Below are 143,442 nucleotides of genomic sequence, written 5' to 3' on the forward strand. Positions count from 1 at the left end.
GATCCGTAAAATAATAAAAAGCATTCAGTAGCTTCTCATAAATCACTATGCATGGAGCTACTGTCTTTTTCCTGCTATTTTTAACCCTGACATTCCTTGCAACCCTCTAAGAGCCATTGTGAAAATACCCACTCCAACTTCATCCTTCCACCCATTGCTTGCTTTCCTTTTCCTTTGACATGAGCTACCATGTAACCTTAACCCTGCCATCTAACTTCTCTAATGCCTCCAGTAATTGGGTCAGTCCTTCACACCTCCAGCCACAGAACTCCTACTCACCATGACTACAGCTGCCAGCTCTGTCCTCCACCACTCCCCGTGTGACCAGTTCCATTTCTGGAAAACCAGATCGGGAATCTCCACTTGACTCAACCACTGCCCACAATTTCTAAATGCATTTGGAACTGGTTTCATTTTTCAGAGGTGAAACAAGGATCTTGACCTCATTATTCACTTCTTGCAGTAAATTTTACTTCTCTCATGAGACTATCAAACAGCAAATAATTCTATTTAGAATCTATTAAAACATTTAATACAATTGTGTACCAACCACAGTATGGTTTATGTACTGTACATGCTGTACATACCGTGTACAATTGTGTACCAAACAACAGTTGGCTGATCCTGGTTACTGATTAAAACAAGCAAGGCCCTCAGCCTTTTTACCATTCAAATTTGGCCATTGTTTGCAAACGATCCAGAGGATCCTACGTGCTGAAACTACATGAGATGTTCAGCAGCAGGGACTGCTGAAGTCAACATCTAGCCACTCCACGATCCCGTTGCAAGCCCTGCTCACTGGCTTTTGCAGTGGAACAGCATAATGCCTGGAAAGCCATTAGCCATTAACCACTTCCCAAGTTACCCCTCTGTTGAGTCTTCAGTTTTAGCCTTTCCTTTTCATTTGAAGCTTTTGTCGCAAAGTCATCCAAAGTCCAAGCTGAGTTCCTGCTGCAGGAAAAAATTAAGCCTAAATACAATGAAATTATTAATAATACATTACGAACTCAAGAAAGCAACAGTTTGCTACAGATAAACATTACAAATTAAAACCTTTTCGTTTCTTCATTACTGAACACTTTTTATGTTACAAAACAACATAAAGTTAGGTTAGAATAAAGAGAAGTTTTAGAAGCTTTTAATTTTGTTTGAAGCATGGGTACAGAAACTCTGAAATAGGCTGAAATTTTGCCAGGAACCTACCTTTTGGCTTGTTTGAACAAAAGAGTTTGTTTCTGTGCAGTATCAAATTCTTGCTTCTAAAACGTAAGATTATAATCAGGTTTCCCTGTTTTCTCGGTAGATTTTATTTCGTGACCTAGGAATAGCGTCAGAATAAGCTTGTTTGCTAAACAGACAAGCTTCATGCCGACAACGGAAAGTTTCACTGTAAGAACAGAAAATATATCTTTACACAGGTTAGCTATTTCATTCCAAGATCTAATCTTTGCAATAAGAAATGAAAGAAATGAGTACTTGAACTTGATTCATAGGCTCCAAGGAAGGTCTTACAAAAACCAGCAGACCAGTGTGATGTGTTGCCACATTAGATCTTTTGGCAGCACATCACAACCTTGCCCATTAACCTTCTGCCCGTGTGCAGTTCTAGGCATAAATGATCCAACTTGGCTACTGTCTGATGCAGAGTGAGGGAAGATGGATTTAACAAAAACAAAAATTGTGAAAAATGCTACTACTTGGGACAGGTACGAAGTGTAACACATATTTGTGGGGCACAGCATAGTTCATGTTTTTCTTCTCCCTACACAGCAGAGTATCTACCTGATAACACAAGTCTCATGTATGAGTCCACATACATGTCATAGTAGGCATTTTCTTGTTATTTCCTGTAAATACAGTTTATCACAGTTATAGTTTATTGTGATAGAAAAAAAAACAAAAATAAGAGCCAGTCATTTAAATTACAATCCTTAAACTATCAGTACCATCCTAAACCTACTTTTTAAATATCATGACTGTTTTTTTAAAAAAAGAAAAAAGAACCACAATTCTTGCATTTGCAGTTATCTAGTTTAACCCAGGACTTTTGGTTTATGAAGAGAAAGGTCTCCCTCATGTGGAAATCTGCCCAGTAACTGTAAAAGATATAGAAACATACAGTACTTTTTCTTCCTGATAAAAAAATTCATTGCTTAGATTTGAAAATTCATTTCTGGAATATTCTAAGCACCTTTTTGCAATGTTTTATTTCATCTAAACTACCATCACAGTAAGGAAAAACAAAAACTAACTAAAAAACCCCACTTTGGTAAGATAGGATCCCCATAATTTAAAAGGAAAGTAAGCAAAATACTTCCAAATCCAGTCAAAATGGAGTAGAAATTAACATAGGCAAAATCTCACAGGTTTTAGGATAATCTTGCATGCATTCCTTTCACAGGATCAGTTTCTTGACCTTTCCTCTATAGTTTTTCTTTGGAATCTTGCTGTTCTCACTCACGCGACTTGCATGCATGGTATTTTCATGACCCCAGCAAAAATGGGATCAAAAACCATCATCAAGTAAGAGAGTTAAAATTCACTTACTTATGTGAGGTGATACAACTAAATAGGTTATATATTGTGCCTGGAAACTTTTATGATTCTTCATATTTGTAACCAGTGTAGGTCAAATTAAGTCCTTTCAAATTTTCCCGTTAAAAAGAAATCCAAAAGGAAAAGAAAGCAATCCCTTCTTTTTCTGAGTTGATATTCTTTAACAATAAAGTTTCAACTTAAGATTCCCAATATTTTCCCCCCTTGAAACACAGAGTTTTGACCTCAAGTGAATCTTTCTTTCTAGAAAAAGAGGAAGAAGTCTTTTGAGTTGACCAGGCATGTTTTCTTATTTTGTGGCTGAACCAACAAATAACACACCAACCATATTTACAGCTATAGTTGAAATGCCTAAGAAATGCTAATTAATAACCAAATTAAAGTTTGGTTCGTATGAATGTTGTAATACCAAAATCAAAACAAGGTATAATATCTAAAGACAAAGATAGTGCACATGAATCAGTGGTTGCATTTGGGATGCAGAATTGGCTTGCAAGACATTTTCCCTGATCTTTCAGGAAAGCTGCAAAAATAATTCCTTGAGAGGCTTTCTCTCCCAATCAGCTGGGATCATGGAATGTCTGAAGCTTTTGTGTGTCATTTCTGCTTACCCCCCTGGATAGAAACAGTAAAAACCCTGGACTGACTTTTACCAGTCACACAGTGGACATATTCTTCCTCCACTCCCTTATAGGCATGTGTGCTTGTATTTTTTATCAAAATACTTCACAAAGCAACTGAAACTATTATAATTGTTCAAGTATGACTTGTTAGCAAATGCTTCAGATAATCTGGAAAAGAAATGTCTGTCTAGTCATCAACAAAAAAACAGTAGTGGGAGAACTGCCAGGCTCTGAGATTTCGCTCATTTCTCCTCAAATAAAGGGAAATCCAAATCAGTCTTTGTTTTTAATTCTATAGTATGTTTTCATAAACAATAATTTAACATGCATAAGAACAAAATATAAAGGTATTACATAACTATGACAGCTGTAAAGGGTCTCAGTCTTGCTAAGTGTCAGAAAGCTGGGCTGAGCCCAAATTACCGTGAAAGTAAACATAGCTTTAAGTCCCCCCAGCACACATTTGTGAGCCATCAATACCACAGAACAACACAGAATAAAAATGCAAGTGTTTCTTTTATTGCTAGTAGTGCCTCCTCCTCCTCCCCCCAGGCTTAAAATTTGATCACAAGACATTAGAAGAGATACAGGGCAGCAAACCCTCATATTGATTAGTATTATAACAATTCACAAACAAATTACCAGCCAAATTTCTCAGCTTCTGCGTATCTTACTTTTTTTCCCAATACATTGAATTTTGCAGCCCTTTGCAATTAAAAAGTCACATTACTTATACAATTAATAAAAAAGTATTAAAGTGTGACCCAAGTGACCCAGAATGATGCTCAGTGAGGTGTGAAATACTCTGACATTTGCAGCTCATTTCATAATCATGTGCCATCACAAAGAAACCATAACTCTACTGAACACACAACCCCTTACTCAAAAGGAAAGCTCTCTGGCTTGGTTTACGCTCCAAGAAATTTTGGAGCATATCCATCCCATCCAAAGATCCTCCAGGTTTCAGAATAAGGTTTCTGTATTTCATTCCAGCCTGATAAAAAAGATAAAGCAGAATGTTATTATTTCTTGTGCATCATCTCTTCATTTATTGTGTATTTAAAACCCCCAAAAGTTAAAACAGCTTCTCTCCTCCAAGATTTACTTAAAACCAAATCCAGAATATACCACAAGTATGATTTAGATCCATTGGAAGGCTCAAGACAGCAGAAACTTAACCTGTTCTCCAAAGGAAATTCTTATTCTTGTGGCTCTGCACACTTTTGGAATCACATACAGTGCCCAGTTTCTGGCAGATATTCAGGATTTAGCTCACACACAATCTCCAAGCAATCTTCAGTAATGGATTATCCCTATGACTGACAGTCTGTGAAAAGGAACCTAACATCTATTAAGAATTTCATAATTTCTCTTTCTGTATTCTCTCTCTGGACAACAGATGATAGTTCTATCCATGGTACTGCGGAATAACATGGTACACATACAAAACGCATAAACATATCTAACTTCCTTTTGAAGGTATCTTAGAGCAATGGAAAATCAACTCATGCTCTATATTTTCAGGAATAAACCTTACTTCAGAAGGAATGGGATTCATTCTTTTAAAAAAAAAAAAAATCAATCAAGACCTTCTGAGACAACAGTAAATTATGAAGGCTTTCTTAACAACAAGTCATGTTTCAGATAATTTACTTGAAGTATTTTGGACCTCTAAGACATGAATATCAATGAGAAAATGCAAAATAGCATTTTGTCAGGCATAAGTCACATTATATATATATATATATATATAAATTGAAGAAAACAAGGTACTTTCCTTCAGGCATTGTATATATACTTCCCTCAACTCAAAGCTATAAGATTATAGGAATACATAGCGTCTTGATAGTTGTACTGCAAAACAAGTGTTAATAAATTTCCAAGACCGCAACTGTGTTACCAGTTGCATTATCATAATGAACATCTTATATTTTCCAATTGTGTTAGTTGCCAGTTACACATCTAACACAAATGTGACAGAACATTTAACGTAGACCTCATTGTGGCATTCAGGTCAAATCACTCCAAATTATAATCTTCAAAAGGTTAACTTTTACATTTGTCTTGACATTCCTTAGAATCATTAAGATCATCCCTAGTTTCGATGTAATTATTTCATGTTCATGAATTAGATTCTAGCAAACACCAATGAAGAAAATATTCTTTTGAACTATCTGAGTAAAACTGAGCGTTTGGTGTGGGTAAAACAAGTCTACCTCTACAGACACAGCCTGTCACCCTGTTTGAGGGAGAACAGAGACAACTGCAGAGAATGTGCTTCAACTGAGGGATTTGACAGTTAAGGAAGTTACAAAGTTAAGTGTTTGCTGAAGAACTGTTACGGATACAGTCTCGCGCTAGTTTCTATATCTGTTGCTCAAAGCAGGAAGAGAGGTTTTCTTCTAACAGGAAGAGGTAAACCAAATTTCTAAAAACCCTAGTCATGACAGAGTAACTGCTTTACTTTCCTGCTGTTCTGAAAACTAGTCTAAATCTCTAAATACCATGAGATGTGAATAAACACAAAAATTCCTTACTGATAACCATTTTCAAACAAATATTAGATACCAATATGATAGAACAAGTAATTTTTTTTTTTTTACAAAAAAAAAAAGTTATCCCCATCTTGGGGAACTCTACGGTGCTTGCATGGAATGGAAGTAAAGAACAACAAAACAAGTTAAAAGATAACTGATAACTGATCTGAGAAGATTGTATTGCTCTGAAGAGGGACTAACAAGCACATGAGAGCATGTACGTGTGCGCACATGTCTCAAAAACACCCCCCCATATTATATATGTATATATATATATTTATATATATATGCGCGCACATGGCATACACACTAGAACAACCATTTTTCTTCCTCACTTCTTAGCCAGGACAGCAAGCTTCATGTTAAAGAGAGGCACCAGTAGCATTTTAGCTGAAGCACAGTAAACATCCACTTGTTTCTAGCATAATTAAATTATTCTCAAGGCTTCTCATGCAAAGACAAAAGAGAGAAACCAAAAACCTACAGAAAAATCAGAATAAAGGGCACTTTAATCCCTAGGGAGAAGTAAAGGTCACAGAGCAATTCCGGAAAATGTAGCTTAAGGTTTTAGCTACACAACCATTCAGAAAAGAGTTTTGAAAGAAGTGTGTAAAGATAACAGGGAAAAGTCTGTGATGACACTGGAGAGGGTGTGCATGTGTCACTACCAAGGCACAAAAGTGACAGAAAGCCCCACAGTCTAGCACCCTCACCCTACTCCATCTCTCCCCAACTGCAAGCAGCTCAAACCTCCTCCCAAAATATATATTTTTTTAATCTCCATAGAAACTGCACTTTTTTCGCTCTTACTAAACATGCCATTTATTCTTTCCATCCCTACGAGGGACATTCCCTAAATTACTGGGATAAGTTTGGTCTAATAAGCAGTGTGTTTTACCCTCGTGCACCTGTCAAATCTCTCAGACTCCAAAATCAAGCCTTGACCTCCAAACATTGTAAACTGAAGAGTCTGAGCAGAGACACTTCCTTCCTCATAAAACTCCTTTTCCCACAGTTCTCACTGGCCTCATCACTTCTCTATTATTTGGCCCCTATCCCATCTCCTCTTGAGATTCCTCTCTCTGACCAGGTCAAGGTTTAATCTTGTTTTGTTTCTAGCAGTTTTGGTTGCTGTGATAAAGAAAGAGAGGAATGAAGGCAAATTCCAGGAGAGGAACAGGGAAGTGGAGCACTTTTTACTTGTCCCTATACACAGTAACTGGGTAGAGGCAAGAAAGAACTAGTGCTGGCTGCTGAATTCCTGAAGATGGCTGAGTGGGGCATGAATACCAAAAGATCTTTCCCAAGATAAAGCTACAGCACCCTGGGCCACAGGTCCAAACTAACACAATCATCTCTGAGAAACAAAAAAGATATCCAGAACTGGCAGGGCTACTAACTGCACTCCTAATTGGCTCTCTGCTGGAGGCAGAGGAGCCCTTAGGGCTACACAGAGGCAAAAAGACCAGGAAATCAGGAACTCATTAACAATTTAAACTTCGAAAGGCATTTGGGAGAAAAAAAAAGAGAAACAAAACATAGTTGCTAAATAATAGTTTTGTCAATAATAACTACATAAAAATGATCATGAACTAGAGGTAGTATTGGAGAAACTGAGCACTATTATCACACAACCTTCACAGCAGAATAACATGCATCCATTCTCGCAGTACAAGAGCATGGATCTCAACACAAAATAAAAACCAGTGACATTGGTCAACTAACCCAGAAAGTGGGTTAAGAATCAAAAAGTAATTGCAAATATTTGACCTTAGGTAAAAGTTACATTAAAATCTACATGTTCTTCAAAATTTCCTGATGGTCTTCTAAAGCAAGAAAGTTACTTATACACCTTTTTTTCCTTTGTTCTACTGGATTTGATAGATGCAGAAGAAGTACGTGAAACATTAAACCTATGGATCATGCTGATTACAATATATCTGATTCTAGGGGTAAAGTACAAATATCATTTTAGGTAAAAAATATACAGCACTTACCTTTGGATTCATTATTCCCTGTTGTTTAAAGCAGCTGTGAAAAATGTCCATGGAAAACACTTCACTCCACAGGTATCCATAGTACTGGCCATCATAACCACCTGCCAGATGTCCAAAAGTAGCTGGCATGCTTGTTCCTTAAAAAGTACATTAACAGTAATGTATTTAAATCAAATTCAATAATTTCCTTGATGAATATTGTAGTTCCACAATAGAAAAAAAAATAATGCACCCTCAACTAATCTGAAACCTATGACGAAGGGTTTGAGGATGCCTCTGAGAGTGCCAGCTGCACTTCTCTACCTATAAAGGAAACCTCGTTTCCTATTGCAGGCCAGTTACACATTTGACACAAATGCGACAGAACATTTATTGTAAATCCCATTGTGGTATTCAGGTCAAATCACTCCAAATTATAATCTTCAAAAGGTTAACTTTTACATTTGCCTTCATGTTTCTTAGAATAATTAATCATCCCTAGTTTCAACACAATTATTTCAGGTTCATAAATTCTTCTAAGAAAACCTTTATTTCATTTTTTTTTCCTCCTCCTTATGACAAGCACTATTGGACAAGTAAAGTATGTTCATTCAAAGCATTTCGACATGCCTAGAAAAGTTTCATGGTAACATACCTGGGGTTGCAGGTATTCCTAGAATCTCCATGCAGTTTCTGGCATATTCATCTGCAGGGTCAATAGATGGCTTTGTATGGAGAGCCTGGTCAACCTTGCTCAAAACAATCTGACGGAGAGTTAGAAGACCTAGTTGGATATATTCAATTAATTACCATCAAAGTAACTGGAGTTTCTTTAGCACCTTTTATGCAAAGCTTTCAACTCATATCCTGAATTAGTAGAATTTTAATTGAGAAAACTTGGAGTTGTGTTATTATTCACTTTTGAATTCTTCAGTTAGAGGGGCATATTTTTAACAAGGAAATCACCATTATAAGCTCCGTCTTTCCATGAATCCCCTCATGGATCGAAATCAAATTAAACTAGACACACGGAAATAAAATTTCAGCACTCAAAATGATGCTCTCAGTTGCTGTCCTCTTCATTATGCCATTTAACTCAAGGTTTACAAAGATATTACCTGAAACAGCAGGTAACAGTAGCACAGATGCTACTGCTATTACCTGAGACACTGCAAAACGCAGAAGCTATTGCTGGTGCTGCTTTAGGCTCTGCTTTTTCAAGAAGCTGCAAGATTTGAACCTTTGCCCACATAAGATACTTATACAGCTACAATGGTTGTACTAGCCAGCGAGAACAGGCACTTCTCATTTCAGGACAGGGAAGCAAGAGACAAACAGCTGTAGGCTTACGAGATAAGTTTTACCAAAAATGGTTAGAACAATGAGTTCGGGAGAGACTTGATTACAAGGAGTGAGAGAAATAATAACAACAGGATGAGGAAAAACAGCATGGGAGCACGGTTTTGGTGTCCAGATAATAGGTAAGGTGCTACGAGATGTGGAAAAAGAACAGATGGAGACTAGGGAGACTTAGACTGGGGAGGCTGCGTATCTGTCTACTGGAAGGTGGGAAACATGGGCCTAGCATTCTGTCAGGGGGTTTACAAGCAATGTTACATGTGCTCAGTAAACATGCAAACAATTTCCATGTATGTGAAGTGTCATGGGCAAACGCAGAAAGCACTGTACTAATCTACAGTGTCTACTCTCGGCTACCCAAAACAAACAAAAAAACCCCACCTCCCCTGTCCCCCCTCTCCCACAAAAAAACCCCCACCACCACTCCCTGTCCCTGTGACCATCTTGTATGTGTGTGTGGACAGCCTGGCTGGAAAACCAGACTGTTTATACAGCAGTATCTGTCACCATAGCCTTTTCTAACCGTTATAACTCAGGCTATTAAATCCAGGAATTACTCATCCAGTGAACTTAACTTCGTTTCCTGTAGTGCACACTTAATTCTTCACGGCACTGACAGTGATAATATAGACACAGAGGAAGTATAATTGGACTTTTATGTTTTACAAAGGATATTATCTTGACCATTTCCTACCATTTTTAATATATTTAATATAACAGACATACATTGGGGGAAGATGGGGGAGAAAGATACCTGTATTAGCCAGTCTAGAGGCAGCGAGTTTCTCAAGGAGAGTGTCTGCAACATGGCTCTCATCTTTATAATGTCTTGACATTTGTTGTAGTGGTTCTTTTTCCCATACCCAGTTCTCAAACATTTGCGAAGGAACCTCTACGAAGTCCGTTTCCACATTAGTTCCACTAAACCTAGCAAAATCAGTCTACAAGAGAAAGTCATTGTATTAAAGAAAAATAAGATTTCTAGAAGAACATAATCTTTCAGATGCCAAAAATTTGAGTGTTAATCAGAGCAGAAAGAATCATATCAGCAGGTCAATACCAAGAAAAGAAGAAAAAAATGAGGGCATAAATTCATATATTTAGGCTACCACCAAAAAACAAATGGATTATTCAGTCATTGTTTAGTGCATTCTCTAACACTGTGAAATTATATTAGCATTTATCTTAATAATAATCCTTTCACTTAGGCTATGACAGCAGTATGAGTGTTTTAGAGTCATCTTATGAAAATGATATAAATTAAGGAATTTTGTTACATTATCAACATAAAAATTATTTCCAATTATATATTCAGAACTGCTTATTGTATTATCTAATGCACTGATTGAATGATTTTACTTGACCAAGTTAACCTAATAAGTGCTAACAACTTTCTTCATTCACAAAGCGTGTGTTGTGTGTGAATATGAGAGAATGAACATACTGCACAATTATTTGAACCAATGATACATGAACTGAACTAAATGAATCTGGGCAGCTTTAGGAATGAAAGGTCTCCACATTTCACCCTCAGTGATTAATACAACAATCTTCCATCTGTAAGCTAATCATATCAGAGCTTTTCATTTTATTTCACTTCACTATTGTCAATTCCTTAAAGCTTATCTTCTCCCAGTACTAAGAAAAAAAGTGAAATTAGTTAAAAATATCTGCAGTAGTTAAAAATATAGGATACCCACAGAACTTCCATCTCCAGGTGAGAAGGAACTTCTTTACTGTGAAGGTGACAGAGCAGTGGAACAGGCTGCCCATGGAGGTTGTGGAGTCTCCTTCTCTGGAGGTCTCCAAAACCCGCCTGGATGCAGCCCTGTGCCACACGCTCTGGGTGTGCCTGCTTGAGCAGGTAGGTTGGACCAGATGATCTCTACAGGCCCCTTCCAACCTTTAAGGTTCTGTGATTCTGTGCAACTGGCAGTTATATCACATGCAGGTATCATGAGAACAGAAAGGCAGAGAAACAATTGCCTTCTTATATACTTGTTAGTCATTCAAATCCTTGCTGAATCCCAGGTAGGGAGAAAAGATAGGAAGTAGTAGCTGGGAAGCAATGATGATAGAAATTGCTAGAGGAAGAGACAGGAGGAGTGTAAGAGTATCTTGGCCTCCAGATATCCTCACCTACCCATCCATAATCGCTCCAAGCTAACCATAAACAGCAAGGTATTTGTTTCAGGCACGTGGACAGCTCTGCCTCCCCAACGCCACACACAGGTCTCTGCTCTGTGCTGGTGCCTTGCTTGCCAGCAGCTCAGTCACTGCTCTAAGTGCACTGTTCTCCAAAAGCTTCATCTGCTGCTCACGCGCTCCCACCCAGCCAGATCCCTCCATACACTGGGGAGGACCTGTCCTGAAATGTCAGCTTTTAACCCGCCAAAACAAAACCAAAAAACCATGACACCCTTTAGCACACACTAATCAGAGAGGTCAGGATGTGCTAACGTGGGGCAGGGAACTTATCTGCAGGTGTGTTTATTAGCCCATTGAATGAGCGACAAGAAATACAGCAGCAGCAGTTACGTGCAACAGTTACATACACGGAGACCACTTGAGCAGTGAGACAGGCAGCTGCAAGCAGCTCAGCCTGCCCTATCTGCAACTCCCCTGCAAGTGAGGAAATGCTTCAGCCCTGCACAGGCTCTACAACACACGAGCATTTTTGCTGGTTACCTAAATTATGTGGGCAGTTTTGCAAGAAAGCTGAATGTGTTACTTTTATCAAGAGTTTCTAGTTAGTTAAGGAAAGGACAAAATTCTTAATTTCCGAGTTGTTTTAGGGTAAAGATGATCAAATTATCACTACATTTCTACCTTTGAATAATTATATAAATACAAAATTGTCCAGCTTTTTGCTCTGAGCTTTGATAGAGCATAGTTTCTTTAATTTGAGATTTAACACAGGATTGTCATGTTCTCATTTCTTTCCTCCTTGGACACAATTTCTAAGATCCAGATCAACAATTAAAACTAATGAGTGCTATAACTCCCCCAAATTTTATGATTTGCTACCTACTTATAAAGGAAATTACAGCAACACCACACAAAGGCTGGACTTACGGACCTGTGTTACCTTTAGTGAAAGAATATTGAGACTTGTCTCCCTTTCTGGATCTTAAAATTTTAATAATAATGGCCTATAACAATTATGGCATATTATAAATCTATCATCATATGGCAGAATCAATTTTAAACATAAGTAAAAATGAAAACAGATTTTTCTTTATTCTAATGTCTTGATGTGAAATCGGCAGCCTAGCTTCAGTTCTTCCTGCCAACAGGGAAGGTCCCAAGTGCCAGATGGGAGAGCAGGAAATAAGACAGCTCAGGCAACAGCCATTTTATGCTTTTGATATGAAGAATGATAACTCAAAAGGAGTACTACATACCAGAATGCTGGAGGTGAAGGCATAACCCTCTGGACTCACAAACTGTTTGCATTCCTGCAGACAGCAGCCTTTTTGTTTGCTTGTTTCTGCTGAGATTGTAGCATGTGACTTGAACCATAAAAAGCCTCTTACTAGTTGCAGCAGGAGCTGCCATGGAGCATCTTTACCTTCTACACAGATCTACTCGCTACACAGGTATTCTCAAGTGAAAACACAAAAGGACATGCTCTTTCACAACCTTTTCAGAAGCTGTTTTTACTGCTATACTTTTAAAAGTAAATTAAAAACAAAGTCAGCCTTCCACTTTGAAGAAATACCAAAAAACGTACACTTACTTTACTGAAACCGGAAGCCTAGACTAAAATAACTTACACTTTGCTCTGGGATCACGGGAAAAGAAATAGGCCTTACACTGAAACAGAAACATCACTAACCTGTGCACATATCTGGTGCATTACATGCCCAAATTCATGGAAATAGGTCTTCACTTCATCATGTCGCAGCAACGATGGACGATCTGATGTTGGTTGTGTAAAGTTGGTGACCAGAGCAGCCACAGACATCATCCTGTTGCCATCAGAGAGAAGGCAGCCAGGCTGGAGGCCAAAGCACGCTGCATGCCCATACTTTCCCTCTCTGCATAAGAAAAGATAGCAGCAACTGTCTTTAGACCATAAGCTTGCTCACCAGAAAAAGCCCATTCAGAGACCAGGATGATGAATCAGCATCTCCTGGAAGGTTTATACGAAGAAATTAAACCTGTTCATTAGAATGATCAAATATCACGTTAAGAACACATCAGGGAAAAGCAGTACTCAATCACACCAGTTTAAGACTGACAGCAGCTTTTACAAGTGTCTGATTCTTATCTAAATACCACAAGTACTGACTTCTTTAGTTCTATTTTTAAACTACTCACGAACACTGTAGCAGGAAGGACTATGTTTTATCCGCTGAAGCAGGAGCTTTTCTTATGTTACAGGACATAAAAGAATAGAGTTTACTGCATTTTCTGTGAGATCCTAAAACTTAAGGGGAAACTTTAAGTCAGAAAAATCCTATTAACAATTATCTTCAGCAATTCATATAGGACATGGAGAAGAGGGAAAGTAGACAGATGAAGAAAATCAGTGCATGTCTTGAAAGAACTTATATACTTCTGCACCAACCAAACCAATTTCCTTTCATTCAGAGAAGTCTTTACATCAATTTATATTAGAAAAAAAGTACCAATGATTTTATAAATTGCTAAAGAAACAGGCAAAAAGGTCTATCCGAGGACAAAACATGTCAAATTAGTCCAGCCTCCTCCTTTCACAGACCAGAGATGATCTCGATAGCTAAGGAAGAGCCACAGAGATGAACCTGGAAGCACATTTCAAGGTTTGCTCAACAGGAAATCCTCCTTGGCTCCCATCTATTTGATATTTTCTTTAGCAATTTGGACAACAGATTACAAAAATACACCTATGAAGTTTGAGATGAACAGGGAGAAACACTTGGCATACTGGGCTATAATCTGAACAGGCAAAAGTAACTTTAACACAACTGAAAGGAAGAAAGTCAAGTCAGGTATTAAGGAGTTAAGAAGAACAGTAAGAGAGACAAAATGATGGAGAACTGGCTAGACAGCAGTATTACGGGAAACAGAGTAACAATGTTTCATGGAGCAAGTGTGATCAAGGAATGCTATATTACATAACAAAAATTAAAAAATCAACTATTTTTCCTCAGAAAAACAGAGGCCTCAGATTAAAACTTCTGTGATACTGTACTCTAGAGGTGTAAACAACTGGGAACAATTCAGGAAACAACCGGGAACTGTGTTAACGAACACAGTGATAGCTTTGCCAGTGAGACAGTTATTTACTTCCAAATGCAGTTGCTTCCACTGGCTCAAATCACTTCCCTTTTAAACACATAAATAAAACAGCAAGTCAAAATTACCTGGGATAAAGGTCCAAATAGAACTGCCCTAAAATTTCTCCTGTTGAACTGTCCTTTACTGTGTAAAGAGTGACACTATCATGCCAGACATGAGCACTCTCCACTTGCTCAAACACAAGTCCAAGCAGCTTCTGGTAGATATTCAATAAGCCTTCTGTAACAGCCTCAATTGGGAAGTATTCCTTCAGCTTCTCTTGATCTATGGAGTATTTCAGCTCTTGAGTTTTGTTCATATAATAATGAAGATCCCACGCATTGATTCTTCCATCGTAATCAAAGTTTCTTTCTTCACACTCCTTTTTCTTCAAGTCTAGAATGAATTTACTTTCCTCCTCAGCTAACGGTTTCAGCTTCTTACTCAAGTCATCTAAAAAAAATAAAATGAATCAACTTGTGTTCCTTATTCATTTCCGTTCCTACATCTACATTCAGACATGTCTGAATGTGTCCCAAAAGCAGGTGTTATAGTTCTCTACTTATTGATTAACATGTCAATTGTTCGCTACCTGTTTCAATGAGTTTTAGTTGTGAGCATGCTCCAAACAGCACAGGCATGCACACAAGCCTAGCAGTGCTTGGAAGGATTTGGTAAATTCAGATTTTTTTCAAAGACATTGGAAATGAAAAGCAACAACATATTCGCTCAAATCTTTTATTCTACTTCATGAAGTCTCCAGTGTCTTGATGTGCTTCTGTAGAAGCAAAGATTGCAATAACTGTGAGTTCCTGGAGGTGTAAGAAAAAGTTTAAACTCCACTTTCTTCCAGGATCTTTCAAAGCAGTTTCTGATCTAGTCCCAGCTGAAGTCTAAAAATATATTTCATACATCTATAAAAGAACAAGTAACTGAGGAGCTTTTGTCTTTGCTATAGTGCTCTTCTAGACTAGTAAAGCTACAAGATACTAAATTCCTACAATCCCATTTTTTTCAGTGTAGTTCTTGGACAAGAAGGGATCACAGCACTAAGTGCTACATCAGTGCTATATAAAACACTTAAGCTTCCTGAAGATTACATAAAGTAATTAAAGTATTATTTTAAATAAAGTATTTATTTCCAGTGGTCTTTTTTAACTTGAATAGAAAGAGGAAACTCAAATTGTATTCTGAGCATTCTGCATTACAGTAAGAAAGGTGCTCAGCACACGCCTGCTTTCTACTAACCTCTCAGGCAGCTCAGGAGCACGCAAGATGCTCAGTGGCATCAGTTCAGATAAAACTACCTCATTTGGAAGTTACAGATATTTTTTAAAATACCACAGACTGTGTCGGTATCACAACAGTCATATCCAAGCACATCAGTAACTGTTCTAGCCCCACAATCCTATGGAACTCATCAATGCATCTTTCACAGCCATTTCACTTTCAAATAAAAGATGCAAGTACCCTGTAAAAATTTCTCCTCCCTACAAAAGCAGCCATCAGAAGCAGCTGTTGCGGAAAAACCACTGAGCTGCCTTGATCGGAATTCCTTTGTACCTCTAACAAAAGTTGTGTTGTAACCAGAACAGAAAACATTTGCACAAAAAGGCACATACACAAGTGGATTACTAAAAAGGCCACTCTGGGCCTTAATGAGTTATAAGCTGCTCCTCTAAAACCTTTTATGACTGAAGAATTATCCTTTCTCTCCAAGCAGACTTGCATCTTTTATTATACCTAATGCAGTGCTGCCTGTGCGCAGAAAGACACTAACCCTGCAGACACAAAATACCTGCAGCCAACTTGAGGGAATAAAAAGCTGCGAGTGTGACACAGCCTCTTGAACTGATAACGTATGCTTATGCCACACATGCTCTTCTGGGTCCAAATTAGGATAATTGCATTCGGGGACAGAGAAAGACCTAGCAGTTTATCTGTAGTGGCTGTCCCAAAGCAGTTATTTTCAATATGCCACAGTAGAGGCAACAGAGAGCTCCTTTCTATCTGAACACGATGCATGCTGTGACCCAGTTATGTATTTAAATTAGTCTTGGCTGGGAAATCACAGTGCCACTCTAAATATAAGAGTATTATATATAAATAAAAACAAACCTAAGAAGGCTGTTACATTATCTGTGCTCTTTGCAGTGTTCAATTCCAGGACAAAGTTGGCGTGAGTATTATATCCAAGAAGCTCTGCTATTTTTGCCCTTAGTGGAAGCAACTGTGCAAGAATTCTTGTGTTTTCCTAAAATAGAAAAAAGTCAATTTTGTGAATTCAAATCAGTCAATGCGCATTATTAAAACAGTTATCGAAATAACATTTGTAATCAAGGACCAACAAATATTTTAAATGAAACATGTTAAAACTTACGTACATGAAAATATAACTTTAGCTTGATTCTTCTATTTTTTTTGTTGCAACACTTGATCACAGACAGCTAAATATCTCATTTTCTAATCTGCCTGGATCATTACTTTCCTTATAAGGAAGTTATTATAATAAATCTATTTCAATTAAATTAAAAGGTACACCATTACCTTTTAAGATAACAGATATGTGAGTGTTGCAAAGAGTTGATTTCCCTTATTAATAATTTAAGGATGTTAAAGATATCAGGGATGCAACTTAGAGGAGGCTTAAATTACTAGTTCCTGCTGAAAACAGGCTGCAAAGACTAATGGTGAAGATAGACTGTTAGGCCAACACACAAAGCTTGGTTGCAAGTTTTCTTATTTTGCTCACTCTGACAACAGCGGTCAGAGTATGGAATAACATTCACCTGAAACACACACACACACACACACAAAAAAAAAAAAACAGCTCCTTGTCTGGCTGAAGAGGAGGATCCCCAAGAAACTGAAAATACAGTTATGTTATTCTGCATTTCTGGAAAAGCACAATTTTACTGGGAAAACCTTTTTCAAGGTGTGTGTAGAACTCCAGATTTGAGGCTGGTCCCACACCTTTAACAGCATACCTTTAAGTGTTCAGCTCTTGGTGCCACATTTTCTCACTGGGTGCTTGCCACGTTTTCCAGTACAAAAAAGCTCCAAGTACAAAAGCTCAGCTCTGCGCCGCTCCCTAAAGAATGGCTGGTACAATTGCCACAACAACACTACCAGCCTTCTGCCCTTTTCATTATTTTTGTACCTAACTAGGTGCCTGCTCTCATCAATTTCAAACAAGTTATTTGTGAAACCGTTTCTCCTCTTTTTAAGACATGCTTCCAGCTATTTTCCAGATAATTAACTGACTTGGCTTTGTTTTGTTTTAAAAAAGCATTTGTTTCACATTTCACCTGTATTTCCTAATTAAAATACATGCTCAAATAACCTCTTTCATTCTGAAGAGTCCCACTTCAGATGCTCCATTCAGAAAGGCTCCTCTGGGAGCAAAGTGCCACCAAGTAGCTGCAGAATAGACAGTACGGAAATTTGGCAGCAGAGCAAGATCCTACTTCTATTACAGCACGGCTCAGCCTTTGACACGCTGATGCAGCTCATCATCTTCTAAAATCCTTATGTGTAAGAATAAACTGGAACAAGGAAACCCTGAAGTCTGCACTGACAGGTTTTGATTTATTAATGCTAGCCAAAACATAGAGCTCAAACCCAATACCCAAAGGGCTCTCTCTGTTTTTGAATTTTGTCATTACCTATAGCACAACAGTCAATATATGATGTACCTCTTTGCATCTGGTGTTAAAGGCAGATTCCAGTTTCCTCCGTGTTTCTGAAATGCAACACTTCTTCATGACAGGAAAATAGTGGGGATACTTCAAAGTAATTTTATACTTGTCTTCCATAGTCTTCTCTAAACTCTTAATAAAGTCATCAGGAAGGCCTTCTGTGGAACACAAATTAATAAACAATGTTGACCAGAATTAGCTACTCCTGTCTCATTTTGGGAGATTATTGCATTTGTTTTGCTACAATCCAATTTAACATCAGGAGTTTCCATTGAAAAACAGCTCTTCTTTTTCCAACTACTTGCCAATACTTTTTTTTTTTTTTTCAAATCAAAACCAAGTAGAATGAAAATTACTTGTGACATTTACTTGTGAGCAAAAGAGAAAAAGGACAGAGCTAGATTAAAATTAATATGACTTTTAAAATATTTTTCCAGTGTTATTAAATAATGTTTTATACCATACCTTCCAGATAATGAATCCCTAATTCCCCTATCAAATGAAATCTTTAAAGTAGCATTTAAATGACTGAAGTGGCTTAACTATCTGGCAGGACAATTTTCCAGCTAATTGCAATGAACAAAATGGACACTGGGTTAGCTGATGGCAGAGAATAGACAAAAAGAGGCAGAGAAGAGTTATTAAAGAAAAGCAGGTCAGATGCACTGTTTCTATAAGGCAAGCAGTGCAATACTGTATGAAGAACTTAACTCTACAAAAGCTAATTCTAAACCATCTTTGGAGAAGGATTAACAAGGAAATGGGGAAGAGCAGAATGCAGCCAGGATTGCGTTTCATCTAACCATCACTAAGTGGAAAAAAAAAATTACTCAAATACAGCTGGTACCACTTACCAAGTTCTTGCTTAGAAAATAAAAGAAATGTGTTTTCCTCATTCAGGTTCTTGTTAAAATCTATACACAGTTCACTCAATTTTTTCTTCATTGTCTTTATTTCCTAAGTCAAATACAAACTGAAAGTTAGTCGAAAAAGAAACACTGAATGCTTTGCAACTACTAACCTGCACATGAACAGTATTTCTTTATTTTTATTTCTTTTCTCAAGCAAGGTACTCTCAGGCTCACATTTTTTTTTTTCTTGGGGACCTTAGCAATATTGTTGAATATTGTTGCCTATGAAAGCAACAACAGAGAAAGCTATCATTACAATAGCATTTCAAAACGTTTAAAAAATTTTAAATTCAGAGGATATTAACTAGGTAAAGAATTTCTCTGCATTGTATTATGTGCTTTCATTTACCTAATCTGCAAAAATCTAAACTAAATCTAATTCTAAACTGTTAAATAGCAGGTCAGAAAATCAGGAGAATTATTTCAGCATCTCAAATGCTGAAAGTGCTACTTCATGATTTTCAGGAGTGACGAGGGCTTTTATTCTCCCTTCACAGGACCAAGACTCTCAGCACTGCCTGGGCCTCCTTGAAGCCACCTCGCATTTGTTATTCGGAATCACAGAAGAGAAGGGTTGAGGTTGGAAGGGACCTCTAGAGATCTAGTCCAACACCCTGCTCAAGCAGGAGGACCAAGTGCACATAACTAACATGTAACACAAGAGCATGTAACATGTAGTGCTAAAACCACTATCATCTTTGAAAATCTTCCTTTACCTTTACAACACTGGCTAATATTGGAAATTAAAATTGGAAATTGTGTGATTGTAAAAATTACTACCTATGCACTCTGAAGCTTGGACTCACAGCTAACATTTTTGCAAGGCCTTTTGGTTAAAAGGCCATTTGGTTAGGAATCCAAGGAATCTGGTAAATTAGGCTTCTTCTCTGATCAGAAGATACAGCAAACTTAGATATTCTTCCAGATTAAAAGAAACCTGAGGGGTGATATGTTCTCTATCCACTGAGTACTGGGAGAAACTTACTAATTTTAAAATCTTTAAATGATTGAAGTTAAGAGGATGAAACTGGGACTAAGAACAGACAGGTAAGATTTGAGCAGTAATTAAGCAAGCTCCAAAGGAACTTTGGCACGTTAAGCAAGTTCAGCACTAACATGCTTACTAGATCAGCTACACAACCATCATTTCATCCCTTCAACATTTTTTTCATTTTGCTTTACAACCTAAGAACCCATACTTACATTTTGCACTTCTTTAGGAAGATGCAGCCCATTCCTTTTTCCCACTTGTACGGATTTCTCCAGATATCGCTTTGTTTCAGGCTTTACATTTTCAAGATTGCACGTTTGCTGAAACATTAGAGGATAATGAGGGTTTTTTTTTCCCCTGCTCTATGACATGGTACGAGAAACATACTTACCAAAATAAAGTCTGAACAAACCTGTTCTTTGGAAGAACACTATAGAAATAATAAAGCATCCTGATTTTTTTTAAATGGTTACCCTATATTCTTTCACTGATATTGAATATTCTTTCTTTGATATAGGAATTTTTAAAGCAGTTTTACTCAGTATCAGTGTCAGAAACGAGAGCAGAATCGCTTACATGCTGTCATAATGACAAGTCCTTGATGCCTGTGGTGCAGGGCACTTAAAGCTCTTTCTGTGGCTTTCCTACAACATCATTAACTTGCAGAAGTGTTAGTAAGATGGGATAAAACTCATGCATATAAATCTTCCTCTTTCAGGACAAACCTGTGCCAACAAATAAGTGGCATGGCTAAGGCTGGTTATGCCATTAACAAGATGCTTTCATGATGATTCTCCAAAGCAACCAACATTAAAAGACAAAACTGTATGGAACAGACCGCTAAAACAATCCTGTTAGAGACTAACTTCTAAAGAAATATCCATTCAAACTGACTAGACTAATTCAGAAACTTACTCTTCCTGTGCTACTTTAAAATATTTTAACTTCCTCTTCCAAAAACAAATTGATTATTTAAAAAAAAAAAAGCCTAAGTTTTAGTACTTGTGAGAACAAAAAAACATTTTATTAAAGTTCACCTTAAAGGCTGGAAGCTGTTGGAATCAGCTCCAACTTGTCTTAACAACCTTCTCGTCAGCTTGCCTACTTACAATTAATTGTTGACTGGCATCCCTGTAAAGTAAGGATGTTGAAACATGCAAATTTTATGAGAGTTACACAACTGTCAACTAATGACCTGTCAGTGCATATTACCTCTCTCTCAAACAGAAAGGATAAGCAACAAGAATCCAGTAGTATCCCCGGAGAAAACAGATAACAATAAAAGCTCAAAAGCAGTGATTTAGAAATATAAGGAAAAAATTATGAGCTTAAACAATTTAAAAAGAATTCACACAGCTGTAAAACCTGAACGATGTCTACTCTGACCAGTGCACTGACTGGTGTGATAAAATCTATTAGCAAAGAGTAGCAAAGGTCCTGACAACAAAATGAATGCGAGCACACAGATTTTCCATGATTTACAGCAAAGTCTGATGTAATGTGCAGCCAAAGCAGACCTAGACTCCGCAAGTACAGAAGTACGATGACAACTGATGAAAAATTTACCCTTTTTTTTTCTGAGAGAAAAATAATGAAATATGCACTTGAGATGTAGTTAATACTCAAGAGATACTTCTTACCACCTCCTTTTTTGATGAAAGCTGATACACTGCCATTCTGTAGGCTGGGAGACAAAAGTATCTATCGACAAGACACATAGCAAAGGCCAAGAGGGCCTGCAATTACTGAAGAGCAGATATCAACATAAAAGTGACTAGATAACCACACAGGGACCAACCTGCTCTCTCAAAACCTCACAGGCCAATTGGGACAGGCAGCAAAAAAAAAAAAAAAAAAAAAAAAAAAAAAAAAAAAAAAAAAAAAAAACTGCTCAGGTGCTAATACAATTTGGTGTATCTCCTGATATTCTGAAGATGGTCTTTGGGAAATTTCCACTAGATTGGGAATGATTAAAAAAATAAAATATGATTAAAAAATAAAATAAACCATGGAGATGAGCTTTTAGAATCACGGAAGAATTTGGAGTGCGTTTAGCTTTCCTAATGCATTTCAAAGACAACAGTCACAAGTCTTCACTCCTGCTCAACATGAAAATGGTCAAAACTGCTAAGCATTAGGTCAGCTCTGCACAACACACCTATGTATGTGCCAGCAGTCAATACAGGAGAATTTTTAAGTAAAAAGTACTACTTTTTTCACACTCCACTTTGTGATAAACCAACATCAAGTAGTGCCATTATCTGGTGCACCCTTCACCACAGCTACAATTTTTTTTGCTACACTGGCCTCTGCTGTTTTGTTTCCATAAAATGATGTAAAAACTTCCTTTTGGAAGGAAGCTGTCTCCTCCCCATGTCAAATCTCACATTTTCAACTCTCATGTATGATAAATGCATAAGATAAGCCATACAGAATGCTTCCCCCCACAAAGAAATAATAGGAATGCAATTATCTGTTCCCTGTGACCCTCAGACTTCCTGTTCTGCTTCTGGCAAAGAATACTCCCTGATATTCTTCACCTTGATAAAATTCATATGCTACCAAGCGCTACATCTAGGATTTTCAAGAAACGCTGTGATATTGAGTAAAACAATATTTGAAATAATTAGAATTCTAACATATAATTTTTTCCAGAATAATTAGAATTCTAACATATCATTTTTTTTCTGACCTAAGATTCGTAAAAAAAAAAAAAAAAAAAGGAAACATGACTTCACCACAATAGAGGTGAAAAATGCAGATATTGTGATTATGTTAACATTTTTATTGTGCTGTCAGCCTTACTAACTGCAAAGCTCAGAAAGGGTCTCAAAAAAATGCAGGTCATCTGATCTCTAAAGCGATTCTTCTTTCATTGAAGAAACAATTAAGATTGTGAAAAGCCTGAGTTACTTAGGTCTAGCATACATATGAAATTTTGGATCTTCACAGAATTTTTATATGGTCATGGCTAACAATTTTAAATATCTGGTTTTGAACAACTATGCTACCCCATTCCATGGAGAAATCCTGAGACAGAGTAAGAAAAGAAACCTATTTAGAACATCAGGAAGAAAAACCACAGCAGCTGTTTACATCAGATTGAGTTTCCTGAGGGCGTGTGGGTGGAGAAGATTGGTAACATTCTTAAACAAGCCTCTGCTAGCCAACATGTGCAGATGTTAGGAACGAAAATTAACAGAATAGCTTCACTACCAAATTCACCTTTAGTCAAAATATCAGGTCGCAAAGTAAAAGTTTCCTTAAGAAGAAGATGTGGAAAGTATTCAATAACAAATCTGAGGCATTTCTTCCCCTCAATGTGTTGAGAAAAAAAAAAAAAAAAAGGCATTTCCACATTTTTAAACTGAATGTGTCACACATTTTCCATCATGAACTGTTATTCAATAAAGCAGAATTCAAGAACCAGTTAATAACTTAGAGGTTAAATCCTGAATAAAGAGAGCAAAAACATTCAAGATATCTTTGAGAGCTAGGAGAGTCATTCTCTTCATTGCATTTTAACTTCTCCCCCTACTTTAAGATTGTGAAACTAAACTCATGTATCTCAACAACTGTATCTTTGACAAGGTTAAATGATAAAATGATCTGAATAGAACATTTTTTCTTAGTAGAGGAGTTTTCCCCCCTCCATGCCCCTATCTGCTCCTGACACCTGACTTTTCAGCCAAGAATTTCTAACAGGAGAAGATGAATTAGGCAAGAACTTGGTATTATGATCTGGAAACACCAAGACTCGCTGGATCCTGCATTGTTGGCAATTTCACATCTGCCATCCTACAGTAAAACGCATTATTACTTTCTTAGCTATTATGAAGTTGATGATTGCTCAGAATAGTGCATAATTACTATTAGCAATCACTTTCAGAACTTAAATCATTTCTCAACAACTTCAGAGATAAAGCACAACCTCGAATTCAAATTCCATAGCAGCAGAATCCAATCTAAATTAGGGATTGCTATATTGTCCCCCTTTCTTTTTTCCTTCCTCGCTTGGGGATGCTCTGGGCAAACCAGTTCAGGAAGCTTGGCCAGCAGAAAACAATTTGCTTGATTTTTCCTACTGCATTTCCTTCTGCTGGTCTAGCTTCCTGAACCAGCTCACTGGAAGATTAGACAAATATCAAAGCTATTGCAAGGAAACACGTGCCTAGAGATGGGAGGCAAACAGCAGGCACACCAGGCTACAGCAGCTTAGGTCTCTGAGGAACCACAGCCACAGCCTGGGTAGCTGTGTCCCACTGGGAACATTTGACTGGTACAGAAACATGTGCAACACACACAGGAATGGGCGTTTTGAAAAGCACAGCATATGCCAACCTATTTAGATTTTCTTTCATTCTTGGAATTTTATCTACATTTCCGCAAGTTACTCACAGTGATGTCATTGTGATTTACCTGCAAATAAACAATCTTCTGGAAAACATCTTCTCTCATGCTCATCTCCACATCAAAATTAGACAGCTTTTTATCAGCTTCTGTGCTTGCTAAGCGCACCTCTTTGTCAGGTGAGACATGCTGTGGAAAATCCAACATGCTTCTTTCCACTGTTTAAATAAAAAGCAATGACACTTTAAGGATAAGGAACCTGTATTTACCAATGAACTGTTCTAATAATGCTCCTTCTTTCCAACACTAACAGAAACCATAAAAAACAAGTACCCAAAGCATCCTGAAGTTTCAGATCAGACCTGAAGCTAATCAAGTGATAACAGCTAAGGTAAAAATGAATAGGTAAAGGGATAAAACTATACTCATTATAACAAACTAATATTTTGCAGCAATTATTCATTAAAGAAATCCAATCGTTTCACCCTTCCAATACCTCTAGAAGTCAGCTGAAATGTATGTAAACAGGATCTATAGCTTTTCAAAGACAAATGATTTGTAAGCATCAGTCGTCTTGACTGATGTTGTTTCATAGCTGACACAGATGCTTCCTTTTCAATTTTTAAGCTGGAAAGCTCTGAATCTTTCAAACATGCCCAGCTGTCCTGAAATTCTTTCTACATTGCCATGACACAACACTTTCAAAGCCCCTCTCTTTCCTTATTGAAGGGGAAGCAATAAGGCAACCACAAAGGATGCGGTCTATATTTTGAACTTTGAGGTCAGAAGCTGAGTGAGACTCAATTTTAACTCAATCATTTTTAAGTGTACATTTGAGATTAGATGAATTCTTATTTTGCAAAGGTATATTGCATCTTTATGACAATGAATGTAAGTGCTAAAAATGAATTCCCAGGATGAGCTAAATTAATTTATTTCAAATCAATTACAAGCTTCCTGTTCTCCCTCCCTCTCAGAAAAAAAACAAAACAAAACAATAATCCTAGGATGAAATTGTAAAGCACTGTAATTTTGGCAGGTAATCTATGCTTTTTTTTTTTTTTTTTTTTTTAAATAAAAACTGAGATATTGTCAGATTTTTTGCTTTAAAAATCTATGGGATGCAAGCACCGGCACACAGCTCTTCTCAGAGTGTGCAAGAAACTTTTTTTCTTCCTATCATCAAGCCAAGATGGTCCAAAATGATTCAGTGAGTTTTGGCAGCTTTCAAGTAAAATGTAAGGTCTGTTGTCATCTCTGTCTTTTCTGATAATGAATTCCATTTACTTGGGCAGCGCTCTCACTTTCATGGGCACGTGAAAGGCCACACAGGACTTAAATTTGAGGTTCTAATGGAAGTCTACGGTTGTGGTAACATGTCTTTATCGTATACCATGGGGTGTTTCAGAGTTAAGTAATGCTAATTTCACATACAGCTTTGAAGTTTAGTATTAAAAGATTAGATATGACCTACTATTGCAATGGCATGTAGAGAAGAAAGCACACTTGGAAGATGTAACCTTGATGGTTGTACTGAGGAGCTGATAGCCACTATTTCCTGAATCAAAGACATTTTCTTTTCAACTTAAAGCAGGAAGGTTTTTTTACTTTGGTGAAAAAGCTTCCAAATTGCCAAACACATCAGTACAGTTAAAAACAAATTTAAGCAGGAACCGCTTGGATGAAGATTATTCAGTCTTTTTTGCCAGTGACAACTCCAGTCAATTCACTAGATGGGCCTAAAGTGTAATTCTAAGGAATGTGAATGCTACAGACTAATATTACAGTACAGTCATTTGTGCTGCAGGCTGCCCTTTTTTGCAAGGCGAAGACTCAGCGCTGGGAGCCAAGGTAAGGTGCCTCCTTTCAGCACTTCTGTTGCCACTGGGGATTTCTGAAAGGTTTTAGAGAACCTGACATTATGTTAAAGACATGAGATCCATGCTGCATGACAGGTTTTGTTTTTATCCAAATAAAGGCACTACAATCACTTTTTATGGTTTTATGTTTCTGTTTTATGTTTCAATGTTATGTAGAGTTCTTTTTATATTTATTTCCCCTAACAGACAAAAGTGAACTGAATGATCTGTGTTCAGCCATGAAACTCTAGTTACTTGCTGGCATGTCCAGATAATTGATTCAGGACAATCTGCACATGAGACCCTTTCCCTGCTTTCATCGAGTACTTGCAAGACACAATATAATAATTAGTTGGTAAAGAACATTTAGAAAATAGCATACAAAGATTCTGCCATACTCATCCATGATCCCTTCTCCATTTTGAATTTACCAGACTTTCCATTATTCACTTTGATTTGCTGCTTTTAGCCAGATTCTACAGTGTCTAAAGAAACGTACTTATCAGAGCTGAATGGTTGAATGTACTATATGTACAGACACTGCAGCCTATGCAGCTGCACATTGTCCCCTAGTGGTTGTACACAGTCGGAAAATAAAATGCAGCTCCAGAGCTTCACATGCAAAAAGAAAACAGGCACCCAGTGCAGCTCTCCAAATGTGCCAAAAAGATCAACAAAACAGTTTCACTAATTCTAAATTCTGCCTCCTCAGTAATGCAGCAGAATTTCACGTATGATCAAATTACATCCTGAAAAATGACAGCGGCTGAAGGCCCTTATGAGGCCTCTGCATCTTCTATACAAGTGCAGCACAGACCAGAATCATAAGCTATAACAAAAATTCCTCAGCGTTTCTTCATGGGTAGACAAAACGTGCTAAATAAAGAATCACACAGAAGATACACTAACCTGCATATTCCACTTCTATATCTGCCAAAGCCCGTACAGTATTTTCATGAGTTACATCCTCCGTACTAAGCATCCCCACACTGTCATACACATGCTTTGTCTTCCTGATCAGTTCTTCTGTTCTTGTTCTAATTTGCTCTGGTGACAGGTCCCATCTCAAGAGGTTTTGGCGTGATGCACTACAAGAGGAGGCTTGGAGCTGGCTAGTAATTTCAGCTCCTAATGTCATCCTCAATATGAGTTGTGGCCTAGCAATCCTGAAAGAAAAAAAATAATTTTTGCATATTGAGATTCTAGTTCAAAGGTAGCTCATTATAAATTAAAAACAGGCAACAGAATAATTAAAGCACTTTTTTAGAAGCAAGATGAATGTCCTTCGTAAAGCCACCTTCATATATTTGCTGCTTCCTTTTTCCCCTCCATAACCCCTTCTCCTTTCCATGTTAAAACATCTTCAGCATCAAAAGAATATCCAGAATAATGCAGACTCACACGTACATTCACTCCAGCAGTATTAGAAGATGATCCTGCATAAGGAAGAAGTCAGGCAAGTTTCATCAGTTCAACTTGTGGCTATTTCCAATTCCATTAAAGAGGTGCTCCTAAGCTTCTTGGTACATCCACCTGGTAAACGGTACTCCAAGTTTGCATACTGCACTTGAACACAGTTACTATTTCTCAGTCTATGAAGACTGATATGGCTGCATGCTATGTAAAAGCCTCTGGATTTCCATGTCTCTTTTATTGTGTGTATTTTAGATAAGTCCTGAAGCTCTAGGCGTGGAAAAAAAAATAGAGAACAGGACTTGGAAAAAGGCTGTATTTTGGAAGAATGAATCCAAACCAAGAATAGGAAAACACTAGCTTTAGATATAGTGGCATCCACACCTCTCCATTTGCTCAAATAAACTTCAACTTAGTTGTATGAAGGAGAGAGACAGAGATTCAGCCAGCTGACAAATAGGACCAAGAGAAATCCACATAACCAAAATGTCCATTTGGAGAACACAGCAATACCTCAGTTATACGCAAAATAGCGGCTGACAGAGAACATAATGCTATGATAATTAAAAGAGTTTGCATCTGAGGAATAAAATTTACTTGACAGTGTTCAGTACCACAGAAGGGTCAACATGCAGCTTCAGAAAAGCAACAGGGAGATTTTAAACCTCTGAGTAATTAAGAACTCGGACATATCTACTGCCTGTTTCCCCATTTCAGCTGTGCGAGTTTAAAGAACCCCTTGTGTTGGCATAGTCAGGTACGGCAACTCAAGATCTTCAATGATAGCTAAAAATAAGTAACAATACACAGAGAGTTAACTATCAAGAGGGACACTTCTTGAACGTTATTCAATGTTAATTACCTATTTTGTCAGCACGAGCCACCGTAGCTGTATAAATTTTATTGCAAAATCAGTCTGGTATGTGCATAAATGCTCAGATAGGTTTTGGCATACACTGCAGGGAGCATACATAAAAGGAGAAGCAATTTTGGCCTAAAGGGAGAACAAGGCAAGAGGAAAATGCCAACAGTCTGGGAAAGGGCTGCATGCAGAGCTTTTGTTTAAAGGCAAGGGTTTTTGTTAAGACTCTTTCTGTATGAGACATGTTCTAGAATTCGCCTTGCCAAGATTATTTTTATGTAAGTCGGAACTGAGACACAACATTCCTATTTACATTTAATTATGAGGATTTTTTTTCCTCATTACCAAAGCCTTGTCAAATGCTCCTATACCAATCCAGGTAATATGTTTACTTTTCCCTTCTGCTGGCATACAGAAACACCCATGACCAGCACATTGACAATTTGCAAACTTGGAATATGAAGCCTGAATAAACAAAGTTTCTTCCATTCCTATCTCTCCCTGATACCAATGGAGATCAGACACTAATGTGTCCGGTAGCTTCTCCACTGGACAACTGGAACTTTGAATCCCATTTAGGAATTTATGAACTCCTAATGAAGCTGCTTTCACAAAAGCAAAAGGATACACACACACACACAGAGTATGGCTATTTGGAGAACACCTTAATTTCCCAAACCCCACTGATTAACACCCTGCAAATCCATTACAGGACAGCATTTCATTAAGTCTTGACCCACTTCCCTCTGGGCTATGCTATGTCTTCTATACATTGTATACATTGTACAATGTCTTCTATACATTGTTAATACAGCCCTGGTGCAACCCGAAGCTCAGCCTGATCCAGACTAGGTTCAAGGTTTCAGAATATCAGAAAGATGGCCAAATTGTGCAAAATTAAAGTGAAAATATAAGATTTCTATCTGTGCCAAGGTTTCACAAATAAGTGAAGCAGAAGCACAGGAAAACCAGAACCTGAAACAATTGTGCTACAGTGCAGCATACGAGCAGTTATTCTAAAAGACTACTTTCTCAGTCTTTACAATTCACCACCTTCATCTGGTTGGCACTATGTGCTTTAGAAACACAGGTGCAGAGTAAAGCTTAGTCACTGACCAGCAAACTACTACCAGAAACACTGAGTCACATATAGTCTTTATATTAACTTCAACCTGTAAAACTAGTCTAAAAATAATTAAAGTTGTATTGATTTTGAAAGCTTGAATGCAGGACCCAGAGGGCTCTAGAGCACTGCTTTTAAGTGAAAAGATTTGGCCCCCAGGTTTTATTACTATGTTGGCTGGTTGCATTGAGGAACATACAAACAAACCATAATGCTTCATAAACTACCACCATATATGTAAGCAAGTGGTTGTCTATATCCGTTAGAGACAAAAAAAAAAAAAAAAAAAAAGATACAGAACAGATATTGCCTCTTTATTGAAATACTGATAGCCTGTCTCCTCCTCATATGTGGAGTCTTGATTGTTTCTCTCCTGGTTTAATATTTCATATTCTTGACCTACATAAAATTGTAAACAAGTTATCAAAGATTCAAATACCATACTACACTAAAACTGGTAATACTACGTTAATACTTCTCTCTGCCATACACTTTCATAATATATAGCAAAGCAGGTAAAGCTCATGCTTTACCCTCTAATATGGTTTTAGGACTAAAATCCTGGTCCTTGAATTCCCAAAAAAGCACCAATACTTATCATTACCACCTGAGTAAGTGGTGGTACTTAATAATTAGGCAATCTAATAATTATTAGGTAGTAATTAGGTAAACTTTGTCTGGTTTGTTCAGATAAAGAAAGAAAGAAAGCTAAATGCAAAATTAAAGGATGAGTATAATAAACAAGGAAAGGTGCATAAGTAAAATAACATGGCCGTATCAAAACTGTTCAGGGCCTGTGCTTGTATTGCTTTTAAGAAAAAACATTGTGGTGAATCATACAGAGGAAAATTTAGATATAAATTCCCAGATATAAACTGGAAAATAAAGTCTATTAATAATAGAAGGAACCAGATACTTCTGATTATAGTAGCAACAGCATTCTCCATCACACAACAACTGAACCTACAGGAGGCAATTATTATTTTAGACTCACATTTGGTAAATAGCAGCCACATTACAGAAGATCCAGATATTACCAGACATTACCTCAGGCCAAACAATCTGAAGTTGCTTCAGTTTAAATTAATCAAAAAACAACAATAAAAAGGTAGATCTGTAACTAAGGTTAAATGCATACCACAGTCAACCAAATCAGAGTAAAATTGCCCTGTGTCTAATGAGCTGACTAGTTCACACCGTTTCAGACAAGACATTCAGATTTTTTGCAGGGCACAACTGCTGCCCATACCTAAAGATGCCTGCTGCATTAGCAGAAGCATCACACCCAGCAGCAGGACAAGCTCATGGTGTTTCTCTTCTCCCCCTGCTGTTGGTTTGTGTCCCTGTCAACGTAAGGAGAGCGTTGCTATCTGCAGGGCCACATTTTGGAAAGAGCCAGGGCAGCATCCACCTCGTTAGGCTTCAGTATAGAGATTCAGGATGACCCTCGTCCTTAAATTTACATAAGGTTAAACACCAGGAAATTAAAAGAACTATTGATGCTAAGAGGCAACACTCATAGAAGAACAAATTAATATAAATCAGCCAGGAATACTTTAAAGCTAGAATCAAGGATATATTTGTACCAACCGAGGCAGTGACATTCTAAAATAGCTGCCCAACAAGCACCATGAAAATAAAAACTTCCTGACTTTGCCTAAGGTAGCACAAGCTACCTTGATCTTTCCAGTTGCTTCTTCCAGGGTCTGGAAGGTTCTTCAATGTGACAGCATCCCCACTCACATTTTTCCTGTGAACGTTTAATTGGTCTCTGCTAAGGATCCACTCTCAATGGAATGACAGGGTAGAGATGGACACGTCACACACAGTGCTCATGCCATTTAGCAGAGAGATGTTGGGAAGGAAGAAGCCAGGAGCTTCTGTTTGGGCTTTCGCGCAGTTGTTGTTCCCAAAGCAACAAATCATGGCACTAAATTACCAAATCCAAAAGCAGTAATAATGAGGATTTCTACCAAAAGCAGGGTAAGTTGAATAACTGAGACGTAGCTACTGAGCTTTTACAAGAAGCTTTTTAAGCAGAAAACAAAGCTTCTAAGTTACAGATTGCATTCATATGAGAGACTGCTATTTTTGCCAGACAATTCATTTTGCCAACAAATCTCTAATTTGATTACTTGTTGCTTCTGGAAAATATAAATTTAATTTGACTTTAGAAAGGAAAGAGACCTTTGTAATACTTTACTAGAGCACTACAGGCTACTGTGGATGAGCAAAGCAATTAAATTTACCAGTTGATTTTTAACTCATGCATTAAGGTTTTTTAAACATGTACTTAAGTCTGGTTTTCAGAAGACTGTTCCATGGCATGAACATGCTCAACAATCCTTTTTAATAGGTCGCTATGAAAATAAAGCTAAAGCCCCACAATCTACGAAGTAGAATCAGCAAAGAACAATAGTAGCTTTAGAAAATGCAAAAAAAAAAAAAAAAAAAAACCCTACAAGCATGTTCACAAGATGCTCCTACTACTGTACTACTTCTGTTTACTTTAAAACCTAGTCAAGACTCAAGTCTGATATCTCATTCAATGCTGATTATCTATTAATAACCTTAATACTATCCAAGCTGCTTTAATGGCTCTAATAGCTTTCAAATTAATCTTCACCCAAACAGCATTACTTGCAATGGCGAGTAAGATTTTACAGAGTAATTTAGATGTTATTTACATAAGTATTTGGCGGAAAAAAACACATACAGGTAGGTTTATTGTACTTGACCATAAATGTGAGAACTCCATACAGCCACTCAAAAATCTAAGTATATTGGATTAGACAGAAATGCTAAAAGACCCGTATTCCCTGGTACATCCCTGGGGACAACTGCTTCGGGGTTAAAGTGTGAGCGAAAACAGAAGACTAAAAAAAACGAAAGAAAAAAGACTGGTCTCAGACGATTCAGCACTGAACATTTATTCTTCCAAGCTTTATGCATATTGTGTTTTGTTTAAACTCAATCTTATGCTTTTTGTGCATTTCCAAAAGTCAGAAAGATGACTGTTAGTTTGGAAAATATGTCAAAACGTGAAAGTTTCCTTTAAATGCAAACCATCAAAATACTTTGGCATCTTCTAATATTTAAATAGTCTGAAGGCCAATATATGCAGAGACATTTCTTTAGCTGTACCTTTTACACACATTAAGGGGACATTCCTAATGATATATAAACAAGAACAGATTGAAAAACCCTTCTGAATGCAAGCAATTTATTTTTCAAATAGCAATTTATTGTATGAAGCTTTGCAAAAGATGTTAACTTTCACAGCACGAACAGGACAGCAACCCTTTTAATCTTCTCATGCTTTGAAATAGCAGATCTGAGTTACTAAAGACTCGCGAGTCTTGGGGGCTGCAGCAGGACTAGATGCTGGAAGGCAGCACTGCGCACACAGACGACAGTCACCGGGTACCTGCCGGCCACCTTTGCACGTCTCGATGTTTTCACTCCACCTAGCGGGCTGCCTTAAAAAAGGGCCATGGAAGCAAGATGAAACCTGACAGGTTGCCTCAGGACCAACTATTTCATGCTCGAATAGCATACCATATGCTGGCATTTTTCTGAAAGTAAGACTCGAATGCCACCAAATATACATAAACAACAGTGGACAGGCCTAGTTTGGTAAAGCTCAGTACTGGCCAAGTAACTTTTTTTTTTTTAATGAGGATCTTCTGCAGAAGTTAAAAACAAACACAGCGAGCATCAGCAGCCTCTAATATAGCATAAGATGCACCGCATTCCGCATTCTCAGGATGGGATTTTAAGGTAGAAACTACCTATTTTAAGATCCATGTTATTTTATAACACATATATAATAACATATAAAGGTTACATGTTATAACTTTTTTTAAAAAAAAAGTTTGCATAAGGCTGAATAACATGGAAAAAAAAAGCAAAATAAGGGACAAAATCATAGGAGTGCAACACAGAATTAGCAAAATGCTGATAAATCAGAGGTAATGACAGGACAGCACAAGTTGGAAACCCTGAACCCTGTGCCTTCACAGAGCACAGTGACCTCATGTCTCTCACTTGCACCTTTTTAATGCACCACTCTCCTCTGGGAAGACAGTGAATTACACTGGGCCACGATCACCAGGCCTATGGGACCACAGCCCTAATACTGAAGCAGCTATTTTCTTCCTGCTGGAAGGGAAAAAAAAAAAAAAAAAAAGCACATTTGAAGTCCTTGTTACCCTTCGCGTCTCACCTCTTTCATCTGTTTGGCTCTCAACAGCGTCTGGAACAGCACATACATGCTCTGAATTCTTGGGTTGCTTTCCTTAGCAAAGTACCTGGCTCCGTGCCATGACTGCTTTTGGCACAGACAGCTCTCACTATCCTTTTAACTGAAGAATAGCATGTTTAGTACTTCTTAATTCAAAAATTCTCCAACTGCCTTTAGAAACTTTTTTTCCTGAAGCTGCATTTGAGGAAATAAAGAAAATGTAGCACCTTTTAGCACTAAATCAATAATTTTGTCAATTCCATGCATCTCAGTTCACTGCAAGCTCTACATTGATTGGATTTCTACAACAGATAGTTTTACTTCTTATAATCAGTTTGAGCTAGTCAGAAAAGCTGTAAGTTATAGCAACATTTTAACATCTTTATTGATAAATATAACCCCAGCTGCACTACTTTTATGAAGATGTTATGATGTTATCTGGCAACAATGTTTACTGATTTCTAACAAAATTAACACCAGTAACAGCAAAGTAATCGATTTTAGGTGGGAACCTGTACATACATGTGACATATGGCACAAATCTCTAGGCACTTTTCTACTGTAGTTAAACGTTTTCTTTTTCCTTCCCTGATAGTCTTTAAACAGAAGTAATTTGCAAACTGGTCTGACTGACTTTCATAGGAGACGATTTCCACGCAGCAGCCCGGGCTGACTGCTGGCAGGAGTCACAGCACTGCTTCTGCAGTGTCTGATGCCCTCCATCCCCACTCCTGAAACCACGGTGCCCACAGCTCTAACATGAGAGCTCCCTAGGACTAAGCAGTTGCGCTTTAAACCCCACCTCGTGAACAGGGGAAAAGAAATATATATATATATATATATATACACACACACACATTACTTTTAAGGCCCTACAGCTCTCAGGTGTTGCTGCAAATAAACATCTATGAATTTCATGCCAACAACATAAACAAGAGGTAAAGTGTTTATTACATGGTGCAAGCCCCATGCACTGTTACCACTTAGATATCCCAGTACTTGAATGCAATCAGCTAATGCACAAATGCTGGCTGACCCCGGGTAAGAAAAAAAAAAAAGTGATGTTGCAGAACTACAGTCTGCAAACACTGAGAATTTTTCTGATTTACAGCCACAGTGAATCAATTCAGCTTATAACATGGGAACGCCCTTTGACTTCCTATTGATGCTAAGTCTCATACAGTTAAAATGAAGAGTGACGCTTTTTGCCAGCACTAGTTGCTTGGAAAACCCTGTGCCTTCACAGCACACAGGGACCTCATCTCTCTCACTTCACCTTTTTAAGGGACTGCTCTCCTCCGGGAAGACAGTGAATTACACTGGGCCACAATCATTTCAATACTTGCAAATTACTACCAGCCCTCAATACTACTGTGCATCTGCCCGGCAATACAAATCATTCAAGCAAATGAAGCCTGTTTTTGCTTCAGTTTGCTTTGCTATTTAACAACAACATTAAATATTTCCCAGGCTAGTTCCAGGCTAGTTCCAGGCCATCTAGAAGATTATTTCAGCATGAAAATTGCAGGTAAAAACTTCAATGAAGTGACACTGCAGAGAAGACATAGTAGGTGTCTGTAGTAAAGATGGAACTTCCTTAGACAGTACAAGGAAAGCACTCCACCAAATCATCCTTCACCCGGAAGGAAAAAATTTATTCTCCCTAGCCTTAACTCTTCTAAACACAAACATCATGTGCTGGAAATGAGCCTCTTCCCCTGAGGGGGGTCACGACTCAAAAATCCACCCAAATTCTTTGAAGGAGTCCCAATAGACAGAGACTTGTTAATGCTGCCTATTGGATTCCTAAAGACTTTTGACCAAAATCTCCTGAAGAAATCAAGCTCCTGTGAGACATTTATCTTGTGGATAAAGGACTGAAGATTGAAAGATAGGAAACACACAGGGAGATAGCTCTTCGTTTTTTTGAATGGAAGCAGGTGACTAGCAAAACCCCACAGGATTCCTTGCCTTTCTTTAGTCTTTAACATACTTACAGTGCATCTAGAAAAAGGTAGGATGAATGAAGTGACAAAAATCTACTGATGATAAACGCAGGATCTCACAAAACTGAGTAAACACTAAAATAACTAAAAATGAATTTCTATCTTAATAAATGTAAAGTAACAATTGTGAAATAACAATAACGAGCTCAATTATCCTCATGATTGGGAAAGAGATTCTGGACTTAAAACTGCTCCACAAAATCATCAGGCTAAAGGCAGCTGAAAAGGGGCAAATGATACGTATGAGATGGGGAACAGAGAACAAAACAGAAATATTAATTATAGCACTCCAAAATAAGTGAGACATGCTCACACAGAGCACTCTGCAGTCCCACGCCTCCAGCACATAGGAACTCTCTTGTCTGCTCTTCTCCCACCTGCCCCAAAGCTTCTCTTCTTCCGTGGTGATGATGATCAGCTGAAGCAAGGAATACATTATATTCAGATAACAATTAGACCAGGATTCTTCATCATGGACAAACCAAACAACAAGTATTTAAGAAATCTATAAAATAACATCACAGAGAAGGTAAACAGGGATCATTTTTTTCCCTGTTTCTTCTAACATAAGACTCATGAAAAGATCAAATACAATATTGGGCTACAGGTTCAATACTGGCATTACTGAACAAACTGCAAGAAAAAAAAAAACATATCCAACAATTGCCTTTGTTCTGAGAAGTCCCCAGATCCTGTGGAATGCAACTATAAAAGCTCTCCCCTTATTTCTTCACTCTCCATGCCTCCCTGTTTCTTGCTGGTTTACTCTCCATTCTGAGAAAAGTCAAGCAGTGCTCTGAGTGCCTTTCAGACTGAGAAACTTTATAGCTCTTGAATCTAAACTCTAATTTTCCAGAGTTCATATATATTTATTTTTTACTAAAAAAACGATTTAAAAGAAACATTCCATAATTCTTGAATCCTAGAAAAGTATTTTAGGACACCAAAATTGTTTTGGTGACTATTTTTTGTCATATTCTTTTCCATTATTGAGAATATCCTTAAAAATAAAGTCTATTATAATTAGACTGCTAATTTAATTAATACACATTTTAGCTTACTTCTCCCCCATGTATTTGATTGATATATTTTTAATTCCCTGAATATTTTTAATTCTAATAGGAAGGGTATTTAACTGGAAATAACCTCTTTCCCCAAATCTGCCTATTTTGACAACAACAACAAAAGTCTTAAATGTTTTATTCAATGTAAGACAAGCTGCTTGAAATATGCTGAAAATTGTCATTTTGAAGTGACAGTTTGAAAACTGCTTCACTTTAAGATGCCATGGGGAGAAAAGAGAACGCATCATTTCCATGTTCGCCCGTTTAACTCTTGCAAGTGATTAGGCTGCTATCTGGCATTAGAAATAACCATTTTTGTGTGCGAGTGCATGAAACAATTCTCACACAATTATTTGAGTATACCTAAATGAAAACTGTCAGAAGAATTACAAATTAACAAGCCGCAGCAATCATTCTCAGACCTATTCACAACAAAGGAGCAGCGGAAAAACTCAAACCCGTACTTAACAAAAGCACCGAGGAACAGAAAGCGAGCGACTACATTTCCACAGGTCTCCGCATCCTTCAGATGGTCATTTACCTTGGGCCTAATGGAGGGAACCTCTCGCTTGCCACCTCACCCACAACAGGGACCCGTTTTCCCTCACAGTGTGGCCCCACAGGCCCCTTCTCAGCCAACACCCACCACAGGGAGAACCACTTTGCTCCTCACATCATCTCACAGGCCCCTTCACAGCCAGCATCTTTGACGGGGAGACCCACCCCACTCTTCCCATGGCCTCACGGGCCTATTCACGGCCAGCACCTGTGATGGAAGATCCACCCAGCTCTTCGTATCACCTCGTGGGCCTGCTCACATCCCACACCCGCGACAGGGAGGCCCACCCTGCTCCTAAGGTCCCACCGAGCGCCTGGCGGGCGGCTCTGCGCTCGCCTCGCCCCTCCCGTGGTGTCCGAGCGCGTTTCTCGGCGCGGCGCTACCGAAGACGAGCCCCGCCTCGCCTCACGTGCGCCGTGCCTAAACACCCACGCTCTTATATACATTTTATATATAACAGAAACACACATGTGTACATTATATATTTATAAATGTATGAATATATCTATCCCCAGCCTCGCTCTATTGTTTCCCGGGCGGTCTTGCCTCCCGCCGCTGCGGGGGGAGGCGCCGCGCCCCGCCCGCCAGGCCGCGCGCCCGTNGCGGCGCGGCGCCTACCTGCGAGCCGCGCACAGCGCCAGCATGGGGAGGGCGGCGCGAGGGGAGGGCCGCGGGGCCGGGGCGGGGCGCAGCAGGACGAGACGGGGCCGCCGTTACGGCCGTTACTGCCGTTACCGCCGCTACCGGACCCGCGGAGAGGGCAGCCGCCACCGCGCGGCGCCTCCCCTTCCGCCGCCGCCGCCCGCCCTTCCCGCCTCGCCCGCCCCCTGCCCGCCCGGCCGCCTCTCCGCTCCGCTCCGCTCCGGCGCTGCCCGCGGCGCTCGCCCCTCTCGCGCGGTAAGGGAGGGGTCCGTGGGGATGGCGGCGGGGATTGGGGGCTCGCCGCAGGGCTCAGGGCATCACCGGGCGGGCCGGGGCGGCCGCGCCGCTTCCGCCGGCCGTGGCTGCGGGCGCCGCGGCCGCCGCTGCTCGGCGTGGGGGAAGCGGGGCTGGGAGACCCGTCCGCGTCGCCCGCCTCGCCCCCCGGCTGGGTACTGGCCGCTGCTGGAAATAAAATAAAAATAAACGAGTCGGAGCGGCTGGAGGGAGAGTAGGAGTGAAAGTTGGGGGGTCGACGTATCCCCCGAAGTTATGTAACTGCCAGCTGATGCTGAGTGCGGCGGGAGCGTGCGGCTGGCGACAAGTGCGCGCCGAGGTCGCCACGCTCCAGTTCTGCGCCCGGAGCGCGCGGGCCAAAGACAGGGCAGCCTCTGAGCCGCGTACTCGGAGCGGCTGGCAGCTCCTCACCTGGCTTTGGCACAAACAGGTGCCCCTGCTCCCCAGCGCGCTTGTCTGCCCGGTAAAAGCGAAGCCGTGTCTTCCAGCGAAGTGAACGGCTTCAATGGTGCTTGGGGAACTCTCGCTGAAAATCTGAGCAAATCTGTGCTCTTTTGCTGACATTTAAAGTAGGACATCCCAGGAGTTCCCTGAAACCCATCAAAGGTAATGGCTGCTCTGAAGTGTTGCTTTATTGGTGGAGGGCGTTTCATTGCGTTGTGGGCACTTCTAAGTGAGGTCAGTGGGAGGCCGGAATACGCTAGAAATCCAGACCTGGGCCCAAACACGTGTTCTGTCGTGTTCTAAAGCTTTTCCTCCTCTTTAATAATAGATCTAATTCTTTTTAAGACAGGGGTGAAATTCATCCGTTTCAAAATGTCATCCGTCAAACATTTGGTTTATGCTGTCATCCATTTCTTGAGAGAGCAGAGTCAGATGGATACTTTCACTCCGGATGAACAGGAGAGCTTGGAAGGTAGGTGGTAAAGGTGGTAATACATAGATGTGTCGGCGCTATACATATAGACATTAAAACGTGTTACATGCCCTGAAAGAAAGAAACTGGAATGGTTGGAACTACCCCCAAATGTTATCTGTGAATATGATCAAGATATTTCTATTTCTGAGATCATATATAAAGTCTGAAACTTCTCTCTCTCTTAAAAATATTAGGCAGCTGTAAAATTTGTACAACCTTATTTCCGAGCAACAGGTATCACATAAAGGTAGGAAATGCCAAAAATATAAACTATGAAAATGATTCAGATATATCTCCCCCGTTTTTTTTGCCAGATGATTCTTGTTTCGTTTTACTTTTATGTTTGGTTTCTTTCTGCCTTTTTATGTTTTGGCATCTGTGAACAAAACACAGAAGACCCTTCCTGTCAACAGCAATGTTGGCCAAGGAGAAGAGGGAAACAGTAAAAAATAAACAACTGTATGCAGATATTAAAACATTGGAAAAACTCCTGTTTTATACTTACAAGAATTCAGTGTAATTCATGAGGGGAAGCTAAGAGACTGTTAGAATAAGAAAAATAAATACCTTGCAGCATTTTTTCAAATGAATATTGATTGCAAAGGGGCAAAATAGTGAATATTTTCAGCACGGTATGGTGGAAGATATAGCCACAGAAAGAGAGACTTCTGTGTCTATTCTTGTGCCAACAGAATGGGTGAAGACACTCTTTCATCAACCTGTGTAATTTTGTAATGCCGATTTCCCTGGTTCCTAGAGACTTCTTGGGGACTCATAATCACAATGTGGAATTAAGCAAAAGAAGGAAACAAAGATTCCTAATTTCAAAATTGACTTTCATATCAAATGTTTGAAAGATTGTGCACTGTTTCAAGGAAGTAGCCTTTGGTTGTTTGGCCTCACAGCGGGAGGGATTGGAAGTTAAAGCCTAGGACCAGTAGTGCAATAAACAATATGCAGGCAGGTGACCACTGAGTTATGTGAAATGTGAAGAATGGAGAGTGGATCTTCCAGAAGCAAAGCAGCAAGTCCTGCTGCTCTGAAGTATACGCATTAAAAGATAAAACCAAAATCATCTTCTTTCCAGTGTCTATTGGTTTTACAGTGCAGTTGTTCTCTAATGTAAGCAAGAAAGAAGCACGTGTGGGATGCTGTTCAAAGGAAATTGCACAGATTTAGTTTTACATCACAATCTGGAATATTTGTACATATGAAAAGTGACAGTCAGTTATGAATTTAACCTATATCAGTATTTGATGATGTTTCTGCTCAGATGATGAAAAACAGCAGTGTTTTTACAAATCAAATGAAAGATGAAGTATATTCCTTTTGCTTTTATAAAACTGATAAACGTTGATGGGTTGTGATGTTAGCTAATTACTTGTCTCAGAACAGCTTTAGCCAATGATTGTACAAAAGAACCTATAATTTAAAGACAAAATCAACAAATTTCTGACCAGAAAGTGTGCTTAAATAGTGATGTAAAATTTAGCATTTTAATACAGATACAAATTCCTAAATTTAGAGCTTCATCCTGCCAAAAACTTGGTACCATATGCTCTGTGTTAGAGGATCAGAAGCAAGCATTTGAAATAATTGACTCATTTTAGCTCTGCAAAGTATCTTTACAGCATGTTGAATAACCATAGTTCAAATCCCACTCATTGAAGTGGTCAGTGCCAGATGGAGATACATAGGATAAAAGAATTTGACTGGTGTTATTTTCATCTTGATTTTTGTGAAAGGATAAAACACTGTATGATTGAATATCTCTGCCGAGAGGTAATTTAAATTGATACAGTTCCCCAAGAAACATGAACAAACCCCTAGAACATTACAAATTGAGACGCTATCAAAATTGAAGTCTGTGATGCATTTGAACCTTATTTATATTGATAACCTGCATTTTTGATGTATAAGATGATGTCAATCATGGGCTAAATTTCTTCTAGGAGTGTTATTGTACTTGCATGCTGAGCAAAAATACATTAATTTGAGAAAGCAGAGTTAACCACAAGGCAGGCTGGAGAAGTAATATATTCTCCTACAATCCAGGCTCTAGGATAGACATATAGTTCTCTGGTAGTTCATTTTCAACCCTTTTGTACAAATTAGCAAGTTTACTTTCATGCTACATTTAGTTTCATGCCTTAAATTTCAGGCAGTCTATTTAAATGGCAGTTGTTTCCCTTCCCTTTTTACAACTCATGTTTTTTTTATGTGTATGGTACCTATTGCTTCACAATCAAAGAAGAAACTCCTCACAAACTGCACAGGGGTGTGATTCTTTCTAGGTACTGATAAGAATTTCCCTAAGGCAGTATTTCCAGAACAGTGGGACGTACCTTTCAGACAAGGGATGCAGGTGGTTCTGGTGTTGGGGAAATTTTATGTGTAAGGTGAAGCAAGATGACATGGCTGGCAGACAAAGACAAATCTTCACTAACTTCCATGGGCCATAGTTTTACTGCAATACATGAAAACAGGGTAGCTACGGATCTTTTTAACAATCTGTAGCATGTAGTTTGAAAAAGATTGAGCTTTGGCCATGTTTTTATTTTTACGTGCATGTTAGCCAGTCATTACTGGGCTATAATAGTTCCAAGCTACTGATTTACCCCATAAGGGCTCTAAGTTTTATTATATGTGTGATGAGCTATAAGGAGTCAGTGTTCTATTTTTCAGTTAAAGGAGAAAAGTAGGAGTTCACTTTAATTATTTCATGGAAATGTCTAGCAGTAGTAATGATATATTCAGGATTACTTTGTTGAAGCAAAATTTAATCACAATTGCACTTTGCGAAAATCTCCTTAATGATAAAGAGTTGGTGCCACAGATTTAATGCCTTGAAAGAGAAAAAGGATGAGGATATATTTTAAATGTATACAAAACTTAAGATGAGGTGAGGCATTCAGGAAAGCAAATATCTCCAGGTGAAAATAAGTTTGAGGGAATGATTGGTAGATATATGATAGGCACTGCCTTCCTTCTTAAGCCTTCGAAGGAAAAAGGAGGTATCCAATTTCAGTGACTTTATGATAGAAGTACTATGAAGAAGTACTATTAATGTATATTTCATAATTCAAAATAATCAATGCTTACTTTACTATAATTAAATTTTCCTATATATCAGTTTAGAGCCAAGAGGCAAAAGACTTTGACCCAGGTCTGTCAGTGTTCTTAACTCAGTAATTTAGAGCCTGGCAAAATGATAAATTTTTAAACCTGTAGATCATAGGAGCAAATTATACGTAGACAGAAAATCTGTTTCATACTGGTCTTTTTCTATATTCTTTCTATTGTATGCAATCAAAGATTTTAAAAAAAAATCATCTAGGTTTTGCTATTTATTTTGAAAATGCACTTATTTTTGCCTTTCCAAAGAAAACAAGCCCCTGATATTTGAGTTTTTGTTAACTCTCAAAAATCTTATATTTCTAATTTTGGGTCAGCATTCAGGTTTATTATAATGCAAATAAATATTCAAATTATATATAATTCAAACTAAAATTCAACATACAGTTTTTAATGATACCTAATTTGAATTCAGGATTCCTAGTCCAGGTTATCTCTATTTCAGATTAAAAACTTCATCTGTGAAATAAAATGTAACATAAAATTGATTTTTCTGAATGCAAGCTGGGCTTTCTAAAGAGTCTTCTGCGCTACTTCACAGTTTTCAGTTTAGGTGATACCCCTTAATAAAAATATGCCTCTAGATTCTCCCATTAGAATAGCATTTTTCCTAAAATCTTAAGATATTAGAATTAACAATATATGTTTATATATATAAATATAATAGATATGCTCACATATTTTTACATAAAAGTTGACAAATGGCAGTTAAAACTTCTCTTGGACATTTGGGTCCACTTTTTTTCAGATGTGCTTATTTAAGAGAAGTAGTGAATGGTCTGGGAGGGCCACTTAATCCTTTAACAACACAACATGCAAGAGGATACTCCAAGTATATTTTTGTACTATAGAGGCTTGTGATTGATGAACCATTTTGTTAATAAAAATGGCTCCAAATTAATATATTTTATTTTGAAAAAGGGAAAAAGAGTAAGTACTTGTGTGTAATAATTTGCACTTATTCCCTACATTAAAGATGAGCCGTTTTGTGACAAATGACTTGCAGATTGGCTGTGGTTTTTGCAGGTGGAGTGTGTGGCACATGTGAAATTGTATATGGTGATGGTTTTTATGTACTCATACTCATATTTTTTATAATAAAATGGACAAATCAAATGACTGAGAAAATTGAAATGTCTTTTAACAGATTCAAGATGCTATGTATAGATTTTGTATAGCTTATGCTCTTATCTAGCAAATCAGCTCTATGGGGGGTCAGGTAGCTTCTGCTTATTTCAGGATGTGTGTTCCAAAGAGCTGCTCTTACTAGCTCACTACGGAAGTGAATCACAGCTTTATAAATAAATTAATGAAATTACACTGCTATTGAAAAACAGGTGACTGAGTTTTTTTTTTTTTTTTTTTTTTTCTCCTTTTCCCCCTCCTCTTTGGCAAGTCGCAATCCAATGCCTAGAGACTGTTTTTAAGATTAGCCTGGAAGATACTCATCTTGCACCTCCGCAGCATTTGATAGAGATGTTCGCAAACTCTTTTCACAAGGTAAGCATTGAATTTAGATTCTAGACTTATTCTGCCAATATGTGATAAGATTTCATATTGTATGCACAGCCTTGAAGTGCTATGTAGGTCAAAATTGTGGAAACTTTAGGAAAATATGGAAAAAAGTGAAATTACCATGGAAGCTAGCAGAATGAGAATTTTCTGAGATGGTGGGAGGAATTAATTTCAGTCAGGCAAGGACAATTCCATATAGAATATTGCTGAACAGTGGATGTCTCATTCTCACTTGAAGAATTTTATCCCTCAGTTACAGTTGAACATTTTGCCATTCCCAAGGTAACTGGGACAATTCTGGAAAGTGCTTGAGGTCATTCACAGTTTTCTGATGCTCATGATTCCCATGTGGAAATTGCTGAGTCATTTCATTTTTAAAAAGGAGTCATGAACCCTAATCTTAAAATGTGTTTTTTTAAAATGCAGACTAAAAAATTACATTATATAGGAGTGCCCAGTAGAGGAAGCACAGGAATCACAAGACAGCAAAGAAAAGAACAAAAAGTAAGAAAACCAACACTGCAGAAACAAATCATTTCTCTCTTCCCCTTGGATTGCTTAAAACATATGATGAGCTATAAGTTTCTTTAGTAGTGGAAAGAATGCTCTCTTTCTCTTTTAAGAATATGCTAGTCTTTCATGCTTACTTTACGTGATGGTTTATATAATGGCCTAACAATTCCTTGCAGGATGAAAGAAGTTTTTTAATATAATAAGGCCATATATTTGAATGACTCCCTCCCAACTTTTTCTTTTTTTTTTTAAATACACAGAATGACATGCTGCCTCTCTCAGATTCTTTACCAGAGGATATTGAAAAGGCTGACCAGCTGAAGGATGAAGGTTTGTAATTACTAAAGAAAAAAACATGTTACTCGCTTCTTGGCTCTTGGGGACATTATCACTATCCATAATAATCCAAAAATTTTAGTGTAACATCTGGAACAGCTGTAACAGTTTTTCCACACAAAAACTTAAACTTATATTCTTTGCTAACTGTCATATTATAAAATGGGTAAATGATATACTCTATCTAAGATTTAAGAAAATGTAATCTGTTCACTGTTTTGCTGCTTGTTGCTCAGGAGATTGCTAAAAACTAATAGATAATGCATGAGGTACTAATCAGCATTCCTGAGTAGCAGAAGCTTTAAAGAATGAGTAGAAGCTTTAAAGAATGAATATACTTGTTCATTATATTGTAACTTTTTCTGGTCTATGGACCAGAAACTCGGAGTTTTGATGGCTGCTTACGGAGAGAAATTCTACATCAGAATCATTTTAGGCAGTCTGTGCTATACATGCTCTTCATTGTCTTAATGACTAAACTATGTGAGAGCTGTATAGAAGTGGGGCTTATATGCTGCTTGGGTTTTAGTTTTGTTTAATGTGACTATGTTATGCTGGTAGCTGGGAGCAAGTTGTTGGGAGATGCGAGAAGATCAGATCAAAAGGGTTTTAACATCTAACCTACTGCAGTATGAGGTTTGCAGAAATGCATAGACTCCTGAATCTAAATTACAATGGGGGTGTCGTGATTGAATTCCTTTAGAGTCACTTCTCCACAAACTGGTCTTTGCTTAATAGCAGAAACTACCTCGCAAGTGTAAAATGGCAAGATGAGAAGGGGAAAGTTTGTGATAGACTGTGCTGTACAGAACAAACATGACTTTTATTTGCATTATATCCTCCCAATTCTATTTACAAGAATACATCTTGAAAAAGTGAAGTCATAGCTGTCTTATTGGATGTTATAGTGACTATTGTGCTTTCATACATAGCACTGTACCTTTTAAATGCTTAAGAGCTTTCTGTAATTTATTTCAGGTAACAATCACATGAAAGAAGAAAATTATGGTGCTGCAGTGGATTGCTATACTAGAGCTATAGAACTGGATCCAAACAATGCAGTCTATTACTGCAACAGGTAAAAACAAAACAATGCACCCCTTTCGCTCCTCAAACTTCATGAACATAATATTAAAGGTAAATTATGAAGTAGATTAAAATAACTTGAGACTAAAAATGCCTGCTGTTCAGGAACATATTAAATTTATAGCAGATCTATCTAAAGATAAGAATCTTTATCAGAAACACTCAAGATGAAGTTTTTGTTAGTTAGAATCTCTATAGTAAATTGTGATTCCAAGTCTATTGCAAGTAGGGGCCTTTCTTTTTGTCTAGTGTTCCAATGGATCATCCACCTTCTCTTTCTCTCACAATATTGATTTTTTCCCTTGAAAGAGTCACGAGTAAAGCATTTGGGAGACTTTCCAGTGTAGTTTAAGTATTCAGTACCTTTATGTAGGACCTGTTGAAAAAGCAACAAGACCATGTTATTTTAGTTTCATAGTGTAATCAGTTCTTCACCTTACTACCAATATGGGAACAGATGAAGTCTGGCAGAGCATGTTATCCCAAGAGCCAGGAGCATTCACATTCAGCTTCACTGTCCTGAAGGTCGGTATAGGAATATAGACAATATAGCCTGTGAGACCTCCTGGAAGTGACCTCTCTTTAGGCAGGCACTGTAGAGCCTTTCTGCTCTTTCTGGTGCGTCTGTTACCAGAAGGATTTATGAACTACAGTGCAGTTAATCTGGCCTTGTGGCACTGTATCTAGTGGATTTTTCTGTTCTCTGAGCTATGCTTCATCAAATTGTTTGCAACAGGTACAAGTGATGATTCAGTGTTTAGTGACAAGCATAGAGAGACAGAGAATTCACAGTTCATTAATATTACATGAAATATTCAGGACAGTTTAGAATGTAAATCATTATTTCCCTTAAGAAAACTAATCACGTAAGTGATTTTAGTTTTTAAATGGCTATATATGATTCCAAAATTTCCTAAAATCAGTAAAAGTTTCCTAATTAGATTGTGCTTATGCACCAAGTCTGTAATTGTCAAAAGAGAAGAAATACTTCATGGTTTGTGCAACATCATCATGTGCTAAATGAGTGAGGACTAAAATTCATCATAATGTCAGTGAGCACTGTATTGTATGTAAAAAGTTACTTAAAAGAAGGACACCCAGATTTTGGGGTTTTGAGTGTGATGCAGTGTCCAGATAAACGTAGACCTTGTTCTTTGGCTATTTAGGAATCAGTAGAGAGTTACTGTATTCAACAGTATTACTTTTTATTTATAGCAGCGAGAAGACGACAAAGCTGAGATCACTCTATGTTTTAACTGATCATATAAATTATCTGCCAACATGGATTAAACAGTTTCAATTCAAACAAATGCAAGACTAAACATTGTCTCTGATTTTATGCATACATCTTCCCTGACATCTGTGAAGCTGGACAGGTATTTGGAAGATAAATAGTCCTATTCAGAAGGGATTTTAATCAGTCAGACAAAATGTGCGATGCAGAGGGTATCATGAGAAAGAGGATGAAATACAATGATGATCTCAGTCATATTTAGCATCCCTAATAAAAGAGAAAAATATTTCATTAAGTATAAATGTCTTTGACAGTTAGTTGTGTGTCTCTAGTGTAGAGACACGATTATAATTCAGTAATTGAGACATTGCTAAGAAATGCTATCCTCTTTTAGCTGTAAGCATGAGTTGCCTCTAGGGAACAACCGTGTTCCTGTAACAGGAATCTGGCTTTCAGTAGAAAGTTGCTAGTTCCATTATTATCCAGAAGCGAGTTTCGGCGAGCAAATGGAACAGCTGTTATTCAAGGAAACTAGCAGTTCTGATGTTTCAGAAAGAGAAAAGAGCAGTGAAAAATGAGGACATCTTTTGAAAGTTATGAAATGGCAGTAAAAGTATACTTCTTGCTGGAGAAAGGGCCATCATATTAAATACCTCTGTTTTAATAATGATTTTATGTAAACATGCTACTATGTGAGAGTTTAAATTCTTATAACAGGTTTTGTAGTGTATTTTGTGCATAGTCATGTGCTGATTCTAAAACAGTTTCTTGGAATTACTTGTCCTTCGTGTCCTTAAAGGGGTGCCTGTGTTCTCCAAAGCTTGAGTCTAGCCATGTACTTAGGCACGTACTTAACTCAGGACACTTGTATCTCCCAGTGAATTAAGGAGAGCTTAGGCATTTTTTGTATAACAAATGAAAAGTCAGGAAAAATAAATTTTCTGTTGCTTTATGACAAAATTTTCTTCCTTTCCTCTCCACTTTCTTTCAGGGCTGCTGCTCAAAGTAAGCTCAACAAGTACAGTGAAGCAATAAAGGATTGTAAGAGAGCCATAGAAATAGATCCAAAATACAGCAAAGCATATGGGAGAATGGGGTAAGCTGATATAAATCTGAGTAGACACCGAGGACTAAGTGTAAATATTTTCTGAAATTGGTGGAGCTTAAATTCCCTTAAAATGATACTATGGGGGTATCAGCTTTAGGGGTTGTGGAGGCTGTTAATCTTAGCAATTTCATATGAATTTTAGCCAGTTTGCATTTTTTTTCTTTCGACTTACCAGCTTTGCAACCAACTTCTAGTTTAGGAGTCAGGAGTCTGGTTTTGGGTTTTTTTTTGTTGTTGTTGTTTTGCCTCCTACCTCATTATAGAGTAATGAGAATTCTACTGTTGGAATAGTGAGTCAAGTTTGTTCATAGTACTGATAAAAATAGGACTACAACTGGGGCTCCAAACAGGAGTAAAGCCTTAATTTTCCTGTGCAATGTCTGTTACTAAGCAGATTATTATTATTATTTTATAGTAAAACCATGTTATATCTCGTTAGTAGCTTCTCTAAATCACTTCTAAGAGATTAACAGTATTATCCCTTTAAGCAGTGGGTCTCATTAAGTGCTATCTCAAATGATAATGCCAGAAATATACTCCTAAGTTGAAAATCTACTTGAGTGAAGGGCTATTCTGTTTCAATTCATGCTTGCATTTTCAATAGCTTTGCATTTTCAATAATGAAAGATTGTGAGAGTCTGGACTGAGCAGTGCCTTAGACTTTTGGCTCTTGAGGTTATTCCTATACCAGTAAATTAAAAAATGCTTGGGATTGTTCTTGATCAGCTGGCACCAAGTGGTCCATGTTCATTTTATTCAGTTTTGCCAGTTTGCATTATTGAGTGGCTGAATTCAAAGTGCCTATTGCTGAATTGCATTGGCCTGTGTTAACTTCTGAACCATGTTCCAGAATTGCTGGGATAATGCTAGTTGGCCTGGGACAAAACAGTGCCAGGGGCCATTTTCCTAAGAGTTAAAATAATGGAATTCTGTTACCTGAAAATCTTCCCTCATGGAGTTTATTTTACTAGTAGCGATGTAACCTGGGTGGCTTTTGAGATGGTGGAACCCTAGTTAGTTGTTTCTAACAACTCTTTGCTTTTGCTGTGTGGAGACGTGATAGAGAGAAACCCAGGCTGATTTAATTGGAAATTGGAGGTTATTTTGGAGTTTGGATATAAGACCTGTGTGCTTTTTGATGGTGTAAGTGGGATCATTTGTAGGGGATCCAGTCTATCTTGTTTGATAGGCTGATAAATTTTTGTTAGATAGGGGATATATTTTGCACTGCAGGCTATTGCTTAACTCGGTAGATGGAGATAATAATATAACTTGCACAAGCTGAATGAGGAAACAGTGCCTGTTTAGTAATATCTGAAAAGAAACAAGTGCAGAAGCCACCATCTCAACAAAAAGTGCTGTGAGAAGGTTATGTTTACCTCTTGCATTACACAGGTGTTTCAGTTTGTCTGAGGGTTTGAGAGAAGCTCTGTAAGTGCTCCTAGAAAAGCAGAGGTGTCACAGAAGTCACAGAGATGGGAGACATGCAGGCAGTTCAGAACATGCCTCCACCATGAGTAGGGAGAGCTGGGAGCTGGGCCTGGAACTGTGAGCAAGAAAACTGCTGTCTCTGTTGTGACTTGGGCTGTGCTCCAAGAAGCCGGATTTTACTTACTTTCTTTTGAAATAAGCATAACTGCATCTCAGGAATACCTGACTATATTTCTCTCTGATCAGAAACAATTATTTTGTGAAATTCATGAGCCAAAAGAGAGAATGTTGTTGGAAAGCAACTATGTTAAGGGAGAAAACATGCAAGTTGCATGGGTTCCTTCAGGAGTGCAGTGAGTTTTAAGCTATTATTGATGTATTTCAGTGGCAGCGTTTGTGATCATTGAAGGCGACGGCTGGGACTGATGCTGGTGACGCAGGAGCTTTCTTGCCTGGGACAGAGGCTAAGGGCAGTTGGCCGGCACCAGCGCAGGGTTCTCACCCTGCTCCCTGGAGCTCAGAGCTGGGGGGACCGGAGTGCTGAGCAGCTCTGTGTAGGATGTGCAGGATGCCCACAGCGTGGGGAAAAGAGGGGCAGAGCTCTGCAGTCTGTCTGAACTGAACATACAGCAGAAGAAAGAACTGGAACTGCAAGCAGATGAGCTTCTGGAATAGCTCAAGGGAAGATAATGTTTTAAATGTGGTACATAATCAAATTTTAAAACCAGTATTTTTTCAAAAATAGTAGATAATCCATCTTGTGCTTTCTTGAGCTGCGGGGGAAAAATCTTTTTTTGAACCATTAAGCAGCTTTCCTTGGCACAAGGGTTCCTTGCAGAGGCTTAGGGATGATGATACTGTCCCATATAACCATTAGGCAAGCTATGGAGTCTTGCTCTGACTCTAAGACAAAAGGTTGGCAGGCAGAAACTTGTGGTTTCAGGATTTGCCTCCTTGAAGCCACAGAGCTAACGGGAAGAGCATCCTTCACCTTGCTTAGCAGTGTGTCCTTCTGAACGATTTCTCGGATCAGAGTAATGGGAGGAAATGCTTGGAGGAATTCGGAGCTCATGTGAATGGTCAGAATGTGTTGGGTCTGGCTTGTGCATCCAGACTAGCTCAGGATGCACCCAAGTGTTTTAACGAATCCCACGTGTTTGTGAAACGGACACTGCAAGATGAGGCCTTCAGGGAGCCTCTGCTCTGCAGAAATGAAAGCTTCAGTAAGCAGGAGGAGTACGACAGCAAGGCTCACTTCAACTTGGTGCTGAAGGCCTGAATTAGTTGTGAGACCGTGTTTTACTTGAGGCAGAACATGTCAGTATCACTGTCTTTTGGTGCTGACTTACGTTCCAACCTGGGTTGGTTTTTTTTTGGTTTTTTTTTCTTTCACATTAGGTTGGCTCTGACCTCAGTGAATAAATATGAAGAAGCAATTACCAGTTACCAAAAAGCACTCGATCTTGATCCAGAAAATGACTCTTACAAGTCAAATTTGAAAATAGCAGAACAGAAGCTAAGAGATGTGTCCAGTCCTGTAAGTTAGCTCTGCATCTGTTTATTTACAGTGGTTACAGCTTTCAGGGATTTTGTAGGCAAGTTAATTTTCAAATTTGTTTTTAGACTGGAACCGGACTGAGTTTTGACATGGCAAGCCTGATAAACAATCCTGCCTTCATTAGTATGGTGAGTATATTTTAAGCTTTGCATTGTATTATTTTTACAACTGAATATTTGACAACTGGTTCAAGAAGACAAGTGATTCAAATGCTTGCACTTGTTTCATTATTCTGTATTTAAACTTTTCTAAGTGACTTTACACTGACACTAAAAAGTGAAACTTACATTTCCTCTAATGCTTGTGTGATCTCCAGTCAGTTCTATTGTACTTATGATCAAAAATACGTATAGAACATTTCAACCAGTGCTTCAGCATGCGAAAGCTCCACATGAGAGATGTGGTTTAAGGCTGCATTCTAGATCACAGAGATGGGAAGCAGGGAAGAAGCGGCAAGCGAGTCCTGCAGTGGCATTAGGGATTGAGGAGCACTGAACTCCACCTGCCACTTTGCTGCCATGTGGCTTATTTAGTCAGTCTGCATCTGTCTAGAGTCAAAAATAGATTTTTCCATATGAAGCTAACTCTGGGGCAGGAATATTATCTATCCTTTCAGAAGATGTGTGGCAAAGAAAGTAGAGCAGAGGTTATTCAGACAGGAATGAATGTGGTGGGGTTTTTGCTGCGTTGGTTTTTATTTATTTATTTATTTTTTTTATTGACCTACTTTTTGACCCTGATAAAATTACTTGTGGCCACCACTTGGTGCCTAAACCTATTTGTTTCCAATGCTGGAGAGAATAAAAAGCTGAATTTGGTGTTTTATATTCAGCTGTAGACTAGCTGTAGATTTGTGTTACCATAAAACTTCTGATAAAAATAAAATTTCTGATATATATTTATTTATTTATTTCCCCCCTCAGGATCGTTTGTCTCTATGCATCTAAGTTTAGCTTATAATTTGTAACAAAAGATAGGATACAGTTGTGTGTTTTGCTTTTCTTTCCCCATCTTCCTCAATAATACCTAAGTAATAAATATATTATAATTTCAGCTGTGTGTTGTCTATTCTAGGCAGCAAGCCTAATGCAGAATCCTCAAGTTCAACAACTGTAAGTATTAATACAGATTATCATTGAAACAAATTTCTGCAGGGGGTTGAATTAACAGAGAAAAAGCGGATAGTGTCGTTATTCTGGAAATGGACTTGTGTGTGTTGTTAAACTCCTGCAGCTTCTTCCTCTGGCACCTCATTTCCTCCTGGCAATTTGTTGTTTACTGTCAGGGTCCCCAGCTACCCCAGTGACAACCTCATGCTCTCCATTGCAGGATGTCTGGGATGATGTCAAATGCCATCGGTGGCCCAGCCGCGGGTGTTGGTGGCCTCTCAGATTTGTCCAGCCTCATCCACGCGTAAGTGTTTTGAATCACATACTTTTAAGTACGATTTTAGAAGCAGTATTTTACACCACCTATTTAGAAGACTAGGTATCAAAGCAGATACAATGGGGAGAGCCCACAGTATATGTTTGATGATTATTATAAAAACTGAGAAGTCAAAGGTCAACTTACTGCTCCTCTGTTTCCTTGCTTCATGCACTTGCCTATGGCAGAACTGTGTGCTCGGTTTCACCTTCCAGATTTGATGCACAGTTTACTTTCTAAATGCCATTTACTAAAAATGCTACTTTAAGCCTTTATGTGCTTCTACATCTTGCTTTCGAATTGCACTGATCAAAGCACAGTAGTATCCCAGATACTCTTGTGAAAAGCTACAAATTAGTGAGCAGGGGATGCAACACATTCCCCAGCTCCTGCCTGCCTGCCAGGGCTCTGGCATCCTACCCTGAGGGTGGGAGTGCTGCTCCTCCAGGGAACTCGCTATCTAATAAGGAGGGAAGTGGCTTTTACAAAAGCCAAGACCCAGCTCATTTAGAATCTGATAATGATAATCCATCTGCAACACAGCGTACAAAAACATGTGTAATTTGCTTATATGGCAAGTTCTCCTGACTGGTCTTCAGTTTCACTTTATTCCAGAGTTCTAGCCTGTTTCAAACCATGTTTTAAGTTTTGCCCCTCCAGGGATGTAGTAATTTATAGCATGCACTATGAGAAGGAGCCCACCCTCTCCAAACAGAGGACTCTTTTGACAAAATCTTCTGCTCTGCGTTTCCCCAAAGACGGTGGCTTTCCTTCAACCTGCGCTGAGTTTCAAAGCTGTCTTGGTAACCTCTGCTGCCTCAGCAAATGCAGAAGTTGCAGAGGGTCCCATGCCAGGCTAGCCAGGGAGTAATGGATTCTACTTGCCTGCTTTTCCTAATAAACTAGTGTCTTGCTTATTTTTCACATAGACTTAATCTCACCTACTCATTTTATTCTAAGATGCAATTGTTGAAGGTGGATCAGCCCTGAATGCCATGCAGTCTGAGACGTGCAGGTGGACTGCTTTTTACTCGGGACCATCTGCCACAAGCACTTGCTGGCAGCAGGAACTGTACCTCTGCCAAAGCTTATAAAAGGTTGCCCTTCAGGTTCAGGGGACTTTACCTTAAACAAATACAATAAATTTCAAGAGGCCCTTGAAAATAAACTCAAGCAGTTTTGCTACTGTTAGTCTAAGCAAATAGGTAAAAACTTCTTCCTCAGTGTTATCAACTAGAAGTTGTAGTTCGAAGGAATGAAGACCATACGATGACCTTATTTGACTAAATAAAGCCCAAATACCACAAATGTCAACTTAGTATATAGTATTAATTTTTAGTCTTAGCTTTCTTGTAGTGCAGCTTTCAGTTGTATCAGGATATCATGTTTTCTTACAAATTCTGCTTGTCATTTTTTTCACATGTTCTTTTACATAAAACTGTTCAACACAGGGGGCAGCAGTTTGCACAGCAGATACAGCAGCAGAATCCTGAGCTCATAGAGCAACTGAGAAATCACGTGCGGAGCAGATCGTTCAGCGGCAGCACTGAGGAGCATTCCTGACTTAAAGGAGCCCTATAAATTGGCACGGTATATAACCCCCAAATGCATACCATAGTTAGTAGCAAAAGCACCATTGTAACTCTTCTGCTTGAATAGAAGACAGAAAATTCTTTGTGTGTGTTCTGCAAACAAGAATAAATCTGTTAAACAGATCTCTTGCACATAACTTGGAACATACTGTTGATGTATAGTTACTCCTCTGAAAATTAACACTACATAGACCGAGCGGTTTGTTAAATCCCAGCATACATGTCATTTTCAGTGTGTGCATTAGAGTGAGCTCTGGGGTGTCTGAGTGAAGGACTTGTGTGGTGGACTGATAAGCTTGCATAATAGCTTAATTCTAAGATCCTAGTGTGAAAAGCATATTATGCTGATAGCAAAAAAATTTATGACTGTATTCCCTGCCAAATGTGCTATTGAAACAATAATTGGCCCTCTAATGTACATCTCATATGCCTGATGTAAACACGTGTAAATCAGTGTTGGAGCATTGAGTGTAAAAGCTAATGCTTGGAGAGCTGCTGTGGTGGGGCTGAAAGCAGCAACATGAAACACTTTCCAGCTTCATTTGGCAGCAGGAGGGAGACGATTGCAGTGAGGGGAGCACCACAAACTGTGCAGAGAGGATAGTGATCTCAAGGAGGATGATGCCCGGAACCCAGAAGGGCACTGGCTGGGAGCAGGGCAGTGCTGAGCAGTTCTCCTTCCTGCTGCTGGGCGCACGGTGGCCCTGGGGGCCTTTGACACAGGCAGCACAAACTGCTGTGTTCTGTAGGGATGCAGGGCTTCACCTCAGCTTGCAACCCTTAACTGTAACGAGCTAAAACTGGTCCCGTGACTGGACAAATAATTAGTACTGATAATTTATCCAAAAACTGCTGTAGAAGGAATGCATCTCTGTATAATCTCATGCAGTAAATCACTGACTTCAATTAACAATATAAGGTTTCATTATACACATGTATCCCAAGTGATGGTTACATGGCCAAGTTAAAGCTTTTCCAGTCTTGGGTATTTCTATTTCCACCCTGGCTTTTCTTGCTTGCCTATTCGTAATCTTTCAGATCCTACTACTTTTCTGCATTTTATTTCATTACCTGTTTTTACTCGCTGTGCCAGTTGCTTTCCGCTGCAAGGTACGTTTGTTTCTCCTTCAAGGAAACTCCAACCATGCACAATTCAGGTTTTGTGCATCCAAACCTCCTCTGAGGAGCCTGCCTTGGCTTCCAAGACCAAGGGACCTCTGCTGGCAGAGCAGCGGGAGGGAAGTACAGGCAGCAGAGACTCCCAAGGGGAGAAATACACAGGAACCCCAGGTCCCTGGGCATTTTTATCTGATTCATCTTGCAGTCAAATCAAGAGCATGGGAGCAAATGGAGAATTCAGTGTGTCAGGTCCTTGACTCTAATAGATGCTAGTTGTTGTAGCTATTGTAGGAGTCTGCAGCTATTAGAACAGGAAGAAGAGGGAACTGGATCCAGGGGAAAAATGAGAAAAGCAGGTGCTCCATAATATCTGTTGAATAAAGATTTAAATCTTAATGAAATTAATTAACTCTAAAACATTTCATCCAATAGTTTGCATAAACTATTCAATTCTCTTTAAAATGCTGCTTTTTAACTCTTTAGAAGTCTCAGCTGCCACATTTCTGATGGTATAGAAATGGTTATGTAAAAATCAAATGCCTTTCTAGGTAACTTCTGACTTCACGTATCATGTACAGAGAATCCCTAAACCTAGTCCTTTTTTAAAGGCAGTTCAGGCCTGCGATCTCTTCAAGGTAACTGCTACCTAAAAAAATAATTGAGTTGCACTCATTGGGCGGAATACCCTATAGTAAAAATGGTTCCTGAGTTATAAGGATTATAAAGGTTATAACCACTGCTCTCTAAAACAGCGTGGAGGAGTGTCGTGACAGCAAGGAGCAGCATCACCCCAGGCACATGCACTTTGTTACAGTCCATTTTTTCTTCTTACTTCTCCCTTTTCCACTGCTTTAAGTGAACTCAGACTTAGATAAGGGGACCCGGTGAGCGCAGGGCAGCGCAGCTGGCGCTTACGCCGTCCCCCTGAGCTCGCCCCTGCTTTCCTCACGTGGTCCTCGTGCACGTGGTCAGCTTGCGCTGTCACAGCAGCAGCCCTGTGGAGAAACCCCTTGGTAGGTGCTTAAGAATTGGAGAAGTGGTGTAGTTAATAACAGCTGTGGCTAAAGGTGGTTCTGTCTTTGGTAAACACACTTTTTCCTCCTTGATTTTTGTTGTTAATATTATATACAACAGCCCTGTTAGCTTACTGGAGTTATGGGAGAAGTGTCCACAAGGAAAGATTAACTATGCAGCAAAGCATGCTTGAGATCATCTTTATAAAATGGTAATTTCCATTTCACCTACTGTAATAATGTCAACTTAACATTTTGCTCCAGTACAGATTATAGGTAACCAGAATATTTACCCCCACTTTGGTGACACTGCCTAACCCTTAAGGAAGGGCTGCAACTGACCCAGTACCTGACTTGTAAACATCCTGTTTTCTGTATAGGGACAGAAAGGGCTTTATATCCTGAATAGTAATAACAAATAAATAAGAAAAACTAGTGACAGTAGCTGTCGTTCCAGGCGTTCCCAGCTGAAGCAAGGCACAGAGGGCCCCTTTATGCTCTAATCCTGTTGGCCTTGAATCAGTCAGTCTGTTTCACCAAGTCAGGGAGTATTGCTTCGCCACAGGGCAAGGAAGGAACTTCCTCCTGTGTAGTAACTGCCCCTTACTTTGCACTAGTGGTTTTCAGGGTGGTAGATCAAGTAATAAACACCAATCAAAGTAAAGACGGTTTTTATTTGTGGCCACTTGCGGTTCATCATTTAACTGAAAAAATGAGCATTTAAACCTTTTTGTACTGTTACTGTTCCATCAGCAAATGAGTATGAGAATTGTTTAGAGAAGAAAATGTTTTGCACTCATGAATTGTCAACTCCTGTAACAAGCTTGCATGGAAATATACCCTTCTAACTGTATCTAATCAGAAAAACATTGATTAAATATTCAGTATAGAAGTGTTTCAGCTGTACTTTGGGTTTTGTAATAATTAAAAAGCTAACTTCTCCATAGTCAAGGCTGCAGTTGGTTTTGTTTACAAAAACCTTTGTTAACTGTAATTAATTGTTTTAATTTTTACATAGTAGTTTGCCTGAATACATCACCCATACAGGCAAATTCTTGCTCAGGATGAAACTTCCGAAGGAAACTTCCTGCACTGCTCGAGGGCTACACAGAGCCATAAGTCGTCCTGGGCAAAGGCAGTTTGCCTGCCCTTTCTGTCTCTCCTACCTCTTTCTACCCCGTGGTTCTCTCTCCTTTAACTTGTGTCATTTACCTTGGAAACAGATTATAAATAAAGTTATTTACATTTTTTTTTGCGTGGATAGTTGTTTTTTTTGCTCTCTTCTAGCCTCTTCGCATATCTAGAAACAGCTTTTCAAGATTTAACAGGTTTGTATCATCTTTTAAATACCGTCTATGCATTTTATTAGATATGAAGGGCATGTTCTGGATTTCTTGTTTCCTATGGGCACCTATCCATCCAATTTTTATTTATCCAGTACTTTTTAAATAGGCTCAGCACTTAATTTTCCCTGATTAAAAAATATCTTTAAACTCTTCCAAAGTTAAGGATGCTAAAGTAACTAAAGGAAGGGTGCTAACTAAGTGCATTTCAGTGCTCAGATAATGCTCAGTTCCTCCCAGCTGGCTGCATGGCTCGCACGGAGCACCTGCCTCGTGCCCTGCGCCCAGCTTTGCTGGCCCAGCCCCTCGCCAGCCCCTGCACCTTCCATGGAGTTGGGTGATTCAAGCAGCTCTCAGTGAGTAACAAAAGCACCAAAGGCTGCATTTGCAGGTGAGCAACTTCCCCATGAGAGGCTATACGACAGTATCGTTTGTCAGAGCTGCTCTTTTTTCAAAGGCTTTATTTTCAACAGATAAAATGTAAACACCTCTTTTTAAAAGATTTTAAAACATTCCAAAAATGCACAGAGAAATTAAATAAACATGCTTATGCTTATAGATATATTGTTTTTTTCCTCTTTTTACATGTTTTAATAATTCAGCCGCAAAGCCATAGCAGGTTGGTCCAGAAAAGCCCAGCAAAAGTATTTACAGAACTTCTTCCTTTATCTTTTTGACTTCTGAAGAAACCACACAGACTTGTGCAATGTCATCGTACTCATATGTTCTCTTCAAAAATGTGTCTGTTAGTCTTAAGCCAGAGACACTCTACAAATAAAAAGCATTTATCAAGTCAATATTAAAAAGAATGAGTAAGTTGATAAAATGGCTATTTGCTAACAAAGCTCTGTTATGAAGACTTACTTGCAGTCCCTGCACTGAAGACAGTAACGTCAGGGCGAGATGGAGGGAGGAACTTGGGTGCAGCTTTCCAAGCTGCCTTCCTGAAACTCCACACCAGTGGATGGAGCTTGTATTGCACATCTCCAAAACCAGATCCATAGTCCTTTCACTGCTAGAGGAAATAGGAGGAAAAACAAAAACACAAGAATAAATCCAGATTTTTTTAAGCATTCAAAAACTACAGACATAAAACAGCTCAATGATTACTTGTGTTACTGTTAATCAAGCATTTTAAACTAATTTATAAGTAAAGGAAGGTAACTAAAAGTTACTGTGATGTACAGTAATTCAACTGGACACAGTTTTATTCAATACATAAGTGTTCTGGGCATGGATTTAAATACACTGGGTAGCATCATACCACGCATATTTTGAACAACCTCTAAGACTTCCACAAGAAGCAAAGGTATACCAAATACTTTATGCTTAGGCCTTGGCCTTAAATGCTACTTATAATTACATTACTTAAAATCCTTTTATAAAGGACTATTGTGGTTCAAACGGTGGGTAAAGATGTTACAGAAGATCACCCGGACACTGTTCAGCAGGCCTCCTTGCAGGGCTGCAGAATTAGCAGCAAGGTCAGAAGAGATGGAAACATCATTTATCAAGATAGCTGTAATTTAAAATAGGTTGGTGTAATCTGGCACCAGCACTAATTTGGTGTAAGAATTATTTATGATTTAAATGTGGGGTTTATCTTATGTGATATTGCAGCCTGGTTCCATGAACTTCCAGCTCCCCACTTGGCTTCCAAAGAGAAATGACATTGGCAGATAAAAAATGAAAGAACTTCAAAAGATTACTCCGAAAGCTACCATTTTACTCCGTAAGTTCTAAAAAGATTTACTCCCCAAATCATCACTTTTGTGTTGCTACAACTCATAGAAAAGATCAGCTTTGAGTTCTTTCAGGACAAAGCATTGAAAAATCAAACAGCCACAACTTACCCGCTCAGGAAAAAGCACAAGAATCACCTGACATCATTACCTGCAATTTGTTATTTTACACGTAATGTTGAAAGGTTCTTCCAAACTGACAGTGTCTGGTATGGTCTCCAGAGAAAGCCTCACGTCGCCGTAGCCGGGAGCCTGGCAGGGAACAAGAGCGCGGACGTCTCAAACGCTGCCCAGCAAAGCGACATTTCCACTACTCGAGTTTTCACCTACTGCCACAGCCCTAGCGAGAGGGTCCGTGCGCCCAGAGACGCTGCCCGAGAGGAGCCCCTGCCGTGCCAAGAGCTCTCTGCTAAGCACGGTACCCAGCCCACAGCCCAGGGCAGGTTCCCGCCTCAGCCCTCCCGGCCAGTTCGGTCCCAACACTCTTAATTGCCACTGCTTAAAATGGTGCATGATATGAACACTTACCAACTGTCCGATCATGTCACGAGCCAAAACACCTTTTACATGGGTTACTAACAAACTTAGGAAAGTTTGTTAAGGAAAAAATAAAGAAATCTGTGGGATATATTCAATTTCTGCTATTTTGCTGATGGAGGGATGCTGCAAGAAAAGTTATGTTTACAATATGCTTAAAAAGTTTCCCTGAAGTAGCATAGGAAGCCAGTGACAGTTTTCACTCGTACACCCTCCATCACAGAACTGGGAGAGATGCCAGGAATCCCAGTGTGGGCATGACAGCGAGCGGAGGGACTAGGAGAGGGATTTCACACCACACCAGGGCAGCAACATAGAGCCTTGCAAGGAAGACGTCTAACTAGTCAGCACTGAAAAAAGAAAAAAACATTTTCAGTTGCATGAGATGACAGGAGGGAACCTACTCCGATTCTCTAACCAAGAGGTAACTTGACATAATGCCATGTCTGAGGCTTTTACTTTGGACCAGCTGGATGCTGCCGGGAGCGGGAGTGCCCGGGCATGGTGCGGACAGGGAGCATCCAGGCGGGCGGCATCCCGGAGCGCAGGGCTGGGAAGCCCCACACCACCCCAGGCACAGCAAGGGGCGCAATCCGTTCGGTTCCGACAGTGGGTTCCTAATCTGCAGCCAAGTGAGGACATGGAGCAGAGAACAGGTAAAACCACAGGCCTGCTAAGTGAAACCAGTTAGAGAGCTAATAAATGAAGGAAAAGGGTGGCTGGTGGAGAGGGCCTAGAGCTAAAATAACAGCACAGCACTTACAGTATCAAGAGAAGAGGAAGCTGCATCACATCTCAAAGGAAAAAAAAGCAATATTGACTAAGGGAGAGAAAAGCTGTCTTAAGAGGCATGACAGAAAAGGTCAGTTGGAAATGAGCTTTAATTACCAGAAGTTTGAAGGAGAAGTGCTTGAATTTTTTAAGGCAGCCAACTTCCAATCTATGTAAACAGATACCTGACCTCTAAATTAAAATCAAGGAAACTTTGGTAACTTAGCTGTGAATTTCCATGATCCAAAGTTTCCTTGCCTGGTTACAACTTCACGTGATTCATTTCCCTACAAAATTGCTCAATATTCTAGACAGCTTCAAGGGAAGAGAGTGAGAGCAAAAGCAAGAGCAAGCACGGGACAGAGAGAACCCAACTTCAAGTTCTGTAAACTAAGCTGCAACCATCCCAACAGTTTTACTTCTTTCCTCTCTTTCACTATCATTGATTCAAAAAATGACGCAAGTCAAGCAGCCCAGTAATCACAACCTGGGAAGAATATGTAAATCAACCAGATGGAAATAGATTGAACTGAAAATCACATACCTGAAAGATAAATAGTATTATCCTGTAAATAAATACTGTTTTGTTCAAAGATGCTCGTGTAAGTCCATGAATCAGACAGCAGAGTTTTGTGTCAACTTTGTGTCAAGTTTAACACACATTTAAAGAAGCTCTTTTGTCGGTCGGTCCTCCTTAAGTTTGCTTCCAGATGCCATTCAACAAGTCAATTTTATTCTAACCAACATATTCTGTTGCACAGATTTCTTGACTCTGGCACTCAAATGCCAGACTGATTTAAATGTATGTCCAAGTTAAAGACTTACCATTCTTTGGAGCTGGCTAGTTTGCAACCTCCCTCGTTCACCCAGGTTTGTTTTCCAGACGATGTCTAGTTTCCCAATCACTGTTACACCTTTTATTACTCCAGCTTTCTCTGCAAATTCCTGCTTTGGCTTCAGGCAGTATAAATACTGACGTGTATCCATAGGCTGTAAATAAGTCCTTGAGCCAAAAGTAGATGCTCTTAAAAGGAAAAATTCCAAGAAACTTGTTTTAAAGTAATTTTTAAGAGGAAATTAAAAAAAAATAAAAGCAATATTCTCCTGCAATTTACAGTATTTGTGATGCTTTATTCATGGTAAAAGACATGTTGTATACTTTTGACAAGAACTGTACTGCTATTTTCTAAAATCGCCATAGGCTTTTTCATCGGCTTAAGCTCTCCTTTATTGAGCCATAACAAGCTTTTGCATCCATAATGGTTTACTGGTTGTGACAGACAGTTCTCCAGGTATTTTGTGATCTACTGGCTGATGTTAAAAGGCATTTTAATTTATTTCACTATGTGACAATTTATTATATTCCAAGATCTTATAAGGGCACTTCACCCATCCACCTTTACCACTGCCTTGCAAGTAAGCGAAGTGCAATCCCTCAGCTACAGATAACTCACTAATTTTACTCCTTCCGTCTCATGAAATTATAATAGAAAGAACTTGAGAATCAAATATCAGCTGCTTGCTGAATCTGAACATACCTTTCCCCTGAGGTGTCAACTGTGTTCAGTTCTGCAACGTTGTACATAATAGATGGCTCCAAAGAAACCTTCTCCATAAACATTGGAGAGGTGGTGATATTCTGAATCTGAGCTTCCAGAAACACTTCATCTGTCTGAAAAAGCAGAAGTGCAAGTTCATGACAATACAATTAATACTATTAAAAAGACTAGACTGTCCTATTAAAAAAAAGGTAATAAATAAAACACGTGTGTTTAGTTCATGCCTGCAAATCAAACTACAGTAATTAATGCAGGAAAAAAAACCCTTAATCCCCATAATAATTAATAGGAGCAAAAGTGTTAGTCAACAGATACCCTGCAAAACAATGGGATATGTGGGATAGCTTTGCTGTTTTCTAGCTATTGCTTTATAAAGCTTTAGATCACCTCTTCCCAAGACTTTCATCACTTCAACAGCAACTCAAGCTTTATCCAAATTATCAAGAAAACAAACCCAAAAGATAATAGAATGAAGAGTAAAGAGCTGCAGTGCACATTAATGCCATGCCATGCCAAGTTACTAGTGCATCAAGCTATGGAAAAAATAAAATATAAAGGTGCGTGTTTGTTGAACTCAAGTGTAACAGCTCAGTACATGCTCGGAGATGCTGTTGCTGTTCTGGAACATTGATGTACTGGCGAAACAGCAAATCAGCCTCCTTTCTTGCTCAGCTGCATCATCATGCCAATGGGTACTAGTACTTGGTGCATCCATCAATTTAATTGATGTTCTACCTACAAAAAACCCTCTAACAACAAAACTAATTCCTGAAGATGGGATATAAGGACCAACTCTAGTATGGGAAGGAAAGCTACAGAATGTTTAAATGTCAGCAGCTAGAAATATAAAAGTAAAGTTATTTTTGTCTCCTTGTTTCTGTAGAATTATCTCTAAAGTCTCCAGAAGGAGTAAATAGCGAAGGCTCAGTCTACTAGAGATTCAAGCTCCTGGAGAAGCAGAAAAGAAAAACAAACAAAAAAAGCACCAATTTAAGTAAGAACGATTTAAGTACCAAATCTGCACCTGCAAGAGAGTTATCAACAAATTAATATGACAGCTTAGGTATGTCATTAGGATAAATCCAAAGAATGTATTTTATGGCAAGGGGGGAAGGAAGCTCACAGCTTCCTTTTAATCAATGTAACTCGGTCATTAGGCCAATGCAGTCCTGCTCATAAATTACAAATAACAAAGCAGAACAAAATCTTCTGAAGTGCTTTCTCCTCTAAAGGCCCTGTGTTAGAAGCAGAAATACAGACTGGCACTGGAGCTACTCATTGTGCCTTTCCTGTTACCCACCACCTAGCTCACCGCATACAGACACGTATGGAAACTTGGCAAGCTCCGCAGGCTACAGAAAGACCTCACACTTGCAGAAGAAGTTGGAAAGAAAACACAGCTCTCCTAAATAAAACAGCAGTGGTGCAATCACTACAATCAAATTTTGACTCTCACTTGAGCGGACACTGTTTATATCCCATAAATCCATTGCTCAATATCTCCATTTATCCCCATTTTAGTTGTTTTTAATGCAGCAGCCAACAGCAGAAATTTAGGAAGAGCTAATTTGAAAGGGGAAAGATAAAACAAGCAGCATAATGAAAAAGCAAGTTAGTTTCATATTATTACCAAACTTGTTTTAATAATATGATGAAAAAAAAAAAAGACAAAAACTTTTCAGTATTTTACAAGAATGTAGTTCATTTTAATACAATGCACACCTTAAAGCAAAATCAGTCTGCAAAAGTATCATACTAAGTTATCAGGTGTTACATGCACTTAGAAGTTTGAAAGCAGTCTGAAGTAGCAAAGGGAAGATAGAAAATAAAACTGCTGCTCTCTCCTCAAACCCAGTGTCTCCACCAAGTAGATATGCAAAGTCCTGCCACAGCTTACAGAGCAGTCTTGTAGTTTAACCTACATTTCAGTGTTCCAAAAAAGATAATTTAGAAAAGAATTAGCACAGTTTCCATAAAATAACTTGTAAATCGCCTTGGTCCAGTTAAAAATGTCTATCCAGTAAAATTTTGGTGATTTTTTTTTTAGAGAATGGCCCACATAAATACAAGTTTGAAATAGTCAACTTTTAGTATCAACAGTGGGTATTAAAGAAAGAGTTAATCGTTTAAATAATTAGTTGCATATAAAAAGGATGGATGGGAAAACATCAGTTCACGACAAGCAGAACAAACATTGCTTTTCCATTATGTTTTTAAAATAATGTTAACAATAAGCAAGGAGACAGATAGACAATTAAAAAAGCATACATATTTATAAATAAATAAATAAAAATTACCACAGAACTGAGGTCACTCTAATGGGAAAATAAAAAAAGAACACATTAGAGAAATTAGGTTAAATGTTAAAGAAAAAGGAGGCTAATTTTCAAACAAAATGCATTTCTGCATTTTTTTGCACCATCTAAAGACAGCATTAGTAAGACAGAAATGTAAATAAAAATGGATGCAAACAAAGATGACAACTACATTTCTAATACAATATGGCTAGTATTGTTACATGATTTACTAGCTTTGCTTTGGGCTTTACTAATTGCTGTGGAACCAATCCAAAACAGAGCCTAAGGCACATAAGGTACAGGAGGTGAGGTATGGGAGAATAAATGGATCCAAAAAATAAGCTGTTAGTTTCTGAGCAAGTTTAAAGCTTGTCCTGAATTTAAATCCACGCAATGGATTGTATATGGAAATAGTAAAAACGAATAAATAAATAGAAGCAGTCGTTGTCATTTTACAGATAATTTCAATCATTCATATAAAGTGCAAAAATAAAACTGTGTTTCCCTCCATAACACAGCCAGCCATCACCGACGGGACCTTCCCAACAGCCTGTCCTTCCCACCGAGCGCCTGCAGGAGCAGCCCCTGGGAAGCCCTGCCCAAGGTCCTTCTCCTGCGGCAGGAGACACGCGGCGAGGGGCTGCAGCAGCTCTGCGGGGCAGCACACGCGCTGGCCACGCTGATTTCCACGACCAGCCTGATTTGGATGCTATTGCAATACGAGCAATAAGCCACAAGATTAAAGCTCGGCGTTACTTCCTTGTCTTAGAAAAACTAAATCATTTTCTGCCAGAAATAATAATTCACAGTTTTAGTGATGAACTTCATAGATAGAGAGGATCACATCTGTAATGTTAATGCAAAGAATTTAACTGATTAGTTGATCTTTGCAAATTTTGAGTTAATCAGTAACTGATACATAAAATGTTTGTTGCCCCCTACGCCCCAGGGCATCGTATGTTCTTAACATATAGAATGGAGGGCTCAGTGTTTCTGTCAGCCACGTGGTATCACAAACAGCACCTAATCAAGGACTTTTCACTCAAATCGGAGTGGCAACATACCAGCTTGCTAGGCAAGAGAAAACCCCGCAGTTAAAGTCTTCCACAGTCTCTAAAAGACATTTGTGATAAATTACGTGGATACTCCGGTAATGGGAACCATGCCCTAAGCCTTGATTTTTCTTCCTTCTAATAAAATACAAGCTATAAATCAAATGTACATATGTATATTTATAATTTACATGTTGCTCATTTTCAGCAGAGGAAATATCTTTATAGGGAGCCTCCTGAACAACTCTAGACAATACAGATCATGGCACTGTAGATCCTTGAATTACCATGATATTTCTTCCCTTTGCCTGTTTCCCTATGTCAGGGAGGGAAATAGATATGTGTTTTGGGCTTAAATAGTCATAATCTTGCCTGAGAAACCCTATACCTGTGACTATAATGAAGACAAATAATTAGAACAGAAAGATTTTGAGATTTACTCCTTTTCTACATGCAAATTCATAGCACATATACCTGCTTATTTAAGAACTGAATAGTAAAACACTTGCTACTTAGCTTGACATAAATTATTGTCTGATTTATTCCAACCAAACCACCTAATACAACTTTGCAACTAAATGGCCAGCAGTGTGATAGTTAACCATATTTCAGGGGTTATATCTGCATCAGAGAAGAAATGAAATTTTAGCATCTGCTTTGAGTATGAACAATCCACCTTATGTCAAGTATACTTCAATCATCCTAAGAATGAAAGCTGTAATTGAAAATATTTTGAGTTCACTGGGAAGCAGCACATAGGCAAAACTTTCACTCAATTACATTAATGTTCTGACGTGTCTGCCTTGCATATCATCTCTTCCCTTCTATTCATTTATGAAAAAAGGACAATGAAATGGACTTCTGATGTCTAAAAAATATAAGGAAATAAATGATATCTATTTTTTTAATAAATGATACATAAACTATTACCTATGTTTGTTTCCTTTGGAGAACACTGCATTTCTAAGAAACTCAGAAAGTGTATTTAGGAAGCTCTGAATTTAACTTAGCAATCACCTAAATCAAAGTAGAAAGTCCCAAACAAGCAAAAAGCACACACCAAATAGCTGGCACTTACCTCTGCATTATAGAACTTAGTCTTCACATCGAGCGGTTTGAGAACCTGAATTGAACGAAAACAAGACAGATTTGCAACTGCTTTCAACTAGAGTTAACTCAAAATAGTTAGCACATTCATTGTGAAATGGATATAGATTGATATAAGTGAAAGAAATATCTTCTATAATACTTGTCAGGAAAGGAACTTAAATCGTCTTGCTCAAGATGTCTATCTTTCTTTAAATAAGTAATATTTTCATTAGTTTCTATTCAAGTAGAAGTCAATCAAGACACAGTACACAGTTCAGGGTTGGGAATAGAACCTTTAGTCTGATCAAAGTTAAAAAAAAATCCCTTGGAGAGCATTTTGCATTGTAATAGGCATAAAGTCCAATTTTTTCAAGTAATCATAACTCTCTTCAGTTGTGGAAAAATAAAGTATCAATTTAGTTAATTTTTTTTAGAAGTATTTTTTCTTCAACCAGTTCTTTATTAATATCCCTAAATTCTGATATTTTCTACTTCTTTCCTTTAATCTGATAAACTCAGTCTTTCAATTAATTAGAGTAAATTTCAAAGACTGCCATTAAAAATCAAATAGGTAGGGATCATCCCCTGGGATCATACGGAAACATCTTGTCTAATCAGCACCTGCCATTTCAAGGTCCACAAGGACTCATTTCACTCTACTGATCTTTGACAATGACTGCAAAGATTGAGGTACTTTGGTAGAAATATAAAGTAACTGGATTTAAGACTGGAAAAGAAAAATGAAATAACCTGTAACTTGCACAAGACACAAGTCTAAGTGGCACAATGTTCCTGTCCTACTAGAAACACTACAAGAATATCTCAAAACGTATTCAGCAGAGCATGTCTCCTGATTCTTCTTTCTCCAGAAAAAGTTCCACAATCCTCCAAGTCTCATCAAACAACTCAGAAAACAAATACCCTGTAAAACCATGGCTAAAATGTACTATTTTCTGCTAGAATTAGCCTACAGAGAGTAATTCTCTGTCTACAGAGGTAACTTCCTGCTTTCACCAGTTATTCTAACTGAGTCTTGACATATGTGCAGTAGAACAAAAGGTTTCAACTCTATCAATTATTTGTATGACTATTAGTATAACACTTTATATCTGTTTTCCTAGATTTCTTTAAAACAAACAAATCACTAAGTTCCTTTAAAAGTTACACTAGAAGAAAAATAGAATTTTAATATCTTAAACTCAAAGGTTATATTTGAATTAAAATAGATACCTTTTCAGTTAAAAAAAAGAAAAAAGAAAAAAAGAAAAGAAAAAAAAGAAAAAAAGGAAAAAAGGAAAAAAGAAAATAAAAACGTAGCCACTATAAAACTAAATTTTTGAAAACACTGATTTTTTCTTTTCCAAACAACAAAATGAGATTAATATTTACTACTTCTGAAAAACATACAGTAATTAGAAAACATTTGTTCATGCAGTTTGAAGTAATACTTATTTCATTGGTTCAGCTTTCAAAGTCAAATACATTATGTACGTACTTTACATACATAAGCACTTTAGAAGCATCAACTGCTTTAAAAATGCCAGTTTTCTAAACCTAGTCTCCTATTACAAGCACTACACGTTCTTCTGTACAATACCTGAAATTTGAAGAACTTTCTGAAGTACATCTTTTCTCCCATCTGTGTAGTGTAACTTACTGCACAAACTAAGCTGAAAGAAAAAATTTTAAAAATTATTTTTGAGCTAGATTGCATGTCTCTATCAAAGTAGAAACACTTCAGTATTCATGTGCTGCAGTTTAAGCTTGATTATATGTAATGATTTAAAAAAATTCACAGAAAAATGCAAGTTACAAGATTTAAAGATATTACATGTGTGTTCCTATTTCCTTTACTTCATGATGAATCACATCATCAATACAACAGTCTGGTTTGAGTTCTGTCACTGCTGCACTAGAAGCTGAAAGATTCAAGCGCTGAGAACTTGTCTGAAGATCAGCCTGGAAAGAGAAAAACAATGCACTGGTTATAAACACAGCTACATAAAACACTCTGAAGAAAAACAAGCTGGATTTGAAAAGTACTAGATTTCATGGACTAATGTGTACCCTGTACGCTTTCACACATGTAAAATAACTTAGATGTGTAACTTAACAATGCAAAAGAAAAATTTTAAAATATACATAAAGAATTCAGTCCCTCTATCATGCAGCTCACAAAATTTCCACTTACTTTTGAGTTCCACAGTGTGAAAAAATTTCAGAATTTCTTTACTCAACATACTATTTGTTTATCAAAAATAAATCATTTGAACTAATTTAAAATGAAAGTAAAATATAAATCAATATGTGTTTTATAGAGATTTGCTCTGATATCACTGAAAGTGCAACCAGTAAAGAATACAGCTTTGGCAATTCTTTTTGGCTGTGGAAGCTCTGCCACACCCACTGTCTGAAGAAGCTTTACAGCCTATTCATTTTTGGATTGGAAAAAATGTGGCAGATATTACCTAAACTCCATGCATTACCACTAATTGCACTAGACACTGTCAGAAAACACATCCAATACATTTGTTATAATCTAGGAAGTAGATGTATTTTCACATACCTTTACCAGTATGTCCTTGACAATTTGATTACTATCATTATGTACACTAATGTAACTGGAAAACGTCTCTCCCAGAAATATATTTCTGTTAAAAAAAGGAGTATATTTAAGTATATTTAGCAAATATTATTAAAATAAACCAACAAAGCCAAAAAACAATAGAATACACCTCTTTAGGTTCAATTTCAGGAACTTGGTCTATACCAAATACACACTCCAGTTCTTAAAATGCTATATAGAGGTAGCCTATAAAGGCCACAAAAGAGAACTGCATAGAAGTCACAGTAATTCCTACTGCACTGAGAGCACACCTACTCAAAACAGTGCTTGAATCACAGGTGAGGGGAGTTAGATTTTTTTTTTTTTGTCCTTTTTTCTATTTCCAGTACCCACAAGGCAACAGATTTCCTAAGAGTTAAATGTGAGAATAGTTTAAGAGATTGCTCTTAAGTCTTAAGTTATACTGGCAATTTGACATCTATACATACTTAAACATAACTTTAAACTTCCAACAGAAACAATTTCAAAAGGGAACCAATAAATCAGAAAGTTTTACTTGAACAGAATAAGATGGCTTTCAGTAGCCACTAAAATCACTGGAGTACATCTTGTTAGTTAGAACTGAAGTTTCTAGCACTGTAAAAATTCACCCACAGTCACAAATTTCTCTCAATTTTCAGTTCCCATTACAGACCCAGTCAAGTTAAAGACAACTATCATCATCCAGCATCGGATTGTATCTTATTTCATGCAGTAAATTAAGAAACAAAAGTTTTAAAAAGTCTTAAAACCAAACACCAAGCACTTCACTATATTATTTTATACTGTATTACTTCACTATATGTTGATAAAAAGTAAAATGCACATTACTGTTCAATGAATCCCAAACCTTGTATATCATATGTTGCAGTTGTAGCAATAAGTTGTTGCAACAATAAGTTGTTCTTACCCAAAATTTTGAGGCAAAGTAAGCATTTCTCCTAACATCAAAGTTTCTGCTCCATTTACTGTAGAAGGATCATCTTTCATGAGCTGGTTAAATAGATTACCTGTAGAAAAACAAAATTATTAAAATCAGAACATTTCCAAATCTAGAACCATGTCTACATGCAGGTTATAAATCTTAACTACTTATTTAGATGTAATTTATTTTAGACATGTTTTAATTTATGTCTAAATAAATTGACTGAAAAAAAAAAAAAGCTCTATATGCCTGCTTATAAATAATAATTTACCTTCAGGCATCTCTGCCCAATAAAGCACTCTGTATACATGTTGAAAACCACATCCCAAAGATGCTGTTGACATTGAGCTTTTTAGGGAAATTCTGCTTGTAAAAAGTACAACTCAATGGAATTAGCCATCCTCAAGTTTTCTCCTTGTTTGCTTTGCACTTCAACAGAATTCTCTTTCCTTGTTTCATGCCTTGCTTCTTTCTTATACTTGACTTCTAGACTGCATCTATTACTGAACAACAGACCATGAACTCTTGATTTAACAGCTCTATATACCAAGCATAAAGTGTTTAGCAATGATTCTTGCAAAATCATTTTTTCATAATCTGAGTATTAATGTATTGATTCTAATCGACAAGGCTGTTTTCTCCAGATGAAGATGACTAAGCCCCAAAATTTTGAGGTTGTACGTTTACAGTATACCCCCTCAGTTTTAAAAGTTGTATGTGAAGGGTTTTAGAGGAGCACCTACAGCTACCATAAAAGGCATATTTATTTCATATAATACACTATTGCTTCAGATTATAAACTTTGGGAGATAGGTTCTTGTTGGCATCTAGACCACAGATGCTCACATGGCACAGATCTGCTAATAAGTAGACAACAATCAGTTAGTAAAGAAGACATACCTGGCAAATCTCTCTCTTCACAAGTCACCGGAATATTAGTGAACAAAGTAGGCTTGGTTAGCCTCATCACTGTGAATCAGAAAACAAACCAAAGGTCAATGAATCCAGTATTCATCTTTGGATTTTAAAAATTGCTCTCCTTTCACAAGATGGAGTGAGATACAAGGATCAAACCTCAGTGTGAAAGAAGGTGATACCCCTTTGGCTCAGGTTATTTTCAGCCTAACAAAATTCTCTGCTATTGTGAGATCCAAAAACCTACTGCTCTTTTTGCTTCACTTCCTTGGCACACCAGTTTATACTGCTTTCTGTTAATACATTAAAGGTCTTGTATCTGTTACAGGACATTGTTAACTGTTTTATGGCCTTTTGTAGAAACATGGTTTCATTTCACGCTGGTTTCTGTTGTTGTTTTTTGGGTTTTTTTTTTTTTTTTTTTTTTTTTATGGACTCTTCCAGGCTAATCATCAATGAGAACCCTTTCAGTCATGCACTATATAAAACACAAAATTCCATCTGCCGTCTAATCAAAATCAAACCAGCAAAGCAATAACAACAGACTTGGCGACCTGCTTAAAAACAATATATCAATGCTAGCACTATAAAATAGAGATTTTATCCATTATTAAAAGTCCATATTCCAAGAAATTAGAATTTGGAGAGGCTACTTTAACCCACAACTCAAAATTACATGATTTAAATGTATACTGCACCTAGGATATGTAAGAAATGTTGCTTCTTAAAAAGAATTCTTTCCTATTCATACAAATCAGTGGTCTAGATCTTGCATATACCTTCAGATGAAAGTGCTCATACAAAAGCTGAGCATTTCTGACCTTACATGTTGAGCTGAATATGTAAAAACCACTGCTTATTTTTACCTTTGAACTTTGGAAATATAAAAACATAAACTTTCTGAAAATGAAATAAATGAACCTTAGGATTTCTCTTGAGCACAAGTCAATGAACAGCCTAGTTCCAAATCACACACTGCACTTTTATCTTTATAGTATTTTTGTGCCATCTTGTATGTCACGTAAGTATTCACTATTTCCAGTTAGGTAAAACAATCAGTTGCTTTGATAGGTTTGTGTGTGAAGCAATGGGCACTAGTATTTCGCCAGAACTTAACTACCCTAGAGAAACCGAGAGAAGTTTGCTACCAGTGACACAAATCTATCTACATTTTCAAGTAGAAGGAAATACATTATTTTCGTAATGGAGAAATCTTGAAAAACTCAGCCTAAAGACTTAGAACAAAGTTAATTTAAAGCCCCCAAATAAATAAAAACAAAGTAAATAGAGAATCAGATTCAACATAGACCCATGCAATTATATGGCTACCAGTTTGCTTGTTCTACTGATCATCCAGACATGGCAGTGAGCACACTGTGTGACTTTGACAGGTTTTTTCTTTCAGATGACAAAAAGTCATCCTGAATTCAGCCTTCACCAAAACATGCATTCAGATACCCAGAGACTACTCTCCATAAAAACAACAAATAGAGATTTATAGGTAGAAGCCTGATCTTTTAATTTCCTGACATGCTGGTCGAAGTTGCAGCTTTCTTGTTGCCTAGGACAGCTACAAGCTTCACCATAGGTCACATATCAGCCACCACAGGTCACATATCAGCAATCTTCTCAAAAAAATACTATTAGGAAAGTTGTAAAATAGAAAACAATAAAGATATCCACTATTCTAAAGCATTCAGCTTCCACTGAAACTGCCATTAATATTTCTGAGAAAATACTAGTAATGGCATTAAGATGGTGCTAGAACGGAATGTAAAGTACTATTTAATTCTTGTATTTAACATTTTTATTTGACGTATTTAATTTTAATTCCTTCATAAAAGGATGACTTGCAGCAAATGTTCACAATCTTGGTGGAAAAAAATATATATAACCACTGCTCTTTAATGTGATAATAACAATCCATTTCACAGTATCTTTTCCTTCTCCTAATTTTATACAAAACAGCACAGTGAGGAAGCACTTGGCTTGAATGAAAGCATAACTTTTATTACCAACACAGCTTGCTGTAACAGTCAAGACAATAGACCTTTTCCCTAGACATCTAATGTAGAGAAAAGCTACATAAATGCAGTTCTAAACTGAACAGAAACATACCAATCCTAATAGAAGCACTGATAAGATTCCTGATCCGCTAAAGTCAAATAAAGAAAAATCGTAGCAAAATAATATTAAATAGTTTCCACCTCTTTCATTCATAGGTTATTCCAAATTATTTTCTGATCTGCTTAAAAATTCTAGTACTTCAGAGAGCAATATTCATATGGAACTCTATCTTAAGTTATAAACTAAAAATAATTCCAAACTTATTAACAAGCAAATTCATTTTACCAGTAAGACTTAGCCTTTCTCTAAGAACATTTCTAACATATTCACAGTATAATATATCACAGAAAATCCATATCTGGCCCACAGATCTTTGGATTGTAGCATTGCAAGACGGTAATTCATTGTGTTTGATGAGCTTATTCAGTTTCACCCAAATGTCCTCCAAAGTTTGGTTATTGCAAATAGACTGTTCGATCGTCCACTTGGCTCTATAAAACACATGTAGTTTCAGTCTTTCCAAATTACTCTGCAGCTCTTCAGACAAAGGAAGAATCTTTTCTTTGATCTTAGCACTAGGGAGAGAGACACTCCAAGACCTTTTCAATTTTTGTTTCTCATTAAGTGGTGATTCTTCTTGATTCTCCACGTTAATTGGTCTGTGAACAGCTTGGATTAAAGTCTGCCCATGTCTCACGTTAGGCTGAAACTCAAGGAGATTTCTTGTACAGTCATAATCAGGAGATCCTACCACGTATTCTGAAGCTGTAGAACGTCGTTTCACTTCTGCTGCTTCCTCACATGAGATAACAGGTGGCTGCCTTTTTGGTTTGAGGGGAAGTCTGTATAAATCATTTGGAAACCACGCTGTGAATCTTGGTAACTGACGAGTGGGAAACTCCTTCACTGCTGCTTCTGCAAATGTTTGCAGTTTCCTTAGATCTCTCTGATGTGGTCGATAATGCAAGACCACTTCCATTCTTGCACAGCAGGGATCCAATTATTAGGAAATGGAACAGTCTCTCGATTAGGACTCTCAAATCTAGACCGAAACACATCTTATTTACAAGAATTTCCTTGCCTCGTGCTGCATAGACCAGTGGAAAACAGGACCTAAAGTAGAAGTATCATAAAGAATAAGATACTACCATATGAAGAAACATATTGCTAGGATATTCTGTAAAAAAGCAACATGTTGTAAAAATAAACTAGTGAGGCTTATCATAACATTTCTACTTCATTCATGCTGAGCATTAGTGCCTGTATCCCATCATTGCCGCAAAACTTCCGTACACTGAACGTGATCCAAAGGCAAATGGTTTCCTCAGTGCTCTCCCTCCCAAGAGTAGTCCTTTCATTGCCACCGTCTCAGCCTTCTCACCCACTAAGGCCCATCATTATTCCTGTCATCTCTTTGTCATTATATTAAAGTGATTTTTTTTTCCAGTTGAGGACATCTCAGAAGCTGCTTCGGACCTCAATTTTTCTATGCTAAAATAGCCACAATTCTCTTTTCCCAAAGATTACTACGTAAACATACGGCACTACATTGCCAAAACGTATATCACCACTACCTAATATATATTTGCTATTCAAATCTATTTAAATAAAGAAGAAAATACTATTTTCCATAGGCTAACCAAGAGAATATAAAGCAACATCTGATGTGAATGCAAATGAAAAAGAAAAAGCCCTTCCTGAAATAGCACTGACAAGCGTAACTGACCGCTAAAGGAGAAGTGCTATGGCAAATCAGCATTTGAGTCTATTTTTTTTTTAATTTTGTAACAGAACTACTAACTCCATTTTACTCTTGAAGCTTTCAAGCCATAAATGTAGAGATTCTTTTCAAATGACTTTAGGATACAATTTCAATTTAAAAATATCAACATTACTTCCTTTTGTGGGAAAATCATTTCATGTTTTCCTTCTCCCAGTCCTACAAACACTCCTTTGAAATACAACATAAAGCACATGCACGTGTTTGCTCTGCCCTTTTTATTCCCCTTTGCAAGCCCGGCAGGCTCCCCACCAGAGATCAGTAATGGCCAGTAATGTTTAAAGCAATAAAACCTGGTATTACTTAATCACCGTACCATCAAGCTTCTGCTCAAGATATACACAATGTAAAGAAATCCAGATTCCTTTTTACTTCTATTTGCAAAATCCATAGCCTGGACCCTGCATTAAGTTCAATGCAAGACCAAAGATTCTCTTTTTTTTTTTCACAAGAGCAAAGCAATGAGTTTTAGCTTTGAAATATCAGCATGCACCTGTAGTGGTGGCTGGTGATGTTTCATCTTCTGGAGTGTTGGTTTTGAGTGCATCTGTATGTGTGTAAACACATACGTGAAAAAAAATAAAGGCTTGTGATTTTACTTGAATTATGATTGATGAATTTTACTCTAACAGTGAGATAGCACAAAAACTCTCTGAGAGTATTATAAAACTACTATGTTGACAGAAATAGATTCAGAAGTCATCTACACATGTGCACTATTTTATGAGACTGAACAGCCTCACTAAATCATTTCCAAACAAGCACTGTTAGAAAGAAAGAAAATATATATATATATATACGACTGAAGTAAGAAGGTTCATGCTTCTCAGTGCTTTATTGCTAACTCATTGGAACAGAGCTGCCAGCAGAGATATCAATTCCTTATAGAAAGAGCACTTCGCTTCCTATTTCTTGCCTTGATTTCTGCACGAACTTCCGTAAGGAACCTCACAGGCACCTACACTTGCAGTCTCACCGCTGTGGCACCGCAAGGGAGCCAGCAGCCGCGCGCTAGGCAGAGGGTTAGCAGCGCCCGCAGTTCTCTGCGCCATAGAGAAAATCTAATAGCGACTCCCGCCGCAGGCGCCGAGGCGCCCTGCGACAGACGCAAACACCCGAACCCGCCAGGGCCGCAGCAGGCCGGGGCCCGGCGCGGCGCGGTGCGGTGCGGTGCGGTGCGGGACCTCGCGGGCCCCTGCGCCGGTTCCCCCCATCCCGGGCCGGTCCCCACGCCTCCCCGCGCGGCCCCGGCCCCGCGCACCGCTCCGCGGGGCGGCCCCTCTGTACCTTTCAGCGCCAGCAAGTGCTCCTGCTTGGGCTGGTTGACGTCCATGGCGCCAGGCGCCACCACCTACGGCGAGGCTGTCAGGCCAAACTACCCCCGTCGGGGGGTGGCTCGCGCGCGGCCGCCGTACACAAAATAGCAACGCTCGGGAGCCTGGCCCAGGTCTCCCAGGGTGCACCTCGCCGCCGCCCCGCGCCAGCTGGCGGAACTACAGTGCCCAGAATGCATTGCGCGACCGCTGCCGCGCACCGCCTACGGCACGCGCGCAGCGTCCTCTCCGAGGGAACCGGCGCAGTGCATGCTGGGTCTTGCAGTCCTCACGGACTGGGAGAGCAGCGCCGCGCGGCACGACGGGAACGTCCGTTCTCCGGGGCGGGGCGCAGAGGCGGGGCGCGAGGCGCATGCGCAGCTCCCGCCGCTGGGGCCGGCGCGCTGCCGCCCGCCCCTTCCTGCCGGTGTGCGCGGGGCTCCGCCCTCGCAGCGATGGCGGCGCTCGGTGTAAACAGGGCCGGGGCCGGCGCGGCGGCGGACGCTGCTCGGGGGCCCGGCGGCAGCGGCAGGGGGCCGGTGGGCGCCGCCGTGAAGGTGAGAAGGGCTCCATTCCCGTTCCATCCCGGCCGCGGCGGCGGGAGTGGGGAGTGCCCGCTCTGAGCGGCCTCGAGTCCGCGGCGGGAGCGTCGCCAGCAGGCGTGGGTGAGGGTGAGGGCCCGGGAGGGCTTTGGGGCGGCCCCGGGAGGGTGGCACGAGATGTCATAAAATACATTACTGGCGTTGCAGTGTGTTTTCTAGGAACCTTGACTTCGGTCAGTTTGGGAGCTGATGCAGTCCCTTCGTGAATTGTAGGTTCTTGAGTGCGGAGTCTGCGAAGATGTGTTTTCTTTGCAAGGTGACAAAGTTCCCCGGCTGCTTCTGTGTGGCCACACGGTCTGCCATGACTGTCTGACCCGGCTCCCCCTTCACGGTAGAGCAGTCCGCTGTCCTTTTGATCGACAAGTTACTGAACTGGGTAAGAAAATGTAGTTCTAAAACTTTAAAAAAATAAATAAAGGTAAACTAACAGATTTAACTGTTAACTCAGTAACAGATTTAACAAGATCAAAGCTTTATGAGAACATCCAATATATCTTCAACTTATGCTGAGATACTTCTGATGGAAGAAAAAGTGGAATATTACTAAGCTAGGCTAAGACCTGAGAAGACATGGAGGAGAAAAGACAACTTTTGTGCCTTAAAACTTGCTTGTAGGTCAAGGTTCTAGAACTAGTTGATCAAAAAAGCTGATAAGTAGAAAACTAGCAAAATAGCTCAAAGGTAAAACTGCTTCTGTGTGTTCTAACTGATCCTTTGGGCCAGGGGGTCATAGCCACTGCAAATCTCAGCAGGTACCTTTAAAAAGTATTGTATCCAGCATATAGCAGTGAGATATTCTGTGAGTACATCTTGTTATGGCCCCTGCCATGTGCATCTTGTTATTAGCTAATACTTAATGTTATTTAACTTCATGGAGATTTTGGCTCTGTTTGGCTGAGGGTTAAAGCTTGGTGAAAAGTAGAGCAACTCCAGGCCTTTTTCTAAGGATTTTTGCTCACCCTGTTTGAATGTCAACCTGTGAGGAAACCAAAGAAACCAGCTCCGTTTTCCTGATTCCTGTAATTGGTTTTCTGTTTTTAATGAGACAGTCTCAGGCAGCTACTTAAAATTTCTGCCTATATTATAGGATTAGGTTAAGGAGACTTTTTTTTTTTTTTTTTTTGAAGGAGAGGCTATAAAATCATGGCATAAAGCTACCTGGATTGAACCAAAATGCTTAAGCAATAACAATAGATTCTTTTGTAGGCTACTCCTAGTTGATAATCTTGTGAATTCAGTGGGTAAACTTGCTACTTTTCGTTTATCATTAAATCTCTGAATACCATACATATCCAAATTTTAAGAAGGAAATCTCAGAAACTTCCCAAAAGGTAAACTTGAGGGTTGATGTGAAAGCACTTCTTTTAACTTTCCTGGCCTATACATGGATAACTGGGAAGGCAGGAAAAAGAAATAGTTCATCAATGAGGACTTCGAGAAATACAGGGCCTGTAGGTGAAAACTGCCAATGCTTTACTAACTTGTTTAGCAAAAAATCTAATTGCCAATAAAATGTTGCTTTCAGAGAAAACATTTCATAATTAATAGGTAAGGCTAAAATTTGCCCAAGCAATTTTACTTTCTAGAGTAGACTAAATGTAATTTTTGAGGTGTTCTTTAATGAAGTATTCTTATGACTAATCTTCTTAGGGAAAATTTTAAATGAGTATGTAAACACTGGAGATATGTGAACTATCTAATGGTTATCTTCAACTGGATTAGGATTCTTCACTGGGGGAAAAATGTAAAGGCAAAGCTTTTCTTTAATTGGGGTATTCTCAAACTTTCAAAGTCATTAACTTTGTATGATGTTGTTGATAACTAGTATATTTCAATAGAACAGTCTCTTTAGAAAAAAAAAAATACTGTCAATCTTTACTTGAAGTATTCCAGTTAGGGAGAAGAAGATGAATCATCTCTTGTTACCAGGTTTTACTTCTCCCCTTTCTGTAGGGTAGGTTAGTTTCTCTCAAAATACCTAAACCAGGGAACACATAGAAAAGGATATTGCTACATGTAGTAGCTTTGGAAACTCAGGGTTTTCACCTCAGAGCAGCACTTCTAAGGCAGCCTTGAACAGTAGTTTTTTTGTTTTTGTTTGTTTGTTTGTTTGCCTGTCTCCGTCCCTGTTGCCTGCCAGCAAATATGTTATCAAGCTGGAACTCTTCTCTGCTAGTTATTATCATTAGAACATGCATCGGCAAGCTGGCACCTGCAAGCTTTGACAGCCTTTGTGGAACACATCCCATTACTATTTTTTCTATCTTGTGTTTTTTTCATAGTGCTAAGGGAAAATATTGAAACATCATGCAAGATGATGTATCTTTTGCTTTCTTCTCTCTGTTCATACAAGTTGTGCTTTTCATACCTAATTTTGTATAACTTGTAGTCTTTTCCCAGACAAGTGAAGCGCTTTTGAAAATGACATTACTGGCTGCAGTTGGCCTTAATATCATGACACAGCTCTGTTGTGCTCGCATTTCTGGCTGACATGCTTCCTGCTTTTCATCTTGGCCTCATTTTAGAAGAGAGACAGAGAGAATGTGTAGTGGTTTTGTAAGAGATACAAATGTTCCTTCTGGGTGCAAGGATGAGCTCACTAGGCTCTTCTGTACTTGTGACCTAAGCAGGATTCGAACTGAGGTCTACAGAGATAAAACAAATCTATTTGCACATTTTTAGCATAAAAGAAATACTTGGTCAGCTGGTTGAAAGTATCCATTTTAAGGATGCAATTTTATAATGCTTTTAGTGTAAAAAGAGGAAAAGTGATTTTTTTCAATTACATAAACTTAATGGTAGTTCTCAGTGAAATGAGATGTGACCCTCTATATGGCAATGTGTGTATAATAGGGTGCTTACTGATTATAAACTATATTTTAGCAGTTTAGTGAGAAACATGCTTGTAAGCTTTGGCTGTTCTTCATCTTTGCCTAAAATCAAGTGTGCAGATTATCTGTAATATGTATTACCAAATTTTTGCATATATAATAAAAAGAAAGTTGTCGGGAGAGAGACAGTACCAGTAGGCATTATATTGGTGTATGTCTTGTGTACTGTAGTAACTGAAGCTTGTGCAAACAGTCATTCTGCTGTGGACTGGTGCTGCTCTGAAAGCTATAGAAGGGAGCTGCCTAATTTGGTTTCTGTACTTTTCTTCGTGGGAATTAGGGTCAGTCATCTAGATGCAGAGTTGGCAATTTCAAGTCTCATTTACAAACTTCTAACATATCTAATTTCCAAAAATAGATATTGTGTCCTATATTGTATCCTATATTTATTCGACTTGTAAAGCAAGTCAAATAAAGGAAGTCGAAAGGAATGACTTCCTTTCTCTGTGACATGAGGAATGCTGACCCTGAGAGGAAGGCTAAAGCTCTTTTAAATAATAATAACAATAAAAAGAATACACACACACACACACACACACACACACACACACACACACACAAGAAGTATCTGTAATTAGAGCCCCTTCCTAACAGGCTGCATGTGCGTGCTGCAAATCCAGACTTGTGTGAGAGCTGGAGAGAGCCATTTTCTTAGAACTATGAAAATGCTGATGATTGTCTTGCTGTATGTACTGTGCTGAGGACTGTGGATACTCATTTCTATTTCTATTAACTGTCTGCTGCTCACAGTAAATGGTGTCTGGTGCTTCCTTTGGGACTGTACTTTCACTCTTACATTTTGATGCATTGAATGGTGAGTATGACAGCATGGCACTGAAGAAAGGCTTAAGATCTGTACAGGATGGGTGAGATGGCATCAGAATTTCAGAAAGATGCAGAGGACCTGTTGTTTTCAGGCCGCCACAGTGCAACATGATGCAGGAGATGATAATACAACTCTCAAGAGAATCAGCAAGGGAGAATACAAACTATAACTTGGTCTTTCCTTTGGGGAAAATGTGTGGGATGTAATTTCTGCAAGTTCATATCTGATTCTCTCTTGTGAGACAGCAGATACAGTCTGAAAAAGTCAAGAATTTTCAGAGATGCTTTGGAGCCAGTCCCTAGTTTCAGCTTTCATTCTGCGAGTCATTCCTGCCTAAAGTGTGAGAGGCAGCTCAACCTTTCACTGGGTCTGGCATTGTGTCCTAAAATTATGTCTTCCACTTGATGCTTGAAGCAAAACATAAATGGAATAAAGCAGTCACTTGAGTTCAATAATACTATTCTGTGTATTTTTTTCTATCTTGGCTTTACTAAATAACAGAAGTGTAGTGATGAGTGGCTTGCCTCTCATTCTTAAACTGGTATGTTCACACAAGCACAAAGCAAATAGCTGAATCTCAGAGGCAGTACACAAATGCAGTTTTATCCAGGTAGTGCTGCACTACACACTACCAGCAAACTGCAGCTCCTGTGTCTGATTAACACAAATCAAGAGTTGAGTAGTAAAATATATTAAACGCTTTCAAATTTAATACAGTTTCTGTTTAAATACAAAAAGATACTTCTGGGTAGCTTCTTATGCTCGTAGGTCAATACCCCAGGCACTACTGGTGATATTGTTCATGTTGAGCCCCCTGACATTTAACATCCTTTTTTAATTCCTGAGGTTCACAGCTTAATGTACATTCCAGTAAGTATGTTAGAGAGGCAAGTGCAGTTGTAAAAGTGGGGTTCTTCATGGAGGAGAGCTTTTTTTCTTCAGTACACAAAAGACACGTTCTATTCAAGCATTTAGACGAAGCTTAGAATAACAAATAGTTTGCATTAGGATAAACTGGAATAGACCAGTCATTTTGCATATAATTTATTGAGTTTATTTTCTCAGCTCTGGCTTCAAGAGTCTTGGAAAATTTGTTACAAAAACGCACAGGCATTTATGGGTTAACTGTTAATTCATAGAAAAATGGGATGTTTGGAGATTGAGTGTGGACTGTTTCATGAATTCTGGTGAACTGGTCATAGTAGAATCCATATGGAGACAGCAGAGAGGTCCTTTGAGTTGATCATAGTGTTGGGACTGGAGGAAGAGCTTATGTATTTTATGTCTGCTGCAAATTAGGAGTCACAAATAATTGCAGTCTGTAGCTGGGTTGGCATGTGTTGATGCTGTTTGTGAATGACCTTCTTGCTTAGGACTTAAACTGGCTCCAAAATATGCAGAGGTAGGGATATAGTTTGGACAACTTTAAAAGCTGACCTGCCCCTGAATTAAGTGACGCTCGTTCTAGAAACTCCTGATGACTTCAGCGCTAAGGTCCATAAAAGCACATCCTCCGTATTCTCAGATTGTCTAGCTGTAATTAATCTTCCTTTGTTTTCAAAACTTAACTGTCATTTAACAATAGTAGTTGGCCTGTTGCAGTTGATCAAATATAACTATTCCTTGTAAATTCAGGAAGATATCAGGTTCTGTATGCTCTGTCCTTGAAGATGGCAGGCTTGGCCCTTTGAGGAAATCTTTGGTCAGCGTTCTAATTATATAGAGCCCCTTTTCTTTATATAGCATGCTCTCTGAGAGAGAGGGCCTAGATATTTTCTATATAGAGGCTAAGAGAATGATTGAAAACTGAGCCAGTACTCAAATATAATTATCTTTGAGGCACTTATACCCAACAAAAAGTGTTTTAATTTTTTTTTTAATTAAAAAAAATCATAACCATAAAGTTAAAGATGAGAAATAATCACTTCAGTGTTCAGGTTCTTGTACATATGCTAAACAGTGTGTGTCTACAATGTTTAGTAGCAGTCATGGGTATGGAATTTGTTTTTAATTCTCATCAGGTAACTTCATGTGCCTGGAATGTAAGCTGGGCAAAATGAGAATGAAATAGACATAGACTACTGCTTTCTTTTTCATGAGTTTCTTTTTCATTATACGTATTCTCTGTGAGTCTCCCTTTCTGAATATTTTTTAGCTTTTATTTTGTGTTTTTCTAGGCTGAGATCTGTTATAGATGTTGCATCTTGTGTTTAGGGAATGTAAGGTTTGTCAGTGTGAGTTCTGCATAATTACTGATGGCACAGTAGAAATGTTCATGGTACATAGGTTCATGAATATATTAAAGACATATAGTTTACATATTTACGTTGGCATATATTTTTTAAGATCTTCCTTACAGTCTGTAGTAGGATGTTGTTATTGCAGATTATTTAACAAGTGTTGTTTTTTTAATTTATGAATCATAATGGTAACCCTTCAGTAGGGAAAACCTACGTAACCTATGTAAAACCTATGTAAATATTAAGTAGTTCCATGGTGGAAAGAAGAAAAGGTAAAGAATGGAAAGGTAGTGTGAACTTCTGTAGCTAGAACAGTAGTTACAACTCGCTCCATTTTTCTGTCGTCTTTATTAGATTGTCAGAATCTTAGGTTTGTGGAGCCTCTTATGACAGTATTTGCTTGGAATTTTTCATCTTCTCCCATTTAATCTACTACTTCATTAAAACAGGAGACTCTGGTGTCTGGGGCTTGAAAAAGAACTTTGCTTTGTTGGAACTGTTGGAACGACTGCAGAATGGACCTGCTGGGCAGTGTGGGACAACAGAAGAAGCTATTGGCCTATCTGGAGAGGTACTAATTGAAAGACAAGTTAATTACTCTGCTTGAAATGTATATTTAGATGTGACGATTCTGTTTTTAGTGTAATAAAAATGAATTCCAATTCCGTATCAAATGCGAAGTTCTTCCTAGGCATTTGAAATCAGGTCTTTCCCGAGTGTTGCTTTTCTTCGGTCTTTGACTATATCATGTGATAGGAAATAGTTATTAAAACTGGCTCATTTAATCATTTTACTATTAGCAACTACTGTGAAAAGACTATTGTGGGCTGTCATTCTAGAAGCAGAATTTTGTCTTTAGGACTTATTTGTCTTTCTGTAACCTCATGATTTCTTTCTATGATGTATGTATAAAAGGTAGTTTCTAGAGCTTGAATGCTTTACGCCTGGAACTTCTACTGAAGTTTGGATCTATGGAATCTCTGGACCCTTCCAGAAGAAATCTTTGGAGTTTATTGTAAAGCAGACAATTCTTTTGTTTGTTTTTTGAATTTGATGAAAAAAATAAAAGCAAGCTTTGGAAGTGTTCTCAATATTTATTAGCATTCAGCTTTTAAGAGAAGTCTACTTGTTAGGTTTATGGTGGTGTTAACTTCCGTGACTTTTTCCCAGTTACTGGAATTGGAGAACAGTTTCAGTTTTCCATTTTTTTTCTTGCTGTCAGTGTATCGTCCGCTGCGATGAGGACGAAGCCCACGTTGCATCTGTGTACTGCACTGTGTGCGCCACGCACCTGTGTGCAGACTGCTCCCAGCTGACACACTCCACCAAGACCCTGGCGAAGCACCGGCGGGTGCCCCTTGCCGACAAGCCCCATGAGAAGACCATGTGCTCCCAGCACCAAGTGCACGCCATTGAGTTTGTTTGCTTGGAGGAGGGCTGCCAGGCTAGTCCCCTCATGTGCTGCGTCTGCAAAGAATATGGGAAGCATCAAGGTCACAAGGTACTGCTTCAGATGAGTTTATTGTCGTGTCATGGGGTAGCTTACATAAATAATACTTAGAAATTTAAGTGCAGAAGATGAGGAAAGAGGGTAGATGTTTGCATCTTTTTGGAAATAACTTCATGTTGTTCATTTCTTTATCATACTTTTCAGTTAACTGCTCTGGTAAAAATGCAGGGAGGAGAAATTGTTCCTGCGACCACAGTATGGTTATTTGTATGCCAAGATGGAAAGGGCCTTTATCTGAGGCCGTTCTGAAGGTCGCTGTGCTGTGTCAGCAGTTCTTATAATTGTTATTTACCAAGCAAATACTAAATTTACCCAACCTGGTACAGTCCAACCATCTTTTAGATGTGATTATGGGAAATAGCGTGTTCACTTGTGTAATTGCTAGATTGCTATCTTTAGTCTCAATGTAATAAGGTTAATGTGTTTTAACTTTCGATTTGTTTTAAAATTGTACTTTTCTTCTAAATATGTAGGTATACACACATACTTTTTTTCCTTCCCCTTACTATATGTATTGTAAAATGGGATGATTATGGAAGGTGGTTGTTTTGGACTTTGACATGTTACTTTCAATTAATAGCATTCAGTCTTGGAGCCAGAGGCAAACCAGATTCGTGCATCCATTTTAGACATGGCCCACTGCATAAGAACTTTCACAGAAGAAATCTCGGATTACTCCAGGAAATTAGTTGGAATTGTTCAGCAAATAGAAGGAGGAGAACAAATAGTTGAAGATGGAGTTGGAATGGCCCATACTGAACATGTATGCTTTTTTTTCTTTCCTGCAAGTTTTCTGTTTCTTATAGTAGCTTGCATTTTGTTTTGTTTAAGCTTGTCACAAATGTAGACTTTTCAGAGCAGTAAATTTTGACTACTGAGTGTGTCATTTAAGGAAGTTCTTTGCAAATTACATTTATATTTTGTATGAGGAAAAGACGTTATCTTTACAAAGTCAATGGAATTTGAACATACTTGACATACCTCAATGCTGAGGCTTAAGATCATAAATGGAAGAGGAACTTGTATTTCACCACAGTATGGTTTTGTCTGTGTGAAAACAGATGCAGTAGGAGGTTATATAATTGCAAATTATCTTGGGCTTGGGGCTGTTAAGAGGCTCTGTGCAACTGAAACTTGAAATGCAGGCTAGCCAACCAGATGTGAGTGTGAGTTAGAAATTGGAATAAAATGCAAAATATTGTATTTGTGGCATCAGCTGTCATCCTTGGCATTTCCTGTTGATCTCACAACTGTAGGTGCCGGGGACTGCGGAGAATGCTCGCTCGTGTGTCCGGGCCTATTTTTCTGATCTTCACGAAACCCTTTGCCGTCAGGAGGAGATGGCTCTGAGTGTTGTTGACGCTCATGTGAGGGAGAAGTTGATCTGGCTTAGACAGCAGCAAGAAGACATGACCATCTTGTTGTCACAGGTTTCAACAGCTTGCCTTCATTGTGAAAAGACTTTACAGCAGGTAGGCAGGCAAGCCGTAACATGGGGCAGGAGAAATGTTAAGTTTAGGCCATAACATTAAAAAAAAAAAAAAGTTTTCTGCGCTCTTGTTTCTTTTATAATATTTAAAACAACGATACACTATGGAGTGTTTGTTATGCGTGAATGACCTAACCAGTACAGTGGTATCAAGTTTTCCCATTCCTGGAAGTACTGTAGCTACAGCATGATTATGTACCTGCAGTACTCTGGAGTAACATCTAGTTCATCATGGGGTGAGTTGGAAGAAAGAGATAAATGGACGCAAAAAACCCTACAATACTTATGAGAGGGATTTTACAGTTACTGGTACAAATGTTTGAAAATGTTTTTATGTAACACTGATACAGAAGAATGTTTACAGACTAAATAGCTCTCTGTAGGTCTTGCTGTCTGGATAGTTAATATTTTATTAAACATGTGAAGAAAGTGGCTATTTGATAGTACCAGGTTGATCCATTATTCCCTCACTTCGGCAAAAAGTAAACAGTATGTGCAGCAAGCAGTAAATAATTTGTCAAGTTATTAATGTGTTATACATTTTAGAAATTTATTTAGTACTAGCATTTGGTTACTTAGTGAAATAGACATTCAGATTTGCTAGTATTAAGGCAGAATCACATTTGATTTAAATAGCATTTTTTGTAAAGGCTAATTTTCCTTGACAGGAATAGTTGAAATGTTTTATTTCCAGACACCGCGTTTGTTTTGGTTTTGATCATACACAGTAAGTTACTGATGGGAGGGAATCCTTTTCTTTTTGTGTGTTTAGGATGACTGCAGAGTAGTGTTGGCCAAACAGGAAATTACAAGACTGCTAGAGACGTTACAAAAACAGCAGCAGCAATTTACGGAACTGGCAGATCACATCCAGCTGGATGCTAGCATTCCTGTCACCTTTACAAAGGTATCCTTAATCTTGTGAGAACATACTTTATGTCACTTTATGAAGTTCCAAATATCATTTAAACATACCAAGTTGACTATTAGTTACAGCCACAGTGCCTTAACACTTGATGAGAATCTATTATTACTGTGGTGAAACTGAGGATATAAGTACTTCTACTGATGTTTTTCCTATAGGAAATTAATGCTGTCGTATGGATTAGGTTCCAGTATTATTAGCATTGCTATCAACATCTGTGTCCTACGTGACTTTCTGATACAGGTTTTCATGCCATGTCCTTTTGCGTGTGGCGAAGCTTTCTTAGGATTCCATTGCTTTTGCAGTAAAGCAATTCAGAATTAATATGTATGATTTCCATTGTGCAGCTTTTCTCCAGATTCATCACTAATTGCTGTTCTTAATTATCTGTTCTGAGACTAATTAATAATTAGTGTTCTTAAATGCCTACATCTTGTCTTTCAGTCTACTTTAGGGATGCACATGTTTCAGCAGTGTGGTATGAGAAATTTAATTTCTGCTGAATACTTTATTGTGTAACTTCAGTATGTTTTAATTCTTACGTAATTACTTCTTTATTTGTTTCAAGCAGAAGGTGGAGCTTTCAGTCAACAGATCTATCAGTGCAGTATTTTCACCTCTGACCCTCCTTCCCTCATTCAGAATAGAGGCAAGAGATAGCTGGGTGCAGGAGACATCTGTCTGCAACCCTTGCTTAAATCTTAAGTGCTGTTGCATATGTGAAGCAGGAGGTGCAGCTTTTGCAAAAGATGTTACACCTTGCATATTCAGGAGCTGACTGGTGCGATTTCAAAGGACTGAGACTTGCATAATAGAGTGTCCCCCTCTTGCTCCTTACCTATTTCTTTCCCTAGAAGCTGTTAATCTAAATCAGAGAACCCCTATCAGAAATTTGTGAGCGTTTGGGAAGAGAGGGTTGTAGCCAGCTTGGCTACAGTAGGAGACCTGAAATAGGTCCTGGCTCAGGGTACTCAGAAGTCTTCAAATGCCTTTCCTCATTTCAGCATTCCTGGGAAAGAAATGAGGCATCTATTGCTCTGTCCTGTGACAGACTGGGATTCTCACCAAGTCATGCGAAACCCAGATTTGATGTTTCAAAGGTGCCAAAGCAAATGTCACTTTTCACAGAAATAGCAGTAGTCATGGGGGTGAAAAAAGAAAGGGTGAAAACTATTTCTTCAGTCCCTCTTTTCCTTTTGTGTTCCTTTTGATATGAAACTTAAAGCTTGCCTTCTACACAAAGGCTTTTTTTCAGGTCTTTTTACATTGCTATGTTTGTATCTTTTTTTTTTTTTTTTTTTCCCCTTCTCAGTTTTCCCCTGCTTCTTGTCATTTCTCAAGATCCTATTACAAGAACTGCCTATGGACATAGCAGTAGCCTAAGGACACTGATTTAAGCTATAGTGAGCATTTGAGCAGTTTCCTGCTTGCTCTGTTGCAGAGGGAAGAATAAAGAGTTGATCTGGGATGATGATGGCATCTGTCTGGCTGTATAAGTGAATCCTGTGTGTGTGTTGCAGGTCACAGGATGTGGATGTCTAGTTGAACATCACATTGATGCTCAGTGGTTTTGGACCAAGATAAGTTGCAGTATTTTGCCCTCAAGAAATAGTGTTTCTAACACAAAAAGAAAGAAAAAAATGGATGGAGTAAACAGACTTTTTATGTGTTGCCCAGCACAATGATGCCCCAAACCTCCAGATCTTGCAGTAAAAACAAATGTAATGTGACAGGGGTCTGCTTTCAACTCATTCCTTATGAAAATATTTCTGAGTACTTGACACATTTCTGGGATACACATACGTTTGTCTTAAGTTTTATTTTTTTGGTGTTTTACATTAGTAATGCCACTTGATCCTTTTGTCCTCAGCACATTCAGTACTCTAGGTAACCTGATGAATAATGATCCATTGAGTACAAATACAAAATGGATTCTCCTTGCCACCAACACGTTACTGTTTGTTTTTTAACACTACTTTAAGTTACTGCTTGGTGCTGATGTTGCTCTAATGTGCTAAAGGATTGGGAATGGCTTCTGGTGAAGAGACGGAGTTATGGAGCTTCCTGCTAAAAATAATTCTCTGGGTGTGGGCATTGATGCTGCAACAAAACTTGGTGTAAAAGCTCCAAAATCAGCGGGCAATTTTCTGGTCAGAGAGTCCTTGCTCATTGCTGTGAACAGCTTGTCAGGGGATTTGGACTGAGAATGATACAAGATTTGAAATTTTAAGTATAGATATACTAGCATGAGTGGATAGATGGTTTTGTAGAAAATAAAATGTGCAGAAGTTACAGATATACTGTAGAAATAATTGGATATTGTGGCTTGTTCTTCATGGTGATGATTGTCAAGTGGTGGTGACCTCTACCTTTGGAATCAATGCATTTCATCACTTTACAAATAGTGATGAGATGTTCTGTGTCCTGGAATGTATTTGTTTTCCTAACCTTGCTCTCACTTTGTGTATCCCGGTTCTCCCAGGACAACAGGGTGCATATTGGACCAAAAATGGAGATTCGGGTTGTCACTTTGGGATTGGATGGAGCTGGCAAAACAACTATTTTGTTCAAGTTGAAGCAAGATGAATTCATGCAGCCAATTCCAACAATAGGTTAGTAGTAATGACTTAAACGTAATGGTTTTCTGAGCATTTGATTATTTCGTGCTCATAGAGAATAAGACTATAAAACCTGAATATTTTTATTTTAGGTTTCAATGTTGAAACAGTAGAATATAAAAATTTGAAGTTTACTATTTGGGATGTAGGAGGAAAGCACAAATTGAGGCCATTGTGGAAGCATTATTATCTCAATACACAAGGTAAGATTAACACAACTTTGAATCTCTTTAAATCATCTTAAAATACAAGCTAAAAAACAAAATACAACTTATTGCTAACTTGCTTAAAACCATTATTACCAGAAATAATTTATAACTGCAGAGAATCATTGCTATACAGCACCATACAGCTGCTAGATTCATGGTGTGAGATATTTTAATCCCCTTAGTTGTAGTGGTGTTGAATTAGTTGTAGTGACTGCTGAAGTCTTTATAAATCCATTGGACGGTTCATGGAGCTGAACAGAAATAGAATCTGTTAAACTGATTTCAGCTAACAACAGACAAGGTGCAACATGCTAGTAGTTCCTGCAGCAATAAGTAATGCTTCCCAGGTGTTGTCAGGTACAACTTTCAATAGCAGTTGAAATGAAAATACTCTCTTCTCTAGTTGGCAGCTTAAAACTTCTGAAGAATTCTGACTTGGTATTGTTGTGTGAATTTTATTAGTAAAAGTATTTTATTATGAAAATGTAATTCTGAATTATACTGACCTGGGAATTTGTGCTGTTGTAAATGCTTCACAATAGTTTTCCAGTTTAGGAAGGGGTTCTACACGAATTAAATGATTTACTTGGATTATTTCAGAATGACAGACATTAGTTGAAGGATTCCAATTTGTTCGCACTTTATGCTTTCTTTGCAAACTTTAACCTTTTAGATCTTTCTAGCTTTATATAAATATATCCATTATATATAAACTGCATTTGGTGTTTCTGTCGTCCTCTTAAAACTAACCTGTAAACATCAGTAACACGGAATCATGCCTGCCTCGAGGGGAATTCTATGCAAAACCAAGGCCACAGCTAAAGCACTAGCTTGGTAGAAAGAGGCCCCCGCCCAACATGCACACACTGTCCAAGTTGATGACTTGAACTCCTGTATTCTGGTTTTGCTTCCTGAACACTGCAGTCTCTCTGCCATCTCAGTCACCCGCTATAATGGACAGTGAAATGTCTTGCTACTCTCTCAATTCATTAGTAGGAGTCTACAATCTTCCTGGCTTGTATAGTCCTGCTGTAAGCTCGTCTGAGACGAGCAGGGAAATGACTGGCTTGGCTGAAGCCGCAGGTTTTACAGCCAGTTCAGTGAAATTAGAAGTCATATGGGAGTCTGAGCATAAATGGATCAGGAAATGGTTTAAAACCAAGATATTTCACACAAGGTAAATCTGTTTTTAGACCTAAGTAGTTATATTAGATGAAGCCTAGAAGTTGAGTATGTTTTTCCTTTTTAGGCTGAAGTCTAGGTTTTTCTGAAAATGATAGGCACATAAGACATTTCTCGATACTGCCGAGCTGAAACTGCACTGCTAAGGCACTACATTTAGACTAGGATAGAACGAGAAAACTGTTAGTTGAAAGCTACCACAATCCAGTGTTTATATTTGAGTACCTAAAACTTCATTTCTTTTCTTTCTTAGCGGTGGTATTTGTTATTGACAGCAGTCATAGAGACAGAGTCAGCGAAGCACACAGCGAACTTGCAAAATTATTAACGGAGAAGGAATTGCGGGATGCCTTGCTCTTGATTTTTGCCAATAAGCAGGTACTTCTGTGTGTCTTTTCCTCTCCCAATTACTTGTTTGCCTTTAGCTTGTACAACAGATTCAAACGCTCTGAATGTTCCATGGCAGGTAAGGTACAGGCATGTGGGAAGGATAAAATGTAGATATTTTTCCTTATCTTTAAAGCTGTTAAACATTCAACAATCAGTTTCTGGTTTATGATTTAAAAAAAAGAAAAACAGGTAAATACTTAAGTGCTTGATTGGTTTTCCAGTTTGAAAAGCATGTATGTGACTTGCAGCCCTTCTCAAATTGAGCTATAGATTATAAACAAAACCTCTCAAACCTGCTACAGAAGAATAACTGAGTTTGTATTTGGTTCTGCTGCAGGATGTAGCAGGTGCGCTCTCGGTGGAAGAAATTACAGAACTGCTGAGTCTCCACAAACTCTGCTGTGGCCGGAGCTGGTACATTCAGGGTTGTGATGCCAGGAGCGGTATGGGACTTTATGAAGGATTGGACTGGCTTTCAAGGCAACTGGTGGCTGCTGGTGTCCTGGACGTGGCTTAGTTTCACAGCAGTTGCAACCTAAGGTTGTAGTTAACCTGGTTTTGTTTGCACGATTTAGGATGTTATAGATGGGCCTGCTGTTTGAAGAGGGGACTTGACTTCACTTGATGGTTACAGGAAAATACAAGCCTTTCATCCTAGATTTGATTCAGTAAGTTTGTGCAATTGTTACAGTGTTTTTGAAATTTGATACGTTCATATGTAATGTGATGGGCATGTTACAAGGGTGCCTTGAAATTCTTTTTGGGGAAATTAGATTGCTATAATTCTTCCCTGATAAATATGTCCTTAGGAATTCATCTGTTAATCATGACATGGTCACCACAGCTAATTCATAGCTGAGAATTTGAGCAATTTAGGAATACTTTTCCAAGCAGACATCCTAAAAATTAATCTCAAGCTATTTAGGATAGTCAAGTGGTGCTAGTCTTATTGCTTAAAAAAATGGATTCATCTGAAGTTGGCATTGACTATCACATGCAAATATGCTGCAAGAGGATGATATCATTTCCTTCATATTTATTAGCTTCTCTGTTCCTTACAAGAAGGAAAGGGAGCATCATTTATTGAGGACCAATTGAGAATGGAGAACAGTGTCCTGGTGCTAGTGGGCTGTGACACTGGCTGGAGTGCATGTTTGGGGAAGAGTTCTTTAGAGTGTGCACGTGCTGAATTATTTAGGGTCAGAATATAGTGTTGCTGAGGTAGAAGTGTTTTGTGTTTGCTTAAGGATATACTCTGTTTTTGGAGATTCAGTTAGAGATTTCAGTTTTGACTTGGAAAGTCAATGAAGCTTAGAAGATATTCCTAAAGAGGCAGCATGGTGTAACATCAGTTCAGCTATGCTCTATCGGTCTACTTTTATGTACAGGTCATGCTTCCAGAATAAGGTAGTTGTCTTAAAATGTTAAATAACCTGTTGTAAAAGCAGTGTGCAACTAAATACAGTCTAGAACAGCAGGTGGTAAAATGTGAGTGAAGCTTTCTATATTTGGAAGATACAATAAGAATGAACAGAATCTACATGAGCTGTCACTCCATGCCTCTACTTTTAAAGGCAACTCATTCACAAAGCTAAGGAATATGAATGTAGCACTCTTTAAATTTAGAGAAGCCTGGAGTGACTCAGTGCTGTCTCCCTCGCAGTTAGTTGATCTGTCTGGTATGCACACCTAGTGTGGTCTCCTGGCGCAGCCCCTGCCGAGGCAAGAACCTGTGAGGCCGGAGAGGGCATGGGACCAGCATAGATTGGGCAAAGCTCAGAATGTATGAACAAGTCGCTTAGTACATTTGCACTTTCCTTCAAGAGGAAGCACTTGTAGTAACTACTCCCTGCTAATGGCAGTTGCTTATAGCTTTCCCTTGTTTAATTTCCTGAAACTGGGGTTTAAATGCAGCTTCAGACTTAGAAAATCTAACGACTTGAAGAGCAGCTGAAAAACACACCAAGCTTTCAAGTAGGTGTTTGTGAAATAGGCTCATATGTCTGCAGACGCACAGAGATACTGCGAGGCGGTAGTTACTCTTCCTTTGGGAAACACCTGATAACTTTTGTACATAGTTTACAGTGGCTGGAGGGGGGTTTGTTGCCCCAGGCCAGCTCAGAACTGTTCCTCCTTGCCAGCCTGCAGCTTCTGGCACAGGATGCAGTTGGCTGCTCTGACCTGCGTATTTGCTTGGCCTGTTCTGCAGAGCTGTGCCAGATCTAGTTAGTGCTGACTGTCCTTTCAGAGCTCTATTTTTAAAATAAGAACAAGTTCTGCTAAGTGTGGTAAATGCTTTTCTGGAATACTTTTAACAGAAAAGACTTGCATTCTTTATAAAATCCTGAATCTGGATTTTTGTTGTAGTTGGCTCAAGCTTTGGTTACACAAGCCTCTCAGACGCTTAGCTGTAGTTCTAATTAGAACCTTAAAATTTTCAAGGTGACCAGTTTGCTTTTTTTGTAACAGTACATTTGGGGGCAGAGAAAGATACTTGCTCGTGCATATTTTTGAGCACAAACAGATTGCTTGTGACATGTGTGGAATGCTACCATTAAAGTGTTTTGTTTTTTTTTTTAAGTGGAATTTATTTAAGATGACTTCAAGTAACTGTGAAACTAAGTAAGTGTTGCGTTTATCTGTGAACTCTTACATTTTGACAGGTACACTAAGGAGTTGTTTGTATTTTAAGTTAATACTATATATAAACTGCTTTGGTTGTAAATTTGAGCTTGTTTCACCGTTTTTGTTGAACTTCTAGTTTAGTGTACTAACTTCTGCGATGTGTAACTGGAATATTACCACAAATGGATTTTACTCAAACATTACTAACTACATGGATTATTTGAAAGACTGAACAACTTTCTGTAGTATTTTGACTTACATGTGAACCTGAGTACAGCATTCGGTGATGATGTGGCTTGCTTTAATGCATCTTGGTGCAAAAATGATAAGTCTAACCTAGCTGAAACAATAGCACCATATCAAGTGATGAAGTGTTACTTATGTTACCTTCAAACTTACTGCAGCCAGAGTGGTACTTGAGGGTTTTGTTTTGATCTGTTGGGATAGGTGTGGATAGTAGGTAGTGATTTTTGGAAAGAAATGACTCTTTCAGTAAAAACACCTAAGCTGCTGTAGTTTAGTTGCCCAGAAAAATTAATGTTTTTCAATAAAAATATCTGCAATCTTCAAAGGATAACTTTAATATTATCCTTCTTTTTTTTTGATTAGAAGTCATTTAAGAGTAATTTTCAACTTCAAACACATTTTTTTTATCACTGTATCTATCTGTTATTTCACTTAAACTTAATGATTGCAGCTTTTGACAGAAATAATTTGATTAGTATCTTCTTTCAGGAAATGGCATGAGGGAAAAAAACCTCCCGCTACCTACTGTAATAGTTTGGCAAGGCTCCTTTCACTTCCTCAGCTGTAAACACAGCCTCCCCCTTCATTATGCCCAGGGGGAAAATCTGATCTACTTCTGTTCTTATTGCTGAAATAAGTACTACACAATCATTCCACACCAAGCCCGAGTTCTGCATGGGGCATCAGACTGTTATTGTACCCCTGGCATAACTAGCTCTGAGTTGAGACCCATAGGTTTGGGCCTTCATAACCTTAAGAGAAATATATATGTTTACATAATGAGGAAGAATGTCTGTCCCTCTTCCAGCTTCAGCATTGTGATTGAGTTAATATAATAGTTTGCAAATATGGACACAGTAAGAAGAAAAATGCATATTGGATTATATTATCCTAAAATAGTACAATTTAAGCCTACTAATGCAATTTTGCTAGTCTTGTTTGGCAGTTGGAAAGCAACACGTGCTAGTAACTTTTCTGTTGATGTGAACAAAAACCTGAGTATAAAGAAATACACCTTTTAAAACCACTACTGTGTTTCTGTCCACTTTATTTGCAAGTTTAACAGGCTCTAGCACTGCCTTCAGCTTTGAAGAAAGATGGGATGTCTTGAACTTCAGGCTCATTCAGTTTTCAACCTTTTTTCTGTTTGTCAAGCAAATTCTTTATCTTGCTAAATCAATTAGTATCTCCTTTTATGCTGGTTAATGATTGCTTTAAAAAAGTAAGCTTAATTTTTATTCTTTGATTTTCCTATTTATGGCTCTAAGGCTCCTTCCCCCAGCCAGGTACTGTCACGAGTTTTAGTTATAGGTGCAGTCTGGCAGCAGGCACTAGAAACCCCTGCACAATCAGCTGGAAAGTGTGAGCCAGCAGGCGCCGACTGCACAGTCCCTTTACCATGTCCTGTGAAGCTGGTGAGCTGAGGTCATTGGAACACTGGGTTTCATAAATCACGTCATCACAAATCGGTATTCTTTGGAGTCTTGTACTATGGAACTGGTCAAACTTACACTTACTGTATTTAGAGTAGACTTAGCTATCCAACATAGTCCAGAAACATATTTAGCCACAGGTTCAGGTGGCTGGGCTTTCCTTGAAGCCTGTCTCAGAACACCTGACAATGTCAGTTTAAAATAATGATCTCAAGTGAGCTGATATTTTAGTCGAAGTAATTTTCAGGTAAAGAGTTTGAAACAAGCTGCTAGGGTCGACATAATGAGGAAACAATCTTTAAAATATAAATTATAGTTTTATATTTTGTACTGATTATATGAGAGCTTTTCCCCTGGCACTCCAGTGGCTGATGGCTGCTTTTTCAGCCTCATAAGCACTGAAGTCAAACATACGCTCCCCTTTCTAAAGGACAGAGGTAGACTAAGTGTTTTGCCCTAACATACATATTTAACCTCATATTAGATGCATCAAGATATGACTCAGAACTCTTAACTGCTCACTACCCTTTGCCACACATTTCATTAATGGGAAAAGGATTAAACATGAAACCTAAGAAATACAAAGGGTGTTAAGATACCAGCTACATACTGATTAAAACTACTCTCAGGGAACATGGTATGGGTTCCTATCTTCAATCTTGCTTAGAAAACATCCAAGAACAACAGTAGACTGTGTAAGAAACATGCATTTGACTTTACTTTAAAGTACAAAATTATTAAAAATACAGGCTTGTGGTGTTTCAGGTACCTAAACAGTAGTGAAGTGGATGCCATGGGTTTCTTACAGCCACAAACTTATTTTTTTTCTTTTTTCCCTGGGTCCTTTTGGGTGCTGCTGTTTTGCTTAAATTGGAACCTTCAACTTCTGTCTCACTTCACCGTGATGTTGATGATGCTGATGTCCTCATAGGGTTTGTCGGTTTTGGGATTTACTTTGACATTTGAGATTCTCTGAACAACTTCCATTCCCTTAGTCACCCGTCCAAACACACTGTGCTTGTTGTCTAGCCAAGGCTGTAGAAGCGTGGGAAGAGAAAAGTCATTAAAACAAAGGCATACACTCAATACAAGTGAAAAAGAAACTGAGCTAGAGTAAAAGTATCTAGGTATCTTTTACCTATGCAGGCTATTAAATCACAGTTATCTATGGTGTGCAAACTGCTCTTTTAACAGTTAAAAGCAAACAAAAGGGTGCAGCTTATGCATCTTCACCAATATGTAAGAAATCTTTTAGAGGATGAGTTTCAAGTACTACAGAGGACAAGTTCTAGCAATGCAGTAGCATTTCACAGCTTAAGTTTGTGTAAGCTGTGAAATTTATTATAACAGTTCTGTGATTAAGTGCTGTTTCAATGCTTCTATTTGATGCAGCATGTCCACAACCATGGAACAATCTTAGCAATAGCCAAGATTTACTCCAGTTTAAACCAGTCTGTTACATATTCCAAAAATATGAAACTGTAGAAGTGTCAGCCTTCTCTAGAATTTGATGACCCACACCTTTTCAAAAGGCCTCTTATGATCACGGCTGACAAAAGCACCTTTTGCAGGTGCTTCAGTAGAGTCAGTGCAGCCTACATTTCCACATGCAGCACTTATGCTATTTTGGAAATAAGTATTTGGACAGTAGTTTTCATCATTAGAATTATTTTTAATATACAGTTGACCTGTCTGGCCTTCAGTTAAGCTTTAATATTACTTACCGTGGGCACCACTGTTATAAAAAACTGAGATCCATTAGTATTTGGTCCTGCATTAGCCATACTGAGTGTATAAGGCCGGTCGTGTCGTAAAGTTGAATGAAACTCATCTTCAAATTCTCCTCCCCAAATACTTTCACCTCCCATTCCTGTCCCTGTGGGGTCACCCGTCTGAATCATGAAGCCCTGCACAGAAATTGAGTATGTTACCGCATCATCCTTAGAATAACTGAGCAAAAGACTGTGGTGACATTTAAATTCTACAAGGTGCTCCACAACTGCAAAACTGCTTCATGTTCATCAACAAAACACAAGTGCAAAAGAAGCAAATAAGGCACAGAGCCATGAGAATCTCTTTAAAGGGGAATCTGATAGTCATCAAAAATGAGATTACTCAGTAATCTCTGCTAGTGAGTCACAGAAACCTGAATAGCTCCATCTTGAGCAAACACCTGAATTGTAGCAACTTGACTCTGTTGCTGCAAAAATAAGTATCCTTACAGGGAATGTCCTTTCTGATGAGAAAGGTGTAAAATGCTCATGAAAGGAGGATTACCAAACTGATCTTTCCCTCAAGCTTCAGATTTTTTCCTACGCTGTCAGTTGCAGGACAACTATTAAGCAACTTTACTAAGTGATAGAGCTCTTCAGACTACAAAATTGTTCAGAAGTTGCAGGGAATTATACAACTATTTCAAAAATCCTCTGTACAAAAGGGAAATGAAAGTGTAACTTGTGGGTCAGTTCTAGCAACATTACATAAACCAACAAAAAATTAACTTTTTACAATTTACCTTGATAATACGGTGAAATATGTGTCCATTGTAATAACCATTTCTGCTGTGCACACAGAAATTTTCCACTGTTTTGGGGCACCTACAATCATGCAATAGAAAATACAGGCTACAATAAGTACATTAATACAGTAAGTATTGTATTGGGGCAAGCCTCTAAAGATTTCAGTGGAGACTGAGACCCTGTTGTACTGAGTCGTTTAGCAGGGCACTACCCTAATCTCTTTTCTACCCACCCTCCAGTTGTCACCATAACCTTTAGGGGCACGTAACTGTCTTTCAGCCTGCAGACCTCCTTCAAATACAGTTGAAATAATTCAATCCAAAGTAAAGAGAAAAAAAAAAATAAGCAAATGATGGGCAACTCAGGAAATACATTGTGAATTAGTGCCCGCTCACTGTTGCTTAGACCACTTTTTACTCTAATTTACTTCTACTTGTCATACTCGGGTAGCCTGCTCTGTTAAGAAACTGAGGAAACAAGGCCAGAGAAAAAGAGGGGAAAGAGAGCCATTCCTAGCTTGGCATGTATCTCTTTGATACCAATACTGGGGAACAGGGAGGTAAAGAAGAAACAGAGTAACAAAGACATACTCGACAGGAAAAAGCTTGGTGTGAATGTCTCCCATGCTTGTGTGGATAATGGCACTGTCCGAAACTCTCTTGGGACCTTCTGCCTGAGTGGCTGCCATGACCTCTTCTTTAGAAGGTTTCTCATTAAACACATCTCTGTCAGAATCTGCACTCTTAGTATCTTCTGGTTCACGTTTAGTAAACTGAAGAACAAAAACCCAGAATGTTACTGTTCGTTTTCTTTATCTTACACAGAGCTCTGCCCCTAAGACATCAGTGTGATGATTATTCAGCCTGCTAAATGCTCAAATAGATTTGAAATGTAGACAGAATCCACAGATCCTTGAATTAAGTGCATGATCAGCATTCCAGAGTCACAAATTCCAACACAATGATTTGTAAATCCAACTCACTTTTTCTAATATTTCAGAATCTTCTAGTTCAGGCCTGTGTTTTAGAAAGGGGTGGAGCATATCAATGTGTTCCATTATGTCCAAAGTGAACTAGCAGGGCTTTGGGCGTCATTGCCCAAATTATTCGTGAATAACTGGCTTTAATTGGTGTGAGATCAGGTCAGGATTTTTAAATGTTCCTATGTTAGATTCTTAAACCACACCAAAAGCCTCTGCTCTTCTCAAAGAGCTATAATTTAGACAACCAAAGGCATCAAAAAAAAAAAAAAAAAAGGCTTGAGCAAAATAGTAAAAGCAAAATTAGAGACTAAAGAGTCAATTTTTAGTTATTTCAAACTAAAAATTCTAGCATATAGCTGTAATTTAAGGAGATGCCTCTGAAAAAGTTACATTTGCAAATGTTCAATACAAAAAGCACTGCAAAGGCACAAGGGAAAAACTACAAAGCAATACACTATGAGAAAGCATCCATACAAGAATGGACTTATTTGAACAAAAACTACACACACACACACCATATAAAACCTGTTTTTTTTAAAAGCTGTGCAGATGACTGTTGGATCTGGCTGGATGTTCTGGAGAACAGGGTTGTCAGACGCCTTCATCTCTATAGTGATTGCAGCACGGTGCTTCTTTGCTACTCCTTGGAACAGAGCTAGTTGCATCACCCTGATGTTTTCTTGTTTGCCCAAGATACGAATACACCTAAAGTACAAGATGTCACAAGGTGTAACAACAACTACTTGTTTGTAACCCAGCCACAGTCTCCTCTCTGACTGCAAGAATTTGAATACAGTTTTCTAAAGCCTTCTTAAAAGGATTTTTACTATTTTCTTTTTTCTACAGATCATTTACAGTGCTTCTCTATTTGAACTTGCTGCGTCATGTACTAGTCAATCTCCTTTCCCTGTAAAAACACTCCATTGATCCACATGCCCATAATCTTAACCTATCTAGTTAGCTAGGAATTAATTGGTTATGTATTTTTAGTATCAAAGCCCTTTACATATTTCTCCTGTCTTTATTTTAAACCATCTCTTTAATAAATGTGAAATATCTTATTTGCAGTCTAATTTAAGGCTCTGAAAATGAGAAAAAAAATGGGGGGAGGAAGGAACATCCACATTCATAGCAAATGTCCAAGTTTTAAACATATTAGAAATTGGAATGAATACAGACTTTGAAACAAACATGCATTTCTAAATGTCTCACTGGAACTTACCTGTTAGTCTCTACATTTATGACCTTAATGCCCAACATTGTTCCATAGAGAACGAAGTGTCCAGTTTCATCAAAAACTATGTTAATCAATCTTACTGCATCCACTTTCTCCAGCTCACGCTCAACAGCCATGCGGCGCCCAAACTCCATGTCTGGTAATTGCTGTCTCATCTGCTGAAGTTCAGTAAACATCTACATACAAACAAACAATATATATATATACTTACAATACGAACATACTTTAAACTTTGGAGCCAACAAAGAACCTATACACATACTTAGGAAATACAGAATTCAAACAAGACTAATCAGATGTTAAAATGACCTGAAGATTTAAAATACAAAAAAAAGGGGAGGGGTTGGGGGGTTAATTGTATGTCACATAGTAGGCATATTGCAGTACTTAGACCTCAGACTACATAGCTATCTAATAAAATTATTCAAAGATCACAAATGTATGTATACATTATTATGATTTTATTTAATGAAGAGAAGCCTATCAATACAAAATATAAATTAAAAATAAAATCAAGAACTCAGTTTTGCAATACAGCTAATCTAAATTATTACGAATTAGTTTTTGATCAGAACAATGTAAACACAAAGGAAGAGGACAGGAAAACCTTTCTAGAAGAAAAACATAGCAATTAAGCTTAATTTTCAGAACAGATGATAATGTATGTGAATGTGTTGGTAAGTAAATTCAAATAAACAGATAAAAATCCCCCCAAAAAGAGAAGCAAGACTGAACTCACACTCAGAGATTCGTCAAAGACTCTCATGAGTTTCCCTGTCAAGAACCGGAAAATTCTAACTTTTCTGTCAGACCCAAGAGTGGCCATTTTCTTGCCATCAGGTGAAAAACTTATACTGGATGGGTAAGCCTTGCATTTAGCAAATTCATATAAATCAGTGTCCGTTTTATACTCCCAGTTCACATTCTTGGGAAATTTATATTCATGAGGAGTACCAGTCCAATACTCAATCATTCCAGATTTGTCAGAAGACACCACTACTTTGTAGACAGGGTTCAACCGTATCTGAGTAAGAGAGGATGAATGGAGTTTATCAAAAACATGAAGTGGCTGATTATTTCCTCGTCCATCATATATGAATATTTTTCCTGTGCTCTTCTCAGATGTGGCAACAGAAGAGATGGCATCTCCAGGGCAATATACCCATTCACATTGGCCAGGGCTGTAGCTGCAACAAAAGGTGGAAGGAAAAAGTGTACAGAGAAGTAAGAAGTACATCTATGGAGCTATTTGTCCCAGAAGAAAGGCATAAGCATTTACTGCTCTTAAAACGGGTTAAACATCCTATATTTCTCTGTTTTCTCTGTTAAACCAGGCAATCTCCAAACCAGTAGAGGTATTTTGAATAAGGCAACTTAGCAAAATCTGACCAGAAAATAAACTTTATTTAAAAATATAATTTCTTATCTCTTATGCAAAATAACCCCAAACATTTTATAATCTCTACAGTTTTTTTTCCAAGAACCAAGTCACTTACCCAAGCTTCAGCATGTTGATCATATCAAAGTTGATCACATCAAACACCTTCATTGCTTTGTCATCTCCAACTGAACAGAATAAAGCCCCCTCTGAGCTAACAGCAATACTCTCAATAACTCCTGTAAGAAAAAGTTAGTATATACTATTAAGACACTGGAAACAAACATCCTTCTTTTCAATATCCCACAGAAAAGGAAGACAGAGACATTAATTAAAAATATACAGAAGCCTACAGATGTTTCTCAGATGTCTCTTTACCATTTTTAAAATTCTAAGACCTACCTTAAAAAAAAACCCAACCAAACAAACAAAAACCCCAACACATACACACACTTTGTATTCTATCATTATTTGGAATTTGGAAGCAGATAAGTAAAGTTGTGTTAATCTTCTTTCTTGAATTAATCTTCTTTATTTATCCTGTTCGCTCATTTTTAAAAAGAAACTCTCCCTGTGTGCTAGACATTCTCCGAGAAGTAGGACAAAAAGCAATGCAAAGCATGTAGGGGATCCAGACAAAGAGACTCATCAAGTTTTGTTCCCACCCCATCCCTTTTGCAGTTTGGAGCAGGATGGAACAGGAAAGAGGAAGGAAGGAAGGAACCCAGATGTATATCACTTCATCCCTGACAGCAACAAGTACATCCTTGAACTCCTCTTGGTTTGGATTTGCACTGTGCAGCCTGTTCAAAACACTAGGGGGGGAAGCATTCCTTTATAAATGAAAAGGTAATTTCTCACCTAGATGGCTACGAAAATGCTTAACAAACTCGATCCCTTCTTCTATTTTTTTCCAGAACTTTACATGCCCGTCATGACTGGCTGTTATGATAAAATCTGTCCTGCAAATGCAAAAGAAAAAAAAATAAATTCACATATAATGCACTTCCACACTACTGTTGGGCAGTAATTTGGATTAAGATAGTACAATTAACACTGTGAAGAAAAGGAACTTAAAACTAATTACTCTGACAGTTGTCTAAATAGGCACTCTCAGTTCTGAAAAAGCAAACATATTTTAATGTTAATAACTCTCACCTAATCCATAAAAGATAAATAGCTTGAATTTAAGAAATATTAATTTTAATATATCTAAATATTTTAGTATTGATCTGCTACTCTCTAGGTTTGGTTTGACAGTAGTTTACCAAAAATATATCTCTTAAAGGTATGAGAAAAGAAAAGCTATTTCTTCAATTGGTGCAGTTCTGCTGAATCACAGTTTATTATTTGCATAGCCAATTTCTTTATTTCTGTACATAATGGCAATAAGGATTTTCAAAACACATTTTAGTCCATCTAGTCATCTTCTTGGTAAGCCCTTTCTTTTATATTTAGTTTTCAAAACCTTAAAATGCCACCTCAGAACACAATAACTTTCTATTATTGCACTTCTTCAACTTCCCCTCATACACAAGAGCATATTACTGACAATAATATACTGTGAAAAACAAGAGACTTACTTAGTACATGCTACGTGGGTTATGACATCTCTGTGCATGTAACTGCGTTCATACATTGAAGCACTTGGAAGATTTTCAAGATAGACATGTTCAAATTCAAGGACTGAACAGAACAAAAAGAAAAATCAGAAAATTTTGTGTTCATAAAGATACACCTAGCTTCCTTTATCCATTGCCCTGGAATCAGCACTAGAATTCTGTCCTAACATAACACAGGGGATTCCCATGTGGTTTGATGCTCAGGTGGATGATGCTCTAGGCTTATGGCAGACAAAGCCATCCAGACTCTGCTTTCTGCAAAGAGACCCCCTTCTAAAGCAACCCTTGTCTTGGCTTCCTGAATGTGCAAAAAGCATCTTAAAAATATGAATATGTAAAGCTTGTGAGCAGGGGGGTTGGACTCGATGACCTCTGAGGTCCCTTCCAACCTTCGGCATTCTATGATTCTATGATTATTATGGGTACCACTCCTTCCTTAATAAAGCTACTAGAAGGCACAGATCATTTGACCTGGGAAATTTTTATGTTCACTATTATTTAAAGCTAATCTTTCATGAAATAATCTGGAAACATTATGTCCCTCTTGTCAGAGGATGTTTTTAATGGTACTTTAACGGCACTTTTACCCAGATCACCTACTACCTCACGGCTCAACTTCCCACTATACATACACTGACATGTCATCCTATGGACTGTTCAGGTCCTGGGAGAAAGGGCATCATCAACATTTCTTTTCCTCTCCCCCTCAGCCCGAACTGGGTCATCGTTATGAGATCCACAGCCCCACTCTGGAGTTACAACCCAACTACAAGCACTGGCACCTGCCCCTTTGCCCTGTTGTATTTCTTAACCCGGAGTGGTGCCAGGTTCGGGACGCGCTTGTCCGACCCATCCCAGGCTCGTTACGTGTCAAACACGGCCCGGGGGCTCCCGCAGCCAGGCCGGCCCCACTCGGCGGCGGCGCAGCCCGCAGGGGCGGCCCAGGGCCCTGCGCCGCCTCCTTACCTCTCCGCTTCTTGGCCTGCGCTGCCTCCGCGGGCAGGGGCCCGACCCAGCGCTCCTCGTCCTCCCCTTCGGCCTCGGCCGCCGCCTCGGGCCCGGTCTCGGCCTCGCCGCCTCCGCCCGCTCCCGCACCATCGCGCTGCTTCCTCTTGCGCTCCGGCTCCGCCGCCTCCATGCTGCCGCGCGTCACTTCACCGCGACGCCCCCCTGCGCGGCGCCCGGCAGTGACGCCACCCCGGCGGCGGCGCGGCGCAGCCAGTGAGCGCGCAGCGCGCGCAGACTTGGACGCCGCCGCGCCGGGCAGCGGAGCGCCGCGGGGCTGCCATGGTAACGGCGGGGGCGGGGGGAGAAGCGCCCCGAGAGCCCCCGCGGGAGCCCGGGCCGCCATTAGGGCCCGTCCCGTCCCGTCCCGTCCCGTCCCGTCCCGTCCCGTCCCTCTCCTCCGCACCCTGCCCTCCCCTTCGCCTTTTGTTCTTCCCCAGCGTTTCTCTTCTCAGGCCCGCCCTGCTCTCCTTTCTTGTCTCTGGGTTCCCGCCGTGTTCTGCGCTGAGTTTGAACCTAACTTAAACATAGCTTGCCACTTCCCTCGGTTAGAGGTCTCTCTTGCGCGGTCTCTTACGGCTCTGGCAGATTAATTAATTGTCACTGACACACATTGTTATGCAGGTGCCCCTTACTCACGGGGTAAAGGTGAGAGATTGAAAGTGTGAAACAAAACGTCTTTTTCTGTTATGAAAAAAAATGATATGAGGAGAAATTAGGGTGGGGAAGGGTAAATACCCCCTTGTGTACCCCGAGGAGGGAGCAGGAAGGGTTGTACACACGGGTGTACACGTGCGGGTGTGCGTTGCAGCTTGGTTTCTAATAGGGGGCTTTCCTGTCTGGGGCTTTCGTGAGGTGAAAGAAACGGCATCGGAGGGCGGAAGGGAGCAGGAGCTCTGCCCCAAGGGAGCAGGAGCTCTGCCCGTCTTGGACGTTCCCGTGTCTCCGGCTCAGCCGCCTGGGCCCCACTGAGCCGCAGAGCCACCAAGGCCGGCCCGAGCCAGGGCCCCCCGGGCCTCCTGCCAGGGTGACAGCCGCCCTGTCACCCCGCGCCCGCTGGCCCCCCGCGCCCATTTTCGCTCTGAAACACAACTTCACGTCTTATCCCAAGCGTGCCTGGCTTTTGTTAGCCTGCTGTGGGGGGCTTTGCTGGAGGCATGTCCGAGTCCTGATAAATTACGTGAGCTGGTTCTCTTTTCACGGCGTGGAGGCGTTCCAAAGCTCCTAGGAAGATAATGGGTTTTCCTTTGCAAAAACTGTTCTCGTCAGACCTTATCAGATCATGGCATCCAGAATTTTTTTTTTAGTGTTCTGTTTTTAATTATTGATGCAACAAATTTGCCAGGAAAACTTATTAAAATTATTGCTACCTCTCAATTCCCTGGATTATTTCCTAAGATACATTACTATTTTTTGTTAGCCACTCTGCAGCATCATACTTGAACTCCAAGAAGTATTTCTTTTTTTGTATGTATTTGTTCGTATATCTTTCTAGACTTTTTTTTTGTTAGTGTTGTTTTGAGAAAGAACAAACAGTTGACTTGGGATTTCTGCATCATCAAGATGGCAAAGTTGTCATTAGATCTTTATCTTCTTTTTATCTCAAGCTATTTGAGAGTTTTGATGATACGTTTAAGTATTCCTAAAGGCTTTGTGAATCTCTTATATTTAGGAAATTCCCATTGATTGCTTTACCTTTAATTTTTTTCCTTTTAAAGGTGGCCTTTTGGCCCTTTTTCCTGTTAGTTGCTATTTTTTTTCTAAATGTATTTTTCCTTGACCCAACAGCTACTCAAACTTTTAAATTTTATTTGTGATTTTTTTTTCCACTTGGCTCTCCAAACTGGTGCCCATCTTCATTTAACAGCTGCGTATGATTCAGGTTCTCTTGTTTTCTTTTTGCTTGTTTTTGTTTTCTCTTATTAACCTCCCATGTGGTTGAATTTAAGATCTTTTAACATTTATTAGTCATAAAGTATAGAAATGTATGAAAGTATAGAAAAGTAACTAAGCAGAAGAGCTTTGCAGGTATATAGAAGAAGAATATTTTTGTAGATGTGTACTACTACTTCATGGTTTCTTTAAGAAAGTTATTGGAAAACAACAACAACAACAAAACATACAAATGCAGATCATCCATAGCAGTCTTAAACATAAGACTGTGATTCAGGTGAAGAAAAAAAAATCAAATTTGACTTAAGTAATAGGGGTAGATGATTTTACTAATTAGATGATTTTACTGGATGATTGGGTGCTGCCTAGAATTACAGAAGAATTAATTAAAAACTTCACGGATTCAAAGGGTCTGTTTGATATTTGCCTTAAAATAGTAGATACGATTCAGTATTTTGTTTATAAGTATTGTAAATTTTTGTGGTAAAAGTTCTATTTGTTTGATAATAGGCTGAAAAATTACCAGAACAGATGCCAGACCACCAGCCTTCACCTGCAGAAATTGTCAATGAATCAATGTCTCGGGTAGATGCCAAAGAAGAACTCTTGGATGAATGTGAGAGTATTTGGAAGCAGATGGAAGAGGTATGGCAATTACGAGTAGTAGACTAGAGTTGTAGATTTTTCTCCATATTGTGTGTTTCATCTCCCCCTATTCCCGGCTTCCTCATCATACTTGTCCCTGGCCTCCATTCCCCCAAATCCTTACGCCCCACAGTAACAAAGGAAAAAAAGCCTTCAAAGGCCCGGGACATAAATATTGGCAGCCTTGCAATGTCAGTCTTTATTTACAGTATGCTGGTATTACGATTTCATTGGATCTTAAGTTAACAGAGAGCATGTACCAAAACTACAGAAAATATAAGCAACTGTTGTTAGTGCTGTGCTACTTTTACTCTCTTTAGCCTTATACGAAGTGGAAGACAACTGCTGTTTAAGGTCACAAATACTTGTGACCTTAAACAAATAAGAGACAGAGGAGAAGAATGGGAAAAGGAAGAGGCTGGAAAGGGTGTTTGCATGCTCTCATACAAACCAACAGTTGGGCCCTCAAGGGTAAAGGTATCACTTGACATGTGGTCCAGTGTGCTTGTAATAACTGGAGAAAGTTCTTTTTTATTTATTTTTTTTAAGTAAAGCAAAATCCTTGGGAAGATTAGCTGTGAGAGAATAGTATGCATTCATGAGATTACTCTGAATCTGATGAAAACACATGTTCTAAATTATGCTTTGAGAACCTTACTTGCTACAGTTTATGTTGTGTTTTGCACTACACTTGCTTGAATTCTGTATTGTAGATACAAGGCATTAAAAATATAAGAAATAAAAATTAAAAATATGTCAAAACTTAAAGCAGATTAAAGCAAAGCATTACAGAGATTGAAGGCCTGAAATACTTTTTATATATATATATATATATATATATTTCAAAAACAGCTAAGATGTTGATCTTAGGTTCAGGTAATCTGAACAATTAGAAGTGTTATTAAGAAGTTTGTGCTACATATATTCTAACATTGTAGCAGGAAATATAGCATAGAGTGCACACATCCATATGTATACATGTAAAAATAAGGAATATATATTCCTATTTGTTAAGTGTGTATATATATATATTTTATAATGTATCATATAACCTTATTTATATTGCATATGCACTAAACATGCCTTTGCATGTGCCTGTGTATGCACACAGGTGCATACATTAAAAAATTTTTTTTTCCAAGTTTCCTTCCAAGTTCGGTGTCTGTCTTTTTGTAAATCTTTCCCCTGTAAGTTGCTTTTTTCTTTTTTTTTCTTCCCCCTGAAATCATACTTCCATTCTTGTTAGCTGCTGCTTTTGTACTTTTCAACAGGTTCCATCTTTTCACTATAGTATAATTTCAAAATATTACTTTGCTTGGAACAAAACTAATTCCTCCCAACACCTCCCTTCCTCTTTCCCCTCTCTCCCTACCTCGTAAATAATTTTTAACCATTTTGTCTCTCTCTTACAGAAGACATAGTAAACATGTTTTCTGTTTTGTTTTCTTTGTTTCCTACCAAGTGTCAAAGCAAACTAACACTTCTAGGAACAGAAACACTGCCAGAATCAGATGCCAAGGTAAGGCAATGTTTTCTTTTTACTCCCTGCAAAATCTTTTCTGTAAGGAACCGATGTGTTTTGAAAAGAAGTGAATTGAATTATCTTTATTTAGTCTTCAAAGCAGTCAGCTTTAATCTTATTAGCTTTGGTTTATTCAGAAGTATGTTATTGCCAGGCAAATGCTGAGAAGTTGCTGAGTTTACATACAGCAAAAAGGTTACGTGCAGTCTAACCATGAAGCCTGACAAATAACTAACACCAGGAGCAAAGCAAAGGGGGGTCTAACTTCTAATAGCCATTTGGAACAACTCCTAGTCAGCATATATGTAGTTTGTGAAACTGTATATAAGTATCTATAATTTTACTCTGAAACTTCTTTTTTGGAGATGACTATACTGCTGGTCCCTATTGGTAGATATCATTAGAAAACTATACTTGAATTAGAAATAAATTGAGCAACACTCACCACATAAATTTGAACTCCTAGATCCCTCGAATTTTTGAGAACATGCAAAAAGACACTGTTGTCTCTTCTGTAATTGGGTATAATTTCTAAATATGAACATGTAAAATAAAACTTATATGTGTACTCTGGAATATGAAGCATATAAACAATTAAACATTTTAAGCACACTGATAGAGTAGATTTACCCTGTTTGACTGAATCATTAACAGAATTGCACATGTATATCAAGTATTGTCACTGCTTTTAGTAGCTCGTCTTCTGTTTGCCTGATATTATAGAGGAAATGAAGGAGAAAAAAAATCAGCTGTGAAGGCTTCTGATTTAGACCCTTTTTGGTGGTGGGGAGGGAAGAAGAATGAATAAGTCTTTATAAATTCTTTGAAGGATTACATGGTGTATTGGAATTAGTTGTTCTTTTGCTCTTTGCAATATAAAGCTAATAAATTATTTTTTTATCCCATTCTATCTCATTAAATGCTGATATAACTCAGCACACTTCAAAGGATATTTTTTTTCTTGTTATTCAGCTCTCCTTGTTAATGATGCGAGTGAAAGCTTTAACAGCAGAGTATAATCTATGGCAAAAAAGAAGTCCTGAAAGTAAGTGTTCTTTTGTTTGTCTGTTTTAATATTTATTAAAGCCTAAAAATTTATGAGTATACCCTACATTTACAAAGTGTCTTTCATCTAGGCATCTTAGACTGTACATATATTTAATATTTACTCTTATTATTGTGCAGTAAGTACTTTAAAACAAAATTAAATACTATTATATAATAGGTTATATTCCTTTCTGGTTGTTACGCCATGTTCTTTCAGCACCACAGTCCTCAAAGTGAATTATCCTATGATTCTGGACGAATTACTGCATAATTCCTAAAGGGAAAATAAGTGTTAGCAATTCTCCAAAATCTTTTTGTCCTAAATCACAAAAAAATGCATTATGCTGTTACTTTTCTTCAGGTTTTTCTTTTCTGTGATTTTTTTTTTTTTCTTTTCCATCCATGCGACTTCCTTTTTAGGATAGGATTACCTTGGAAAATATTGCCTTTCTGTTGTTTCCTAAGAGTCCAGTGTACTTTTATTTCTTTCAAGTGCTACTAATGAGGTACTAGCTGAAACTTTCAAGTAAACCTTTAGTGGTAAACCTGCTAAGTGTAGTAAAATGTCTAGATTGGTTTTAGCGGGGTGCAGAGATTCCAAGTCAAGAAAAGGTTATAAAAGATATAGCATATTTTAACCACACAGGAATTCAGACGGCTTCTTCATCCTGAGAAATAAAAACATTCAGAATTGAAATGCACATAATGTGATCTTTCATAGGTGTTCTATCTGGAAACTCTTAAATCAGTTTACAATGAACTACCATTAGTTTTCTTCTAGCATTCAATTTTATGTCTACTGCCAAGGACCCTTTGGAATCTTTCAACATGGTAAAATTTATTGGTATAAGTTTATTATCTGTGTATCCATACATTGACCAAGCAGAATGTTTTTGTTCCAGAATCTTGTCCTTTTTGGCATTTCCAAAGTGATAGGAATGCGACATAGGCAGAAAATTGAGATTTCCAGTATTTCTTAACTTGGCCAAATTGGAATGCATTCTCAGAGGAATGTTAAAGCTGCTTCTCCAGCTTCTGTCAAAACTTGTGTATGTGCTGCATATCGTATAATCAAATAATAGGAGTTGAAAAAAATGTAAATATTTCTTTCTTAGAAATAGCTATTGCTGCTTTGTCCAAATAAATCTCTGCTTTCATGGTTCACATGCTCTGTTAGCCAGTGGTCAGCCTCAAATGCTTCTTAGTGGTGTGTTGACCAAAAGTATGAAATTGAAAATACTGTTTGACTTCTGTTTCTAAATAAACTGCTGACTTACAAAGCTTCAGATGAATCAAAAGTACTTAGAGTTTTTATCTGGGTAAAATAACTTCAGATGTTGCGTTTTATTGCTAAAATATGTAATCTTTTAAACTTTAAGCTATTTGCTTAAAATATTCTTGGGGCATACCCATTTTTATTGGCTTACTGAATTGCTTGGCTCTAGCATTCTGATTTGTTACCAGGTAATAAGATTTATTATTAGAAATCTTAATTTTATGCTGGATAAATGACCTGTGCATAGTATGATATGAACAATTTATCATTTTGCAGTCAAAGTTTTACCTTTATTGTAAGTTCTCTTTTTTGGCTACTTTTCTGAAGGGAGGAAAACGAGGTGCCTTCAAGAATTTGTATAAAATTATAGTGGTTATATGAAAATGGAGAGACTGCTGGGCTTACATTCTCTGTGTTGACTTTACATCTTGGCTTTTTATCTATCTATTGTTTATTTTGAAGGAGGAGTTACTTAACTGAAAACTGTCTGAATGAACATAAATAGAAATAGTAGGAATATTAGTTTCATACAATTTACTTAGGGTATGAATGTCAGGCTGTCTTGCTACTTTGGCTTCTGTTTTTAGTAATGGCCGGTACAATTCTTGTAAATGAGGGTCTGTCAGCATTTCCATTTTAAACATTGTTTTCAGAGGTTATACCTTGGCAGTTCTAAATGTCACTGGGCACAATCTTGGCAAATAGGCTTAAATCCACAATGCAAATAATATTTATTTTTGCAAAGATTTTACTTTCCTCTCTTGTTCTTTCTCAATTTCTGATACTATTTATGTAGCTCTAGAACTGCCAGATCAGCTAAAAAACCTTTTTTTTTTTTTTTTTTTTTTTTTTTTTATCAAGCATTTGGCTACTAAAAATAGGATTTAACTTTTACCTTGCAGAATAAAAAAGTGGAAGCAACCATTTTTAATAAAACTTTATACAACAGTTGTGGTCTCCCTTTAACTTCTGTTTTCCTTCACAAAATGTAAATATTCTGCCAAATTCCTCTTATTTTAACATGGATTTTCTGTATAAAGATATGTAGAGTAGTAGTTCTTGTATTCTCAACATCTGGTATTATTTTGCCTAGTAATTGTACTATGTTTCAGTAGACTATTTTTTGTGACATTTATTTGCTTTTTGCTGTTTACATTTGCAAATGTAATGAATCATAACTGCAAAAGCTTCAGATGATAATAGATACAGCAGCCTGTGTACTTTGCAGTTGTGGCTGCCATAAATCATAGTGATGTCTCAGTATGATTTGCACTGGCTCTTCACTGACTTAAGCCTTAGTGAAGGCATCAGCTCTGGTCCTGGGATCCAGCCACTGAAGAGGCTGCCCTGACACCTGTATTATAATATGTTAATAATAGTTCTAGTTAATTGCAATAAAAGCCTATCAATGAGTTTGATCTTGCATATATAGAATATCAATGTCATGAAAAAAATCTTGTTCTAATAATTGCACTGACCACTACCTCACATAGTGCTTAAACACAAGGTGATTTAGGAACACTCGAATGTTGTGGTTAAAAATTAGAGATAGTAATTTTTTTTAACTAAAAGAGGTTTTACTCTGACATGTAACAATACATTTAGAGTTCAAATTTCACAATTTTTCATCTTCAAACAAACACTTATTCCTATTAAAACCATTCATTTAAGGTTTCTCAAAGTTGGTAGCAATTTAAAACTGCTCTAAAATTACTTTGTCAAAAATGGTACTTTTACTGTTTTTCGGAAATATTTAATACTTAATGTGAAGTTTAAGGATTTTCCTTTTTGTTAAAAGGAAAGTTTTCATCACCAATTGCTTTTGTTAAATTTAGATTTTTGAAGCCCAACCTTGGATAAAAATATCCCCGTGATATTAAAATTTAAATCTGTTATAGCAGCTTTCATTCTCTTAAGAGAGTGATCCAAATGCTTCACTTTTTCTGAAGTCATGCATTTATGAAAATTGACATCGATTTCAAAATTTGTTGAGAAATGATTGGAGTCTATTGAAGTCTATTGTCCTCAGCAAATCACTTCTTCCAAAAGTCCATGAGCTACGTTCTGCCGGAAGCATTCTGCAGAAATACCACCACATGCTTAAACAGCACAGTTTTTTTTTGTTGTTTGTTTGTTTTCAGTACTGCTATTTTCCAGGGGAGATAGTATATTAGCCTAACTGTGTCTTTCATCTCCTCATGTATAGGTGTTCTTGTGAATAGGAAGGATGGTAATTGGTTGAATCTGTTTTTTTTCTTAGAATAGTTTTCAAGCAGTGGAGAGCACCGGAGTGCTGAAACCCAGGGTGTTCACTTGGTCTCTGTCTTTTAGCAACAAGTAACCCACAGACACACCCCAAAACAGCTCTCTTTTTAGCACCCTGCATTTTCATGTTTGTAATATGTAATGTACTTTTGTTATAAAGGAAGTCTCAAGTAAAAAGGTCAACAGCAGCCATGGGCTATGTTAGGAAGAGCATCTGCAGCAGGTCAAGGGAGGCGATAGCACTGGTGAGACACATCTGAACTGCTGTGTCCTGTCGTTGGCTCCCCGCTACAGGAGGAACATGCGTGTGCTGGAGCAAGTCCAGCGAAGGGCCAGGAAGAGGATTAAGTGACTGGAGAATCTGTCAAATGAGCAAGGACTTAGTAAATGAGAATTCTTTGGAAAGAAGAAAGCTCGGAAGAGGATTTTATCAAAGTACATAAATACCTGGTGGGAAAGTGTTAGGAAGACAGAGAGTTAGAGTCCAGGAGAGACTGACCAGACCAGAGAGTGATACTCAAAATCCGACTGGACAAGGTCCTCAGCAGCCTACTCCAGGTCACTATGCTTTAAGCAGATTTTGGTTGGACTAGGTCATCTTCAGAGGTCCATTCCAACCCTAACTAGACTGCACTTTTGGGAAATTCTGTGAAAAATAGATTTGAAAACATTTGCAAAATGTTGGCATCTGGACTATAGAAATGTAGCCACATTTTCCTCATCAAGTAAGTTTTAATATTACTATGAAATAGTATGAGTCTGCAATGAAAAAATGCTTTACATCAGGCTACAGCAAAAAATGTTGTAATAGCACTTAACCTTCTCAGTGTTCTCTAATTATTGATGAACCTGTTTTTATAGTGTTTTTTGTTTGCTTGTTTTTGTTGGTTTCCCTCTTCCAGTGATAATGTTGATAGAATCCTTTCCATTAAAAAAATGGATGCAGTTAATATTTCAGTGCTACATACCTGAGCTAGCTGACATACAAAAAATAACCCAGAAACTGTAGCTCAGTATTTTCAATCTTATTTATTTTACTGTATAGTGGTAGTAGAGTTGCCATAAACACAACACCATGAAATATGTTTAAACTGCTTCTGATAACCAAATTAGTTTTTAGGAGCTGAATGCATGTAGCATTCTTGTTTTTCAATATAAACAAATCTGTTATGCAATGCAAAAAACACCATTTTTTTTCCCCCCCCAGTAATTTCTACCAATCCAGATGTACTGGTAGCCTTAGGAAAAGAAGAGGTAAGTCAAATCTGTCTTATGCTAATGAATAATAACTTTTTAAATTATTTTTTGGAGAAGCCAAAAAGAAGTATATACAATTGTTACATTTTGTTACATTTCCTATTACTGTTACATTTTCCTATTACTTCTCCTGCTAGAGGATACTGCTAAAATATTGTGCTTGCTTCTTTTAAGCATTGTATTTTTTTCTCCGAAATTATATTGTAATTACTGAAGTATCCTAGCTGTAATGAATATTCTTTTTAAGCAGAAGTTTTTCTGTATTGTATTCCATGTTTTATATAAAATAACGTAACATTATATGTTGCACAGAACAGTCAGTATTCTTAATCCTAAATCTCTGTGGGAATTGTGTGCAAACATTTTGTTGAGGTCTTTCAGATGTGAAAGAAGGGGCAAATCAAGAACATATTAGCAGTAGCATTACATTGTATTAGTTGAACGTGGATATGTAATCCAAGCTGAAAATATTCTTGTGGCAATTGTGTTGAAACAGTCATATGTAGGCCAATAAAGGAAGAAACATTAAGATTAGGAGCTATTTAAAAATTATCATTCTTCACTTAGCTTTTTTATTTGTTTCTAGCAACTTTCTGCCCTAGCTCTCTAGGGAACAAAACAGGTGCTAAAAGTCATTGCTAACGAAGTGATTGGCTACTTTCTTTCATCTGAGTGAGCTATGGTGGCATATTTGGTCTGCTGTCCCATTTTGTGGCTTAATGTGCTAAGGTTTCCAATTTTTTTTCCCAATATTGCATGTATAAAAACACATTTGTTTCTGTAAAACATCTTCAGAATTTTTATTTAGTTGAGCAAAATATAAAGCAGGAGGAGCAATGGAACTAAATATTCCCAAAGCCCCCAGCTCATTGGAGTGTGCCTTGCTTGTTGAAGGGCTGTAGCTACTAGGATGATAGGCACAGCCCAGGGAGGGCCACTTGCCCTATGGACAGCTTTTGGCTGCAATAGTCTCAGTATTTCTCCCTCTTTACTCTCCGCCTGTCTTCATACGTCGTGATGGCCACTTAATTCATGAGTGCAGTCAGCCTTTCCTTGCAGCATCTTTCATTCTGGAGAGCCTTTTTCTCTTGTGGTTTTTTTTTTTTTTTTTTTGTATGTACTAAAGGTTTTTCTCCTCAGTGGTTCATCAGCTTAGAAGACCAGTCCATGTGAGTGCCCTCAAGTCAACCTCAGCTAAAATGAGCTAGATTGTTTAAAGGACCAGTTGGGGACAGTAACATCTAAATGTTAAATTACAGTGTTATTCTATAGCAATATTTTCTGAGGAAATTACAGATAATTTTTGCTATTTAAACCTGACTTCACATATGAGATAAAGATATGACCTTACATAGAACAAGTGCTAGTGACTTAGTTATCTGTAAACCATAGGTTCATTTTTCTTTTTTTTATAGTTGCAGAAAGTAAAGAATGATCTTGAAATGGTGCTGTCAACAGTTCAGTCAAAGAACAAAAAACTGAGAGAAGATCTGAAAAGGTAGTACAATAATTAAGTTTTATAAATGCTTTTAACAATTTTTTTGTGAAGTATTGTTTTGCTTGTCCAGGAAACTCTCTTTTCTATTTCCTACTTTTCATGTTTCAAAGGGAACAACAGTGGCATGATGAGCAGCTACAGATAGTAGATGTTCTTAGTGGAATTGAAGAGGAGATGAAAAATCAAGTTGTACAGTTTTCTGAGAAAAGGTATTTATTTAGGATTGGGTTTTTCCTGTTGAAGAATTTAAATATTGAAAGGAGAAAATAAGTAGTCAAAATCTTAAAAACTTGTTTGCTAAAATAAATCAGATAACTCTAACATATATTTGAAATGTACAAAATACTTTTTTTTTTTAACTGACTTTTAATATTATTTTATTGACTTTAATGTTCTATTGGTATATTTTCACTATTACATTGAACACTAGAGCATTTCAAGAACTGAAAAATAAAATGCTGAAACTAAGGACATATAAGGAAGAACTCTTGAATGCTTTGGGTGAGTTCCTAGAAGAGCATTTTCCTCTTCCAGAAGAAGATGGAAGTGCTAAAAAAAAGAAAAAGGTAAGATCTTTCTTTAGGAAAGAGCAATATATGTTTATATTTTTATAGAAAGAGTAGATAGATATAGTACTTTTTTTAAAGTTACAGACCTAGAAAATTTCAGTTATATTTTGAAATAAAAGTATATCCTTTTTAATTGATTTTTTTCAAGTTTGTTTATATTATTTGAGGCTGTACCTAGCTGAATATTTTTCTTTTTAATGCACATATCCTTTACCCAATAAGATGCATAGCAAGGTATTGTATTTCTTATTGGACTACAAGTTGTGCCAAATTTAGAAATGGTGAGCATTTTACTCCAAATTGTTCCACTTTTTTTTTTTTTTTCTCCCTTCTCCAGGGCTAGTCAAATGGATTCGTATTTTCCTTGGCAAAGAAAATTTTAATTGTCTAACAATATTTTTGGAACAATAATAAGGACAAGTGTTTATAATTAGAGTGTAATTTAAAATGTTAACCATCAGTTTCCTGCTCAGGCAAACTGGGCCAGAAATTATCCTGAAACTTTAGGGAAAATAGGCAGCCAGGGAGTATTTTGCATAATAAATTCTAACTGCAGTAAAAATAAATCTTTCACCATTACTATTTAAAGGAATAGTTACCAAAAAGCTACAGAAAAGGTAGGATTTGATTTGGCTTTCAGATACGCTTAAGAACACAGGATTAAAAGGATATCTTGAATCCAATTCCCTATTATTGAAGACAGCCACTTAATATAATTTCTTTAATACTGCGATTGAGCTTCATTAAAAATCTAATTATTTTTTGTTACAACTGTTCCTCTTATAGTTCTAGGTCCTTTGTACTCTTCTATACTGCTATCTTCTACTCTAGGTCCCTTTTGTAAACTCTGCTGTAGATGGTGACTGAGATAAGTTATATTGCATATGCAATCGTAGCCCAAAAATACTTCTTTGGTGAGGATTATCTTATATGTAAGTTCCTTGAAGCAGGAATACTGAACCCACTACTGAACTAGTTAAGAAATAATATTTTAGGTTGGGGAAATAGAGTAGCCAAGATTACAAAGTGTCTTCACACCTGCTTCATGGAGCTCTTGCAGCTTCTTAGCATAGTCTCTACTTCCTCAGTCTGATACCAAGGTAAGGACACAAGGATGCACAGTTGTGATTTGTACAGGGAGATCTCCTTGTAGCAAGCCGCGTGTCCTCCTTGTAGCTGTCTGAAGTTGAGAGTACGCAGAACTTCTGTGGTGGAACGGAGGAGCTGGCCTTGACCTTTCATGAATTCTTATTTATTGTCTTGCTTTCTTGTCTGTTCCAGAATCAGAGCTTGTGAAAGGTGCTGCCCATCTGTTAATGTCTAAGGGCTTGGGTCAAAACATGCAACGGCAGTACTGAGTAAACAGCCAGCAGAGCTGCATTATCTCTTATATTTTGTTGAGTGTGAAGTGGATAGGGAAAACTGATAAAAAATGAGAAAAATCTATGTGCCATGCAACAGCAGTTTTCTGGCCTTGTTGCCAAAGGAATTCACATCAATTTAGAGGAGAATAACTTGATTTGCTTGCCATAAATGGAAACAAGTCTAATGCATCCCTGTAAATGATATTTTATTTAGGACTTTTTAAACTCCATGATTCTATTTCTTAAAGTGAATAGTAGCAACAAACAAATACTTTAACTCATAAGAAAATAATAAGGCACAGTGAACAGAAGTCTTAATCTATGAGGGTAATTTGGAGCTCATTGCAATATTTTCTCTAAGTTTGAGGAAAAACTTTGTTATTTTCTTAAATAATATTCACAGAATGTTTTCTATTGTACTTTATAAACATATACTTTTTAAATGTAGATCTGTGTAGATGTACTGTATTCAATTAAGATAAACCTTAATTTTGCATTTAAAGCTTGATATGAACTGATGGATGACTGACATAAGTTATAACAATATTTGTACCACGACTAAACATATGAGTAAATTTCATCAGCTGTATACTGTGCAATGGGGTGATTGTTTTGCTTTGTCTGCTAGGATTCTTCCTGAGTGTTTATTTTTGTTTTTCTAACCTGGTGGTATGGGGGGTTGTCTTGGCAGAACTCTTCCGAAGAGCCAGCAGTAGAACTGATAACACTGCATGAAATTTTAGAGGTAAGATGGTTTTGTTACATAGAGGTTTGTGAGATCTTGTAGTACTCGCATCTGACCACAATATATAAATAAGAATATGTGATTTACAGTTAAAATAGTTAATAAAAAGTATTCAGAAATGTTATATCATACTTTAATATTAATTTCTGTCAAACAAAAATCCAAGTTTTACAAGAATCTTGACAATAGTTTAGCTAACCAATTTTCAAATTGAGTTAGAGAGTGATTATCTCTTATTTCATAAACATTCTGTAAACTCTATTTTTCTCTATTTTTTGGTTAATAACTGAAAAAAAAAGCTCTATGAGTCTTAGCGGCTCGTATTAGGAGAGACAAATGCTGTGGTTTAAAAGTTTTAAAAAGGTTTAAAAGAGGAAACAGAAACAAGAAATGTTTAGATTCAGACTATGTTTTGTACTGTTTTGGTGCAAGTATTTCTGAAATGTCATATAACAGTGGTTTTAGGAGGCCCATTTAATGTGCAGTCTCTTCAATTAAATGGAATTCTTTTGCTTTATATGAGGAGAATAAACAAATGTATTTCTACAGAATTTTCAACAATGCCAAAATGAATTAGTGGGTATATTTAATCCTGTTATAAATTAGAATTTTGATTTGCATAATGTAATTCTGAGGAAGTCAATTAAAAAAAATCTTAGAGTAGCACTGGAATAAAATTTTCCCTTCCTCTTCTATCCCTATCCTTCAAATATCTGAAAGGATCTGTCTGTAAGACAGTCTTGTAAAACACCCTCTTTTTTCCTTTTTTTTTTTTTTTTCTCTTTTTTTTCCTTTTTTTTTTTTTTCCCTCTCGGGGAAAATTTGATGAATAACAACATTCTGGTGTTAAGATGCAAAGATCCGGTCACTATGACATTGTTGTGCTTTAGTTTAAAGTCCAGACAGTGAATCTGTACTTACATCATCAAATTCATTTTACATGCCTCAAGAATCTCAGCGTGCCTATTAATGCCAAATTAGGCAGAGCTGGAAAACAGATCAGAATATAAAATAGCTGATTCCCTATAGAAATAAAATTTTAAAGCTTTCTTAATACTTCAGAAATGCCTTTCATATTTTTCTGATAATATTAATCTCCTCCAAAATACAAACATATCCAAATAAAGTCTGATTTCCATTTGGAAGAACAAACTAGTTCCAGAAATTCAGACTTATTTTTAATTTTAACTGTCTTGGCCTAAACTATGAATGTCCCTTATCTTTGTTTTACATGGCTTTTCTTTTCTTTTGTTGAACATCTTGGTTCTAGTTTCAAGTGCCTGCGAAATTTCAAAACTGTTCTCTTAGATACAGATAATAGTTTCTTAAAGAGACAAACACAACCTCGTTTCTGTATTAAAGGTACAGATTTAGGCTTTACTGTTGTTTAAATCTAATTCATATCCAAAATTAAAAGCACTGGATGTATTCCTAACCATGTTTACTTAATTCTTGTGTGTTTCCTTTCTTAAATAAGGCAGGCATCATACATTTTAATAAATATACTTTCACCAGCTGGGTGTATGCATTTATATTTAGGGATATTGGTATCTTCATTAAATTCATGTAAGATACTACAATGAGCAATGTATTCCTTTTTCATGCGAACCATATTTTTTATTATACCATCTTTTATTCTAGAAATGGGCTGTGTTTTATTTACAAATGCAATAATTAGCTTGAAAAGTATTCCTGAGACACTGTGAATTTAGAGAAATTGTTTAAGATTTGAAACAATGTATAGAATAGAAATGTATTTAAATAACTGTTAGTTGTAAAGACTATTTTGGAACACAGATGTAAAAAAAAAAAAAAAAAAAAAAAACCCACAAAGTAATGTATTGGAATAAATATTAAGAATTGGACCGAATGAGCACAAAAGAAATAAACTGGAACAATTCTTCAGAATGTTTGAAAGAGCAGCACAAGGGCAACCTTTTATGAATGTAGAAATGAGTGAAAAAAACAGTAAGTTTGGGAATGAGGATTTTGATTTTTTTTTTCTTTAGCAATAAGAAGGCAGGCATAATATTTTGTACATGCTGAAACTGGGAGAGCTGGGACATTTAGGAGCTCTGAGTAGGAAGATTTAGTATCCAAGATGAATGGAGACCATCATAGATGGGTAGGATTTTATCATCTGTAGATATCTGTGGTATTTCTCATGATCAATATCATGAGAGCATAAATATGGTCTTTAAGAACAGGAAAACAAGACAGATATATACCTTTAATTCCATTTACTGTATTTACTTGAGAAAGGAAGGAGAGGTAAGGAGAATTGGTGTAGCATGGTTGTCATACCAAAACAAGAAGTCATACACACCTGCCACTTAGGAGGCAAGCAGAAGATTGTGAAGAAGCAGTGATCCTGTAAACTGTGATAGCCATGTTCAGCTTCTCATAGGTGTAAAGTTGTTCAAGATAGCTTCAGTAAGGGAAAAATGCAGAGATATCGAAGATATCTTTCTTAGTACTTGTAACTCTATATTAACAGACTCAACACTAAATTAGGATTTATTGCCTTCATGTTCAAATTATGTTCAGATTCCAGCATTTACATGGATACACTATCTAAAATCCATTCAGAACTTTTGATAGATGTTGAAGAACTTAGTCTGAGTAGAGGGAGAATTCTAGTTTTAATCTTTACATCAGAAAATATGTGGGGGGCTTGATTGAAAGTTTTTCTACCTTTTACTTCTCCCTTGAACAGATCTTGCATTTCCCTGTGGTCTTATATTTCTTCTTGTATTGCTTATTACAATTCTGCCTGCAAATGTTATTAAAGGAGATCAAACTCGAGCTGTTCTGTTCACATTCTAAATCTCATGCTTTTGGTCTTCCAGATTCTTATTAACAAATTAATGAGTACACCACATGAACCCTATTTAACCATCAGTGACTCGTTTTGGCCACCTTATATTGAGCTGCTTCTACGATATGGAATTGCACTGAGACATCCAGAAGATCCAAACAGGATTCGCTTAGAAGCCTTTCATCAATAGAGGAAATTTCATGTACTTTAAAGCAAAATATGAGCGCTTTTACTTGCTGTGAAGATGTGCTTATGCTTATTGAAACTTTTTTCATGTTAGCAACCTCTGCATGTTGGATAGTTTTTTGGTTTTTTTTTTGAATAAAAACATACATTTGGTAAGAATGTGAAATATGAAAAAGACAATTTTCAATTTCAGTTGCTCATCATAGCTACAGTTGTTTATCAGTTTTCTTGCAAGTGATGCCAAGATTTTTTTCAACTGCTTAAATGCAGCTGCAAAATTGCAGATTTTGCAGATGCATATTGAGATAATAGACAAAATAAAGTCTAACAGTCCTTTTGATTTTTAAAGATTGTATTTTACATGTGACACTTTTCTTGACTATTCATTTCCTAAATGTGTTAACTCATCTCAATTTCATTTAGTATTTTGTTGTGCTCAGAGTCAAAATTCCTCCAAATGAGGCTTTGGAGACATTTAGAACTCCTCGGTGAGAACTTCGTTTAGAACCCCATCTTCAATAGCATGTTGTTTTTCAGAGGCTTTGCAAGCATTCAGAAGAGTTGATGTGTTATTCTGTGCAAAGGGCTGAAGATGTTTGGCATGCAGATCTACAGAGTCATAGTGGAGAAACCTACAACCATATGTTTCCTAAGACAGACCCTTTTTTATTGAGTTATATTGCTTAATAGCATCTGCCTTCACTTTTCAGACCTGATTTGTCAAGGTTTGTAATACAACTTCATGTTCTGTAGATTTCTATAGTTTGTGTGTTAGATCAGCTCATAGTTACCTTCTACACGGCCTTTTCCTGCCATCCTAATGTGCTTTTGTGTAGAAGCCATCACTGTAGACCGTAGGTGCACAGGTAACACCTGGCCTAGTTTTACACGATAGTCTCTGCTTAATCCTGGAACTGAAGCTGCAAGTTCCAGTCCTGCAGATCTGCAGTGAGTGTTACCTTGGGAGATATCTGGTTAATCAAAGGCATGTGTTTTCACTTTAACCAATATTCAGTTTATTCGGTTTTAAGGGAGACGCCTAAAGGTTATTGTTTTCAGTTCATAGGGAAAAAAAGGGGGGGGTAAAACAGGTTAAGCTGCTAATAAGCTATTAAAAGCTTACCTGGACAGAGCTCAACAGAATATTTCATGTGAGGGCTTAACTGATGATGCAAGGATACTTGTGAGGGGAACAATTCAGTGTGAGTTCTAGCATAATTGCCTTCTGTTTTTTAGTAGGTGAAAAAAAATGTTAAGCAAAAAAATCATTCTCATATTTTTTGAATCAATGCAGTTACACATTTTTCTGCTAGTTCTATTACTTAATTATTCAAGTAGCTAAGTGTTTTCTAGCTTAGCTTTCTGGTATTGTCCCTTTGGATTTTTTTTCTTCATCTGTTTTAAATACTTTTTCTACTATGTGTTTATCTTATTACTATTATTATAAAGCTCAAATACTTGACTGACCCTGGATATCTGCTTCTATGATGGGAGTGGTAAGCAGGAGAAGATAAAATGTTAAAAACAAAGTTGTTTCTCTATTTTTTCTTTTTATTTAAAAGCCTTCATATATATATGTGTGTGTGTATCTGTATAAAAAATAGATCATATAAACAATCTGTAACAGAGTGCTGTGAAGATGATGAATAGGAATCATTGATTATTTTTCGTAACACAAAATCTATCATCCAAGTAAACTGTCGGGAAAGATGTGAAAGGAATCACTTCTTTATATAAGCTGTAATTTAAGTTGTGGAATTCACTGCAGTAGGCTGCTGTGCAAGGGTTAAACATAAACCTTTCAAAAAAGCAGATTTGCAGAAGTTGGGGTCATGAGAGAATATTACACAAAATGCACAACCTTTCCAAGCAGTTCCAGAAATTCCCAGTTTCATAAATTTGTTGGCCTTTAAAGGTATAGAGTAGGGTATAGAGAAGTACAGCTCTACAGCTGATCTCATCTCTCTCTACTCAGCGGCGACCAGCTCCTTGAAGACCTGCTAATGGCTGCACTCTATCTTACTGTATTGCAGAAAGCCTTTCTGCTCAGGCCTAGGGCACGCTCAGAACCCAGTCCTTCCATGTCAAGTAGTTTCCTTAGGCTCAGTTAAGTTCCTCTACTGCAAAAGAAAAGCTCTCCATAACCTATTTCCTCTCATTGCTGAAAATGCAAGGTTTCTTTGCCAGGTTTCTTCTCCCAGAAGAAACCTGGCAAATCAAGTAAAGAATTTCTTGGCAGTAATGAAAAACAGATCTTCCTTATGAAGTAAACCTGGAGTAAGATCTTCCATCAGCAGGATCAACCATGAGGAAAGCTAAAGCGTAGATCTAAAGTCCAAGTAAGTTAACTTGACTTTTTTTTTTCTCTCTCTCTTTTCTTGCTTGTCAAATTGACAGTTGTTTAACTGGAGTTGACAGTTCTATAAATGCTGATCCTGGACTCTAGGAGACACGTTCTGTGAAATAATGGTTTGTTTACCTTATTTTAATTCTTATTTTAGCTCTACAAAGCTAACCTAAAAAAAACAAAAATTGAGTATTCAGAACTATCAGCATGAGTAAGACTTGACTGTGGCCTTTTAGTGGTTGTTGTACTTGTGGTTAGTTCAAATATTCTGTATTGTTAGGTTCATTTAGCTGGACACCTCTGTCACTTCACAATAATTATTTTTGTACTTGGTCTCAGCCGAGAGAGAAGCAATCTGCATTTACATTCTTTTTGGAATTTCTTAGTATGCATTTGGAATTTCTTAGTAATGCATTTCAGATGCATTTCTTAGTATATAAATTAATACCCTACACTTCATATTGAAAAAGCCCCAAGCAATGCAAGGAAAGGTGAGCTTTATACCCATGGTATTACAGCTAAGGCATTAAAACAGATTACCAGGTACTTGGTTCCATTTATGTTGCCATGTTTCCCAATGAAACTGTTCCCCATTTCAGCTGTGTGGGCCATGCAGAGAGCCCTGTGTGGGAAGAGAAAGATAGGTCTTTTCGTGATTATCAATAAGAACTCTTTAACTAAGCTTTCTAATCACTTTGATTTTTTTTTTTTTAACTGAATATGCTGTAGCAGTTTCAGGATGTAGCTCTATCAGGCAAAACAGAGTTACCATTTTGTTTGCCATGATATTGACCAGTTGTAGATACTATCAATATTAGCACTTATTTTTGTATAGATGAATTATACTGAACATCTTGCAATATGGATATCGATACAATCCATGTTCCTTTAGAATGCATTTGATATTGCTTTTTTCCCCCTGTGTACTGTATTCCTCCATATTCAGTGTTCCCTAGGCTTATTTCCTTATTTTCTATTTACGTATTCCACGATAACGTCATTGAGCACATCTCTCATTTAAGTATTCAGTCCTACTTGCTTCTTGTCATTAAATCAAATGGCCAACACATTTCTGTCCAAACAGGATGCCCCTCTAAAATCCTATGGCCCTTGGCTCTTGTTCTCTTTCATCCCATACCTGAATGTCTGGACCCAACACTTGTTGCTTACTGTCATCACTTTACTTAGCCAGGATTTAGGAAACTTTAATAGTTAGCCTTATATCAGACAGCTGTAATAACAAGAGAAAGCAATATAAAAGATAATATGACTTGATATTAGCATTTCCCTAATTAGTTATACTTCAGAGCCTCTGATTTTGACGCTGTTCTCATTAGCATGAACTCTGACAAAGAATCTATTTCACGTGCCCAGGGCTGCACTTACACAACACTACAAATACATCCAGTTTTAAAATATATAGAAAAAGTCAATTCATTAAAATATTAGTGGAACTACAATAGAAGGTAGTGATAGGTAAAACGATAAAAAGAGCTCTCTGAGATGAAGACTACTAGTGTGGATGAACAAACACTTCAAAAGAATTTGTTAACCTTAATGTATCAGAAACAGCAATAATACACACCAAAAATAAAAATTTAGAAAGCATCCCCTAGTGAGATCCAACCTACAAACAGCAGCACGGAGACCACCTGTGGATTTCTGTAACTGTGCCACAAGTCCTGGGGTCTCACTCTTTCATAAATCCTGCACTGATGCTTTATCCTACAGCTTGCAGGGAGGTGGGGGGGAAAGCATTTACAGCCACTTACAGGCAATGTTCGTCTAGGTAGTTTTGATTGCATTTAGAGGAATTTCTTACCAGAGTCAAGGATGGCTCAGGAGAAAATTCATTTCTCCTCATCTCCCTTGGAAATTTTTCTCTTTTCCAGATGAATTTGTTGTCTTATATGCTGCCAATAACTTACATATCTTCTAAACCTGGAGAATGTAGAGCATTTGAAAATAAATAATAACACATTGACAGAGAATTTGAGAACTTAAAAATTCAGGCAACAGCAATCCAAGAGAATGTACCCAGGTTATTCAGATCTCTATTCTCAGCTCTTTCATGTTCACAAAAGGTCTGGTGTGGCTGCTTGATGTGTGGCCAACAGTTCACTCTCCTATTTGGAGGTGTCTGGGATGCCAGCTGAAGACAGACAGTATCTGCCTGTCCTTAAAATAATTGATTGCCTTGACTGTATGTTTTCATGATAGGAGTGTGAATCATATTAAAGCTGTCCTGGAGCTGACTTGTGCAAACCCCAATTCCCCAGGCCATGGTCACAGATCCCAGATCCTACTGAGGGTCTCCTTGTCAGCAGTGGCAAGTGGAACTCATTTTATGCTCTTGTGGCGTTATTATGCTACAGTTCTTGATAACTCATTTCAAAGGGAATTTTATTATTAAAAAAAATTGCTTTGATATGCTTTAGAGCTGTAGGAGAGGACATTCAGAAATTTAAGGAAAAGTTCTGATTTTCTTATTCTGAAAAAGAAAACTTAGAATTCTAACATTCTCAATTATAAAAGACTGAGTACATTAGGTAAGTGACCACAGATCCTGGAAAGCATCGGTACCCAGCACCTGTTTGCACTTTATGTCTCCAGTACATCCCGTATCTGTCATTCTTTCATAAAGGATAGGCATTTTATGTGCTTTCTGAGAGAAAGCATTTGTTGTTGTTATTGGATTTTTATTTAATTTGCTTATTTAATTACTTATTTAGTTTCAGAATAGTTTTGTATCTTTTTGATCAGAATACTTTCACTGATTCCCAAAGGCAAAATCTCAATGACTGAGCAAGTGAGACAGACCCTTTTTTTTGGTGCATATTCTCGGGCAATACTAGCACTACGTTTTAGCTCAGATTGTTTCCAGGTTAAACAATGAGCATTCCAAGGTACCTCAGCAGCGCCGAACTACTCATAATTATAATCAGCCACGGTTACAAAAACTTCTTTGTTCTGCAGAAGTTTTAAATTCTGTACTTCACAAAATTTATTGTGTCAAATGAAATGTAATCTTGCCTTCTCTATTTGGCAACAAGTACTGCTTGCAGGTGCTTCCAAACGAGCTTTTGGATTACAGTTAGCCAAGATAAATGTAATTTTGTTGGTATTTCTATTGTAATTTAGGTTGTATTTATATGAGTTGCTGGAGGCTGTTTCAGGCAGACATACTTTAAAACACAAATTAAACTAGATTAATGTTGCAGTTTACTTGATGAATACATTTACTTTTTATAAGATATCAATTCCCCTAGATTCAGGTGCTCTAGTTTCCTTAGAATTGGATTAGAATCCTCAAGAATGCTTTAAGAGAGCACTGAGGAATTCAGATTGGTGACGAGGTCAGTTGTTACATTTGATGTTGTGTTTTTCCAGAGGTGTCTTTGCCAGAATTTTAAATTACCCCCAAAACTAATTTTAGTATTTAAAATAAATTGATATTTTATATAATAGTTCAGCTTTGGTACATCTTTTACTTAACAGAACTATTCATTTTTCTCTGTATTTATATAGAGAAAGGCTCTTATTACTGGACTAAATTACTGGAAGGCTCCTATGACTAAATTACTGCAGTAATACATGTTTCTGAAGAGCAAGTGTTAACTTAGAAAGTTGCTTTTGTGCATAACCTGATGCAGTTGCATCTAGTTTTTTATTTAAATATACAGCATGCTTTCATGTTAGTATCCTCCTTTCTTGGGTTTGTGTCTGTTTTACTGCTAGAGGAGTTTGTTTCAGGAAGTCTGTATTTTCTGGAAAATTGTGTTTTGATTACACAGAGGAACATGCAATTCTGCCACACTGAACTGCAACCCTGCAGAACACGGTAAGGACCTGGTTGTGTTTAAGAGGAGAATCCAAAGGCTGAGGTAAACAGCAACTATAAGGTTGTATAATTGAAAGGAAACAGGTATGTGTTTCTTCACACACCTGTTCAGCTGAGCTGAATTTAAACTTAGATAACCTAGACTAGATAGTCCTCCAACCTCTTTTGCAAATTATTAATTCAACTAGACTTTGTTATCATAGTTAAAAACCTTTTAGAGAGCAACTGTTTTGTTATGACACATTGGTTGCTCTTCATAAAAATATGTAATCCTATACAAGTTATTTTTATCATAATTATACAAACGTGATTATTTTCTGTTGTATATAATAATCTTAAAAAAAAGGAGTGATAATTTGTCATAATTTGCATAATGTGATACATAGTGACATTTTTCCTATTCTCTGTGACGTTTCTGCTCTTTCACCGAGCACATGGAAGACCTGCTCCTCTTCGAAAGACAGGCACTACAGATATAATTCAGAAGCACTCAGATGGAAGTTGACTTGAGATAGTAATTGCAGTTACTGTTAAAATGAGGAAACAAGTACACATAATAGTGTCACCCAATTCATGCTTATCAAAACTGTGTGATCAAGGAGTTTCCCAGATGGCTCTAGCTTTGCAGAGCAAGCCCTGATTATAAACAGAAGCTAAGTTTTGATGTTCTTGGCATATAAGGGCTAAGGCTGCATAGTATTCTTTGACTGAGTGCAAGCTTGACAAAAATAGTGTAACCTGATCAAAGTCCCTTATATATGACAGGATTCTGGCAGCATCGCACATAGTCTATGATTTGCGCAGATAAAATGCTGAAGAGCTGGCAAAGGTATAAAAATAGTTCTGTAACTGCCTGCATGAGGGTCTCAGCAGATTTCTGCTCCAAACATATGAGTTCTTATGCAACTCTCCTCCTACAAATAGGGTTGACGTGGGCAGTAACAACAAAGCTGAATTTAAAACAACATTTGCAAGTCTCTTAACGGCTACCTTTAAGATGATTAGCTCAGAAAGCAGGCTCTCACATATGGGTTACAGTTTAGTAACGCTGGGCCTGACCTTGAGAATAACAACTCTGTTTTGACTGAATTAGTCAAACAGTGACTGTTCTACATCAAGAAAAGCGTAGCTGCAGCAGCGCTTACATTTCATAATGTAACACAGATACCAACTTTATGGAATATTACATCTCTATGTCAACTGTGAATTATCCCAAGAAAAGCAGCTTTTCTTTAGGGAGCCAAGAGTCACCTAAACTAAACCACAAAACCAGGCAAGGGCAGGCAGGTTCCCAACAGGGTGGATCCGTAGTAAGAGCAGTCCTTAGAGCAGGAAGTCTCAGATCATTTGGATCGGAAACACTTTCAATAAAGCAGCCCACTCGGTTCAGAAGCACCAGAAGGTGAATGTAAACATTCATCTTGATCTAGAGAGAACTATTTACTCAACTGAATTCACTCCTGATGCAATTCTCTTCCACTCCGGACAGGACTGACAGTGAGGCTACGTGAGGGATGAAACCATCCCACCAGATTACTACAGTAGTAACATTTGCAAACCTAGTACAAAAGAACCATTGTCAGGCAGGTTTAACAAAATTCTCTTTGCAACATTTAGCAAGGGTTTTTTTTTTTTTTTTTTCCCAGCGCCTATTAGTCAGAAATACAAAATCTGCAAAGTATTCAGAATGAAGTTAATCCTGGGACAGAAAACAAACTCACTGCCAACTTGCAAAAGTAGAAACACCTAGAAAACTTTAAAAAGCAATAGAATCACACTGAAGAAGCTCGTGTGTTTCATTTTTAAACATTTAATATTTTAAACATATAGATTTGTAGTAGTAAATGGCAGTTAAGTTATGCAGGTAAATGGTTTTAAAGTAAACTTGTTTATCAGGGATATTTTTGTATGAAAAAAAATCACATGATGGAGTTTAGTAATTTATTAGCTTATCGTGTAATTTTCCATAATCAGTCTGAATCAGGTAACTGATTCAGGTAACTGCAGGTAATTTAGGTATATTAGGTAGGATGTCATATTTTGTCTTGAAAATGTATTTTAAAGATTTATGTCTGCTTTTTGGATACCTAAGAAAATTTTTGCATTGACTACTTAATTTACTATATTAACTGACAATACCATAATGTTCAAAATGTTATAGTTCATTAACTGCACATTTTGATTAAAATTAAGCAGTCAGTAATCATCTGGACACTTTACTAATATTTTTGTATTAATATTCTATGTTCATTAGATATTAATGTAGAAATATTTTTGTTTATAAGGGTTATTCCTTTCCAAAATGTTTGATAATTGAAGGAGAAGATACATACCATTCAAGAAAGAGGTTGCTTTCCCACACTGGCATAGTAATACATCATTAATTACAAATAGCATATACTACATTGGTTTTTACAAGCCAATCAAGGTATGAAAAAAGATGTCTCCTTTAATACCTAAATATACAAAAGGCACTTGTTTCAGTATGTAGAAGATTTCTGATAATTTATACGTTTATTCACTCTAAAAGTTAACATATTATTTTGGAAAGAAGAGACTTCAAAATTGTCTTTGCTTCTGTTAGATACACACCAGTAGCCCAATTTTTTGAGAGATTTGGTGGGTATTTCTTTATTTTTTGTGTCCTTCCAAGCACATCTTTAAGTTTTCTTTCTAAATATTTTTCTTGACTTTTGTATTTTCTACTTCACTTCTTTTATTTCTCCTCCCCATAGTGCAGTACCTTCTGCTCAGTACCTTCTAGCTGAAGCTTTATTCATGGTAGTGAATAGAGCTAGCCCTACTGTAACTGAAAACAGGCCTATCTTTGAATCTGAGCCAGGTCTTAGCACAACTTCTATCCAGACTCTTCCTTCGTGGCAGAGCTTGCTCAGAAGATTTTATTTTCAAAGTTAATTCACTCAAAAATATTTTTTTTTTTGAAGCTTCTGAGGACCTTTTATTCAAATTATTGAAAATGTCTCAGTTCAGGAAATGTTTTTCTTTCAAAGTTTTCCAAAGCCCTTCATGTAAACATGGGATTATTGCTACATTAATTATTTCACAGTAATACAAATATTACCCACTTGCATTGCAAAATGTAAAGGAAAACTTGTAGAATCCCACTGAATCACGGTAGAAGGAAAGATCCTAATATAAAGATCAAAAAAAGTAAAGTCTAGTTCTCCCTTAGAAGATTAGAAACAATATGGGCAGAGTTCTCCAGAAGCTCACTATGAAATGTCTTAACCTTTGAAAAAGATATCACCTTGTAAACAGCTGTTGGGAATCATCTCTGGTTTTAGGCTGCCATCTCATTCAACCCTCATCTGATTGGGATGCTGCTGCAGAGAGCAAGCAAATACATGTGTTCAGAGAACACATTTTCAACTTTTTCAACTTCCAGGAAACCCACAGGACCTGGTAAAGCTGCATAGGGAGAAATGAAAAATCACATTCCCTGACACTACAAAGTTGGTAACGTTTCTAATGCACACTCCACTGGGAGTGGACACTCCACTGGGAGTTTCTAGTGCACACTCCCCTCCAGTGGGATCACCCCACTGTTCCAGTGGATCACTTATAAATAGATTAACCGATGAAAAAGATAAAATGATAAACTAAGAGATACTTAGCAAAAGCACTTCCTTGGGTTCCAATATGGAAAAAAAGATGAGGGATAAGAAGTTTTGATAGTCAGGTACCTGAACAGGGCCTGGAATCTGAATCTGAGGTTGTCTGAGTAAACATGCACTCGAGTCCAGCTGGGAAGTGCTGGCATACTGTAGAAGTGATTCCCGTTGAAGCAAGTTGTTGAACTCTTCTCCAAAGAAGAAGCCACTCACTGCCAGCCTACCACTGGTAGTGAAAATGATTTCAGAGAAAAGAGAGGAGAGGGGGAAAAAAAGGATTGTTCACAGGCCACAGCAACCAAGGCCATGGTTTATATTTAGGCCTTCCAGATCTCTGTTCCCAGAACAGAGTCCATCAGAATTTTTTTGCACCAGGAAAGCACATAATCTGCTCAGCAACAGATTTTGGTACAAGGTAGCCTCTGCCACACAAAATGGGGAAGGTGGAAAAGGAATTACAAGCTGAGAAAATAGTTTGTTGTAAGGAGCTGTGAACAGCACTGCAGAGGTAAATTATAAATTGATGTTGAATACCTATATCTGTATTTAGTCTCTTGACTAAGTGACTGGATTTTTAAGCATGTCTAGAGTTTCCATTACACTTTCTATATGAGTAAGATCGTGCATCTCAGGTCAAGGGTGTCCTAGGTAGTACATTTCTATTTGCAGTTTGTTTATCACCGTTAGCTATTCTTAGTTATTTTTTGAAGTCCTGTTAAACATATTTGGTTTAAAAAATAAATAAATAAATAAGAGAGAGGAGTACACAGGGACTGCATTCCCAGTTGTGCCACATACACTTTCTGGAAAAGGCAAAGTAGCCCCAAAGCAAAACAATATTTTTAAGTAATAGAGTAACATTTTTTTTATCGTTTTGTCATGGAATCGCGTGAAGCTCCAATGGAGCATATGGAACCACAATTCAATTATCACTTAAAAAAATAAAAGAAAGAAGAAAAGGGAGAGAGCAAGAGAAAGAGCCATTTTTATTTGAGAATATTCATACTGGCTTTGTATGGAAGAGAAAAAAAAAAAAAAAGCCATATAACCCACACACATATGCCTCCTCGTTCCTGAAAAGTACTTGACAAATAACAGTTTGAAAGGGAACATCTTTTCTTTGTACAGATTTTCTAGCTTGCATGTTTGTTAAGAAGAACATTAAAGCTCTGCAGCCACACTGACATTCTTGAGTCCTGGCAGGTCACTTCTTTTGGAGCCAAGTCCAAGTTGTATTCCTTCACGTAAGCTCTCTGAAGAGTAAGGCTGAATTTAGAACAAGTTTCTGTTAATGTAGTGATGGAATCATTGGAGATCTTTTAGTCATTGATTTTTTTTTCAGGACTTCTTTTTCAGTGTTGTGGAATTAAAATCCAAGCCATTGGTTATAAGTTGTCATATTCTTTTCTCTTACATTTGTTGGAAAGCTTTCTTGGAGCTACAAAAGATATTCTGGCCAAAAAGTAAGAAAGAACGAAAGAAAGAAACCTACTCAAAAATATGATATTAAGAAGGTCACTCAGTTTGTGAAAAACCTTTGTTCAGATCAATGGTATGAACCTCAATTTATGTTATTGAATGTTGAGACAGGAAACATATTTCCCATTCTAGCATAGATCTCTCCTTGGTTTTACGTTAAATCAGTTTTGATTAAATAATATTGATTTACCTGAAGCAGAGGCATGAAACTGGGGCTCCCACAGGTCAGCTGAGTGCCTTGACTGCACAGTTTAACAGAAAGATTTTTTTTTCTTGGTTTTGTTTCTGTGTTAATTGGGAAGACACATTGGTTGGTTGTTTTTCTGTTTCTTTCAATTGAAAATCCACTTCCCTCTCAATTTTGCTGCTACTTTTTCTGAACTGTGAAACTCAAAAGAGAGGAAAGCTCTGACCTACAGAGACAAATCACTGGTGGAAAGCAGCTGAAAGTTTGTTTCTCTGATTTTTGTTTTGGTTTTTTTTCTCCCTCTTTTCTACCTTAATTTGGGATGCCTTTATAGCCCCAAACTAAATGGTATGTGGGATGAGAGGGATGGATCAGCAGCAGAGGCAGTGTAACCTGAAAAGCATTAGGCTCAAGTAAAGATGGTTTTCTGCTAAATCATAATTTTATTCAAAAAAATGCTGGCTCAGTTGATTCATCATGTGACTTAAGATGGGTAGACTTTAGAATATGAATGTCATGCAGAAAAAAAAGAAAAAATTCCAAAGCTCTTGGTCTAAAAAACACAAGGGGGAAAATCTGTATTTTCTATCTAATTTAAGGGATATGCACAGGAATTCTGAACATCTGACAAGCATTTTCTTTTTTCTTGTTTGTATACATTCATCTCAGTGTTAGTATACATACTAAGGCTGCCTGTAAGGTGTTTTAATGGGCAGTTTTTTCGTGGGCAATTTCATTTTGCATCTGCATAAAGAGTTTGTAGGAATAATGGAAGCTAGAGACAATTACGGAATTCTATGTGTCACTTAGATTAACAAAAATAAAAAAGCCAGTCCTGTTTTCACTGAAATAAATCAGGAAAAAATTACCTTGAGGTAATGATTTGTACAAGATGGACTCAGGTGGGTTGGAAGGGCTCTTTGGATCTCTAGTCCAGTCTCCAGCTTTCCTCAGTGACCAAGAGAATGTGCTACTTGCCTCTCTGCTGCACGTAGACCTTCCTAATGTATGTGAATTTATATGGGCATTTCTTTTATAGGGCCTAGGATTTTCCAGGCTGGACAGGTGTATTATGGCTGCATCTCAGGTATCAGTTCTGCCTCTGTCATAATTAACTGTTATTATTGATGTGATAATATTATTACAAATACATCGATTCTTCATATATATTTCATATTTACTTATCTCCTGTCTAGTGCCCATCAGGCTTACAATATACATGGCTAGTTTTTAATATAATCTAATTTGAAATGTAAATAAAAATAATCTGCAGTTTTCTCCAGAATAAATGTCATCAGAGAACTCAAACACATGGGTTAAATTAACAGCTGCCAAGTCACAGAGCCAACATTTGTTCAGTTTAGAGGCACTTATTTTAAACAATCAGAAGAGGAGGATACGATGATTCTTCCATATGATGTTGGATGAATCGTAAGTAGAAATCTTAGGAACATTTGAGAACCCTGACTAAAATCTGTTTCCATTAAGTAAAAGTGACTAATGAGCTTATTTCCCTCTTCCATTCCTTTCTAGAGAATCTGCATTCAGTTCAGATTTTCTTGTTAAACCAGCAGAAAGCTACGGACATGAAAGAAATGAAGCAGTGCTATTGGATGTGGACTGGCTCAGGTGAACAGAGCCAAAAAGATTGTATATGGTATGTTAGGTTGGCTGAATCTGCCCCTTTTTCCATCTCCTCGAAACTTCCTTTTTAGTGCTATAAAGGCAAAGTAGGCATCATTTTCACTGAATTTATGGATGGCTAAGATCCTGATTCCAAACATCCAAGATTCTGAATCCGAACTGCCCAAATCTTTGCAATTTAGTGCTGAACCAGATAGAAAGCCTAGCATACAGGGGTAAGAGGAGTTTAAATTTAGCAACTGTTGTGTGCCAAGAATATAGTCATTTTTCTTCATGGAATTGGTTGAGTCCAGCACGCTGTAAATGGGTAAGGGGGAAACCATTCTGCTTCCAGCTGGAGCCAGTCTAGGATTCTATCTTAGAGGCTTAAAATATTACTCTGCCTCTGACATGAGATGACCAAGTGCAAAGTTGGAAATACAAATTGCCTACTCTGTCAAAGCTGTAGTATTTGTAGGAAGATCCCGAGCTAGCTACCCAGTATTACGAAAAAGAAAAAAGAGTAATTATGTTTGTTTTCTTTGGAAAAATAAAGGGGAGAAGTATAGGTAAGAAATCTTATCAGGAATAAACTACATTTTAAGAAGGAGGAATTCTTTTAATTACATTTGTGTGTGTGGGGGGGGGTTCTAAAGAACAAAGGGCAATGTTTGTTAATCATGCAAATTACCTTCTAACTATACAGAAAATTAGTCTAAGATGAATTTGATTTTATTGCAAAAATATAGTTTGGATAAACTATGCTACTTCTACTCAACCTCAGAAGCTGAACTACTTGCTGTGAGGGCCTGTACAAGCCTATGAAAGCTGAAACAAAACGGGATAATCAACATTAGGCCAGCTCTTTTCCTCTTCTCAGTTAATTCTCATGACCCAGACCCTTGAATCTTCACCTGCCATTAAACTTTATGCTCAGCCTGAGAAGTGAAACGTGGTCAATGGTATTAAGATTTGTAAACCTATGTCCACAGTGTTTGTACGTTCAGTATTATCAAAATGTCTGCTTCAGAAAATGCGTATTTAAACACAACGTAATGCAAAGTTGTGAGCTTAAACGTATCATTTTAGCCGTAAGAAACAGTCTCTTTTTTTAATAGGAAAGCGTTCTTTTTTGGAAATTATAAATGATTAATTTGAACAGATGTTGTTAGCTTCTCAATATTAGCATGGCTCATATACATGTTTACATTTCTACATACTTTTATAGATATGAAACAAATACATATTTAAGTCTATATAAATATATTTGACTAAACCAGTTAAGTGAGATAAATGAGATTGGCCACGAACTGTGTATCTTATCTTCAATATTTTTACAGGATCTCAGAAGTGAGGGAGAGAGTTGGCATCCCTTTGGACAGGATCGGGGAGGGAGACAAAAGTAGGACAGCTCTGAAATCTTGTTGATCCCACCGTTGGTGGTAGTTCGTTGTCAAGAGGCAAAGATCATAGTGTCGTAGTGATATTCAAAAGCTCTGTAAGATTGAATGAGCGTGCTTCAAAATGCTCCAAAAGAGAGAGAACACAAAAATAGTACTGAACATCTTTTTCTACTGCTATTTTATATTGAGTTGGATGAGGTCCATTCCTGATGGAAAATGCCTGTACGAAACAGCTGGAAGAAATCCTGAGCTGCTTAAAGGCCTAAGTGTAAGCAAAGGGCAGAAGACACTTTGCTAGAAACACTTCTACATAGGTACATTTATTAGGACACCTATGATGTTTAACAGGACAAGCATAACAAGGTAATTTGAGAAAAACAGCTATATAATCATACTATCATGGGCATTTGTCCCAGAGAGTTCTGTGCCCAAGATGAAAAAAAATCCTCTTCTGCACATTCTGCTTCTCTCAGTGCATCCCCAGGTAATGGAACTAGATATCAAGAAAACCCACCTAGTCCCTGTCCATCCAAGCTGGAGAGCAGTGATTAAACAAGCAGCTGTGCAAAATGCTTTACCTTCAAAACTGCAGTCATGCCTCAGAAGGATTATAGAAGAATTATTTTACACTCCATCTTTGGTAAGAAATTATGTAGTTGGTTAAGAGATTTGTGTGTAGTTTTGTTGTAGAGAAGCACATGAGGAATGTCGGGCTGCACTAACTCTTCCAAAAATTTTGTGTAACACATTTCAAGCTCCTCGATATTTTTTTCCAAGGAATCTCAGAAAAAAAATTCTTTGCAGAGATAGTGCACAAAGTGAATTCCCTGGTATTCTTCTGCAGTTAATTTGTTTCATCTCCTCAGAAGAAAGCCCTCAATAGAACAGCACCCATTCATGTGCAAAGTTGAGAATCTGGGGTGAAACAAGAGCAAAGGTTAGTCCTGGTCTCTCCCCAGCCCCATTCAGGGAGAGTCACAATTCTCTTCCTCACCTCTCAAAGTGGCACATTGTATCTGGGGACAGAGACGGAGAATGGCCCAGGAACAACTATTAAAAAAATGAGAAATAAAAATGCCCGTGTGTAGACGTGACACCTTGTAAATGGAATTGATAGGACATATCCCCAAGTGATGTATAAAAACAAAGATTTTATAGTTTATTAAAGGGTATGAGCATAGAGCAGGGAAATGAGGTTTGGAAAGGTGGAAGTAGTTGTAAGTTACTAATTTAACTACTTAAGTTTTGCAGATCCCTAAATTAGAGTTCCCTGAATTATAAAGTAGTTAATGTTAATTACACTTAAGTCCCCTGTGGCCACATCTGATCTCTAGGTAAACACCGGTCATATTTGGTAAAACACAAAGCTAAAGTTTCAACTTCTGCACTATGCAAGATGGCCTTTGACTGGCTTAGAAAATGCGGAAATCCTTCCTCTTTTAAGTCCTCATTTTCCAGACAGCGGGATAAATTCACTGTAGATACACATTTTCAGATGAAATATCTACATCTGTGTTTGTACACATTAAGTATGTACTTGATTGGTCTTATAAATATTCTGCTGTATGTACTGTTAGCTCAGCTTGTTATACAGACTGGCAGTGCTGGAAGAGTAGTGTTACGTTTATAATTAAATCTGTGCACAAAACTGCTAGTGCAATAATTTATATCAGAACTGTCTCTAATTGCCAGACAACCTAATTCATGGATGAAATTGTTTAGCTAGATTTATAGATGGCTGCAACTGTGGGTGCAATGAGCTAAAAATAAGTGTCTAGCATTTTCTTCAAATATGTAGATTTCTGTAGCTGTTGTTCCATTTGTTTTGAGCACATCTATTTCCTCTGCCAATTTTCTTTATATACTATTAATTACAAAGCTTAGAGAAGAAAGCTCCTACTAATAATTGACTTTCAGCCATGGTGGGGACACAGATAGATTGCTGTTAGGACAAGTTAGTCTTTCAGGAGTGAAGGCTGCCGCTAGGATCAGCTCGACTCCCCTTCACAGTTCCCACAGCCAACCATATGGAGCATGATGCCTCTTTTGATCTTGGCTAGTCGTGCAAGGAGAAACTCAGAGACAAGTTGCTTTCCCCTCCTCCTTTGCCCTCAGACATCTGTGAGCAGCCACACAGCAGCAGCAGCAGCAGCTCCACCGAATCTTTGGATGGCTTTATGGTTAGAGTGCAAACCTGAGAGCCCGTCAGACCCTAGTATTCCGCAGCCTGAAGATCTGAGAGCAACTGGAGCTCTCACCTTTTCACTATAGGCTGCCTATGGATGCAAATAATAATTTAATGGCTATAGCAGGAACACAAGCACGCTAAGCCCAGTTCATATTTCAGTTCACAGATTGTGCCCAGAATTAGACCTGTAACTAAAAAGTGTAACCTTTAGCTCCATAGAAACAAAACGTTGTTTGTGATTTTAATGCATAGCTGATTTTGCAGCTGGAAAATTTATATTGTGAACTCCAGCCTTTTATTGAAAAATAGTTTGGTTTTGGTTTATCTTTAAAATAACAGGATGCTTTATCAAATAACTTAAAATGTACACAACAGTTAAAGCATTTCAAAGATATTCAGTGGAATATCAGAAGATTAACAGGATTAAATCTCTATCAATGGATTATATAAATTGCAGCCATCATGAGGTCTGTTTTTGCTCCCAGAGTTTGTAAAAGTTGACGAGGGCTTTGATAGCTTCATCTGACAAATAGCTGCAGTCATTACTAGGGGATCAGTAACTGTTCTTTTTTGGAGTTCTTTTTGTTGCTGCTCTTTTGTGAGAGATCAATGCTTCCACAGCAAAGCAGCAAAATGCAACATTATGGATGCTCCTGCACAAAGTCTAACAAAGCCTAACCTAAGATCTAGTGGAAAGCATTCTGAAATTAAGCCACTAGAATTTGCACCAGAAAAAACATGCTCTTAGAAACATAAGAGCAGCTGTACTGGGTCAAACCAGAACATTAATCTGGCCCCGGATCTTGTCTCCAGGAGCTGCTGAAATTAAATAACTAGTGAGAGAAGAAGGGAGGTGTATGTGATGCTGCTCCCCTCTGCTCTCCTGTCCCCAGTTTCTAACCAGTTCTGTGTTCGGGACGTACATGAAGGTTGGAGCCCTTGCAGCCACACAAAATGTCTTGATGCAGAACCAGCCAATCCTAAATAAGTTGTATGCTGGACTCTTTAAGGGGCTCAATGCAAACAACCCCCTCCAGGCAGAACACTGCCTTCCTTCCCTAATGAGGGAACTGCTAATGCTTCAATAGTACGATGATAAAATGAAATACAAAGTTAATTGTGAGATAGAAGGCATTTACTTGGTGTATTCACATAATATTTCACTGCATTCGCAGTTTGTTGTTGTATTCTGAAGGGAAAGGCAAAAGTTGCAAGGGGAGGTGTATTTTTTTTCCAATTGTTTAATGCATCGGCTCCACAGCTTCCAGTGAAGATAGTTCCACTTACGAGCTGCTGCAAGACAGTGCAGTGGAAAGCATGCCAGAGAGCCATCTAAATTAGACCAAGATGTAATCTGTGTCCAAAGCAGTATGCACCATATGCTCTAGAGTCTTTAATAAATCTTTTCCAACTATACAGTCCAGGCATATGGAAAAGTCCAATTCTTTCCATTCAAAATTAATCTGTGCACATTTCAAGATCCAGTTTTAAAATCTCTGACATTAGTGCTTGCTTTTACATAAAGCATACCAAGAGATGGGGGATCACCATTTATTTCAGCAAATGCTAAATGAGGAGTCTGTGATGCACATCAGCGTGCAACCCATAACTCTCCTCCCGTTCAGATAGCAAGGCAGCGAAGCAGGTTCTTAGACCCAGGCGCCCGGCTCCGAACGGGGAGGGTCGCTTCAAAAAAACAAGTGCCATATGCCCCAACGCTGCACTGCCCTGCGCGGCAATGGCCAAGTCATCTTGGGAGTTAACTCCAGGTTTTTCATTCTGAAATCAAAATAACTGAATTCTTATACCTTTGCTTAGAATTCCTGCGTAGCTTATATATGTTTCTGCCTATTCTAATCTTTGAGGAGTATCATTTTCCACAGAGATTTTCCACACACGTTTTCCACACATTGTAGCATTTGTCTCAACTTTGTTCTCCGTAAATTTTACAGATTGTTCAGCTCTTACTGAACAGCCGTCTCAGGAAATGAAAATAACAAAAGAAGAATATGTATACATAGAAAAACACGGAATGCCTATAGCTGGGAAATGATTCCTTTAAGGAAGGTGCTATGCCCACTGATATAATCTTGTTTCTGGATCTGTCCCTTGCTTGGAAAGGCAGCAAGAGGCAAAGCAGAAAAAGACACCTCTGTTGTCAAAATAAGACAACTTTCCAGTCTGAACAACTTCTTCTTTCCCCTTAAGTACTATTCTTGTGTAAAGTTGAGATAATTTTTTCTATACTTTTTAGTTTAATCAACAAGGAGGCTCAGATGACGATAGGCCCAGTATCAACATCACCCTTTGGAGTTGCTGCAAGGGAGCATCCTAGAAAAGGAATCTCTCCCTTCATCCAGGTCAGCTCTTCATATTTAAATGAAGATATTCTTAGCAATATCCACTTGCTGGGCAGCAACCTCGAGGCCACACTTGAAACCAAGTCCACTGCTCTGAATTTTGCTTACCTCCAGGCACTTGTAGAACCTTGTAGTTCAGGGGGATAAAAAGGAAGCACTTATGCACAGCAAGTGCATTTCTCCTTCACACAGGTAAATGTAAGGTTACTAGGTAGTATTTTTTCAACTAGATGGTATATTTAGTATACCACACAGTTCTTTTCACACATCAAGAATTACTTGGACAAAGTTAATAGTAAAAAGATATTCTGGATTATGAACACTGCTAAATCAGGGAACCTGAATGGCAATAACAGCTCATCTGCTTGTGAGCGTATTTGCATGGTCCTGGAAATTCAGTGCAAGGGGAAGCCGTACAGGTTGTTACTGTTGTCCTGTTAGCCTCTCCAGAGGCAGCAGCCGCAGAATGCTGCCCTCCTCCAGAGAAATCTTTTAATCTAATTTGATGTAGCAGGTTGTCATAGTGAGGAGACAAGCAAACAAGCTGGATGTCTGTCAGATTGTCTATGCATTCGGAAGACCAGACTCCAGTGTTTTCCAGCCCTGACAGAGGAGGAGTAAGAGGATGAATTTCTAATTCCTTACATGGAATTTACCAGATCAGAAATGGTTCAGGGCATAAATTCTTCCAATTCAGTACAAGCTGCATGACAGTAAGAAAGAGTGAGACATCCTAAAATAACAGATCATCTAAAAATTCACTTGAGGCATGCATTTTTATGACTAACCTTCAATAGTATTTTCAAAAGAAGAAGAGCACTTACAGTTTCACAGTGTTACACATACCTAATTACCACTGCACTGAAGTTGAATGTTTTTTTCTCTATCAGCGAAATATGACATATGACAACCCATGTCTTACATATTATAAATACGCATATACGCATATGTAATAAGTAGGCATTTCAGCAAGCAGTTTTTCTTCATCTGGCACCACATCAGTAAGTGCTGGGCACCTGGGCGAGCTGCAGGGCCCATTCACAGGGTAGCCCGGGCATCTGCAAGGGGCTGTTGGGACATCCAGGCTGGCCCAAGCCAGACACCAGCAGCTCTGCTGCCAATGTCTCCACCAGCAGCAGGTCCAACTGGGCCATTAGGGCCTCTCATCTTGGTGAGCAGGCAAGAACCCTGCTCACCAAGGACTCCCAGCTCCCTCGTCTGTATTCTTTTCAGTTAATAGCAAGATTCCTGGGATCAACCCCAAATACCTCTGAATATATCTAGCAATGTTAAACTGAAGCTTAATATAAATATTTATTTAAAGGAAAAGGTGTTGCCAAACTTATCAGTTGTTGACTGACAGACTAAAGGATTTGAAAGCTTAAAGTAAAGTCAAGAGTGCTTAGAGATTTAGCAAACTACTTTCATGACAAGCAAAAACTGGTTTAAGACATGGGCTAATGTACTCTGTGCTCCATAAATCTATAATCTTGTCCAGGACCTTTGATGGCACTGCTGCCCAAACGGTTTTAAGTGTTATCAGAATTCATCGTAGAATAACTATCTTTGCTATTTCATAGTTCATAAAGATTTCTATTTGCAGTGAAGATAAATTTATATACTAAGGGCTTGCATACTATTTTCTGTTCAAGCTTTGTTCCTAAAAAGCTGTAGATCATTAAAAAGCATGCAATTATTACTCAGGTTGTTGAGGCAAAAATCCAAGTCACCAAGCTCACTATTTGCATCTGCACCACATTCACCTTAAAAAAATGATTTTACACAACAAAGCATAAACAAATAAGGTGAGTCAAATGGCACTGGGAATTCTGACAGAAATTCTAATTACAGCTGATTGGGAATTTTTTAACTAAAGCCAATGCATTTCCTGGTAATATACCAGTTTTGACAAAGCTGTTACTGGAAACATTTTCTCAGCTCCAGCAGTGGGTGTAGGCAAGAAAAAGTAGATGTCTGGGACAGGGAATAAATAGCTTGTTGGTCTGAGCAAGCTGCAGAGCCCATGCTGAAGTCCTAGCCCGCCTGCCTGATTTAGAGCAGGGAGCTGAACTCATGTGAGCGCCCCAACCAGACAGTGCTAATCTGCCTTTCTTTTTAGCTTGGTGAGCACTGCATCAGCTATACAGCATGGAGCAGCTCCAGGCACGGCGGGCACCCTCTCTCGTGCCAGAACCTGGCGGACAGACAGCAGCGGAGCGCTCCTGAGCTGGGTGCAGCCTGATCTGAGGCCTCCCGCTTCCCATGGGAACACCATGAGCGTGAGGCAATTTGCTATAGTAGGTGTCTACTCAAAAGATTTATTTTTTCTTCTCATCCTGGTGTAAAACAGGGCGTAAATAGAGCCCCGTGGTAAATCTGTCTCCACAACCCGTCCTTCCAGAAGCAGACAGTGCCCCAGCTCGTCTTACTGCTGTGCTGAAGGAGAGGGTGAGCAGAAAGGGTGGCAATGCCTGTCCCTGGAGACAGGCAGAGTGGCTAGGGAGCACCAGCCCGTCCAGCCTGTTGCAGAGCTTGCTCCGTGCGCGCCGTTTATTAGCGCCACCGTCCTGTAAATGAATCTGCATCGGGAGGAGGAACTCCGCAGTATTAACACCGCCACCGGCACCCCGCTCCCCGGTGCACCCGCGGCTCCCGGGATCCATCCACAGGAGCGGGCACCACCCGCCGGCGCCGCCGCCCGCCGCGGGGTGGCGCCCTCGGCACGAGCATCGATCCAGCTGCGATTCCCGCCCCCCTCCCGCCGTATGAATCCAGCTGGGATCCCCGCCCCTCCCGGATCCAGCTGCGATCACCCTCGCCCCATGGATCCAGCTGGGATCCCCCTCCCTGGATCCAGCCGAGAACCCCCCTCCTGCTGGATGCCACCGCTCCCGAGGAGCTCCGGCGCTGGATGCGCGGTTCTGCCGTTAGTTACCGAACGATCGTACTATTAATTTGTCTAAAGCGCATAAAAAGGGCTTCACACGTAAGTGCTTGTTGTAATACCCATTTTATAGCGAAGTTTCAGCACGGCTCATGACGAGCGTGACCAGCTCTT

The 143,442-nt window shown here is 38.1% G+C and overlaps 6 protein-coding genes across 17 annotated transcripts; 3 read left to right on the forward strand and 3 right to left on the reverse strand.

Moving 5' to 3' along the window:
- Window positions 1-3,476: 3,476 nt before the first annotated feature.
- NLN (neurolysin) lies at window positions 3,477-38,062 on the reverse strand. 7 transcript variants are annotated; one of them, XM_026038258.1, is made up of 13 exons: window positions 36,086-36,123; window positions 27,035-27,291; window positions 24,336-24,484; window positions 20,129-20,236; window positions 18,869-18,971; window positions 18,012-18,172; window positions 16,435-16,570; window positions 14,403-14,769; window positions 12,890-13,091; window positions 9,806-9,992; window positions 8,348-8,476; window positions 7,714-7,850; window positions 3,477-4,173 (listed from the first exon to the last, which is right to left on the reverse strand). In XM_026038258.1, the coding sequence occupies exons 1-13, from the start codon at window positions 36,118-36,120 to the stop codon at window positions 4,039-4,041; spliced, it is 2,106 nt and encodes a 701-aa protein (XP_025894043.1). In that variant the 5' UTR covers window positions 36,121-36,123; the 3' UTR covers window positions 3,477-4,038. The 7 variants fall into 7 exon arrangements, with proteins under 7 accessions (XP_025894043.1, XP_025894050.1, XP_025894088.1 ...); XM_026038265.1 differs by lacking the exon at window positions 36,086-36,123 and adding an exon at window positions 38,014-38,062 and having other exon boundaries at window positions 3,972-4,173; XM_026038303.1 differs by lacking the exon at window positions 36,086-36,123 and adding an exon at window positions 37,702-37,722 and having other exon boundaries at window positions 3,972-4,173.
- Window positions 38,063-38,853: 791 nt separating this feature from the next.
- On the forward strand, window positions 38,854-56,922 carry SGTB (small glutamine rich tetratricopeptide repeat containing beta). 2 transcript variants are annotated; one of them, XM_026036922.1, is made up of 11 exons: window positions 38,854-38,937; window positions 39,121-39,247; window positions 43,782-43,885; window positions 44,674-44,743; window positions 45,728-45,827; window positions 48,061-48,165; window positions 51,007-51,145; window positions 51,232-51,294; window positions 52,241-52,278; window positions 52,496-52,579; window positions 54,043-56,922. In XM_026036922.1, the coding sequence occupies exons 2-11, from the start codon at window positions 39,148-39,150 to the stop codon at window positions 54,152-54,154; spliced, it is 915 nt and encodes a 304-aa protein (XP_025892707.1). In that variant the 5' UTR covers window positions 38,854-38,937; window positions 39,121-39,147; the 3' UTR covers window positions 54,155-56,922. The 2 variants fall into 2 exon arrangements, with proteins under 2 accessions (XP_025892707.1, XP_025892714.1); XM_026036929.1 differs by having other exon boundaries at window positions 38,856-38,937; window positions 39,125-39,247.
- Window positions 56,923-58,218: 1,296 nt separating this feature from the next.
- On the reverse strand, window positions 58,219-76,443 carry TRAPPC13 (trafficking protein particle complex 13). 4 transcript variants are annotated; one of them, XM_026036939.1, is made up of 13 exons: window positions 76,285-76,443; window positions 73,503-74,330; window positions 71,136-71,204; window positions 70,221-70,320; window positions 69,272-69,356; window positions 68,537-68,664; window positions 68,303-68,375; window positions 66,695-66,739; window positions 62,247-62,380; window positions 61,534-61,732; window positions 59,552-59,652; window positions 58,523-58,673; window positions 58,219-58,426 (listed from the first exon to the last, which is right to left on the reverse strand). In XM_026036939.1, exons 2-13 carry the CDS (start codon window positions 74,194-74,196, stop codon window positions 58,307-58,309), a joined length of 1,899 nt encoding a protein of 632 aa, XP_025892724.1. In that variant the 5' UTR covers window positions 74,197-74,330; window positions 76,285-76,443; the 3' UTR covers window positions 58,219-58,306. The 4 variants fall into 4 exon arrangements, with proteins under 4 accessions (XP_025892724.1, XP_025892742.1, XP_025892733.1 ...); XM_026036948.1 differs by having other exon boundaries at window positions 58,276-58,426; window positions 58,523-58,670; XM_026036957.1 differs by lacking the exon at window positions 73,503-74,330 and having other exon boundaries at window positions 58,263-58,426.
- A 322-nt stretch (window positions 76,444-76,765) lies between these two features.
- Window positions 76,766-94,690, forward strand: TRIM23 (tripartite motif containing 23). Its single transcript, XM_026036977.1, has 11 exons — window positions 76,766-76,867; window positions 77,126-77,288; window positions 83,319-83,440; window positions 84,092-84,370; window positions 84,960-85,142; window positions 85,636-85,851; window positions 86,641-86,775; window positions 89,276-89,405; window positions 89,504-89,614; window positions 91,056-91,180; window positions 91,530-94,690. The coding sequence occupies exons 1-11, from the start codon at window positions 76,766-76,768 to the stop codon at window positions 91,707-91,709; spliced, it is 1,746 nt and encodes a 581-aa protein (XP_025892762.1). The 3' UTR covers window positions 91,710-94,690.
- Window positions 94,691-96,194: 1,504 nt separating this feature from the next.
- PPWD1 (peptidylprolyl isomerase domain and WD repeat containing 1) lies at window positions 96,195-104,283 on the reverse strand. Its single transcript, XM_026038441.1, has 11 exons — window positions 104,201-104,283; window positions 103,196-103,298; window positions 102,474-102,574; window positions 101,731-101,851; window positions 100,974-101,421; window positions 100,220-100,410; window positions 99,513-99,702; window positions 98,606-98,787; window positions 98,012-98,093; window positions 97,221-97,403; window positions 96,195-96,531 (listed from the first exon to the last, which is right to left on the reverse strand). Exons 2-11 carry the CDS (start codon window positions 103,249-103,251, stop codon window positions 96,388-96,390), a joined length of 1,698 nt encoding a protein of 565 aa, XP_025894226.1. The 5' UTR covers window positions 103,252-103,298; window positions 104,201-104,283; the 3' UTR covers window positions 96,195-96,387.
- Window positions 104,284-104,510: 227 nt separating this feature from the next.
- On the forward strand, window positions 104,511-121,593 carry CENPK (centromere protein K). Of its 2 annotated transcripts, none has more exons than XM_026036836.1 (10): window positions 104,511-104,524; window positions 106,643-106,777; window positions 108,240-108,296; window positions 109,272-109,344; window positions 114,095-114,141; window positions 115,560-115,642; window positions 115,753-115,851; window positions 116,073-116,208; window positions 118,267-118,320; window positions 121,170-121,593. In XM_026036836.1, the coding sequence occupies exons 1-10, from the start codon at window positions 104,522-104,524 to the stop codon at window positions 121,326-121,328; spliced, it is 846 nt and encodes a 281-aa protein (XP_025892621.1). In that variant the 5' UTR covers window positions 104,511-104,521; the 3' UTR covers window positions 121,329-121,593. The 2 variants fall into 2 exon arrangements, with proteins under 2 accessions (XP_025892621.1, XP_025892613.1); XM_026036828.1 differs by lacking the exon at window positions 104,511-104,524 and adding an exon at window positions 104,721-104,887.
- Window positions 121,594-143,442: the final 21,849 nt, after the last annotated feature.

The sequence above is a fragment of the Nothoprocta perdicaria genome, unplaced genomic scaffold, assembly GCF_003342845.1.
Source record: "Nothoprocta perdicaria isolate Ctin4 unplaced genomic scaffold, notPer1 scaffold_1, whole genome shotgun sequence".
Classification (NCBI taxonomy): domain Eukaryota; kingdom Metazoa; phylum Chordata; class Aves; order Tinamiformes; family Tinamidae; genus Nothoprocta; species Nothoprocta perdicaria.

Coding starts and splice junctions, on each gene's coding strand:
- SGTB (XM_026036922.1), top strand. CDS start 39,148: ATGTCATCCGTCAAACATTTGGTTTATGCTGTCATCCATTTCTTGAGA. Junction 39,248..43,781: donor TGAACAGGAGAGCTTGGAAG/GTAGGTGGTAAA, acceptor CTCTTTGGCAAG/TCGCAATCCAATGCCTAGAG. Junction 51,295..52,240: donor ATCCTGCCTTCATTAGTATG/GTGAGTATATTT, acceptor TGTCTATTCTAG/GCAGCAAGCCTAATGCAGAA.
- PPWD1 (XM_026038441.1), bottom strand. CDS start 103,251: ATGTATGAACGCAGTTACATGCACAGAGATGTCATAACCCACGTAGCA. Junction 98,788..99,512: donor AAAAAAACAGGTTTTATATG/GTGTGTGTGTGT, acceptor TTTGTTCTTCAG/TTTACTAAACGTGAACCAGA. Junction 96,532..97,220: donor TTATAACAGTGGTGCCCACG/GTAAGTAATATT, acceptor ACGCTTCTACAG/CCTTGGCTAGACAACAAGCA.
- CENPK (XM_026036828.1), top strand. CDS start 104,858: ATGCAGGTGCCCCTTACTCACGGGGTAAAG. Junction 114,142..115,559: donor TAGCCTTAGGAAAAGAAGAG/GTAAGTCAAATC, acceptor TTTTTTTTATAG/TTGCAGAAAGTAAAGAATGA. Junction 115,852..116,072: donor GTACAGTTTTCTGAGAAAAG/GTATTTATTTAG, acceptor ATTGAACACTAG/AGCATTTCAAGAACTGAAAA.
- TRIM23 (XM_026036977.1), top strand. CDS start 76,766: ATGGCGGCGCTCGGTGTAAACAGGGCCGGGGCCGGCGCGGCGGCGGAC. Junction 77,289..83,318: donor TCGACAAGTTACTGAACTGG/GTAAGAAAATGT, acceptor TCATTAAAACAG/GAGACTCTGGTGTCTGGGGC. Junction 91,181..91,529: donor TGATTTTTGCCAATAAGCAG/GTACTTCTGTGT, acceptor GTTCTGCTGCAG/GATGTAGCAGGTGCGCTCTC.
- TRAPPC13 (XM_026036939.1), bottom strand. CDS start 74,196: ATGGAAGTGGTCTTGCATTATCGACCACATCAGAGAGATCTAAGGAAA. Junction 68,376..68,536: donor AAGGAAATAGGAACACACAT/GTAATATCTTTA, acceptor TTTTTCTTTCAG/CTTAGTTTGTGCAGTAAGTT. Junction 62,381..66,694: donor CTAAGTTCTATAATGCAGAG/GTAAGTGCCAGC, acceptor CTGCTTTTTCAG/ACAGATGAAGTGTTTCTGGA.
- NLN (XM_026038258.1), bottom strand. CDS start 36,120: ATGTGCTGGAGGCGTGGGACTGCAGAGTGCTCTGT. Junction 20,237..24,335: donor AGAAGATTGTTTATTTGCAG/GTAAATCACAAT, acceptor CTAATGTTTCAG/CAAACGTGCAATCTTGAAAA. Junction 4,174..7,713: donor AGGGAATAATGAATCCAAAG/GTAAGTGCTGTA, acceptor CTTTTTTATCAG/GCTGGAATGAAATACAGAAA.